The sequence below is a fragment of the Telopea speciosissima genome, chromosome 7 (genome assembly GCF_018873765.1).
Source record: "Telopea speciosissima isolate NSW1024214 ecotype Mountain lineage chromosome 7, Tspe_v1, whole genome shotgun sequence".
Classification (NCBI taxonomy): domain Eukaryota; kingdom Viridiplantae; phylum Streptophyta; class Magnoliopsida; order Proteales; family Proteaceae; genus Telopea; species Telopea speciosissima.
The window spans coordinates 9,169,807-9,291,702 of NC_057922.1; the positions used below are offsets into that span (position 1 = coordinate 9,169,807).

The window sequence follows — 121,896 nt, forward strand, 5'->3', positions numbered from 1 at the left end:
GGGTGGGTTTTGGTGCTGCACAGTGCAGCTGCCACCACAGCTGCACAAGATCCAAGAGAGCATTAGCGCGTTCACTTTACTTTCCCCCTGTTCGCCATTTTTTTTCCTTCCTCGGTAGTCCGCACAGAAGCAGGAAACAAGACTTCCAATTTCTCCATTAATCAAATACATTCTTCAATCTATGCAAATCAAGAGAGAGAAAGACCGAGCTCTTTAACAAATTCATTGTCGCATCTCTCTATCTGCAACTGCAATTAATTAATAATATTCATGGAGGAGGAGGAGGTTGGATCTTCAGACAACTATGATATGATGTGTTTATCAACTTCAGAGGAGAAGACACTCGCAGTATCTTCGTTAGCCACCTTTACAGTGCTCTAAAGGATTGTGGAATCCATGCTTTCATGGATAGCAAAGATCTGAGCAGAAAGGAGAATATATCAGAACCCATTAATTTCAGAGGAATCTACTTTGGAGGAACCTACTTGGGAGGTTTCTACATCTGAGTGTAGAAACCTACTTCGGAGGAACCCTTGCGGACGAAGAAAACATTGTTTGAGCTGAAGATTACACATTTTTACATTCTTCTATCTCCATTGAAGTATAAGTTGCACAACTTTTTTTTTTTTTTTTTGTTTTTTTGGTAAGCTAATTTATTATCGAGGGAACGAAGTTCCAATAGAGTCACAAAACAAAGACATGGAAATGCAAGGGGGAGGGGAGTCAAACCAAACACAGGAAGATCGATCAAAAGCGCCAACAGCTGCGAGACGATCTGCCACCGCGTTAGCTTCTCTAAAGGTGTGCTGAAAGATGACCACATCAGAGGTTCCGCAAAGGCTCCAACAATCCGAAATGATATGAGAAATATTCCAAGGAATGGAATCAGACTGCCGATTCAGAATGTTGACAATAACCAGATTATCACTTTCAATGACTAGCAGTTAGATATGATGATTGGCCGCCATTAGAAGTGCATGACGGACAGTGCAAGCTTCCGCAAAGATTGCAAGGTTCCAGCCAATAGCCTTCGAAAAACCAAAATTAAAGTATGCAGTAGATGATCTACAAACTCCGCCTATAGCAACCCGACCAGGATTTCCCAAGCTAGCACCATCCACATTGATTTTAATGAAAAATCAAGTAGTCATAGCAGATACTTAAATTTTTACAACACTTTGATCAAAAAATGTTAACTGGAGGGGAACTATTTTGACTAAGTTTGTCATACCAAATTTTATTTTGAGCAACTGGATTGGTAAGTTTAGGGGTGCATGTTTAGCCCTGTTGAGCTCGAATAGTACATGGGAGAACATTCCCTGTTCAACAACTAGGATAGTTGTGGGTGAGAGACCCAGGGTTGAGAAAGCCCATCCCCCTATCCCCTTCTTCTTCTATCTTCTCTTCTCATCTCTTCCCTACTCAATATACATTGTTGTGTTGTTTCTGTGATTACAATAAGCTATTGTGAAGATACCCATTGAAGACCAAATTCACTTTCCAATCATCTTTAAGGTTTACTGTTCTTGCACATCATTAATAGATCCTTATCGTGTTGATCCAGATTGCAATTGATCTCTCACTGGTATCTCTTTGGTTCGAGGTTGACTTTTGTATTACACATTTTTCTGCATAGTTATCAAGACGGCAAAGCGACCAAGGCATCAGAGATGATCCAAAATCAAATAAACACCAATAAGGCGGACCAAGGCGTGCAAGGCGCCCAAGTAACCTGGATGCCTAGGCATCGTCTTGATAACTATATTTTTTTGCATGATAAAAAATTATGACTATCTTTTTGCTTTTGAGAGTGTTGCACTTGATCCTTAGGACTAGGAGGCCCCAAAATGGAAGGAGAGTTGAATCTTCATTTTTTATTAGTAAATAAAATACATTGTGCTTTCTAATGATTGATGCAAGGAATAAGCCAGAGTTTCTCTTTTCATTCTACTGTATATGTGGAATAATTATTCACTGTAATAAATCATACAATATTATATGTGAAACAAGTTTAAAAAATTCAGAATCAGGTATGGGATCAGTCTCTATCGAGTCCGTACCAAAAATAAAATTCAAGTATAAAATATCATGCATAAAAAGAAAAAAAAAAATTATTTATTAATCAAATTCGATTTTGATGAACCCAATAGTTAGAAGAAAATATCTAAGAGAAATTTTCTAGGAAACAAGAGGAATTGGGCATCTTTTACTTTTTTCCTGCTTGTCTCCAACGTTTCTCACACGTCTCTTAATTCAAGTCTCATCTATGAAGAAGTTCCTACAAATAACGTGGTGGAACCTATTTTTCAAATGTAAGTTGGAAGGAAAGTTCGAAAAATGGTATTGGACTAATGGTGCAAAATGAACTTAGGAAGTTTTTTTTTTTTTTTTTTTGTTAATGGTATTAACTTCTTCAATTCTTATCAAGTCAATAAAATGGTAGACATGCATAAAAAATCCTATTTTATACTGTGATGACCAATTAAAAGTAATAGTTTCTATGGTATCATTAATCTAGTTCCATTATAAAAATGAAAATTCTAAACAAAATGGTACATCTCCTCACAAGCCCATTAATAAAATCTATGGTCAATTCACAAGGCTAAATATATTGGCTAGAGAAAATGTTGTGTGGGGCTGGGGAAGGCCACGCCTAGACACACCCCGCCCTCCCAGATGCCAGCTTGATCGTATATTCTCATTGACTGTTGCATACGTGTAGCCCCATGCCTAGATGCATCCTATTCGGATCCAAATCGTCTACGGCGCCCTGCCCGTAGTGGCCTGAGCAGCGTACAGACAGGGCATGTTGCAATGATCGTCTTACCCCTACCCGAGCGCCTTGCCCGAATGGGAGTAAAGTGGTCATGGCGTTGCACCCTGTTTGTGCGCCGCTCAGGCCGCTACGGGCAGGGCACCGTAGACGATATGGATCCGTCCCACCCTTCGAATTGTCTGTTTTTGCGTGAATTCAAGTTATTTATCACCCTTTACCTCAAAAAAAAAAATTTATTTATCACCCAAATTTTTGGGTTTTTTTTATAAATGTCCCCTCAAAAATGGTCATTTGTGTAAATGCCCTCTACAACTTTTCTAATTGTTAATTCTCCCTTACTTTCAAAACATTGTAACACTTTTGTCCAGTCCATTAATTTAGGACATTAGAAACTAGTTTTAGGGAATCTAATGACCAAAATGCCCTTACAACAAAAACCCATCAAAATTAAAGAAAAAAGTGACCAAATTGCCCTCATCTTCCCCAAATGGTTTAGGGTTTGAAACTGAATCAAATCCTATCCTATTAGGAGAAGATGAATCTAGACATTCTCCCAAGTATCTGCATCTATAGTGAGGAGGAATTAGAACATGTTTACCGGTTCTGTTAAACATACAAGGATATGTATGTTGATTATCCCCGTTCGCAGGTAATCTATGGAAGGCAAATTGCAGTTTCTTCACATTGTAGGAAACAACACCTAATGGTTTGGATACCCAATGAAGAGAACCCCTGTAAAAATTTGATGGACCTGCTAATGAAAATTTTCATTGCCACTAAGCATATGTCTGACATCGTACAACTTCGATCTCCATTTGAAGGTTTCTGAAGATAATGTCTATTTCCAGACCTTTCTTCCGATTGACCAATACCGTCACAATGAAGATGGGGGTTTCAGAGTTTTCATAGAGGAATACAAAGCCTGTGACAAGAAATTTGCTTTGCCCATCTGACGGTGCTTTCCCAAATGGTCGTCGATGCCGAGGGAGATGTAGTTACTCCTCTGTGATTGGATTATATACAATGTAGGATCCTAGTCTATAACGAGAAAGGACTAATCCATTCAACAGATTTGCTACGCCAAGGACATGAAGAGGAAGAGAAGAAGAGGGTTTTTTCTCTAATACCAATAGGGTTTTCAAGAAGGGGAAAAGTAAAGAACTTAACTCGTTTGAAGTTAGTGTGGAAGAAAGCTAGGAGAACAAGATTTCGGAACTGATAGTCCTTGATAAAAGAGGGGTCGGTTACCAGACGAAGCCAATTCTTCGATACAGACTGAAACGGGTGACTGATTGCCATGGCAGTCGCAGAAGGATGCCTCTGATCAAAACTCCAATGATGGATGATGGATGGGGGAGGGCTACAGGAAGAATCATAGGAAATTGTAACTTCAATTTTGGAGGTTTGACTTTAGGGTTCATCTTCCCCAAATGGGTTAAGGTTTGATTCAGTTTCAAACCCTAAACCATTTGGGGGAAGATGAGGGCAATTTGGTTACTTTAATTTTAATGGGTTTTTGTCACAAGGGCATTTTAGTCATTAGATTTCCTGAAACTAACCTCTAACGTCTTAAACTAATGGACTGAATCAAAGTGCTTCAATGTTTTAAAAGTAAAGGGAGTTTACAATTAGAAAAATTGTAAGGAAACATTTAGATAAATGGGCATTTTCAGGGGGGCATTTGTAAAAAATCCCAAATTCTTTTATCTCGAACGAGTGGTTGGTTTCCTTCCGTGAATTCAAGACATTTATCACCCAAATTCTTATCCCAAACGAATAAATTCCCCTCTGTTCGCCATTCCCCCAAATCCTCCTCCGTCCGTACAGAAGCAGGTAACAAGACCGGCAATTTCTTCATTAATCATTTTATACACTCTTCAATCAATCGCGTCTCTGAATCTCTCTATCTGCAACTACAATTAATTAATAATATTCATGGAGAAGGAGGCAGAGGTTGGATGTTCAGACAAGTATGATGTGTTTATCAATTTCAGAGGGGAAGACACTCGGAATATCTTCGTTGGCCACCTTTACAGTGCTCTTAAGGGTTGTGGAATCCATACTTTCATTGATAGCAAAGATCTGCAGAAAGGAGAAGATATTGGGAAGCTTCTCAGAGTAATAGAAGGCGCCAAGCTCTCGATTGCTGTCTTCTCTCATAGATACGTGGAAAGCAGATGGTGCCTCCAGGAGCTGGCTCAGATGGTGAAATCTCATAGAACCAATGGTCAAATCATTTTGCCCATTTTCTTCATGGTTAAGACATCACATGTTAAGAATCACACTGGATGCTTTGAGATTTTGCCCCAGATGCATAGCGAGGAGGCGGCAGAAACTAGATCAGCATGGGAGGATGCTTTGCGAGCAGCAGGAGATATGAGTGGATGGGTTGTTGACGAGAGGTAACTCCCTCCTACTATATCGAAAGTAATTCTTTCTTCATTGAAGATCACTATATATATATATATATATATATATATATATATATATATATATATGCTCCATATCTTATCTTAATAGTTTTTGTTTTTTTTTCCTATCATGATCTTAATAATCTCTCTTCCCTCAAGAAACCTTGTCCATCTAATTCATATTTTCTTATAGCATTTGAGTTTCACTTCCAATTGTATTGTGAGTTGTGACTACCCTTTCTAACTAATTGCAGAGATGACCAATCAGTGTTAGTCAAGGAAGTTGTTCAAAATGCTTGGATCCAATTAAATAAGGTCCCCTTGATTGATGTCAAAAATTCTGTTGGACTAGAATCCCGCGTACAACGTGTGTTATTTTTGCTATCAAATTCCAGCTCCAAGGATGTTCAATTTTTAGGGATATGTGGTCAGGGTGGCATTGGGAAGACAACCATTGCGACGACTGTATATAATTGCATCTCTGAAAAATTTAGCAAGAGTTGTTTTCTTGAGAATGTTAGAGAGCAAGAATCACAAACCGGTATAGTTTGTTTGCAAGAGAAACTTCTTTATGGCATCTCCTCCATGGAAACAAAAATATCCAATTCTAGAGAAGGATCACGATTGATAAAGGAAAGATTTCAGAACATGAAAACTCTTCTCATTCTTGATGATGTGGGTGATCGTACCCAATTAGATGCATTGACTCGTGATCTTGATTGGTTTGGTCTCGGAAGTGTGATAATTATAACGACTAGAGATCGGAGCGTTCTAAGTGGGGTCCCTGAAAATAATAGAATGATATATGAACCTAGAGTATTGAATAAGGAAGAAAGTCTTCGACTCTTCAGTTTGCATGTATTTTCAACGGACCAACCTCCTGACGATTTTAGGCAGCTATCAGTTGATATAGTACGCACTACAGGAGGGTTGCCCTTAGCATTGGAGATTTTGGGTTCTGATTTGTCTATGACAAAAGATAAAGAAGATAAGGCATTATGGGAGTCCATTCTTCGGATGTTAAAACAAATTCCTCATGATATTGTATATGAAAAGTTGAAGATAAGCTTTGATACTCTGCATGATATTGAGAAAGCCATGTTTCTTGATGTTGCATGTTTATTCATAGGATGGGAGGAAGAAACCGTAATTTCCATATGGAAAGCCTGTGGCTTTGAGCCAATATACTGTATGGAAGTTCTCAAGAGAAAATCTCTCATAAAGAGTCGTGAGTCATTTAATTGGGAAGATGAAAAATATAAAAGGTTGTGGATGCACGATCAAATTCGAGACATGGGAAGAAGTATTGCCTACAATCAAAGGCCTGATAATCCTGATAACCATAGCCGGTTATGGTCTCCTGACAATATCATGAAGGTATTAAAGAGTGGTAAGGTAAGAGCTATAATTACATGAATCTTCTTTATTTTTTATTTTATTCTTCTTTAATTGCTCTGATTAATTATAGGCAAGCATTTGATACTAATATATAAATAGATATTGAAATAAAGTGCATTAGGACCAAATGCAATGAGTATATTGACAAAGCCTTTACATTTTTTATGTTTATTAATTTTTTTTTCCTTTACTTGGACTATTTTATTTTGCTATAGGGGAATCAAATGGTTGAAGGTCTCCTCCTACATACAAATGAAAACATTTGTTTACATACTAAAAATTTCAAGATGATGCCTAAACTTAGATTACTAACAGTTGGTGGAGCAACCATGGAGGGGAGCTTTCAGTGTCTTCCTTCTAAGTTAAGGTGGTTCAGATGGCACGGATGTCCATTAAAAAAACTACCTGCTAGCTTTTGTCACGAAGGCTTAGTAATGCTCGACTTACCTAATGGCAGGTTTAGACAAACTTGGAATAATTGGCATGGTAATAAGGTGAGTGGTATTAATTAGTCTACTGGTTCTCTTTGATTTTACGACTGGTCAGATCGAGAGAATTATTATTGGACATTAATAATATTTTATATTCATATGTTTCTTTGTTTGACATGTACAGGTGTTTCAACAATTGAAAGTTCTTCGACTCAGTCATTGTTATAATCTGTTTAAATCTCCCGACTTCTCAGGATTTCCTCTCTTAGAGAGGTTGGATCTTTCTTATTGCGAAAAATTGGTTAATTTAAATGAATCCCTTGGGAAGCTCCAACAGCTGGTTTATTTGAACTTGAAATATTGTCATTCGCTTGAGAAACTCCCAAACAGTATATGTAGGTTGAGATCGCTTCAGAATCTTATCCTCACTGAGTGCAAGTCACTCCGAGAGATTCCTGTATCCATGGGTGATCTAAAAGAATCTTTGGTTGAGCTTGACTTGGCCCGTACAACTATTGAAGCGCTGCATGATGGTATTGGGCTGTTAAAGAAGCTGAAGGTATTGAATCTTGATGGCAGCTATGCACTGATGTATCTGCCAAGCTCAATGGAGAAAATGACTTCTTTGCGTTACTTCAACCTTAGTGGACTTAACAAGCTTTTGCCCATGCCAAAGCTTCCCTCAAGATTAATTGAATGGTATTTCTGCACACGTTTTGACAGTTTACCAGACATTCATCAGAACATGAAAAACTTAGAGCAGTTGCACCTTGGAGATTATTGTGTAAAGATGGAGAAATTTAGAGGCTTCGTGAAGACGAAGACAAAGAACAATGATGATGATGATGAATTCAGTGATCTTATCAATAAAGTGGATAGACGCTGCTGCGTGGTTACAAATCATCGTTCGTGGCAGACAGCACAAGGCCAGCTGCAGGTCATCCATCCTTAATTAATTTACCTGTCTATTTATCTTTGGGGAAGTAGTTTTCTATTCGGAAGTGTGGCCCACACCACCAGCACTCTCATGTGTATGTCTCTCTCCTCCTTAACACAAGGGGGCAGAGATGTCTTTTCATATGGGGAGGAGAGAGATAGACTCATGAGAGTCGGATAGAGTTCTTTTTCCCATATCTTTGCTTACGTATATATGTGGGAAAAAGTTTTCTGTCCGGGAATGTGGCCCACGTCAGCACTCCCATGAGTCTATCTCTCTCCTCTCCATGTAAAAAGACACCTCTACCCCCTTGTTTTAAGGAGGAGAGATATAGACACATGGGAGTGCTGGCGTAGGCCACAGTCCCGTACAGAAAACTGCTTCGCTATATATGTATTGGGAGAATGTTTTCTGTGCTGGAGCGCAGGCTGCACCCAGGCACATGTGTAGGGGGGCAATGTGGTCATTATGCCCACCCCCATGTGCTTGGGCGCAACCTGCGTTGCAGCACAGAGAACAGTGCCCCATATATATATATATATATCATTTCTTCTTTTGTTGATCTTAATTAATTAATTACAGGAGGGAACAGCATTTGCATGGGGTAACATTGAAAGTTGGAGACAGATTTGGATACCTTTGCAGCAAAAGACAGATGAAATGAGAGATAAATGGGGTTGTCATCACTTGATTCGTCATTACCTGATTCCTGATGATGAGATCTGTAGCTCGAGGTTAATTATGCATGTTTCTTTGAGTGTCACCGTTCGTGAAGAAGACTATTCATGGATACGTAATGGATATCAAGATATCACGCTGTGGTTTAATTCTCGTGTCCATAGCAAAGATGATAAAAAAATCGATTGTGAAATTGGGCTTGCAATTGAGGGCATGAATAAATTGAAAGGTGTAGGTGTAGATGATCATATAGAATACATTCACGAATTCAAAGGGTTCGAGTGGTTCGGAATTCAACTGAAAGGCAGAGATGCTATTGAGATATCAGATGTATATGTTAATTATCCTGAGTGGGGGAAGTTGAGAGGGTTGAACCTCTTCCTGGCAGAAGATGGGAATCATCAATTCAGTACTGATCAGAAATTTCTTGAGATTGTAAGATATCCGAGGACAGACGCGGAGGATATGGAGGAGGATGAGGAGGATATAGGATCCGGATCCTCTACCGCCGAGCTGCCCCAACTGCCCAAGCGCCTTGCCCGAGTGGGGGTAAGGCGGTCATTTCGCACCTTGTTGGGGGCAGTTCGCCAATAGAAAATCCAAATTAGGGAAGTGAATTATTCCATTTCTTTGGCTGCTAGCCTTGTAGTAGAAACATTCCTGCTCTTAATGTAGCAGCAAAATGTTTTCCCAAATTGGGAGGGTATATGGGAACCTATTTCGGAGGAAGAATAGGCGAAAACTAATGTAATGCGTGCATGGGTGGTGTGTGTCATTCTTCTTTTCTGTTGCTCAGCGAGTTAATACTGTGAGTATTGAAGCAATTAGGGACTCTGCTTTAATTTACTTGTTTTTATATAATCCTCAGTAGAGTAGAGTAGTAGTCTGATAAATTATCTTATCAGTTACTAATTAAATTAATTAATGATCCATATATATTTCTTTTCTTGTGGGCCAGACATAGACTACCTAACAAATGATGGAAACCGATCCTTTGGAATATCCAGTAGTACTGGCACTGGTGATTCATGCGTGGAATCATGGGTACGCCGACGGCGAGACGACAGAGAATGAAGTAATAGTCTTTTTGGTTCCATTGATGCTGTACGTTGTTTTGGTAATCAGAAAATGTCTCTGAATATTCTTGTAAGGTAATACCAAATTAACTAATAAATGAAGTTGTTGAAAGAAAAGGGCAGGGTCACTTACCTGATTATCTATCTCTTCAACTTAAATAATGGTACGTGTTTGATGAAATTTTTATCCTCTCCTGTTACAGCACGGTGTTGTAACGCATCGTGCGGCGGCTGGAGAGGCCATGTGCACCATGTGAGGTCCACTGTGCCACATGGCTTCTCCAGCGCCGCATGATGCGTTACAGCGCCGCACGATGCGTTTCAGCACCGTGCTGTAACAGGAGAGAATAACGATTCGTGTTTGATGAGTTCCCTAACCCACATAGAAACATATAACTTCATCCACCAACTCAAATCATCAACCAAGTATGTTATTTGTGATACTCAAATTACATATGAGAGATTTTGATGAAGTTTTAAGACGCTTATTTATATATTATTAGTCTCTGTTTCTCTTCCATTACCTGCTAGGGTCCTTATCTATTTCTTATCTTGGAAATTAAGCTTATCAGATTATCTAGGCTGGGCAGCTTTTAATATTTCAGAAGCTGCACCTCATGTTTGTTTGTTATATCAGATCGACCATGACTTCTTGATGGAGTATTGAGATGAGCTTAATTTCCAGAATTGCTTCAAGGGATAATATGGACCTTAGCCTTCAAGACTCATAATACTCTGCATTAAAAAATAAAAATAAAAAAGAGGGGATTTCTTTAGCATCAGTTGGTTCAACTTTAAGTCTAACCTTGTGTGCACTATGCTCTCCTCCCTTCTCTCTTGTACCCCATACTAGAGCATAAATATAACACTTCCAATACCTTTTTTTGGGTGTTAGGCTCCACACCGGGCCTGACAAAGACTCACAAGGGACCAGCAACGGAGCACATTGGGTCACATTTACTACTACTAATACAAGAAAGGCGAGGTAGGAGGGTCGAACTCTTGACCTTCTCTAGATGTACACTAGACTAACTAATCTAGCCGCTTGCCAATGAGCTAGAAGTTCATCCCAATACTTAATTTAGGATATTGGTACAATTTAAATTCAGGTGTTACATCCACTATTTTTTTTGGAAGGGGAGGGGGACCTTGGAAACAATAGGAATTAAGAGTAGTAGAACGAAGATGGAGTATATGATGTGTGATTTTAGTCACACTATAATGGTTACTGATATGATGCGAATTGAGAAAAATGAAATACCGCAAAGTGATTATTTTAGATATCTAAGCCAACTATAAGTTAAGAAGGTGGTATAGAGGATGATGTTTAACAGAGAATCAAGTGGGATAGATGAAGTGGAGAGGTACGTCCAGAGTGCTGCATGATTGACGCATTCCTTTAAAATGAAAGTTCTACATAATTGTTGTTCGACCAACTATGATGTATGGTGCAAAATGTTGGGCAGTTAAGAAATGTCATATCGATAAGCTACGCATAGTAGGGATGAGGATGTTAAGATGGATGTGTGGAAAAACAAGGAAGGATAAATTACAAAATGAATGTATTAGAACGGACTTGGGAGTTGCCCTGATCAATGACAATCTTCGAGAAAATCGTTTAAAGTGGTATGATCATATTCAATGGAGGCCAAGGGACGCCTCAGTAATTAAGGAGGAGTGATATGATTCCAATTGAAGAAACAAAAAGAGTTAGGGACAGACCTAAAATGACCATAGGAGAAGTAAGGAAGGATATGCATAGTCTAGGTCTTGTATCAAGTATGACTTCGGGTAGAGTCTATTGGAAGGCAATGATCCATGTAGCAGACCCTATTTAGTTGAAATTCTTTTGACGTGTTGGGTTGTGCCTCTTTCCTCTTATTATCTTTCACCTTTCATTTGTCTTTTTCAAAATTTTCATTTCTCTTCTCTTCTGCCATCTCTCTTTTCCAATCTTTTCATTCATCTGCATAAATAAGCAAATATCAAATACAATGGCATAAAAAATAAACAACAACAAACTTCTTCATTCTGTAGATCAAACAGAAAGTAAAGTATCTGGGTGTATCCTTTCTAATTTGGTAATTAACCAGTACTTCATGTCCTAAGAGTATATCATTGTCATCATTATACTCATCAGCTCCTCTACATGAGTCAATAAACCGGCCAGAATCATTTTAATTCCTATTTTAAACTTCTTCTATATACTATGTAAAAAAAAAAAAAAATTAATAATGAAAACAAAGGGTCAGGACATCATAGGAAAGAGTGCACCACTAAGTTCAATACTGCAATCATTTACATCATGATTCAGCCAAGATAACTTCAATTTCCATAGTTAGCAGGGTCTCAAAGTTCAGGAAAGTAGAATGATGTAGGATAGTAAAGTTCCCACAACCCAAACACTAAACTTTGCTTTCATTTCTAGAGAGAAGAAACCCAAAAGAGAAACCAATACTAACACCACACCAACCACATGGCTACAGAATATGACGGCCGCACTCAAAAACAAGGGCAAAGTGTTCTCTGATGTTAGAGCTGAAGATTACACATGTTTTACATTCTTCTATCTCCATTGAAGTATAAGTTGCACAACCATGTATATGTTCAAAATTCAACTTAATCTCAAGTAGAGTCATATCAGAAACTTAAATTTTTACAACACTTTGAACCAAAAATGTTAACTGAAGGGGAACTATTTTGAGTAAGTTTGTAATATCAAATTTTATTTTGAACAATTGGATTGGTAATTTTAGGGGTGCATGTTTAGCCCTGTGAATCCATATCCGTGTTGAGTTCAAATAGGACATGGGTTGGATTTTTCAACCGTGAGGGCCGGGGGGGGGGTAGGATTGGATTTTTTAAGCCTGAGGCCAGGACCGGGCTGAGCCAAGTTTGAAGCCTCTGTTTAAGGTCATATTGTAAACTCACTAAATCGCATAGAAATATTGGCCTTCTTGTAGCTGAGCCCTGATTGCATCAGTTTCTCCCCCTTATTTAGACGGATAAGATTTAGGCGTCACTAGGGCAATAATTTTCCTACTTTGACTCCCATGGCCAATCAAAACAATTTGTGAAAAAACCCATTATTAAGGTGAGAAAAGGCCAAAAAGGACAAGAGTGGAACGGTCAGATAGGAGAAGATGAAGAGCGCAGTAGTAGAATCTCATTGTCGTTTCCTTATAGCTACCGTATCACCTACTTGTGTCCTTGGTGCGGGATAGAAAGATCGAGATAAGCTGTTGAGCGAGTGGTTGGTTTTCTCCCGTGAATTCAAGACTTTTATCACCCACCCAAATTCTTAGCCCAAGATTCCCCTGTGTTCGCCATTCCCAACCCCCCCCCCTCCGTCCGCACAGAAGTAGCAGGGAACAAGAGCACCAATTTCTTCATTAATCGTTTTATACACTCTTCAATCGCGTCTCTCTATCTGCAACTACAATTTCATGGAGGAGGAGGAGCTAGAGGTTGGATCTTCAGATAACTATGATGTGTTTATCAACTTCAGAGGGGAAGACACTCGCAATATCTTCGTTGGCCACCTTTACAGTGCTCTTAAGGGTTGTGGAATCCAAGCTTTCATTGATAGCAAAGATCTGCAGAAAGGAGAATATATTGGGAAGCTTCTCAGTGTAATAGAAGGCGCCAAGCTCTCGATTGCTGTCTTCTCTCAAAGATACGTGGAAAGCACATGGTGCCTCCAGGAGCTGGCTCTGATGCTGAAATCTCATAGAACCATTCATGGTCAAATCATTTTACCCATTTTCTTCATGGTTAAGACATCAGACGTTAAGAATCAGACTGGATGCTTTGAGATTTTGCCCCAGATGCATAGCGAGGAGGCGGCCGAAACTATATCAATGTGGAAGGACGCTTTGCGAGCAGCAGGAGATATGAGTGGATGGGTTGTTGACGAGAGGTAACTCTTAATTAGTAGATCGAAAGTACTCTTTTCTTTCTTCACTGAAGATCACTACTCACTATATATGTTCCATATCTTATCTTATAATTCTTTTTTTCTTTTTTCTATCATGATCTTAATTAATAATAAGCTCTCTTCCCTCAAGAATTAAACATTGTCTAATACATATTTTCTTTAATTAGCATTAGAGTTTCACTTCTATTAATTGTGTTCTGAGTTGTGACTTCCCTTTCTAACTAATTGCAGGTATGACCAATCAGTGTTAGTCAAGGAAGTTGTTCAAGATGTTTGGAACCAATTAAATAAGGTCCCCTTGATTGGTATTAAAAACCCTGTTGGACTAGAATCTCGCGTACAAGAAGTGTTATTTCTACTATCAAATACCAGCTCAAATGATGCTCAGTTTTTAGGGATATGTGGTCTGGGTGGCATTGGGAAGACAACCATTGCCACCTCTGTATACAACTGCATCTCTAAAAATTTTAGCAAGCGTTGTATTCTTCAAGACGTTAGAGAGCAAGCATCACAACCCGATGGTATAGTTTGTTTGCAAAAGAAACTTCTTGACGTTATCTCTCCGGGGAAAATTACAGAACTATGCAGTCCTAAAGAAGGATCACAATTGATAAAGGAAAGATTTCAAAACATGAAAACTCTTCTCATTCTTGATGATGTGGATGATCGTACCCAATTAAATGCATTGGCTCGTGACCTCAATTGGTTTGGTCTTGGAAGTATCATAATCATAACGACTAGAGATCGAAGCGTTCTAAGTGGGTTCCCTGAAAATAATAGAAAAATATATGTGCCTGAGGAATTGAATCCGGAAAGAAGTCTTCAACTCTTCAGTTTGCATGCATTTTCAACGGAACGACCTCCTCATGATTTTATGGACCTTTCAGTTGAGATTGTAAATACTACAGGAGGGTTACCCTTAGCATTAGAGGTTTTGGGTTCTGATTTATCTATGACAAAAGATAAAGAAGATAAGCCATTATGGGACTCCCTTCTTCAGATGCTAAAACAAATTCCTTATGATGCTGTCTATAAAAGTTTAAAGATAAGCTATGATAAGCTGCATGATATTGAGAAAGCCATGTTTCTTGATGTTGCATGTTTATTCATAGGATGGGAGGAAGAAACTGTAATTTCCATATGGGAAGCTTGTGGCTATGAGGCGAGATACCGTATGGAAATTCTCAAGAGAAAATCTCTCTTAAAGATTCGCGAGTCAACAAAGATAATAGAAAGTAAAAAGTTGTGGATGCATGATCAAATTAGAGACGTGGGAAGAAGAATTGCTTACAATGAAAGGCCTGAGAATCCTCATATCCATAGTCGGTTATGGTCTCATAACAATATCATGAAGGTATTAAACAGTGGTAAGGTAAGAGCTATTTATATGAATTCTTTTTATTTTTATTTTCCTCTGCTCTTGCTATAGGTATGCCTGTGATCCTAATATATAAATAGATATTGAAATAAAGTGCATTAGGACCAAATGCAATAAGTACGAGTACATTGTCAAAGCGTCTATATTTTTATGTCTATCAATTTATGTTTTTCTTTACTTGGACTACTTTATTTTTTTCTATAGGGGAATGAAATGGTTGAAGGTCTCCTCTTGGACTTCAATACAAATAAAAACATTTGTTTACATACTAAAAATTTGGAGATGATGCCTAAACTAAGATTACTACAAGTTGTTGGGGCAACCATGGAGGGGAGCTTTCAGTGTCTTCCTTCTGAGTTAAGGTGGCTCAGATGGCACAAATGTCGGTTGGGGAAACTACCTGCCAATTTTTGTCATGAAGGCTTAGTTATGCTCGACTTAAGTCATGGCTTTTTTAGACAAGCTTGGAAAAGTTGGCATGAAAATAAGGAGAGTGGTATTTGTCTTTTCTTCTCTTTGATTTTACAACAACCGAGACTAGAGTACTATTATTGGACATTAATTAATAATATTTTTATATATTCATCTCTCTCTTTGTTTGACAGTTGTTTCAACAATTGAAAGTTCTTCAACTAAGTTATTGTGAGAATCTGTGTAAATCTCCCGACTTCTCTGGAGTTCCTTGCTTAGAGAGGTTGTATCTTAATCATTGTTATTCTTTGGTTAATTTACATGAATCCATCGGGGAACTCCAACATTTCGTTTACTTGGACTTAACAAGTTGCACATCCCTTGTGAAACTCCCAAACAGTATATGTAGTTTGAGATCTCTTCGTAACCTTATTCTCCGTGATTGTGTGTCACTCAAAGAGTTGCCGGGGTCCATTGGTGATCTAAAAGAATCTTTGGTTGAGCTTTCCTTGAGATGGACAAAGATTGAAGCACTCCCTGATGGTGTTGGACTGTTAAAGAAGTTGGAGGTATTGGATCTTTTCTGCAACCGTGAACTAATGTATCTGCCAAGGTCGATGGTGAATATGACGTCTTTGCGTAAATTTGTCTTTAGTGGCGGACATGACAAGCTTCTGTGCATTCCTGTTTTGTACACACTATTTGAAAGTTTACCAGACATGCAAAACATGGAAAACTTAAAAGTATTGAGCCTTGAAAAGTTTTGTGTAAAGATGGAGCAATTTAGAGGCTTCGTGAAGACAAGGAACGATGAATTGAGGGAATTGATCAGTATAATGGGTAGATGCTGCAGCGTGGTAACAAATCAACATTCGTGGCAGAGGCAAGGCCAGCGGCAGGTCATCTATATATCATTGCCTACATACTTTATTTGAATCCTAATGAGCAACTGCACTTGAAATATAGCTGAAATTAGTTTTTTTTTTAGTTTCCCAAATTGATGATGATGATGATTGACATGTATGTCCTTTCTTCCTTTCCTCTCTTACAGGGAACGACATTTCTGTGGGGTAGCAATGAAAATTGGAGACAGATTTGGATACCTTTGCAAATGACAGTTGAAGGTTCTTTGAGCCGTTACCTGATTCCTGATGATATTGATGAGATCTGTAGCTACAGGTTAATTATGCATGTTTCTTTGAGCGTCTCCTCACTTGAAGACATTCCATGGGAGTTGATTAGCAAAAGAGATATCACGCTGACATTTGAATCTTTTGTCCATAACAAAGATAATAAAACTGCTTATGAATTTGGGCTGGAAATTGAGGGCATGAAGAAATTGAGAGGTCGAGATCATATAGAATACATTCACGAATTCAAAGGGTTTGATTGGTTCGGGGTTCAGCTGGAAGGCAGAGATGCTATTGAAATATCAGATGTAAGTGTTAATTTTATGTTGTGGTGGAAGGTTAGAGGGGTGAACCTCTTCCTGATAAAACAGGGGCCAATGTTTGACAGTCAATTCAGTACCGAATGCCATTATTATGGTGATCAGAGATGTTTTGAGATTGTAAGATATCCTTCACCTGAGGATGAGGATATATATCGGAACCTACTTCAAAGGAATCTAATTCGAAGGAACCTACTTCGGAGGAAGAAGAGAAGAGGACTACTGAAATGGGTGAGACGTAGGCTGCAGAGTTAGGAGGAGGTGTATGCCATCCTTCTTTTCTGTTGCTCAGCGAGTTAATACTGTGAGTACTGAAACCATTAAGGACTTTGCTTTGCTTGTTTTTATTTCTTTATTTATGTCCTCATATGAAGAAGGGTGCTTTACTTATTATTAATTTTTTTTCCTTTTGTGAGGATTGAGTAGTAAAACAATGTGAGTTGTTTTTTTTCTTTAATGGTGATGAGTGGGTAGAATCATAATTGGAATGACTTGAGTAGCGAGGCCTGAGATCATATATGTGATGGTTAGAACATATCATCTGTTAGAATAAATGTTTTGTAACATTTGGGTGGTTGTTGTATGATTATAATTATGACGTTACTGCCCAACAGATTCTGCTTCTCATCATGTTTCTTATTTAATTATGAAATTTTGTTCCTAACAGATCTTGAAGTAGTCTTTGTTCTATTGAAGATGTTGTTTGTGATAATCAATGATTGTTTTTGTGATACCAAAGTCAACTAAAGCTGTTGAAAGAAAGGGTCACCTTGATTGTCTCTTCAAGTTAAATGGTGTTAGATGGTTTTCTGTGAACAATGGTAATATCTGGAAGGCCAAATAGGGAATAGCTAGCTTAGATTTTGATTTTGGCTCCATATGCAAACCAGAATGTGTAGTAGTATTAAGTGGCTTATTAATTAAGCTGATCGATCACATTATATAGGCTGGGCAGCTTTTAATGTTTCAGAAGCTGCACGTCATGTTGTATCAATAGCTTCTTCTTGTTGATGGAGTATTAAGATGATCTTAATATCCAGAATTGCTTCAAGGGATAATATGGGAAATATGGACCTTGGCTTCAAGAGTCATAATACTCTATAAAAAAAAACAGAGGAGTCGGCCGTGTTTCCTTAGCTTCAGTTTGTTCAACTTAAAGACTCTAGGCCTCTTATGTTATCTGAGACCTAGGATCAGGTCTTGTCTTAACCTTGTGTGCACTGTGCTCTCTTCCCCATATTAGGGGCCAGACAAGGACCCACAAGGGGCCAGCAAGGGAGCTCAATGGGCTACACTTATTATTACACTACTCTACTGTTACTGTTATTACAAGAAGGATAGGGGTAGGAGGGTCGAACTCTTGACCTTCTCTAGACATATGATAGACTCAACCATCTAGCCGCTAGCCATTGAGCTAGAAACTCGTCCCAGTACTCTCGATACTTGGTCTAGGATATTGGTACAATTTAAATTCAGGTGTTAACATCCAATCTTTTTTTTGTTGGGCGGAGGAGCAATCTTGTTGTGACCAAGGTTTGGTGAAAAACAAAAAGGCCAAAGTCTTGTGCATGGTTGTGCATGGTGCACAGTCGAGCATAGTACCTTGGATGGGGATAAATCCCCTATCGAAATGACGAAACACCCCTCCCCCTATTGTACAGGTCGTCAATGGGATTCATGCTCCTGTGCATGAATCCTTTTCTAAAACAAAAATTATAACCTTACTTTTTTTAGTACCCTTTTAATATAACATGTTTTTGTCTTTTTTAATAACAATAAAATCATGTCATTTCATACGTGAACATATAAAATGCATAAGACAATATTAATTCTTGATAATGACATAATGGAAAAAATATCTTTTAAACCTTCACTTAAAAAAACTTGTTGAAATACTATACAGTCACCATTTTGATGACAACAAGAAACACATTGGGGGGGGGGGGGGGCGGGGGGCTCATGGGCTCACCTAGAAAAATACAAATCCAAATGTGTCTGTATCATGCAAATTACTTTGATCGTCCACCTCCTACATGAAGTATTAGGATATTGTCTATAACAGGATAGGTGGGTGTAACCAATTTGTCTTATGTTGATAATATTGAGGCTATTTGGACCAACAAGAAGGGCCTATATTCGGTATATTTGTTTTGGATTGAAGAAGAGGGGCTCCCGATGTTTACTGACAATTTCACTACTGAATGCGAAGTCGGCAGCGGCGGCCATTGTTATAATTATGGTCATCATCATCATCAGAGATTTCTTGAGGTTGTAAGAACTTCGGAGGTATCTATGTTGGAGGAACAAGATTTCGAGAAAGAACTGATGTGGTGGACTAGTGAAAGGGGTAATGAAATGGCTGACGCAAAGTTTTTAGAGTTAAAGGAATCACATGTCAAGAAAGAAATGGAGAGGGCCAATGAAATGGAATACCGAGATTCAATGGAATCATTATTCAAGCAAGAAGGATCAAAATATAGATCTTTGTCCCCCTACAACTCAAGAAAACGAAAATGAAAAAGAATTTATTTTTTATTTTTTTTGTTTTATTTCTGAGATTTTGTATTTATCTAATTTTATTTTTGGTTTTTGTGGCTATTTTTTTTTTTTCTTGTTTATTAAAATAAATATGAAGAAGGGTGCTTTACTTTTTTTTTCCTGTCTTCTTCTTTTGTGAGCTGTAAAAAAAAAAAGTTTGGATTGATTCTTTTTTGTTGTTCGTTCTTTCAATGGTGACGAGTAGTAGAATCATAATTGGAATGACTGAGTAGCAAGGCCCGAGGAACATATATATCATGATTATCATCTGTTAGAATAAATGTTTTGTGACATTTAATTTGGGTTGTTGTTGTATGATTATAATTATGACATTAGTGCCAAACAGATTCTGATTCTCATCATGCATGCTTCTTATTTAATTATTATGACATTTTGTTCCTAAAACAGATCTTGAAGTAGTCTTTGTTCTATTGATGATGATGTTGTTTGTGATAAGTCACTGAAAATTCTTGTGATACCAAAGTTAACTTTATAAAGCTGTTGAAAGAAAGGGTCACCTTAATTGTCGATCTCTTCAAGTTAAATGGTGTTAGATGGTTTTCTGTGAATAATGGTAATATATATATCTGGAAGGCCAAATAGGTATAGCTAGCTTTGATTTTGGTTCCATATACATTAATCCAGAATGTGTAGTACTAAGCAGCTTCTCCACTGGTAATCTATGGTGCATGACCATGGATGATATATTCGTCTATTGATGCAGTGCATTGATTTGGGGATATAGAGAATGAAAAAGAAAGAAAACGAAAACAGATTGGAGATAAATAATAGATAGATCCGTTCCTTAACCTACAGAACCGTGAGATTTGGTGAGGTTTTAAGAGGCTTACTTATTTATTCTCTGTTTCTCTTCCATTATTACATGTTGGGTCCTTCAATGAGATATGCTATTTTCTGATCAGATCATCTAGGCTAGGCAGCTTTTAATGTTTCAGAAGCTGCTTTTTGTTATTGAATCAATTGACTTCGTTTTGAATGGAGTATTAAGATGAGTTCGATTTTCAGAATTGCTTCAAGGGATAATATGGGAAATATGGACCATAGCTTCAAGAATCATAATACTGACAAAACAAAGAAAAAATTGAAGGGCAATGGTCTGCTGATGTGGAATACCAGCTCACTTTAACGATAAATGGGGGAGTTGACCTGCTGGTGTACACCTTAGGATGACTAGGTCAATGGTCTGTCTACTCTTCATTCCACCTAGACATCCATCATGGAGTCCAGGAAAAGCAAACCCCCTGTTATGTGTCTCGAATTCTTGTACCTGTTTCAAAGTTTTTCCCTGCTCCGATGTTTTTTGTGGTGACCTAACAAGGTATCAGTCCAAGCCCTTTGTTACCATCACCCAATGGATTGACCTGACTTGGAGGAGTATTTCTTTGTTTAGCTGTCTTGTTGTGTAAGTAAGTAAAAGAACTGAGATTTAGGGTTTTTCGAGTTAGGGTTTATGTCGAGAGTTCTTGCAGTGACCTTATGGTGTTCGTGAGAGATCTCCACTGTACTTTTCTTTCATTACATAGTAAATCATCTTCAGCTTTGCCTGTGGACATAACACATCATATTGGTGCATGTGTGAACCATGTTAAATCTCTATGTCATCTTTTCTTTGTTTTTGTGTTTTTTTTTTTGTGTTTCTTGGTGTTTGCATTAATACTCCCATCCATGGACTGAACATACAATGAATGAATAGGTGGTTTGCATCCTCCAGATCTTGATGATACAGATTGCATACATTCCTCATCCTCCAGCCCCTCCTAATGAGGTTATCCATTGTTAGAATTGTGACCAGCACAGAATCCACATAATTTTGTCAAATTGAAATTTTTTTAGTAAATGTATTTTTTACTGTTTTAAGCAACCACCAATTTCACCATTTTTAATCTTTTAAGATGTTCTATTTATATAGAATTTAAGTTAATATTTACATATATATTTCCTTTTGCTAGCAAGTTCGTCAACATAGTCCAAGTTGTTTAGGATTTGGATTTATGTATAGTTTAAGAGTTCAGCCAAGGACCATAAACAACGGCTGATTGATTATGGACTTAGGGATATTGAGTTAAAATAGCTCAACAAGCCAAACCAAGAGCTATAAATAAGCTTCTAATCAGTTACTTTCATTACATGTAATTTCAGCTTTTTTTAACTAATGTAGTACCTCTTCCTCTCTTGGTGATGGCCATGCCGAAGGTGAGAGAAGTCGGGTCTTCTTCTATTTTGGTGCTGTATCTGGCATAATCTAGTGTATATTTGTTCTCCCCACCCCCTCCACCCCCTCCCCTTGTTCTTAATACAATTGACCTTTTAGCAAAAAAAAAGTTTCATTTCCTTGGCTGCCGGTAGGGTAGCAGGAATAACATTCCTGCTACAAGTCTAGCAGCAAAATTTTTTCCACATATTACCCCATGCTGCCTCTTCCTAACTTAGGCATCCATCATCTTTCCCCAAACACTAAACTTTGTTTTCATTTCTAGAGAACAAACCCAAAAGAGAAACCACTAGTAACACCACACCAACCACATGGCTACAGAATATGACGGCTGAACTCAAAAACAGGGGCAAAGTGTTCTTTGATGTTAGAGCTGAAGATTATACATGTTTTTCATTCTTCTATCTCCATTGAAGTATAAGGTACACAACCGTATGTTCAAAATTCAATTTAATCTCAAGTAGAGTCATATCAGAACCTTAAATTTTTACAACACTTTGAACCAAAAATGTTAACTCGAAGGGAACTGTTTTGAGTAAATTTATAATACCAAATTTTATTTTGAGCAACTGGATTGGTATTTTTTCTTCACCCTTCGTATCCCAAATGAGAATTCCCCTGTTCGCCATTTTTTTTCTTCCTCCGTTTGCATAGAACCAATCGACGCAAATCAACTTCGCACACAAATCGGGAGCTCTTTAACAAATTCACAATCGCATCTCTCTATCTGCAACTACAATTAATAATATTCATGTTCATGGAGGAGGCAGAGGTTGGATCTCCAAATTATGATGTGTTTATCAACTTCAGAGGGGAAGACACTCGCAATATCTTCGTTGGCCACCTTTACAGTGCTCTAAAGGGTTGTGGAATCCATGCGTTCATTGACAGCAAAGATCTGCGGAAAGGAGAAGATATTGGGAAGCGTCTCAGTGTAATAGAAGGCGCCAAGCTCTCGATTGCTGTTTTCTCTCATAGATACGTGGAAAGCAAATGGTGTTGGGTAGAATAATTTTGGTTAGGGTATCAACCCATCAGTTTGGATTGGTTTTGACTCAGTGTCATCGATGGCGTAAGAATAAGCGAGTCTAAAACATGATCCGATAAGGGTACATTGGTTTTTTGTTCGGTTTCGATTTGGATTTGGTTTTTTATTAGTTTCTCTTATCGATCTATTATCGGTTTGGTTTGTTTTAAAAAAAAATTGTTTTTATTTTTTTTTTTTATGAATTTTAGGTTGATATCCATTTCTTTTCAAGTTATATCGATTTTAGTTTGATTTTTAAGTTGTGTTTAATGTGTTATCGATTTTGATGCGATTTGTTTTGGTTTCGGTGTCACAAAACCAAGATCCGAAACATGCTTCCAATAGGCTCATATCGATTTGATTCAATACAGATTTGTTGGTTCAGGCTAGATTTTGATAACCATAATTCTGGTTCTTAATTGGATCCAAGCACTATATTACGTAAAATTCTAAAATTTTACTTGATACAATAACCAAATTTTCATTTTACACTTTAAATAGTTAAAAGGGGAATTTTATGATGTACACTTTAACATGGTATAATAGAATCTTATATACTCTCATCATATTGACCGTCAGATGAAATAAATAAATTTCAACTGTTCTTTTCGGTTGTCGATTCAACACCCACCATCCAAGTTTAATACAATCTTATATACCACCATCATTTTAAGCTTTAAATAGACCATGATGGTTGAGTCCGGATCCTCTACTTCCACCTGCCCGTATTTCCATGTGCGCCCTGCACACAATGGGCATGCAAAGACTGCCTGATCCCTGCCTGAGCCTCTTGCCCGAGCGGGGGTAAGGCGGTCTTTGTGCACCCCATTATGTTTAGGGTGCACATGGAAGTAGGGGCAGGCGAAAGTAGAGGATGTGGATATATGATGGTTCCGGTTCAAAAAAAAAAAAAAAAAAACTCCTCCTAATTGATCTTTCAGTTTTAGAACCGTTTGGAAACACATCCTAAAACTGATCCGTATAGAAGCAGATTGGACCATTTTGCCCTCAAATTTGAAAAAAGAAATCAACTTTTGAAATATTTTACCCTCAATAGACACTAACACCACTGTTCCGTATCAGTATCATATCAATGTAAGTATCGACCGTTACACAGATACGATACGAATACTTAATAGCATGGTTGACATTTGAGACTTGAATAATGCTTGTTATTAATAAGTGAGGTCTTTTTAGAATTATCTTTGTTCCAGAATATGACTCATGCTGCCTATCACCCACAAACCAACTAGAAATTAACACCCTAATATATTGGTTTTTTTTTTTTTTTTTTTTTTTAAAGTTATATATATATATATATATATATATTCTATAATCTACAAAAATAAGTTGATTTTAATTGGGATAAGGGATAAGTGTCTGTGTTAAAGTAAATGTGCCTTTTTACGAGGGGTGTAAATGAACAGCCGAAATCCGTTTCCGAATCCGTTTAGCACTATTCGAATCCGTCCAAAAGCTAAACGGATGCGGATACGAAAATATAGCTATCTGAAAAACTATATTTACATGTAAATGAATAAAATATCCGATCCGTATCTGTTTACCACTATCCGAATCCGTCCACTAGCTAATCGGATGCAGATGCAGATGCAGATATAGCACTGTCTGAGCCGAATCTGATCCGTTTACAACCCTACTTTTTACGTAAAAACCAAAAAAAAAAAAAATATAGTTTAAAGTAAATGTGCCATTATATTGTGATTTTATTGCTATAATCTCCAACGTGTTCATTAAAAACTTGAAAAATTTTTACAATGCCTCCGATCAAATTCGAGAATAACTGAGTCTGTCTGCCGCCCTAAATAAATTTTTGCTTGTCCTATGCTCGGGGCTGTGGATGTCAAACCCAAGCTCAAGTTGGGCTGTTAATGGGCTAGTTTAAGGGGTATAAATTTTTGACCCAGCCCAATTATTAAATGTGTTGGATTTAAGCATAAGACGTTTAATAATCGAGCGATCTCGATGTGAGGTCCTAGCCCGTTGGGCACCCGTCTGGACTAATCAATTCCAGGCCCAGTTATAGCTTGACCCATTTAAGATTTTTTAAAATTCTCATTTTACCCTAAGATACATTTTCTATTAATATCGGTATCAAAATGTGTGAGAAGATGTACAAATTGGTTATATGTGCGACTAAATTTATGTGGCACATCAACACAATTACGTGAATTAGATGTTGCAATAAACCAGAACTATTTCGTAGAATATGCGAGAACAGGGTATCCCATGGTTCGTTCTATCTTTCCATAATATATAAGGTTGTCAAAGTTCAGTAGCGAAGCCATATATGATTGTTAAAGTTCATTAGTGAAGTACCCATTAAGAGAATGATGAAACTATGCTTAAATTTGTGACTTCACAAGTGGAAGACTACATCCCTGAATTCCACACTTGTTAGAGTGTCTCTAGCTACCATATAACAATTGATCAAGATTAAATATAACTAAGCATGAAATTATTAGAATCCATTTAATAAAGGATAAATTATAGATCACCCCTTGGTTTTCAATTGAAATTCAGATCACTCGTTTAAAAAACTCAAATCAGCCCTTCTACAGTAACGGTGTTAGTCTGCTGTTAGTTGTTGCAGATGAAAGGACTATTTTACCCTTCTATTAAAATATTAAAAATAAATTTACAATAGTACCCTTCTTTCATCTTCAACCTAAAATACCCCACCCTTTCATACAACTCCGCTGGCAGCGCCACCACCACCGCTGGGAACAGTAACAAATCACTTCAAACCGGAATTCCTTCTCTACAAACTTTGATCGCATCACATAGAGTTCCAAAACCAGGGGAGGGGGAGAGGAACAAATAACATGCCCTAGAGCCGAGAAATCCGTGATGAGAGGGTTAGGGGGAGATAGGGATTTAGGGTTTTCAAAATCATCACAATCGTTGAATCTACATTGGGGAAATTGGGTCTAGAGAAGTGAACGTAATCGAAGAGAAGATGATCGACCTGGGTCTGACTGGAATCGTAGCAGGAGTTGTCAACGCAGGCAGACAGTATTACGGTTTTGCTGTTGTAGCTCTTGCGGTGGTGGCTCCTACAATCGATGGTGTTTCTCGGAACGATTCGAGAGCCGACCAAAGATGCAGACATAGAAGGTTCTGGTTACCCATCTCCGTCCATGCCGCAGCGGAATCACCCATCTCCGCCTACATGAGGAACCTCCAGAGCAACCATTGGAAAAGCTTTTGAACTCTGGATTCCAGATGTATTCCCATCTGTGCCCATCAAAGATGATCTAACCAACACCTTATATATCCAGATGAATTATCACTTCTAGTTTGGGGTATGAATAAGGAGCCCATCTGATTTTCTAGTAGAAAACAAAAACCAGAGGAATTGGAATAGAAAAATCCCCAACAAGTACAGTTTGAGCAAAGATGTTGGCAGTAAGAAAAATTCACATAGTTAATTGGATTTTAGAAAATATTTTCGAAGTACCTCAAGCCGGCACCTAGACTTGTGTACAATACCGTTGTCGATGAATTCGAATGAACACCACCGGTGCCATTTCTTGATGAATTAAAAATTACATGTAGAAGCCAAGGAATGGGATTTATCTAATGGCAAGCAACCTTGTCTGCTATCTTGATTAATGCTGCGAAACCCAGCAGGACATGAACAAACACCTAGCCTGATCCGGCGGAAGCTGTGCACAACCCAATTGAGCCACAGATGTAAGGAATTTGACAACGCGATGTCTCCGTTATAGTTTCTGATGTCTCCGTCGCCTCTGCCATTTGGGAAGCTTCCATCACCGTGGTCGCCAAATCACCACCACCATTGCCGCAGCGGCGATGTCTCCGTCACAATTTCTTCTCTTTCTTCTCTCCGGAGATTCTTCTTCTTGAGATTGAGTTGCAGGTCATGGGAGGAAGAGAGTGGTGTGAGGAACAGAATCAATTGTGGGGTTTTTAGATTCAAGGGTAAAATAGTAACTCAATACTGGTCAAGCGTAATTTAGGGATTTAAATTTATTTAATTGGTTAACATCATCATTTAACAGCATAAAATTAATGGTAGAGATTAATTTAACATTTTGGGGTCTAAACCAAGGGGTGATCTACAATTTACCCTTTGATAAATGATCCGTTAAGGCCCATTTATAGACACAGTTTAGAATTGAACAAGCCTGTACTCCGGTTAAAGCTCAATTCTAGTGGCCCGAGTCCATCCAGGCCTAGGCCGATTAGTGAAATTGACGATCACGATACAGGTATTGACATTGGTGAAGCCTGGTAAGGCACGATTGAAGCCAACTACGATGTTACGATTTCCTACAGTCTTGGTCTCACATGTTACGCTAATGATGCATTAATATGACGGGGCCCCATTTACTACTTATTAGTAAGCTTTACACCTGATGCCTCAGCGGGCGAGTTTGGATCTGCTATCCACATGGGGACGGGTGGGAACAGATCTGAACCCTCCATGGGGGTGTGAGATCCACCTCTAGGGTGCGGGACCCACTACCCATGTGGGTAGCTGATCCGGATTCCAATGGGCTCAGCCTCACAACGGAAAACGTGAACTAGAAAATCATTCCAAGAATCAAAAGATTCCATCATTTTCACTTGGATTGATTTGTTTAATTTCACGTGTCACTTGCTTGTTCGTTTGGTCCCGTTGGCAGTTGTTGAGTTGGTTCTTCCGAACAACTCAGATCGTCTACGGCGCAGTTGTCCATAGAGGCCCGTGCAGCGTAGACTGGACCGCATGCGGAATGACCGCTTCACCCCTGCTCGGGCAAGGTGTTTGGGCAGGGGTAAGGTGGTTTTTGTGTGCACCACTCAATCTATGCCGCACAAGCCGCTACGGGCAGCGCGTCGTAGGGGATCTGGATCCTCTTCCTGAGCGGCCCCGTCAAGAGATGATATACATATTTATGGGGTCTATTTTTGTTGATTTTGTTTAGGCTTTAAAATACTTTCTTAGTACATATTGGTTTAGTAAGGGACTATCTACTTCTGTAGGTTTAATTCTATTTGGAGAAAGTTTTCCTCCACTCATACATAGAGGCGGTTCTACCTTCTCTCATCCACCGTGGGTGGAGGATAGCGCAATCTAGTGACGGCTATGGACCGGGAAAATTGAGAAAGATAGGAATCGTCACAAAATTGTAGGGGGAAATTCTCTTGAACTCCAAAAACTAAGGTCTCAAATTTTAATTCAACTTTCACTATTTCATGGGCATAGCTCTAATTACATACTTAAAAGAAAAATAAACCCCTAATCTCGAACCCTATTGCTATCGATCCAACGATTGAGAAAGAAAGATCAAAGACAAAAAAATGAAAAAAAAAAATTCAAGACAACCTTAATCGGCTAGGTTTCTGTGTCAAAAAAAAGAAAAATAAAAAATCGTCGAGGTTTCTTGTTACAAATAAAATGCAAAAATAGAAAATAATAGCTGTAAAGATACTCTCCTCTTAGCTTAGATAATATTTCAGACTTAAAGTGAAGATGGTGGAATGCCAAAGACCGTGAGCATTGGGGCCTTCCAATCTTAATTGGGATCCAGAAATCAAAGGCTTCCTTAGATAGAACAAGGACGGCCACCTTGCCTAGGAATTAAAAAAATCATAAAATACTTATAAACTTTCCAAAACCCCGGATATACGTTGACCCAGATACTTGCTTGCTTGCTTGCCATCGGTTTAGGCTTCTTGGAGGCTGAGTTAGCCTCCACTAGAGGGTGTGTAGTTGAGGGAACCACCTGGGTTATGATCGCCTTGTTGACCTTTTAGAAGGCTGAGTCAGCCTCCATTTTGCTATTTTTTTAATTGTCCTTTATTATATTCCAAAGAATTATTTTAAGATATGGCCATAAGAGTATAAAAGGGTTTTTAATAATAATAATAAAAAGTTATCATTGTTGTTCATATTTTTCAATTATAAATTTGAAATGACAGTCTTACTGTTTATTTTTAAAAAAAAATTATGCATAATAGTAAATTATATTTAGTATTATATTTGAATATAAAAAAAAGAAAGAAAACATGAGTAAACCCGATTAAATTATATTTCCACAAAATCAAGCACCAACAAAATTTTGTCTCCTTGTAAAACTGATTTTAGGACCAGATCAACAATAGATTTGATCGTTTAGATAGACCATTAGATGAGAAATAAGTTTGCTTGTGTTGGGCTAAGGATTGGGGATCTCATACCCATGCTCAAGTTGGATAGTGGTGGAGCTTGCCTTGCTTGATTTTGGTTTGCTATCTCTCCAATCGAATTTTTATCTTCTCTTGTTATAGTACGGTGCTGTAATACATCGTGTGGCGACTGCAGAGGCCATGTGCACCATGTAGGACCCATTGTATCACATGGCCTCTGCATCATCGTACGATGTAGTATAACACCATGCTGTAACAGGAGATGATAACGATTCCCCTCCAGCCCACCCAATCCCAATAGTGCCCACAATTTCCAAGCTTCTATAGGTTTCTCTTTCCCTTTGTTTCTCTCTCTCTCTCTCTCTCTCTTTTTGGCTGATATCGGGTTGGGCGGTTGTAAAGTATCTTGGTAGAGGGGTGGCAATTTCTAGTCTGAACCAGTTAAACCAATCAAAACTGAACACTTCAGTCTGAACCAATTCAAATTAACCAAAAATAGAAAAAAAAAAAAAAGGCAAACTGAATTGGTAGCAGCCCGATAAGAACCCGTTAAGCCAATCCACCCCCCCCCCCCCCAAAGGAAAAATAAAACATTACAAATTTGAATTAAATCATAAACTCACTTTGACTTAATGTGTGATTTCGATTTGATTTATTACCAGGACAAAACTAGTACAACCCAATTGAAATCGATCAATAAGTTAGGATTATTTTATGGTATATTTTTAAATTAATATTATCAAATGGACCTTTAAATTTATTGTCAAATCTTTTGTAAAATAGTATATGAGATAAGTAGTACCAATCAAAATTGAAAACTAAAAAAATAAGGATTTGACCTAACTCTCATGTCTTTGAGTCTTAATAATTATATAATATATAGAGTTAGAATGTGAATTTGTTCTTGTAGCATCGATTCGTAATTGATAGATCCAAAATCAGACTAGTAACTTATCGGTATATACTAAACTAGACCAATAAACTATTGAATGGATCGATTCCAATTCCTAACTGACCGGTTCCGATTCTAGTCCAAAATTGATATTCTTATCTTTAACAGCTCAGCAAGTCCATCTCGGAAGCAATGTCAAATATGTTCTCGTTTTTAATTCTTTTGAAAAATTGAATGTTGTTTTTCATTTTTTTTTGCCTGACTGGTGTGGGTGAGCCCTTTGACCGTTAGATGTCTTTTAGTCCTTGGTGGGGCTTGGTTGAGCAATTTTGTGGTATTTTATTATAATATTATCTAGTCTCAGATTCCCTAGATTTTTCTTTTCCTTTCGGGTTTTAACCAAAAAACTAATAAAATAAAGGTTCAACCAGGACAAGAAAGAAAGAAAAGTTCCTGAATAGTAGTAGTACATCTACTCAAAAAAAGGCCCGAATTCGGGGATCTTTACAGGTGCTAAAAATAACAATTATAAATGTTCTATGGTTGGTGATGGTACACCATCATCATTGCTTCAAAATATTATCACCCCCATGGCTATCTATGTACAGTGAACTCCACCGTTCGCACATAATCGTTGCTGCGCCGCACGATGCACACAGCAACACTCCCAATATTAGGGCGATAAAGATCCCTCTTTTATTCTTTTGCAATTGCTGCTGCTGCTGATACAACCTGGGAAGCTATATCCAAATTATGTGGAGCATCATTTGAGAAGTCAACTGTAGGATTGTTGTGGGTTGCAACATTGGTAGCGGGTGAAGAGGAGGGGTTGGTGGTAGAACTGACAACCACCTCCACCACCTCCATTTGTTCTGCTTCTCTGTTGCTTTTGGACGGCATAAGCTGAGACAACTTCTTCATCTCCTTCCCCTTCCCCCATAGCACTACATACAACCCCATCACTATCACTATTCCCCCCACCACGCTGCAAAAAAAAACATAAACAATTGTAAATAAAATTCACATCACCACAGTTACTTAATCCTTCCTAGTAAATTACTAATTGTAATAATTCTCCCAATCATAAACCCAAGGGTGCATTTAGGAATGCAAGAATAATGCATTTTTTTTTTACCTTCCTAAATGTAGCTTCTCGTTAAGGAGCAAGGAACTCATGATTGCCACCAACACAAGCACAAGAGGGTTGAAAACCGCTACGAATACTGGGCCCCTTACCCTTACACCCCATGCTATCATCGTAAACATCACCCCAGTTGCGAATATTCCCTACACCACCACAACATAATCCATTCACCTTGGTTAAGCTTCAAATCTTTAATCATTTATAAAAATAAAAATAAAAATCTCCATCACATTTAATCTATCAAAAATTTAATATAATACCGCATAAGTCACTGTCCAAAGCCTAATGTTCCATCCAAGCTTCCATTCCTCCCACTTCCTCTCTACGCATAGAGCGTAAATGACACTTTGTATTGAACCCATTATACACGTTAGAGCTGTGCTTGAGAAGTAGCATGGGTACCTCTCGTTCATCTTAGCCTGGAAATTAAGACAAAACAGACCCAAAAGGGAGGATGAAATTTCAATGTTAGTGGAGGATATTTTTGGTATTCGAATAATCCTATTAATATCGTTGCAATTAATTAAAATCAGACCTGAATAATCAACCAGAGTGCATAAACCAAACAACAACCAAGAGCCAGTAATGAGCCCAATACTTGATTACTAGACTGTGGGTGTGAAGCGTTTCCGCTCCCAAGCCCACGAGTAAGGTCAATATTGGTTGACCAACTGTTGATTTCGGCTCCTTTGTAGAAGGTCAACACCATTGCTCCTCCTATGCCTATGATAGTCCCCACCATTTTTGCTTTCCCAGCTAACGTCCGAATACCCAGCTTCTCTAGCCTTTGATTTGATTAATCAACCCCCCCCCCCATCAACAGTAATCATCGATCCATCAATATTTTATTTTAGGGAATTAAGAAACATGAAAAAGGAAAAACTCCTCTTAATAAACACACTCACGAGTCACGAGGGTCGAGTTTACCTACCCGATGGTCACAGCCATGATGTAGGTTAAGGCTGGAATAAGGTTTGTCATGGCCGCTGTAAATGTCACTGACGTTACCGTCAAGCTTGACAAGTAAAAGTTCTGAGACATCGTCCCCCTATCCACAGAAATGCAAGCCAAAAATAAATTATTGTACAAACATGTATTATGAAATTGAGAAAGTTTTTTAGCAAAATAATAGAATTTTTTTTTTTTTTGGTTGTTGTTGATAAGAATGCAAAGTAATTGATGAGAAATCTCATAAATTGGTGTGTCATCTGGGATTCAGATCCTCTATTGTCGAGCTGTCCAATAGGATCGTGTTGCCTAGACATGGTGAGGCGCACAATGACCGTCTTACACCCACTTGGATAAGGCGTTCGAACAGGGGTAAGGCAGTCATTGCACACCTCACCGTGTCTAGGAAGCATGGTCCTGTCGGGCAGCTTGGCAGTAGAGGATCCAAATTGGTATCATCTGGATCAACTCAAGAAGGGAAGAGAGTCCAGATCAACTACTCACATGGGGACGAGTAGAGATAGATCTGAACCCTTCATTGGGACATGGAACCATGAATTTTTTTCCTATGCGATTCCCTGATCGGTGCGATTCCCTAGTGCCTCTCACAAAAGGAGGGTGGACCTCACCCGGACAGAGTATTCGATCAAGTGCTTCGGGTGGGTCCCATCCCCTCTTGTGAGAGTACTAGGGAACCGCACCGATCAGAAACCGTAGACGATAATGATTCATGGAACCATACCCCACGGAAGGAGGGGGTCAGAACTGAAATTTTTTTTGCTCCTCATACGATACAAGTGTAGGCAAGAAGTCGAGCTTTGGTAAGATGGCAATACTAAGGTCTGACACGTGGGATTAACAATCAATCCACAAAGGAGCTTAGGAATCTTTAGATTAAAGCCTTTTTTCCTTTCCCATTTTCGAGAGTACGGCATCACGCATATCATAAATGCATTAATGGGCATCTCTAGTGTAACGCGTGAGTGCAATAAATATATAGTAATTATTAGTATTAACTCCCATGCATAAGAGATTCTAAGTTTTGATAGCCAAAAACAAAAAAAAGCTGCATCTGGTAAAAGAATGAGAGTTACCGCATAAAGAAGCTAGAAAAATGGAGACTAACCCAAATAAGCCGCAAAGAAATGCTTGGAAGGTGACCATCCACGTCAACTTTGGTCTTTTATTTCTGCAGGCAAAAACATGTTTGTTAGAAGAAAAGATTAATCATTCCCTACCCTAGGTAATTTTCTCAGGTTTTTTTTTTTCTCCCCCTCCCTCCTGAAAGGATAGCAATGCATGCAGGAGAACAAAACAAGGCTGGGTGGCCCTTACGTGCTATCATTAGCGCCGTACTAGTGAGTGAGGGATGGGGGTCACGCAGCCTGCAGGCAGCGATCCACCTCTTCATTTTATTTATTTCTCTTTTTTCTATCATCACAGTGGAGAGTGGAGAGGTGATAAGGTGTTAGGATTTTAAAATAATGGAAGAAGTTGAAATAAATAAAAATAACAATGAACCTTTCGACGAAGAAAGCAAGGGGAACCAAGAAAATGGTAGCGAAGATGCATCTGTAAGCGACTAAGATACGGAGGTTCATCCCATCCTTGGTTGCTAGCTTATAGAATACATTGAGCCCCGCAAAGATGGTCTGACCCAGGATCATAACCATCGCCGGTTTCCACCCACGTAGAAAGTTGCCGTGATCACAACCCATAATACGTGTATATCTATATATACAACGTCACCACGTAGAGAGAGAGAGAGAGAGAGAGAGAGAGAGAGAGAGTGAGAGATCTTCACTCTTAATCTACAAGACAGATTCCTAGGACGATGAAAGATTGTGAAAGAGAAAAGGATCAGAGTGTAGGAAGGTGTATGGGTGAGCTAAAAAGCAAGAGAAGAAGATCGACGTTTTCTCGCTGTATTTCACTTTGTTTTGAATGGAACTCCGATGAAATACATAATGGAGCATGCAATTCGTATTTATAGCCTATAACCGAAGAGAGAGAGAGAGAGATGGTCTCGTGTTGGGGGTCCAAAGTCCAAACACTAACAAAGAAAGAATATAAAGAGGAGGAGGCTAGGAAGGGGAAGGTTCTTGCAGCAGCAGCAGCAGCAGCAGCCCCATGAGAGAGAGAGAGAGAGAGAGAGAGAGAGAGAGAGAAAAGCTCTCCCTTACAGTGAGTGAGTGAGGGGTGTTGCGAGCTAATACTCAACGTCACCACTTACGTCTGCTTCACGCAGGTGTTACGTTGTTGTAGAGACGTGCGTGGGTCTCTGTGCGGTCCCAGTCCGACTCCAGTTCACGTTCACACGAGAGAGAAAGACTTACAGCCGCCACTCTGATGGGACTCACATGAGGTGGATTCCATCTTGACGGCTTCCTAAATCATTTTCTTACATTCACCGTACGTGACCGTCAGCCTAACAGAGTTTTTTTTAATCTTTACAATGTCCAACAGTGGATCTCCTGCAGGCATCCGTGACGGATTTTAATCCTCTCCATTTTCAGATTCATTATTTTCTATTATTTCTATCTTGAGAGTGCGACAAGTGACACTTTCAAATCCAACGGTCCACATTTGAAATCCACAAAATTAACAAAGAGTTCACTCTGGTTGGTATAACCCAGGGATTAACCAGGGTTGGTAACCAAACCCACCCTTAAAGCGTAGTTAACCCAAGGTCAAACTCAATCGTGCCATCTCTTTCTCTCTCTCATATTATCTTCATTCACTCAACCCTAACGGAGCACTCTTACGATTTCTCCTTTCATCCGCCGACGGCCCACCTCATCTTGTTGCTGAAACTTCAGGGGACGGAACACTCGTACGCATCTGCATTTTCAGGCGACGGCGCACCCTCTTCTTGCCGCTGCAACTTCAGGCGTTGGAGCCCTCTGTGTTTTTCAGGTGACGGTACACCCTCATCTTGCCGCTGCAACTTCAGGTAACTTCCGTTACCAAACCCTTTCCCCTGAATTTTTTTAATTAAAAGAAATCGTGAATGTGCGAAGTTCTTCTCCCCCAAAACCTGAGTTTAGTTCAAATGATATTTTTAAAGCATATTTAAAAGGAAATTAAATGTCTATGCAAATGAGAGACTTTGTTGTACATTGAGTTGCAGAATCATGCTCTCTTTCCAATATCTTTCTATTTATCTTTGTTCATATAAACAACTAGGGTCATGATTTGATTTGATTTGATTTGATTTTTCCTTATGTGGAGTTGGATTAGCCACAATGGGTTTTTATAATGGACTTCAACCAATGTCCTTAGGGCACTAGGATTGTTAATGGGCATCTTAGTTACCATTAGGAAAAAATGTAAGTAAATTATTTAACTTTCAGTACAGATTTTACTTGCAAATCTTGTTTTTCCATGTCTTTAACCCCAGCCCCACACCCAACCCCAAACAAGTTGAATATTGAATTTTTCTAATTCTTACAGTTTGTTGACATGATCATCCAATGACAGTTCATTTATAGACCAATCTAACTTTTCTATCTATTGATACAATGTTCTAACTAATGATATCTTCTGAAATAAGACAATTCACTGGTTTGCAAAATGAAAGAACAGAAACAGAGTACAGAATGCAACAAAATTGAGAACTAAGATTCTGATTCTCCACTAATTTTAGTCGAAATTGGATTGGATCAGAATCAAGAAGGACCGAGTTATAAAACCTTGATTCCTCTATCCATCCATCATTGAGAATTAAGATTGTTATAATGGTAACTCTTATTTCTGTTTTAGGTTAGCGGTTGGTTCGGGGTTCCAATACACACCCATCCAATTCCCTGGCCTAATCTATCATACCTAGGACATTTTTGTTTATTTATTTTTAAATTAGTTAAATAAATAACTTGAATGATAAGGGATGATTTTGTTGTAGGTGTGGAACATGTTGGAGGAGATATGTTTACAAGTATTCCAAAAGGAGATGCAATTTTTATGAAGGTATATGTCAAATTTAACATTATTAATTATTGCAAGCTTATCCTCTCGTAATACCTGAACTGCAGATGACCCTATGTTGTATTACAGATTGATAAGTTAAGAGTATTGAACTCGAACAAAATTTTGTGTCATAGTCATTTTACTGAAACCATTTATTATGAGAGGTATGTGAGTCTTTAGCTCAAAACGGAAGAGCAACTGGGGTTATAACCAGTAGATGGTGGTTCGACTCCCCCAAGACTCCTAATTTCTTTACGAGGGGATACAATATGTCCTTTCTTCATGTCAAATACTCTACATATCCTTGCTGATTAATTCATCTAATGTTTGGTTTTTGTTCCCATTTTATTTGCTTTGTTAAGATAGCTCTGCCAGATTTGTTCACTTAAAGTATAAACATTTTTAAAGTAAATGTATTCTCATCATTATGTAGGAAGGACCAATGTGTTCTCATCATCATGTAGGAAGGAGCATGGTACGTGGTAATACCTTTGAGAAGGTTGCCCACAATTTGTCACACACTTGCTGTCATTATAAGGACCACGGTAGTCACACATAGAGTTAATGCTGCAGCCATCTTCATCAGCAAGGAAGCTTGGCCAGTATCTACCAAAATGCTTTGACCATTCTCCCAAGCTTGAACCTTACCCAAACCTGATAACAGATACCCTATTTCCCATCATTTTCAGTCCATTTTACTTCCCCATAATTACGTATTCACAACTCTGATTGCTTCCAAACTTGGAATATCAGTCCCTGGCATCAAAACCTATCAATTCAAATTGATAAACCTCAATTTAATAAACCTATCAATTTTTTTTCTAATTTAAAAATTGTGATGTTATTGATGATAAAACTGAAAACCCAAGGACACAAAATGTGAAACTTAGAGTCAACAATTAATTTTTAGCTTAGTAGACAACCAAGTTCGATTGCTGATGGAAAAACTTGAAGTTGCATCCAAGAAATAATTTGAAAGCCGTCTGATATCTGATGCAACTGATTAGATCTAAGATTGCGCAGACTTTAGTGATGGTGTTTCAACTCCTGGGAATCACTCTCAAAAGCCACATTCTATATGCATTCATTTACCAATGGTCAACAAAACAGATTTTCAAAGCTAATGCTTCTGCCACTAACGAGAAGTGTAGAGGCTCTGAAAATGGAAACATAGGCTCATTAGGCTTACTTCCGCTACTAAGGACTATATACACAACTTGTGAACACAATTACGCATCTCAATGTCTATGGCATCAAAGTGTGTCAATTTGGGTTCCAACCGAATAATCTTATAACCAGCTTTCCTAAATCCTGGAACTGGAACATCCCATTAGTAAATGGTACAGTTCTAAGTTCTGATTTTGGAAGCGATTAAGTCGCTTTAATCGAAAAACAAATTATCACCTGGAAAACAAAAGGGACGATACGTGCCAATCTGTACCGATATGTATGATGGTCAATACCAGAATCCGGGATGCCAAAATCTGTTAAGAGATTTTGGTTGGACTTTGGAGAAGGGCAGACCTGAGCCATACGCCTAGAATCCACAAGAGTTTGGTCTGAAATCAACAGAACTGCATCTGTGAATATAGACTCTCAATATATAACTCTTAGCATACCTAAACCCCAGTTGCTCTTCAATTTTGAGCTAAAATTTCACACTCAATACGAGTCCTGGTGGGTTCGAACCACCATCTACTGGGTGTAACCCCAGTTGCTCTTCCATTTTGAACTAAGGACTCACCTACATGGTTTGATCATTAGATGAAGTGCGAGCTGCTGCTACCACTGTTACAACATACTGTAAATAAATTATTCAAAACCTAGAAAACCATCTTTCCTGGAATTTATGATACTCTAAGGCTGCAATGGCTTCATCCATTATCACTGGATCACCCCCCCCCCACTCCCTAAAAAAAAAAAAACAGGGCAACAGAAATTAAATGACAGCAGATCAGTGAATCTGATTTTGGTAAAAAAAAATTGATTAGTATAATAGGCAATAACAACCAGAAACTGAGATCTAAATATAACCCCAACGAAATCAGATTATAACAACCTATTGACTGAAACAGCTGGCAGAAATTAACAGAGGCAGTACTTACTTAAAAATAGTTGAGATCAGGTTCAGGAAAGAAAGAATAAAATAGAAGAGAAGGAAGGAATGACTAAGAGCTTCATCACCAAATACCCTAGGTTAGGATCACCACTAACCTACCATTGCATCGATCACACCACAAGCATAGTTTACAGAAACCTCTTCAGAATCAAATACAGAAGAAGCAATGAACCAGAAGGAGCGATAAAAACCCAATAAATGGTAACCACTGGCCAATACAAAGTATAATGCCATCGACATCATAGCTAAAGCTGAAAATCTTCATAAACAGAAAAGTTTGATGGGAACAACCCACGTTTCCCATTGGAATACCCCACAAGCAAAATGAGGAGGACCCAATTACAAACCAACAACGAAGTATCGAATTTTATTTTTTTTTCCATACAGGAAAGAACGAAAAGTTTTTGAACACACAAATTTTAAAAATCAGAGATCAAAAACTGAAGCAAATTTTTTTCAGAACACACAAGTTTTTTAACCAAAAATCAGAGATAAAAAACTGAAGCAATTTTTTTTAAATATGCTTTAAAAATATCATTATGAACAAAGAAAAATAGAAAGATATTGGAAAGAGAGCATGATTCTGCAACTCAATGTACAACAAAGTCTCTCATTTGCATAGACATTTAATTTCCTTTTAAATATGCTTTAAAAATATCATTTGAACTAAACTCAGGTTTTGGGGGAGAAGAACTTCGCACATTCACGATTTCTTTTAATTAAAAAAATTCAGGGGAAAGGGTTTGGCAACGGAAGTTACCTGAAGTTGCAGCGGCGAAATGAGGGTGTGCCGTCGCCTGAAAAACACAGAGGGCTCCGACGCCTTAAGTTGCAGCGGCAAGAAGAGGGTGCGCCGTCGCTTGAAAACGCAGAGGGCTCTGTCGCCTGAAATCGCAGCGGCAAGAAGAGGGTGCACCGTCGCCTGAAAACGCAGATGCGTACGAGTGTTCCGTCCCCTGAAGTTTCAGCGGCAAGATGAGGTGGGCCGTCGCCTGATGAAAGGAGAAATCGTAAGAGTGCTCCGTTAGGGCTGAGTGAATGAAGAAAATAGGAGATAGAGAAAGAGATGGGGCGCTTGAGTTTGAACTTGGGTTAACCACGGTTTAAGGGTGGATTTGGTTATCAACCCTGTTAATCCCTGGGTTACATCAACCAGGTTAACTCTTTGTTAATTTGTAGATTTCAAATGTGAACCGTTGGATTTGAAAGTGTCACTTGTCGCCCTCTCAGGGTGGAAATAATAGAAAATAATGGATCTGAAAATAGAGAGGATTAAAATCCGTCTGAGACCCCACACACACTCTCTGTCTCTCTATAGAACACAGTATGTATCAATTTCCTTTTTGTTTTTAGAAAACTTTTTGACATATATTTCAATTTCCTTTTCGTTTTTTATATTGTATTTTGGGAATTAGGTAGATCATCTTTCCTTCCTCCGACAAATTGATTGTCTGTAAGCAGGAGCTGCTGGGAAGGCCCACTCTCTGGTCTAATTGACGAGTCCGGACTCCGGATCAGCTACCTACATGGACTGATAATTTTACATTTCACCGATCTCTCTATGTGACATGTGTCTAACAGTACACAGAGTTAAATGGAGGAATTAATGTTTCCGTAATGCTTTTTTTTTTTTTTTTTTTTTTTTCATTTCTTTCCGTTAAGTAAAAAAATCGTATTTAATACGTTATCACTCTACTCCCCCAAACTCTCTTTCTCTCTCTCTCCTTGTTTAGTGTCTCTACAAATCGCAAATCACTTCCTCCGTCACTGCAAATCGAAGTTTAGAACCTAAGTAGAATTCACCGTAGCAAATAGAAAAAACAAGTCATTGCTGCTAATCTTCCTCCACCCAATTTTGATTTAAAAAATAAATAGCAAAAAAGCAAGTCGAAGAGAAAGAACATCGACCATTGAAAAATCGTTGGGCTTCTGGTTTCGGACTCTTCGTCATGATTTTAAACCTACCGATCCGTGGTAGGAACAAGACTTTGAAGCGGTAGAGTATTTGGAGATGTTTTCACTGATACAAGACCATGCATCTCGCCGACAATAAATAATTAAAAAAAGGAATTGGAAAAAAAAAACAGTGATTATGATTGTGGTAGTGGCACACAACGAGAGAGACGTCGAGAAACGTAGCCTACCTCGTTCGGGTGGAAATGAAGGGTTGATTGTATAGTAATAATTAAACTCTAGGTCGGTTATTTGGTTCTTCGCCGTCGTAATCATACTGTCAGGTCAGCAAAAGAACGATAGAAGATGGAGAAGGGAAAAGAAGAAGCCATGATGATGGATTCTAAATCTTTTTCATTCTCTCCCTTAATTACCTAAAATTTAAAACGTGCTTGATTTAATTACAATTTCGTCTACGATTCGATGACGACAACTGTAATGCAAGCAACCATGGAGAATGGTGGTGAGTAGTAATCCCTAGCTTCTCTGTTTGTTAAATTCGTAGAGAGAGATGTAATACCCAAGGGTCTCCTTATTTGGCCGCCCTATTAACGATGGGCCAAAGCACTGACTGTGTATACGCACTACCGTGCGTAAAAACCGGACTCTTTTTCTCTTATTCTCCAGTTAGGTCCATACACACCTATAAACGTGCAATTAATTAATATGCCCCTAGATGGGCTGGGATAGGTGCAACCAGGGAGGGTCTAGTTCTGGTTTTGTCCGAATTAAGAAAAATTATTTTCTCCAATTTCTTAAAATGTGACAGTGCGGCAGTGCGGTAGTACTAGGTGGAGATGTCGATACCCGGCAACTGCCGCGACCAACCATCCATATCAATGAGTTTAGATCGTTAGATGCGACAGCTGCTAGGTATCAACATCTCCACCTAGTACTACCTCACTTTAGAAATTGAAAAAGATAATAATCCGTATTTAATGGGCAAGTCTTTACCAAATCCAGGATAGCAAATTAATGGTAGTTGGCCGGTTCTACACAAAACCTTGTTCGATTGATCATGATCATGAATTTAGTTCAGGTGTTATCATATTATTATCTTCTCCAATTCCCTATAGTTCAATAATGCGGCAGTGCTAGTGTGGATGTCTGACATGTGGTAGATTGGATATCTAACGATATGAATTCAATATAGTCAATGATCTCAGACCGTTGAATGTCTAAACTACCATGTATTGAACATCCACATTAACACTGCTGCACTGTTGAACCATAGGGAATTGAAGAGGATAATTTTCCGATTTTATCCACAGCTTCAATGGAACCAATTTTCACCGAGCCCCCAAAACCAGATAAAGAAGACCAGTTATGATTACAATACTGATGGCTTGATCTTGACTAATTTAATAATAATTTAGCTAATGGGATCAAGTTTGAAAATTTGGATTTCCAACACATGACCAATCAGAGTGAGTCGCCATCATTTCTTATGGATGAGGTTGTTCTAAGTAAAATGATGGCATATGAAGCCCTACCATGTTAGTGTTACGATTTGAAGTTAATTTACAGAAACGTTATGGAATGTGATGTGCAATTGTGCGCAACCACGTCAGTAAAAAACAGCAAATTTTTTTTTTCTTTTTTATAATTCTGGAGACAAGCAAATGGTTCTTGTTATATAGTCTTATAGAGAAAGATGATTCGTTCTCTCCTACCCAGCCTTGACCAACAAATTTATATTAGTTTTGTCTTAAGCTTTTAACAGTCCATTCAATGCATATAGACTGAAAAAGATTAATCAAAGGGAAATTTTCGGCGCCACCCTTTAAATTGATCAATATTTTAACGTCAGCCCATTAAGGGCCAATATATCACTTTGGGCTAAAAAACTAACGGAAATAATTGAGAGTTAATTGAATAGAAGTAAAATAACTAAATTACCTTTCATGCTAAAAACATAAAAAAACCTAGCGTTCTCCCTCTTCCTCTCCCTGTCTTTAAAAAAAAAAAACCAATTTGCTAACATTACTAATTAACAGAATAAATGCTAAGGCTCTAAAGTGATATATTGGCCCTTAGTGGGCTGATATTAAAATATTGATCCATTTGAGGGGGTGGCGCTGAAAATTTCCCCTAATCAAAAGAAAAAGGAGGAATGGACCGGAGTAGTTTCTTCTTCTTTTTTTTGGTAAGGTAAGAAGTTTCTTATGCTGACTTCTATCCTGTTGACCTTTGTTGAATTTAGATGTCATTGTTCATTCCAAACCAATATAAATTCTGTCCAAATGAGAAGAACTGTTGAGTTCTGTTGTGGTAAGATCTGGTCCGAGTTCTTTTGGGTCCGATCTGATCTGCACAGAAGAACATAAGAGGTTAAGGTGTATCGGTCTGAGCCGGTGGAATAGCTCCGATACCAAAATTAGACCTTGCTCAACAGTTAGTCTTCAAGTAGAGAAAAAATGAGACCTTTTTACCTGTATGGAATCTGACAATTTATAGGGTTGAGCTTATAGATCGCCATAGGCGTTTAGTCTATGCTAGATCATTGTTCTGATCTTCAAGTTATACAGGTGGAGCTCTCCTAATGTGGACATCTGTCCTAGAGGGTCATGCGGATAGCATGAGCTTAAGTCACGTTGGACGCATGATATGGGTAAAGAGATCCTGGCCTTCCACTTCCTTATTGGAACGTGATATGGTCGAGGCTCTGCAAAAAGCATAGCTGACCTGTAACTCCTCTCTAACTTAAGTGATATTTTTGTTTTACGGTGGCCGTCTTCTCTTGAACGTCTGTTACTGACTTGAGCCATGCTAATTAGATCGAGACAGTCTCGCATTTGATAAGTATAATGAGCTAGATGGACGATCTGAGGGTCAGCTCAAGTCAGATCGAGTCGGCTTGGCATCTGGTAGGTGTAATGAGCTAGATGGATGATCTGAGGGTCGGCCTCTTCCTAGATGTTTCCACATGTTGTCCTCTCATTGGTCGATATAATTTGGTTCATCAAGTTCCAATACATCATCTAAACCTTGATAAATCGGCTAAATCTTATTGGGTTTGTATGTAGTAAATATTCACCTAGAATATTGAGAGAAAAAGTTTAAAATACAACATTGCATTTTTTTATAAGGGAAGGACTCCCAGATTTTTATCCTCTTAAGTGCGGTGCACTGACCATTGCACCTCACATGAGCATCTAACCGTCCACACAACACTTGAGAAGATAAAAAAAACACCACTACCCATGTTTTTACGGTTGGATGCTCGAGTGAGATGCACTCATTAGTGCACTGCACTTGAGAAGATAACAATGGAAGGACTACCCATGATACCACCAGAGTGGGAATTTTTATCCCCCCCAAGTACATGTGCATCGTCCGATGCACCTTTGAGGTGTACTGGGTGGTATACTGGACTTGAGAGGATAAAAATCCCCGGAGTAGAGAGTCAAGTTCCTTTTTACTACATTCATGTGCACATACATGTTCGGTTACAAAACCTGTGACCCTATCCCACTTCCTATCATTTAAACGATGAAGAGGGGTACATATGGAAGCAAAACGGATATGTGTTGCCACCTAACACATGCGTACAGGTAAATGTATGTGTAAGGAATCCATTCTCGAGGTGGAAAGGTGCAACAATGGAGTTGAGATCCTCTACACGTACGTTCACTTGCAAGTACACTTTAGGTGTCAATATTTGTCATTAATTTTTGCTTCCATAATTAATCTTCTTCACCCTTTAAACAACAATAAATACGATAAGTGCAGATGATCTAAACTAAGGGTGTTAAACAGTTCGATTTTGGTGTAATTGGTTCGATGCAAGGAGTTTTAGGTGAAACCAGATTCGAATCATTTATTAAACGGTTTCACTTATTGAAGCCAAAACCATTTTCTAAACGATTTTGGTTTATCGTCCCTAAATGGTTTTGATCACGGTTTTAGATACTTGGTTCCTAAATAGTTTGTCTGTTTTACACCAAATTTAATGCTTGTTGGATGTACTCAACAAACCACATTAAAAAGGATATGATTTTTATTTATAGAAAAACCAAAATATTCATAGAAACATTAAATAATATTATACCAATATATTTGAATGAATTCAACCCAATTCTTTTATTACAAATTTCACATATACACTTCTAGCAATCCATGTTTTACTCTCATCGTTTTCAAATTTAGCAACAACCTATTATATTAAGGCATTGATGGTTAATTATTGTCATTACAGATTACTAATATTTGTTTCAGTTTAAACGGTTTCTTAAACGGTTCGGTTCAGTTTAAAACTTTTAACTAAATCAAACCATTTAATAAACGGTTTCACGTTTCGATGTAAATGGCTCGGTTCAGTTTTAATTTGATTTTGACACGTACCCTTAGATAGTACCAATGTCTTCTATTCATCTATCAAGTTTGGGGAAGGTGGTGGCCGATAGTGGTGGGGGAAGGGGAGGTGTAAAGCATTATGATGTGTGCTTCGATTTTACCAATAGAAGGAATAGGAGTGAGTCAATGACAGAGTTTCCTACGAGTTCAGCTCCTCTACACGTACATGTGAGAGGCAACCACATATCCCATTTTTGTCATTTACAAAGGGAGGTGAAGTGTTTATGAAAACAAAAAGAACATGTGGATGCCTCCTAGATCTACCATCCATTCTCGTTCCTACATTGGCATTGTGGGGAAGTTTTTTACTTTTTTTTTTTGGCCAAATATTCGCTGTGCAGCAGCGCAGGCTGCACCCAGACACATGAGGGTGGACGTAATGACCACCCTGCCCCCTTGAATGGACAACCCATGTGTCTGGGCGCAGCTTGTGCTGCTGCGCGGAGAACTTCCGCCCTTTTTTTAGGGGTTAAGAAACTTTTCATTATTTGTAAACCACTAATTGATACTTTTTAAGTCTAACCCAAAAATTAATCCAACAGAGTAGTAGTGTCTGTATATCAGGAACTTTGATCAATTTGAACGTGATTTAATTTAACATTTATTTTAATTCATTTTATTAAGTTCTACATATAGTACTTGCGTGTCAAAAACACAAAGCAGACCAGGAGATTTTTTTCTTCTCATCCCTTAATTTAAGATAACGTTTAGAGCACTTAATTAGGTGTTAATGTGCTATACGCTTCTTTATTCATTGAAGAAAGTCTTAATAGGACTGCTATTGATATATTTAGTTCTTTGAAATTGAAATGTGTGGGGGATTGTCGGTGCTCCCTGAAACAGTACGTGAATGGTGTATTTACCACACAAAAAAAAAGAAAGAATGGTTTATTAATTCTTCCACTCATTTGCCTAAAATTTTTTGTAAAATTTATTACAAATATTTCCAAGTCTTCTCTTTCCATTGGGAAGTTTAGGGAAGGTGGTGGCATGGTTTGTAATCTTGGGTCGGATTGGCCGTTATTGGTTGGATTGAATTGGTATCGATTGAGGTTGATCCTGAGATTTGATCGATACGAAAAGATTTGATTGTATCGTTCCTTGGATCAATCAACTCAGTTGGAGAGGTCAATTCAACAATATTTTTTTATTTTTTTAAAGTTATACTATCTAGACTGCTACTGACCAATACCAACAATTCAATCCGGATAATATCTACCGATCGGATCTCGAGATCAAAACATCCATTAACTTTGACCGATACATGATCTGGCAAAAAAACAAGGATTTTGATAGCTTTTTGACCGATCCTGACTGATTTGTATCATTCCAATTCCAATCCGAAAAGATTTTGACAATGACCAATATGGAGTCCGGTACCTGGATTTTGAACCCTAGGTAATGATGGTGGTGGTGGGGGAAGGGGAAGAGGAAAGCATTACGAAATAAAAACTCATGTATACATACAGCCACCATGTCCACATAGGCATGACTAGACAGCTTGCCAAGGAGCGAAGTCCTCAAGGTTTTTGACATTCTGAGTTCACCGCAACCAATATATATATATATATATATATTTTTTTTTTTGGGGGGGGGGGGGGGTGGGGTGTGGATTGGACCAGAGTGTTACACTATTGTAAAAATAAGGAGGATTTTGCAATTAAAAAAATTGTAAAGGGAGATTTGGACAAATGGGCATTTTCAGGGGGCATTTGACAAAAACTCTTTTTTTTTTGGGTACTCTTCCCCTTAACAAGATGGAAAAAGCTCCAGTCCAGCTACACAATAGGAAAAACAGGGGTGTGGTGATCATTTCACAAGTGGGTTCCACCTGGGCCCCACATGTGAAATGACCACCCCACCCCTGTTTTTCCTATTGTTTAGCTGGACTGGACGCTCTAGCTCCCGCCACTACAGGACGGGAGCCGAATCCTTAACAACATGCCAAGGAGGTTATTCTATATAAATTTCTTCAAATAGTCACAAAAAAATAAAAAATAAAAAAAAATCTTGATGTTAAGCTGAAAATAAGACGAATCAAGATTAATGATCAGATAAATGAGACACAAGGACGGAATTAAGATGTGCAACAAGGAAAGACGCCCCAAAATGTTCATCATTTCTAGCTATTATGACTTAATTCTTAATATCTAGATTTGTTTATATGCAATCAATCAATCAATCAATCAATCAAAACAACCTGGGATCATGGATTGTGGTATCGGATCCGTATCAAATCAGTATTAAATTCTAAATACTCTTCAAGTACATTGAAAAGGTGTAACATCAATTATGCTGAATACTCTTCCCTAAATGCTATTAAATTCAACTGTTGCAAGCAAATTGCACTGGTTAAGAAATCAAATTCTACTACCATAAACTTTATTTCAAAATCTACCCCAGGAGAAAATCTACTTAGTCATATGGAAACAAATGAATAACCCTCTTAATTACCTGGGGAAAAAGCTGAAAGTTTTTTTGCTGCAAATACATAGAGTGACCAATTTCTCGAAGCCCCTTAAGCCTTCTTCATGGACTATAAAACAATAACAACAACAAAGGGGTGACATGGTTTAGGAGCTATACCTAATGGTAAAACTAGAACGTCCTCGAGTTTTTCCTGATTTCAAACATTATTGAAGGTATATATGGAAACAAGATCCTTGTTAAGCGTCGATCCATCAACTATGCGCTTGATGAAATCTGTAAGCCTAGTGTAATAGAGCAGCATAATGGTGCATGTGTGCTTCAATTCAGTTGAGAACAGTTTTGACTGATCAAGAATTCAAGATAAATTGATTGGTTTTTGGGGCTTGGCCCATACATCATTGATTGACTGATAAGATCAGTTTTATGATTTTTGTTGCCTCGATGGTTAAAGCTCCTCACTGCTTTGAGCCTCCATTTCTGGAGGAGTTCTGATTCATAATCTAATCTTGTGTTCTACAATATTACCTTGATGAATGGTTTAATAATATTCCATTTCATTTTGTTTTTTGCAGCGAGTTCTGTAAGCATGGTTAGGAAGATCTTTATTTACACGGCGGATTAGGTTAAGAAATTGTCACCGAAGACCAAGCTTCCAGTTAATGGTGAGGCCAAACTGGGCATACAAGACTCTGAAGTGGTAGTTAACAGTACAGAGGATCAATCGTCCATTGTTGGGCAGGATTCCTGACTTGCTACTCTTGTCACGAAGCAGAAAGTTTGTATTTTCGGGAGGAGGGGAAAAGTGGTAGGGGGAGAGAGGAGATGATGATTAAAAGATAGATTGTCTTAAGCGAGCACTTACAGTGTAGCTGTGTCCATTTCTTCCAATTCTTTTGGGGAGCTTTGTAGTTGTGCCATATGAAAATTGGCCCATATGATGGGTGTCTCTACACATGTAGTCCTGCAACTGTTGGGTTTCGGTTGGATAGGTTGTGTTCGGCTGTATCTACTTACACTGTTTACATAGTTTTTTTTTCCCCTTCAATTTTATATTGGTAGTCCACTAGTTCCCCCTCCCCCTGCCCCTCCTCTTTTTTGTTTACTTGGTTTCTTTCTACTTTTCTAGGGTTAGGTTATATTTGGGCTGATTCCTGAGCGATGTAGACCGATTCTGATCCAAAATTGGATTCGAATTTGCGGGATCGATCTGGATCCTGATTCTGTTCTTTCTAACACTGATTTCAAAATTCATGCGTATTCTTGGAGTAGTTGGGAATTATGATGGATTATTATCCTCTCCAATTCTTTAATCTAGCAGTACCTGTCAGTGCTCTATCTTCATTGCCCAACATGTGGCAGTTTGGATCGTCTACGGTGCAGTTGCCCGTCCTGCCTGTGCTGCATAGATACAAGGTCACGCACAAAAACCGCCTTACCCCTGCCTGAGTGCCTTGCCTGAGTTGGGGGGGGGGGTTCGCAACGACCACTCTACCCCTCTCTGAATACTCTGCCTGGGTGGGGTCCACCCCCCCCCCCCCCCTTTTATTAGAGGGATTGAGGAACTGGAGGAGATAATTTTTCATCCGTATTGTATCAATATGTCATACATACATATCAACTGATACCTAAATCCATGGATGATAATCGAAACCCATTGATCGAGGGTAAGTGTCTTCCTTCCTTATTCAACTTTGATGATGGTGCATGTAATCTCGTAGTCTACTTTAGGCTGTGTTTGGTATGTATTCTTGGAATGCATTCTAGGTTGATTTCGCATTCTCGGATGATAAAAATAGTTGTTTTATTGTCCGAAAATATGAAATCGTTCTAAAATGCATTCCAAGAATACATACCAAACACAGCATAGTTGTCATTATCAATTCATGGCTGATCTCATATCAGTGTACATGGCACATGGGTTTTTTTTTTTTTTTTGGGGTAAAAGCACATGGCACATGGTTATGTTTTTTTCTTATAACTAGCACATGGATATGTTTACCATTGAGGGGGGGGGGGGTTATTAATGGAGGAAGAATTTAATTTAGCTGAAAATTATAATAATTAATAGTTAATTAAAGGTATTTTTTGACTTATTGATATTGCTGAAGGGTATTTTTGGTATGAAAAGATTTGCCATGACTTTTGAGTTTCTACATTTATAATATAGTATGATATGATACTATGATATATGTTCCATATCTTATCTTGTAGTGTTTTTTTTTTATTTTTTTGTTATCATGATCTTAATTAATAATAGGGTAATTTACACATACCATCCATGTGGTATGTCGAAAGTATAATCATACCCCCCAGTTTTGGAAAATTCTGTGTAACCCCCTGAGGTTCACAAACTCTAATACATGCACCCATTCTGTCAATTCAGGACTAATAGTGTTACAATCAAGGGATAAAATTACAAAAATGCCCATTCAAGAAAAAAAAACCCCGCAACTCATTTCCCCAAATCATTTTGGATTTGAAAAAAGAGAAGATGAGTTGCAGGGATCCAGATCTTAAGGTATGGTCATATCAATTTTGTGTGGTTTCTCTACCTCCAATTCCTCCATTTCCTCCTCTCCTTTGAGCAAAATTTTTTCGTATGCTAAATTCACCGTTACCGATTGAAGGACAAAAGGGGACCTCTCCTAGAATTTAAGAAAAAAAAAACAAAATATAATAACTTAAAGATATCAATTGGGTTTATCTCTGTAAAATGCTCATGTAAACTATTACCTCAGGTGTCATGTTCTTCCATGTCTCAAACCCTTTCCGGTCTTCTACCAGATAATCAGAATTATTGGTTTTCCGAAAGCTTTCCCTGTGAAACCAAATCCAGAAATGATGATTTACAAATTTTCTAAATCTCACCATAACAAGTTACGGTAAAACTTTTCAGTTCATCTTATACTTCTATCTTTGCAAGAAAAAAATCTAAAAATGAATTCATTAGGAATCTTATGATTTCTCTAAACACAATTTTTTTGAATGCCCAAATACAGAGATTAGAGAGTACACATACAAACAAAGAACGAACAACATAGTAAGAGAAGAGAACATACATGAAGCAGCAAAATGGTGATCCGGACTGGTCTTCAACGATAAGTATTTTAGGGTTTCAATTCTGGCTCTCGGCTTTGAGTCTTTTATGCTCTACTTTGCCTTTACACTCGTGCATGTCAGCAAGGGCGATGGCATACGAAATGCTACTGAAATCACCGTAGGATTTTAGGTAATAAATAATGTAGTTAAGAACTGTGAAAATAGAGGAACAAACTCCTGGGTTCTGAAAATGACTTTACATAGTAAATGGGGAAAAATAGAGTGCAAGGAAAGAGACGAGAGAGGCTCAAGGGGAGGGGGGAATAAAAATAAGCAGGGAAACGAAGTGGGTTTTCAAGAAAGATCACCATTCGTAATGTAGTTAAGAACTGTGAAAGTAGAGGAACAAACTCCTGGGTTCTAAAGATCCCTGCAACTCATCTTCCCTTTTTTCAAATCTTAAACGATTTGGGGAAGAAGAGTTGCAGGGATTTGTTCTTTTTTCTTTCTTGAATGGGCATTTTTGTAACTTTATCCTTTGATTTTAACACTGTTAGTCTTAAACTGACGGAATGAGTGTATGTGTTAACGTTTGTGAACCTTAGGGGATACACAGAATTTTCCAAAACTGAGGGGTATGATTATATTTTCGACATACCTCCGGGTTGGTATGTGTAAATTACCCTTAATAATAAGCTCTCTTCCCTCAAGAATTAAACATTGTCTAATACATATTTTCTTTAATTAGCATTAGAGTTTCACTTCTATTAATTGTATTATGAGTTGTGTGACTTCCCTTTCTAACTAATTGCAGGTATGACCAATCAGTGTTAGTCAAGGAAGTTGTTCAAGATGTTTGGAACCAATTAAATAAGGTCCCCTTGATTGGTGTTAAAAACCCTGTGGGATTAGAATCCCGCGTACAACACGTGTTATTTCTACTATCAAACACCAGCTCAAATGATGTTCAGTTTTTAGGGATATGTGGTCTAAGTGGTATTGGGAAGACAACCATTGCGACGACTGTATACAATTGCATCACTAAAAAATTTAGCACGAGTTGTTTTCTTGAAAATGTCAGAGAGCAAGCATCACAAACCAATGGTATAGTTTGTTTGCAAGAGAAACTTCTTTACGGCATCTCTTCGATGGAAACAAAAATACCCAATTCTAGAGAAGGATCACGATTGATAAAGGAAAGATTTCAAAACATGAAAACTCTTCTCATTCTTGATGATGTGGGTGATCGTACCCAATTAAATGCATTGGCTCGTGACCTTGATTGGTTTGGTCTTGGAAGTAAAATAATTATAACAACTAGAGATCGGAGTATTCTAAGTGGGGTCCTTGAAAATAACAGAATAATATATGAGCCTGGAGAATTGAATCAGGAAGAAAGTCTTCGACTCTTCAATTTGCATGCATTTTCAACGGACCAACCACCTGATGATTTTATGCAGCTATCAGTTGATATAGTAGGCACCGCAGGAGGGTTACCTTTAGCCTTGGAGGTTTTGGGTTCAGATTTATCCATGAATAAAGAAAAAGAAGATAAGGTATTATGGAACTCTCTTCTTCGGAGGCTAAAACAATTTCCTCATGGTGTTGTCTTTGAAAAGTTGAAGATAAGCTTTGATAATCTAGATGATATTATGAAAACCATATTTCTTGATATTGCATGCTTATTCATAGGATGGGAAGAAGAAACCGTAATTTCCATATGGGAAGCCTGTGGCTTTGAGCCAATATACTGTATGGAAGTTCTCAAGAGAAAATCTCTCATAAAGATTCGTGAGTTAGATATATGGGATAGTAAAAAGTATAAAGAGTTGAGGATGCACGATCAAATCCGAGACATGGGAAGGAGTATTGCCTACAATCAAAGGCCTGATAATCCTGATAAACATAGCCGGTTATGGTCTCCTGACAATATCATGAAGGTATTAAAGAGTGGTAAGGTAAGAGCTATAATTACATGAATCTTTTTTATTTTTTATTTTATTCTTCTTTGCTCTTACTATAGACAAGCATTTGATCCTAATATATACATAAATAGATCATGAAATAAAGTGCATTAGGACCAAATGCAATGAGTATATTGACAAAGCCTTTACATTTTTTATGTCTATTAATTATTATTTTTTTCTTTATTTGGACTATTTTATTTTGCTATAGGGGAATAAAATGGTTGAAGGTCTCCTCCTAGACTTCAATACAAATGAAAACATTTGCTTACCTACTAAAAATTTCAAGATGATGCCTAAACTTAGATTACTACAAGTTGATAGAGCAACCTTGGAGGGGAGTTTTCAGTGTCTTTCTTCTACGTTAAAATGGCTCAATTGGCAAGGATGTCCGTTGGAAAAACTGCCTGCCAATTTTTATCATGAAGGCTTAGTTATGCTCGATTTAAGTCATGGCTTTTTTAGACAAGCTTGGAATAACTGGCATGAAAATAAGGTGAGTACGTGATATTTATCTATTGGTTCTCTTTGATATGCAACCAATCAGATCGAGAGTATCTTTATCCTCTCAATTTGCCTGCCTGTACTTGACGTCAAGTACATCTAACAGAGGGGGCGGAAATGATTATCCTACCCCCTACCCGAACACACTGTCTGAGGTGTGGTCCACGTGGGATCCACCTCCCTCTATTAGATGTACTTAACGTCAAGTACGGACAAGTAAATTGAGAGGATAAAAATTCGATAGTATTATTATTATTATTATTGGACATTAATTAGTAATATTTTTATATTCATGCTCTTTCTTTATTTGTTTGACAGATGTTTGAACAATTGAAAGTTCTTCCACTCAGTTACTGTTGTGATCTGTCCAAATCTCCCGACTTCTCCGGATTTCCTCGCTTAAGGAGGTTGTGTCTTAAAAATTGCGAAGCATTGGTTAATTTACATGAATCCATTGGAGAGCTACAACAGCTTGTTTACTTGGACTTGGGAAATTGTCATTCACTTGAGAAACTCCAAAACAGTATATGTAGGTTGAGATCTCTTGGGAAACTTATTCTCACTGAGTGCAAGTCACTGAAAGAGTTGCCTGAGTCCATTGGTGATCTAAAAGAATCTTTGGTTGAGCTTGATTTGGGGTGGACAAATATTGAAGCATTGCCCCATGATATTCGACTGTTAAAGAAGCTGAAGATATTGAATCTTCGTTGCAACAAAGCACTAATGTATCTGCCAAGGTCAATGGAAAATATGACGCCTTTGCGAAACTTGGACCTTTGTGGGCGTAGCAAGCTTCTGCTCATGCCAAACCTGCCCTCTAGTTTAATTGTATTTCGTGTTTGGTACACATTTTTTGACAGTTTACCAGACATTAATCAAAACATGAAAAACTTGAAGGAATTGCAACTTGAAGTTTATTGTGTAAACATGGAGAAATTTAGAGGCTTCGTGGAAACGACGAAGAATGCTGATGATGATGAATTCAGTGAACTGACTAATAGAGTGGATAGACGGTGCTACATGGTAACAAATCAACGTTCGTGGCAGACACAAGGCCAGCAGGTCATCCATCCTTTGCCTCCTACATATATACCTTATTGGAAACCTAATTAATTATTAGCAACTGCCCTTGAAGAGAATTTTTGCTGTCCATACTTGACGTCAAGTACATCGAATAGAGAGAGATGGACCCCATGTGCACCCCACCTAGGGCAGGGGGTAGGATAGTCATTTCTGCCCCCTCTGTTAGATGTACTTGACGTCAAGTACGGGCAGGCAAATTGAGAGGATAAAGATCCCCCCTTGAACAAATAGCTGAAAAATCACCAATTAGTTTGTTGTTTTTGTTTTTGGTATGTTAAGGAGTTTATTCCCAATATAATTGATAGTGATGATGATGATTATTGACATATCTTTTCTTGTTTTCCTCTTAATTAATTAATTTATTACAGGAGGAGGGAACAGCATTTATGTGGGGTAACATTGAAAGTTGGAGACAGATTTGGATACCTTTGCAGCAGCAGCAGCAAAAGACAGATGAAATGAGAAATGAATGGGGTTGGCATTACTCGATTCCTGATGATGTTGATGAGATCTGTAGCTACAGGTTAATTATGCATGTTTCTTTGAGTGTCTGCGTAGATGAAGAAGACTTTCCATCATGGTTACGCGATATCACGCTGATAATTGGATGTTGTGTCCATAGCAAAGATGACAAAAAAATTGATTGTAAAATTGTGGTAGCAATTGAGGACATGAAGAAATTGAAAGGTGTAGGTGTAGATGATCATATAGAATACATTCACGAATTCAAAGGGTTTGAGTGGTTCGGGATTCAACTGGAAGGCAGAAATGCTATTGAGATATCAGATGTATTTGTTAACTATACTAATTGGGGGAAGGTGAGAGGTGTGAACCTCTTCCTGGTAAAAGAGAGGCCGATGTTTGACAATCATCATCAATTCAGTAGTCACGATCAGAAATTTTCTGAGATTGTAAGATATCGGAGGTGGACAGACATGGAGGATGAAGAGGATATATTGGAACCTATTTCGGAGGAACCTACGTGATTGGGCCCTATTGCAAGACTCGCAGTCAAGGAATTGGAATAATTCACTTCCCTTTTGGGTTCATATATACCCTCTTAGATTTTTGTATTTTTTAAAATACCCTTTAAGATTCTTTTTCCTTGACTGCCAGTCTTGTAACAGGAACATTCCTGTTATAAGTGTAGCAGCAAAATTTCATCCCATGATTGACAGGTATCTACTTCGGAGGAGGAAGAGGAAAAGACTAATGTAATGCATAGGTGGTGTGGTAATGATGATTGATTGATGATGATGATGATGATGAGATGTACGTCATGCTTCTTTCTTTTGTTTTGTTTAGCGAGTTATTGAGTATTGAAGCAATTTTTTTTGGTAAAAAGGGCAATTAAGAACTCTGCTTTAATTTGCTTGATTTTATTTATAATAATATTCCTCAGTAGAGTAGAGTAGAGTAGACAATTGGAAAAAAAAAAACCATTCTTGATGTTAAGCTGAAATAAATACTAATCAAGATTAATTGTCAGATAAATAAGACACGGACTGAATTAAAACGTTCACCAAGGAAAAACGTCTCAAAATGTTCACCATTGCAGTTATGACTTAATTCTAAATATCTAGATTGTCTATAAGAAATCAATCAATCAAAACAACCTGGGATCATGGATTGTGGTATCAGATCGGTATCATATCAGTATTAAATTCTGAATACTCTTTTTTTTTTGGTGAAAAATTCTGAATACTCTTCAAGTACATTGAGAAGGTGCAACATCAATTAGGCTGAATACTGTTACCTAAATGCTATTAAATTCTACTGTTGCAAGCACATTGCACTGGTTAAGAAATTAAATTCTACTATCACAAATTTTATATCAAAATCTACCCCAGGAAAAAATTCTACTTCATATGGAAACAAATGAATAACCCTCTTACCTAGGGAAAAGCTGAAAATTTTTTTGCTGCAAATACATAGCTACATGGAAACCTATCTTGGTTAAAAACAACATATTATATCTCGCATATGGAAATATCAGGTGGGCAAGAATGCCTTGACATACAAATAGAGTGACCAATTTCTCAAAGCCCCTTAAGTCTTCTTCATGGACTCTCTCTCTCCTATAAATAAAAAAACAATAACAACAACAAAGGGTGACATGGTTTAGGAGCTATACATAATGGTAAAACTAGAAAGTCCTTGAGTATTTCCTAATTTCAAACATTATTGAAGGTATGGAAACAAGATCCTTGTTAAGCGTTGATCCATCAACTATGCGCTTGATGAAATCTGTAAGCCTAGTGTAATAGAGCAGCAGCTGGGTTAATGCAGCTCTCAAGATCTCCATACCACACAGGAAGTTACTGAAAGAAGTTATGACATCTTTGTGCATCAGCTCTATTGCAGCCTTCCATCTGCTTGCAAAGTCCTTAACAAGGGGCTCAACATCGGCAACAGTGACAGGTCTCTCTGATGTATAACTTGGGACCTCAGCTGATAGAATTAACATTTTATAAGCTCCGACCATCAATATTCAATTATAGTGATTTCATAATAAGATTTCTTTATTCATACTCACAGGCTCTGGTCTTTACGAACTTGATTAAATCACCAAAATGCTCTAGTAGTAGCTCTTCCTGTAGAGGAGGAGGAGAAAAAAACAAGGTCTTTAACTTATCCAAATTTCCACGAAATATTCAACGATTTTTACTATGCAAAAAAAACACTAACAACTGAAAGCTACAGAGAGAGAAAGAGGATGCAGCTATCATGGACCAAACTGGTTGTATTTACAAATTGAGGCCTTTTTCTTTTTCCCTAATCAACTAATGAGCAATTCTATCCAATCCTTTTACATCCTCAAAGAATAGATCTTAGACAATTCCATCCTTCAATTTTCTGTTTCAGATCTATACCTAAGGATGTATTGGGCAATTAGGCAAATGGATGGCTGATTCTGCTATAAAGGCAAACAGGTGAAATGAGGCTAAAAGGATACAAAGTCCAAACGTCTGGCAGGAAGACTGGAAAAGAGACTCTTGAACGATCAATAATGTGTATCATAGATTATATCAAGGAATTTTTTTTTTCACGGGGTTCTAGACATCTAAGACTTAAAATCTGTTTTTATTCCAAATTGGGAACCTGCCAACATGTATGTTATTGGTGCCGAATCAACGACTTAGCGAGTTCATTTCATGGCTAGATTTATCAAAAATGGGATATGTGCGAGTAGCATACTCACCACAAATATTGTTGTGTTGCTCTTTAGCAGTTCTTCAAAATGCAGCTGTGTCTTTCCACCTTCTGGACCTGCTTCCTGGAAACAAATTTCAACAAAAGAGCATAGAAAATAAAAACTCCAGTACCCCAAAAAAACCAAGAGAAGAAAAAGGCACTCATGCTGCCTTGTCACAAACTCAGTTTTGGTTTCCTAGGGCTCCATGTCAGTGTGGTATAATGCAGTGACTTACAGAGGCATGGCACACCTTCCACCGCTAGAATGTTCCATTGCCAAAATGGAAAGTTTATGAAAATATAAATGAGAATATAAATTCAAGGGGACGTGGTCAATTAATCAAGTCATAAGAAAAATAAATAAATAAAAGAACTGATAGGATTCCGCTGATGAGGCTTAAGCTTTGTCCACTTGGATCCATCTAAGGATCTAAAGATCCACACATGATGTATTTTTTACACCTAAAAATTTTTCAGGGGCCAAATCGGACTTCGAATGGCACAGGTCTTGAATCACAACGAGTATTCTCCCTGTTCAGGAGGATGAATCATCATGGATCTTACAGTTTCTTTAGGAAGTCCAGAAAAATTGAAAAGGTCAACCTTCATGCATACCTTCAACACAGCGATTGTCATATCGTAGTTGTTTATAAGAAAAACAGTTTGCAGTTTCGGTTTAGGGAACATTTTGGCAAGCTTAATGAGCAAGTCATCAACAGCCATTCGCAGTCGTTCCAAGTTCAATTCAAGCTACATGGATCAAATAAAACAAACATTAACTGATTAATGCGATCTGACTATTCCACAAACATCTATAACCGTCAATCTTTAGAATTTGCTAACCTGCCCATCCCCAACATTGAGGTGAATAAGTGAGGCTGTGAACTCAGCATAACGTCTCATTACATAGTGAGGATGAACATCATCCTCCCACAATATCTTCACATTTGCATTACGCAAGCTGCTTAAATGCATATCAAATACCATCTTAAAACGAGGCCATAGTGCAATATTGACCTGTTAAAAGTCAATCGAGGATTACATACACGAAGAATGCTCACAGAAAACTTGTTCAAGAGAAGAGGACAATAAAGGAGAGTTGGTTAAACTAACACCCAATCTTTAATTCAGAAACATCAAATAATATAGGAGGCCAAATCTGGGGTGTTCTAAACATTCAATAATGCTTAGCTTAAGAATTTAACACCACATTCTATCCTTTCCCCCCTTTTTCTATTACATGTATTCTTCATGTTAACTCCCGAAGAGTGAAGCCCTTGATAATCCCAATCCCACACCCCACTTATTTCAACTATCGTAGAACCTTTTACCCAGAAACTAGGCCCATATACCCAGAAAGTTGTATTGCTATTTATGAACGTCTTCCAACATGGTCAAGTATACATGAAACTTGGTCTATTGTCTCAAATTAAATACCGGTGCTGCCCTAGAAGCAGGGAAGTAGAAGGCTAATAAAGGAATTACATAAAAAGAAAAAGAAAGAAAAGGAGAGTTCAAGGAACCCATCTAATAACAACATGAAAAACTAAGCAGTAGTAAACATAAAAGAGTAAAGCTATAACTACAGCCTACTGATCTAAAATTAAAGATAAATACCTTGTCTAAATATGAATCCAAGCATGGAATTCGCCGACGGGACATAATTAGCTAAAAAGAAAAACAATGTTAGTACCAATTTTTTTATAGAGTTAAATCACCAAAAACACAGATATACTACAAATCCATCAGCAAACATAAACAGAAAAAAGCTTTCACTATGCGTAACAAAATAAGCATACAACACGGACCTATACCAAAGTTCCGATGCCCATTCCAGTACGAGAAAAACTGCATATTTTCACTTCGAAACCCGAAATTGAAGTTACAATGGAAGCGTGAAATCACATTTTTCTGCATGATAAAAAACTATGAATATCTTTTTGCTTTTGAGGGTTCTGCACTTGATCCCTGCCTAGGACTAGGAGGCCCCAAAGTAATCATTAGCAGCCTACACATTAGAGGATAGGATTCAAGATGGATTCGGCTCCCCTACGGCACTGGGGTATGCTGGAAGATGTCTGGCGTGGCACCAGAGCTCGATACATGGCCGTGGTGCTGTTCGAATGGCGAGGATGGATGCGCACCACCGAGCTGGAACTCCTTCTCTCCATCGTATGTGCACCATGCTCAGACGTGCGCATCCATCCTCGCCGTTCGAACAGCACCTCGGCCATGTGTCGGCCTCTAGGGGTGCATTGGAGAGGAGCCCAATCCATTCAAAAATGCCAAAACAATGAATTTCTACCAGGGATACACTTCTATGAAGCCTTTTGCGATATTACCCTTCATTCTTCTCCAAAATCAAGATATGGAGGCCTACAGAGGATTCTTTCAAATTGGGCAAATCTTCTGGGGAAATTTGCACTTGTTTTTCCATTTGCTAGTATATTTCCAATTCTAATGACATAAGGAGTAACTACATTTTTTTGTTCCCTAGGATACAATTGCATTTCCGTTTTTCTTTGGGGGGTTTTTTTCAACTGCCCATATTGGTACTTGCTTCTTAACTTCCTTTCCACCACTCCTTTCAACTCCAATCTGCCCTAATCCTTTCCCACAAATACTTTCTTGTAGTTCAGCCTTGGAAATCTGAAACATAGCTGTCCTACATCAATTACACCTTTCAAAAGAATGTACCCTGACTAATACAAACTTGCTCGCACTCTGGGTTAATTGAGTAAACCATGTTTGGTTGCAATTACATTCCCCACAGGCTTAGTGCCTTTGCCAGTGCATACTATCACGATATGAATACCATTGGATATGGGGGTTCTATGATCCACCCATACAAATTATCATGATGTTTATAAAAAAAGAAGTGTTCATTCTGTCAGAATGGGGAAAAAACACTTGGATACAAGAACAAATAAATACTGTATTAAGATTTATAACAGCCTTTAGCATCATACCAAATAAATACAAGAGAGAAAGTAGCTCAGAGAGAGGGTACTCTCCCTTGTTATGGAAATAGCTTCTCTCCACCCCATGGCAGCTCAGTTGGTTTTGAAATTTTGTGGACCTATTGTCTACATCATACTTTAACACTGGTAAGCCCAACTCTTATCACCAACTGGGTGGAATAAAGTATTGAAAAATGTCAAACAACCTAATTATTATGGAATGTAGTAGGACAACTGAAAACATAAGGTGAAAGTTCAATATGTTGGTTGGGGGGTGGGGGGACATAAGGTTGAGATGGCATCGTGCCTGGCAAACCAGAGAGAGCACCTAGCTACCCAGGGGTCATGACGCAGAGCCTAAACATTATGTGGCAGGAAAAGGACCAAAGAGACCACGATTTTGGTTTTAGTTCAAACCAGAACTAGGCTGCTTTGGCCTAGTTTGCATGGGCTGATTTGGATAGGTTTGGTGTTAATTGTGTGGGGCCAGCCGGCCAGGTTGCTAGAATATCTTCTAGAAGTTGCTGTTTTTCTTAGTTTCTATTTTTGGGACTAGTTTGTGTTTTTGGCAATAGCTACTAGTAATTGCTATTTTGGATTTCTTTTTTATACAGTAGTCATTAGATCTCCCTTCTAGAAGGGTTTCTAATTTTGAGCCGTTTGTAAGTCCAGAACTCTCCAACACATGGAGAGTCAATAAATTTTCTATTCAGCCATCTAAAGTTATAATACAAGCATGGGATACCCTATCCCACAGTTCTAGCAATTCCTCTATTGAATTCTCTTTGTGAGATGCATGCTAATGTGGTGATTCAGCAGCAAACCCAAGGTGGTGAAACCTTGGTTGGGTGGTAGTGAAGCCTCCCGCAGGCCTTGGTGGTGAAGGCAGGTCGTAGCCTTTCTTCAGTCTCTTTTCCCTCTATCTTTACTTCAGTTTCAACAAGCTACATGGTGTATGTGTGGGTGACTAGTCAACATAATTTGGGTTTGATTCTACCACCTCTGTTTCCATTCTCTGTGATTTAGCTCAGATATTACTCATTCCATGTTCTGTTTGTTCTATTTCTCAGTTGAAATCCTGGCATTAGTAGTTTTTGTCCACTTGTGATCACAGACTTCCATCAAGAATTCCGACTAGTCCAGCCCTTGGATCAAGCTCAATTTTTTATATGTTGTTCTTCTCTATTGAGGCTACACTTGTCCAAAAGTGCAGGTTCATCAGATCTGGAAACTGGAAGTTATTCATGTTTTAGAAGAAGAAGGGTGTATCCAAGCTCCTGCCACTGCAGGGTCTGGGGATACGCAGCCTTACCCCTGCTCTGTGGAGAGGCTGTTTCCCGACTCAAACCCGCAACCACTAAGTCACTAGAAGTAACCTTACCTTAACAATTCATGTTTGAGAGAGTTACTAATTTCTGTTTTCCTCAAGTTTCTATTTTCTGTCCATCTTCATTACCCACCATCTAACCATTGGTTCTTGATGATATTTTAGCCACAACTTCAGCAGATTTAGGCCAGCCTTTGACCAGATATTTAGCCCTATCGGCTAGCTGGTTTGTGAGTTATTACATCTTCTATTTTCTGCCCTATTGTTACCTAAACTAGGTACACTGCAGTTCTGTCCTGTAGTGTTTTCAGTTCATTAAAGCTTACTTTGACTTATTAGAACTCATCAGGTCAGAATGGCCTAGCCAGCCCCATGTGTCAGAAAAACGTGGCCCTTAATAGACGCTATCTTTGTAGTTGTGGAGGATTCTTTTTTTCCCTATGTATAACATATGAAGAAATTGAATAGAATAAGAAACATGGAACTTTACCTGGTGCTGATGTATAATGCGGATCATAAGCATTAAGCCGATAGCATCGTAACAATTTGGAAGGATTGCATTGAAGTGTTCATCGATAACAGCAAATGGACCTATGGAAAACAAAGCCAAACAGAAAATCAATGTAATTCTTATCAAAATTCAAAATTATTTTCTAGCATGCAAATTAGATGTCTCTTTGGTGGCAAATTCTATTTAGAAAATACAATCTTGATGTGTTTCCAGAGGCCATAGTATTTTTTTTAAAAAACACAGCACGCCAAAGCATTAGTGTCAGTAAGGATGGTAGCAGACTTCTATACATTAAAGCAATTATCATTAAGGACTACAAAGTACAAATTAGAGAACCTGCAAAAATGCCAGTACGAATGAAAAATATTAATCTGACAAAATAGATATTTAAATATTACAAGAAAAACATCAAAAAAACCTCAAAAAGTACAGTTACTCTCCCAAAAAATACAACAAGAAACAGTAATACAAAGTATTTCTAATCTTTGCACTGACAATGTAGGTCCATCCTAATATCAATTCCAAAATAAAGTCCAGGTACAAGTTTCACGGTTACCGGTAAATATCTCATAGAATATGGATTCTTCACCAAAGAAATCATCACAGAAGAGATACCTGAAGGGAATGAGAAGATCAGATTTTCAAGTTACAATTTTCTATTGCGGCCAAGAAAGGGGAAAGAGAAGGGGGAGGAGATGAGCATAAATATCAAAGGATAAGGGAGTTATTGACTACTCTGAGGTGGCAGTATCCATAAGAAGCTTGTGCAAGCTCCTGAAGAGGACTTCATATGGATACTTCTGAGAGCTTGCTTCGGCTATATGTGGAATCAACGCAGGTTGATCAATTTCCTGAAAAACGTAAAAAGAGCAAACGTTAAATTTTATTATAAAATCTAGTTTTTGGCACTCAAACTAAACTCCTGTCGAAAAGGGGAAAAAAACTCTTAATATATAGAGTCAAGGAATCTTTTTATTTTATTTTTATCAAATGTAGTCTCTTTCTAGGTGAGCCCACCTAGAGAAGTACCACCCGGCATCCTTGGATGGTATTTTCTGCCATGTGGTAGCATAGTTAATGCTCAAACTTTATGGACAGGTTATCCGTGTCATCATTGACTGAGGCTGTCAAATCAAATGCAGAATTCTAAAGCATACTGTCGCTATTAAAAAAAATGATAGTGATAAGAGACCTTTAAAATGTTTATCCTATCCCCCAAGGCAAAAACAGCAGATCGGTTTTTTAAAGGTTCTCTTCCTCTTGAAAAGAGGCCAGCACTTCTGGTCTCTACTCCAATCAAATCACTTGCTGTTGCTATATCCAGTTGTAGTTTCTCCAGTGCTTGAATATAAGCCCGGAAATGGGCACTCAGAACCTGCAATAGAATGGCTGTACTTCAGTAAAGATGAGAAGTTTACAAACATAATCTTTCCAATTATTTGACAAGTGTCAACTGCACAGTTGTTAGCCGTTCAAAGGCTACCTCAAAGGCAACTTTATGACAGTATATTGGATAACTGCAATCCTCTCATGTGCAAAATATCATTTTAAGGTTTACAAAAAAAATCTTGCTTATCTTCTCCATTGTTCACCATTTCCATGGTGCTTGAAATACATAACTTCACCACATGGAAATTATGATATAGGTTAAGACACGTAGTGCATCTGGCTAAATGAGTAAATGAGACAGACATTCTTTGTTTATTATTAATATTTTTTTTGGGGTGGGGGGGGGGGGGGTGGTGTGGGGAGAATAATGGAGAAATATTCAGTCAAGGATTAAAGTATTGAGATTGGGTATCGTATCAGAGGCTGATTTTAGGAGACGTATCTTCACCATAACCGAACCCTCCTGCTTTTGGTTGTTCTGTGCAGGTGCCACCTGAAGTTTTGAACAACCAGGGCGCGAGTGGATCAGAACGCGCTCTATCTTCAGTAGCCCAAGAGAAAAACAAGATACTCTAAAGATACACATGGAAATGGTCAAGAAACGCATGGAAATGCTTAGGATACATAATGCAAACTCGACCCCCAACCAGGGAAAAACCAGTGGGAGATAGATTGCAGCAGGATCAATAAGGAAGAACAAAATTGAAAACTGAAATTTTTTTTATTGCTCTTTTCTGTTTACATATGAAAGAAGAACATAAAAGGATAGGAAAGAAGAAGCAGGGGATATGGAAGGGGGGATAGGGGACTCTCTCAGTCCAGGGTCTCTCACCCACGGTCTCTCACTGTCACCGCCTCTCACAGTTTCAACCATAGCTCTCTTTTCTTCAATCTCTGTCCCTTTTCTGCTCAGCCACATACACTTATTTATAATCAACTCATCAATAGTTACAAAATTAGCAACTCCCAATAGTGTGGGGAGATTGCTTGGCTGCCAATAAAACTGGGAAAAAAAAAAAGAAAAAAGAAACTAACATAAAAATAGAAACTTGCTGGAAAATAGAAACTCTAGTCTCTAGCTGTTGACTCAATAACAATGAAAGAAAATACAAACTAGTTAACTACTGAAATAGAAACTAATAGATGTATCCTAACAAATATTGGCAGCATCACATCCAAGCCAGCTGTCGATATTGAGCCCCACAACACTATTCACGTGAACAGTTTTTTTTTTTTAATTCTGCTTTTGTCCTGTTCTTCATGCTTTGGATTACATCAATACAGGCAAAAACAGTTTTGAAGCATAATACATCATAAAGAAGTAGTTATAAGGTCCAATCATAGGGTGTTAGGTGGTCAGACCCGATATCCGCCATGTGGCAGATCATTTAGGACCCAAAAGAAGGTATGCCCGATGATACCCTGAAGTACCTGGCAGATAATTCAGAGTCAACTTTTTTTTTTTTTTTTTTGGGGGGGGGGGGTGTTGGGTATAAACTATAAAGTTGATGCACTTTCTAACATTTTGATTCAATTGTGTACATTGTTTAGACAGTCTCATGCATGGGATCAGGCATGTGCATTAAATAAATAAATAAGAAAACAATAGAAACGAAGAGGAAGAGGAGAAGACCTAATCGAGTTTAGCTGCATATCGATTTGTATTGACAGGTATCGATGGTATCGAACTGTATTGACCCTCTCTCTCTCTCTCTCTCTCTCTCTCTCTCTCTCTCTCTCTATATATATATATATATAATAAAATTAAAAAAAAAAAAGACAAGAAAGAAGCTGAGGGTGTGTTTGAAGTTTGGTATCTCATCCCTCAAGGGATTCTGAGTGTTCTTTATTACACGGAACAATTTTAACCAGAATCACAATTGGCACATATTTTGATTTTTGGAGCAATTCTTTGATTTTTCACACCTTTGTTTTGGAGCAGTGTTCATGAAGCAAAAATGGTTTGCTTCCCAATTCCAAGAATCACTTCGTTAACTTTGTAGGGTCATTTATGGTAAACATTTATTTACTCTAATGCAAGAATAAAAAAGGTGTTTCCTAGACGAATCATTCTATAATCAGAAGTGATACCAAAGGCAAGATATTGAGGGAAATCATTGTTTCAGTGGTGCACAATCCCCAACAACAAGAGAAGCATCAGAATCGAATATCAGGTTCATGTAGCACTAAATTCAGTTCTGTTAAATTTTTCGATAGCACTCACCTTATTCATTGTGTCAATGTATGCTCCACGAACCTCCATATAGACCTCCTTTCCATGTTCTTTGAGAAAGAGAATTACGTACCTACATTTTTTTTTAAATTAAGAAGAATGAATCATCAAGAAAACAAAACAAACACTTAAACTGATCCTAGAGCCACTTCATCATCATTATTGACAAATTAATTACTGAAACAGTGAAGAAAATCTAAATCTTTTTACCCAGAAAAACGATACTAAGCATTTCATTCCCCTTGAAGATCTCAATCAAAAATGATAGTGAAGTACTACTACAAGGAACGTGACATCAACATATGTGGAAAACGTGGATTGGTCGTTGTGTTGATGTAAGATAATATCAAATTCTATTAGAAAATCCCTATAAAAAAATGGTAGTAAGCCCATAGGGAAGGAAACCTAAAAATCATGTCACAAAAATTTCCAGCCTATAGCACCACACAGAATCAGCATTTTTTATTGATAGTAGCCCCGGACAGAATTATGACAACTATACTTAGGAAGTTGAGGGATGGGGAAAAAATGCTACGGGATACCTTCGAGTATTATTTGGTCTTGGAAACGAAAATTTTTGGTCCAAAAAGAAAAGGGGGGGGGGGGGGAGAGAGTGGAAACGGAAAAAATTCAGAAACAAATATCATACGAGCGTTACTAGTTCCAAATTCAAAAATTGGAATATATATAAATATATATATATATATATATATATATATATATATATATATGTATATGTAAATATTATATTTTAATTTTGTAGAAAACTAATTAGCTATTACATCCTGATAATTATCCAAGTGTTGAGCCCCCATTAAACGGGTGGCTCTCTTTCTCGCCCTCTAGATGCTCCAGAAGCACCTGGCAGTCGAAACAGTACCAGTGGAGATGATAAAAGGCTTGTAAATTGTCCTCCAATGGTTGGCAGGATGTGGTCGAAAGTTATTCTCCTTTGGTCATCCAGTGGCTAAAGGATCAGAAGGAGGGCCCTTTGAGATATATCCACATCATTAGGGGGTCAATAGGGCTCTGAACTTGGGACATTACCCAATCACATGGTGCTTCTTAAGGCCTCTTGTGTTTCTGGCCCTTCTCTTGTTGTTGTTGTATCAATTATCTCTGATCATTTCTTTATTTTTTATAATATTTTGTTACTTTGCAGGCGGGGGGAAAAAACTGAAACCAGTGCTCTGCATTTTCCTGTTGGTATACATATAGCATTATCCAAGCTACATGTTCTTTCTAATTCATTACTGTCAATTTGTCAACCAATGACTAGTGTTCGGACTAGAAGTGACCCAAGAGCAATTTTATCAACTTGACAAAAAGAATGAGAGAAATCTAATAGAAACTCATATACCATAAGCAGAGGTACCATGTAATTGAAAAGTCTGTCTGAACTTTGAACTTTGGTCAAACCAATGTCAAAAATGTCCTGAATCTAAGAGATCTATTTTTCCCACGTCTACCTCTTGCATATGAGTTAAAAGAAATGCAGTAGAATATGTATTTAATGAACTACGAAGGATCTACCAGAATATGATCAATGATAATATTCCTTGGGTGCAACTTGAAACTACCAGAATATGATCAATGATAATAGTTCCCTTGGGGTGCAACTCTGATAACTCAAACCTTCGTCAGATATTGAAAGGAAAGTGTTTCAGAGCAACCTCATATGGACGATCAGATAGACAAAAAGCAATACATATAAGACTTAAAAAATAAAAAAAAGAGATGCATGTAATTAGGGCACATTAATGCACCATACCATAATTATTTGTTCTTTTTCAAATGGAAATGTACTTCAATTTAAAGAAACAAAAAAGTAAGGAGATTCACCCATAGAAGGTAGTAACATTCCAAAAGAGATAGCTTACTTGTACCCATAGAAGGTAGTAACATTCCAAAAGAGATAGCTTACTTGTATTTTAAAAGAACATTTTGTTGAAGGATCTGAATATTTGTTTTGGGCTTTCTTAGGGCATAAAGCTTCTGAACAACAAACTCAAATACCTACAAAAAATGGACAAGAATAAAAATTAAAAGGGTAAAACTTAACATGGTCGTATACTCGTATTAATGGATAACATGTTCAATAGCATTGAAAGTCTCATGTGTTAGAATATTAAATAATCTGTAAGCACCAATAAATTAATGGATTAACATTTGTTTCCCTAGTCCAGAAGAAGTTATCAGATATCATTGTCAGATAAAATATCAACGTTTGAAACCTCAACTAAGAATACTTTGTCTAGATCTTCATTTAACATTAAATGTCACAGAAATTTGGTCGATCTAGGCTGCCTGATCCAGTACTTCTGGATGCAACAATATAATTTGACGCATTACCTGTCTCAGTCTCATGGATAGAACCTGGGATACAATTCTGTAGAAACTACATGTCAAGCTTATTGTACTATGGTCCTTCAGTTGGAAACTAAAGATTGAAGGAGAACAAGTGTGGAAGGGATAAGATGAGAGTAGGAAGAAGAAGAAGAAGAGAAGAAGGAGAAATCGGTCGCAAGTTGTGGGAGAGAATAGTTCATCTCTCCCCTATACTGATTCATTTAACATAAAGGAGAAATTACATCATTACCCCCCCATGCTAATATATGATGGCTAAGGAGAGTAAAAAATAAGAAAGTAAAAACACATTACAACTTAAAAGTCTAGTACCTAAAGTACCCTTATTACATGAAATTAAATAACTCTTAACACCTTCAGTTCACCTGCCCCATCTTGTTGAGAATTACAACCACAAATTTTGCATTTATACTCCTCACATTACAACTTCAAAGCCTTATCACCAATCCTTTTTCTCTAATTTCCCATACCTCGTCTTCCACGAAAGGCCTCTCCAACCAGTCCCTTGATTCTAATGACATTTGCCTAAATTCATCCCATCCCAAGTTTGATCTAGACCCCACCTCCTCTCTGTAGAGGTCCTCATGGAAACCTATCCCACTTCTTGTCTTATCTCGGTCTCATCCTCAATAATAAATTCCTCCACCCTAAAAAAAAGTCAATACTTTCCTCCACCCTCAACTTAGAGATTATTGTAACTCTTTGCCTCACACTCACACCTTTTCGTTCAATCAATACCAGCAATACTAGCATTTCTTTATGTTCACAATGCTTCCTCATATTCAGAATCGATATCTGAATTTTATTTTATATAAGGTGAAATATCTGTTACTTCTCCAAACATCACAGGGCACCTATTTTGCAACGTGGATAGATGATGAGTTCATTCCAACCGTTGGATGGAGAGGACATGGTCTAGATTATCCATGTGTCAAATTTCAGAGTCTAATTCAATCAAATAACCACCGTGTATTGGCATGCATCCTGTATATGTCCATGTTGTGTAACAGTAGTCTAGTCATTACTTTGCAGTCTCCCAACTTTGAGCAGAACAGATGGTTTAGATAGGACAAAAATGAAAATGGATGGCCTAGATTTGTCTTGTGACTTTGGAAACGTCACAACCCTTGTGACACCAATAACTACCCTTTATATAAACTTCCATTTTCCACAAAGTTTTGCACTACAGTCCCATAGCATACCCCAAGCAGGTGCTCTACTTCAGTTTCGGATATGATTCCATCTCCGAAGGGGAAAATGCATTTCTCAACGTTGAAATCTAAATAACAACTTCTTATCCCAACTTAATGGGTCGGCTACATGGATCCAAACAAAACAAAGTAGGGAAAACTGAGGTCTAAACAAAAAAGGCGAATGAAGAGATCTAAGGCATTCATGCAAAGTTACTCTATCAATATGTTTTGAATGCTGCCTCTGTGGAACAAATTATCCAAGAGCGAGTACATAAAAGATCAAGACATTCATGATTCATGTATTTCAACAGTTACTTGCCATTTAAGTTCGATATCTCCATTGTTATTTAGAGAAACCAGAACTTTCAAGTTTCAAATCTCAAGCTCATAATCATTTTTGAGTGACTAAAAAGAATACGCAGTTAATGAGGTGAGAAAAAAGAATTTAATCACACTCAAAGAGGAACATTCTTCAATAATTTTACGACGAATGGTGAGGGCAATCACAAAAATTAAACCTAGTGTATGCTGATCCTTTGACTTTCTCAAGCAGTAGAAGCAGAGCAGCACTAATCCATCAACTGATTAATACCAAACCCTAAAAGAAAAAGAGAACTTCAAAGTTCAAACCATACAGGTATACAAAGTCAGCTGACTGCAAATTGCAAAATAGTAATAATCTATGTCTACAATGTACCATTAACATGATTCTGTCATAATTGACACAACTGCAAGTAGCTAATTATCGATTTCAGTTCAATATTCATGCTTTATAAAGTTCACAACCTTCGACACAGCTTTTTGCCGAAGTCTTTCCAACTCAGGCTGAACACCTTTTAGAGCTTCTGAAGATTTGACCATGGGATCTACTTGAACAAACTTCAGCTTCTTACTTAAAACCACAAGAGTCCTCATGTATTCATCATTTACCTGCATAAATCAGTAAATATCAAGTACAATGGCATACAAAATAAACCACAACACTTCTTCATTCAGTGGATCAAACAGAAAGTAAAATATCTGGGTGTATCCTTTCTAAATCTGTAACCGGTACTTTATGTCCTTAGAGCATGTCATTATACTCATCAGCTCCTCTACATGAGTCAATAAACCGGAATCATTTTAATTCCTATTTTAAACTTCTTTTATATACTTTGTAGCAAAAATATATAATGAAAACAAGGGATCAGGACATCATAGGAAAGGATACACCACCAAGTTCAATACTGCAATCATTTACATCATGATTCAGCCAAGATATCTTCAATTTCCATAGTTGCAGGATCTCAAGTATAGGAAAGTAGAATGATGCAGGATAGTAAAGGTTCCAACCAAGGATTTAAGTATCGGTATCGGGTATCGTATCGGTCGGGCGATTTTAAGAGGCGTATCGTATCGTATCGGAGATACGTATCGATCGGTGAAACGCATGAAAATGATCAAAATACACATGAAAATACACTTTTGGACAATAAAAACAATATAAACAAGCAATTTGTGTCATATATCATGCATATATACTAAGAATTGTGAATAATCAATAACCAGACAAGTGCGGCACATTGAAATTGTTATAAAAGATTAAAAGATGAAATTTCTTACATGTAAAGTCACTCAATTGCCATGAAGAATGTCGGGTGGATCAAAGTCATGTCTGTAAGGGTCTTCAACAATAGGGGTGACTATTGTGATAGATTTTAGGGTAAATATATAATCTTCTTGGAATGTGATAGATCTATACATAATATAGTACATATATTATATACATTAGCATTTGTTTTAAATTTTAGAAGAAAATTAAAAAAATCATTTTAAAGAAGCAATTTTCGATTTTGGGTAAAAATGCAAAGAAACATGGATTTTGAACTCAAATCTTTGTAAATGTATACAAAGAATGCAATACTAAGTTAGTTTAACATATTCCCTTTGAATCATAACAAAAAAATACCAAAAATCAAAGATTTAAACAAAAGAATCAAGTTTTTTCAAAAACCTACCTTGCCCTTCAAGAACACCTTTTGATTTCGAATGTGGGCTGTTAGATGCAGCAAATGATGAGATTTCACCTCCTTTAGGATCGTTTTTGGCAAAGGAATCAAAGCCCTCAACAAATCTTTGGCAAAAACCAAGTTTAAAGATGTTTTTTATGGTTTCTCAAAGCTGGAACTGTTTTTTTCCGCCAGCCTGCTCCTGCTCGAGTTTTTTTTGAGAAGACTTGGGCCCATGTGGTTTTAAGTTGCCGATACGTATCGAGAAGTCTCGATACGTCTCGATATGTATCGTTATTTCAAAAATAATAAAATAATGGTTTAAATCATGTCTCGTCTGTATCGATGCGTATCGACCGTATCGTATCGTATCGATATGTATCGGTCGATACATACCGATACATTCAAGACATTTACATTTAAAAAAAAAAAGATACGTCTCGACCTGTCTCGTCTCGGCCATGACCGATACCAGAGACGTATCGGCCAAGCGATACGATACGCTCCGATACTTAATTCCTTGGTTCCAACACCCAAACACTAACTTTGCTTTCATTTCTAGAGAACAATCCCAAAAGAGAAACCACTACTAACACCATACCAACCACATGGCTACAGAATATGACGGCCAAACTCAAAAACAGGCAAATAACATCAAGTATAAAGCTCCCAAAAGACGGAAAAAAAGGAATCTAGCACTAGCAGCTGTTACCTCAGCAATTAAAAAAACCTTGAACAGCATTAAGATGAACTTTGATGGTAGCAGCTTGGTAAACCATAATTTGGCAGGTAGGGTTGGTGCTTCAGGGACCATGAGGGTTTTATTATTTTACCATACTTAAGACCAACTGGCATGACAGACTCAACAACAGGGGATCTCTGGGATTTGATAACTGGCTTGTGTTATCCATAAATTTACAGGCCAGCCGCCAGACACTTGACCATTAAGGGTGATTCTTCTACAGCCATTAGCTGGATTTCTACACAAGCCCAGGTCTCATAAAGAAACTCATACTCAACAAGGCAGTCTAGACCCTTAATTCCTTATGCTCCTACGGGTAGATTTGCTGATGCTCAGCAAATGAGATGCTGTACAGAAACTAAAGTGTAGTGGTGCAAGTGTAAAAATAAGATGATATGGACAGAGAGGGCAGCTTCTGGTGAACCTTAAAATATAGGATTCGTGATTTTGGCAGTGTATTTCTTCATAGAATTATAAGTGAATCCCCATTCCACACTCACATATTAGAGCTGAAGATTTCACATGTTTTACATACTTCATTGAAGTATAAGGTGCACAACCATATGTTTAAAATTCAACTGAATCTCAAGTAGAGTCATATCAGAAACTTAAATTTTTACAACACATCGAGCCAAAAATGTTGCCTAAGGATGATTCACCCAAGCCAAAAAAAAAAATTATATTTCCAATATATTCTTGATATCATTATTGTATATGTTTACCTACTAATATACTGAGTCGAAGTAGTGTAGGCAAATCAATAGTTATCTAAGTCAAGTTTTTTGGTTTATAAAAACTGAGTCTAATAGCAGTAAGAGAGTAGAAACTATATAATGGTCCCCACCTAAAAACTGGAGACTTGTAGAATAAAAAAACTAGACTTTAATAAAGGAAAGCAAAAGAATCAAATTCAGAAAGGAAACAGAGACTAATCAATAACTCAAACAAGCAAACAACTCACGACTTATGATACATTAGCCAGGACTTGACATATTTAAATGCTTGTTATTTTATTATATTGAAGGATGGAATAAGATACCCAGAATGAAGTAGTGTTGTGGGTAGGTGGGTTTTTTTTTTTTTGTTACAACACGAAACGTACTAAGGACAGGTTCAAAAGCTGCAAGTAAACCACAAGTGAGAAACAGAGATGCTATCACCATCATGGAAGATTTGACAAGATCATGATTGATGTAATTTGGGTCCTCAGCCAACTTCGTAATGGTGATCCGTATCCCAGACATATGCCCACTTCAACAGATAACAAATTATGTGAAGAATTAGAAGAAAAAAAAATTACCTCTCCATCAACAATTATGTCAACCATCCTTGGTGGGACAATGATGTCTTCAATAAATTTTTCCAATTTTGATTCAGCAACCTGAGAAGAAATACCAAAGTTACCAAAATATCTAAAACCTAGAATAAAATCAGGAGAAGAAAAGGAAAAATAAAAGGATATAAGAAACATGAGCTTGAAGCCATCAAAAGCTCCAAGAGTTTCTTGTTTCAGTTACTTGGCCACCTAATCAGCAATGAAAATTTGAAATCAAGATACAACCTAGATCATCGGCCCCAAATGGTTCCTCTCAAGTTTTAAAGGGGATCAATTCACCATTCAAGACCCAGGGAATGGGCCTCTTATGATGGTGATCACAGGCGGTTTGGAATATGGACCTCCAAACAGGCTCAGCAATTGCCCCAGATTCATCAGAGCAGTTTGACCTAATGGTCCATAATTCACAAGCCCTAGGCAAAGTAACCCATCTCCTCTGGGTCCAAGGACATCCATATGTCAATCAGGGCTCATAATAACAGAACTACAGAAGGATACATTGCATTTAAATTCTGATTAACAACCAATGACGTGATTTGCACTCTCAATAGAACTTGAGACTCACAGAAGAGGATTGGAGCTCACCTAAGAACCTCCAAAAGTGGGATCACATTTATCCAGGTAGAGTTCAACCTAGAATGGGTTTAAGACTTCTTTAGTACCTCTTTGTTGATTTAATATAATTTTGGAGTTGCTCATTGGGTGGGGGGGGGGGGAGAGAGAGAGAGAGAGAAGAGAAAGGAAATAGTTTAGTGATTACATTTTTTGAGATAATTCTGGTCGATGGATGGGTGAGTTGGCAAAAAGTACAGCTGGATATCCAGTGGGACTCTACTAGGTCCACCGATAAATAGATGACCTGCCATCTATAAGGACCATAAAATTCAAATTAAATGTAAAGTTCAGCATGGACATGAGGAGCATAACCTAATTATCTTTCGTTGTGATCCTGGAGAGAAAAGGTAGCCTCTATGTTATCCTGAGCAATGAGATTCATATATAAATCTGTATTTGCTCTTATGATCCTCCACAACTTTAACGAAACAACTAAAGATTGGAAAAAAGATTATTTGTACCACCAATTTATATTCATTGCTGAATGGTTTCTCTTCCATTCGTTCTCTACTTAATACCGAGTATTTTAGTTAAAAAAATAATCCAAGCACCAAAAATGTTGGATATGAAAAATAAAACAAAATACGGGTAGGCCCACCTTGCGATTCTTCAGCTTCAGACCCATATCCATGGACTTCTCCTGAAGGGTTTTTATTTCTGAACTTATAGAACCAATCTCATCCTAGCACAAAATTTCAGTCAATATTAATAATTTCAACAATAAGATATCCAATTGTTCAGCCAGTACAATTTGAAGAGGAAAAAGAAACAATGAAATGGAGACAAATGATGAAAAAAATTTGAGAGAAATGGATGATGCCAATTTGATGACCAATGTCAAGCAATTCTTTTCCACCTTCTCGAACTAATCCAGTTCTTTTCATGCCTCAGGCAATAGAAGAGCCACAAACTTGAATGTAAGCTATATCCATCTCAGCTTTAAATCCTTTAATTAGGTTTATCAAGAAGCAAACATATTATTAAAGGAGAAGTAAAAGGCCCAAAAAACGAAATAATGTAAATGTGTCAGTGTTATATGCAACATTAACATTATTGTATACCCCTTATGGCACAAAAAATGCTACCGAGCACCAATATTGCAATAACATTAGCTCTTTTTTTTCGAAAATAAAAAATCATATTTTTACCATAATAGTATAAAGGCTGCTGGGTGAGGCACCAGCATCAAACATACAAGAAAGACCAGACGAAAAGTAGAAAGATGGAACAACCATTGTCCTTGTTGACAAGGAAACAAAGGTAATCTTATAACTTGTAATAGTTGTAGTCTTGTAGACAATATGATTATATATCACAGCTTCAAATCCTTCATTCATAATGTTGGGGGAAAAAAGCAACATCATTCCACTCCTGTTCAAACAAATAAATCACTAGCAAGTATAAACAGCGCACGTAAAAGCTAGTATGAACAGCATATTCTTTCAACCATGCAATCAATAACATGTAAACGTACACAGTACAACAATGCAATCAGTAAATGTAAATACAGACATCACTATACCTGGTGACATTTAAAATGACCTTATACTTCACAATTTGCTATGTGGCAATACATGAGGGTTCTATATGATGGAGGACCTCAAACCCATCTAGCTTGACAAATTTCAGCCAAAGCAAACACTGCAAGTGCCTTAAAAGTGAGTTTAGATTTTGTTAACAGCCTTGGGAATTAATGCTTAGATGATCTGATCGATCACCCCAGCCTCTTATTTATAACAAAATCAAATTACAGAAAGATATGAATTCCCCCCAATCCTATTCCTACTAGGAATTCCCACTATAACTAGGAATCCCAAATAGAAATCGTATAGAGGGGAAAAACAGGAATAAAACAATTAAAACATAAACAAAATAAAATAAGTAATAAAGGCCAACTAGGACTAGATTACTCATAGTGGGTAACGTAGCCAATCTCAACACTCCCCCTCAAGTTGGAGCAAAGATGTCGATCATGCCCAACTTGACTAGATTGGGATGAAACAGCTTCCCAGACAATCCCTTAGTGAAGATATCTGCAAGTTGATCAATAGACGTCACAAAGGGAATGCAAATCAGCCCTGCCTCTAACTTCTCTTTGATGAAATGCCTATCCACCTCAACATGCTTGGTACGATCATGCTGTACTGGGTTGTGTGCTATGCTGATTGCAGCCTTGTTGTCACAGTACAACATCATAGGAAGACGAATAGGAACACCAAGATCTTGTAGCAACCCTTTAAACCAGAGTAACTCACAAATACCCTGTGTCATAGCTCGAAACTCAGCTTCGGCACTAGAACGAGCAACAACATTTTGCTTCTTACTACGCCACGTGACAAGATTTCCACCTACAAATGAGCAATACCCAGAAATAGACTTGCGATTTGAAGAACCAGCCCAATCAGCATCAGTGTATGCTTCTATCCGTAGATGACCATGCGTAGACAAAAGAATTCCTTTTCCAGGAGATGACTTCAAATAGTGCAAGATACGAAGAACAGCCTCCATATGAGAAGAGAAGGGATCATGCATAAACTGGCTCACAATACTCACGGCCACAGCAATGTCAGGACGAGTGTGTGAAAGATAAATCAGCTTCCCTACAAGCCTTTGGTACCGGCTTTTATCAACAGGCTCACCCTCTTTCTCCTTGAGTCGAACAGTAGGGTCCATAGGAGTATCTGAAGGATGACAGACTAGCAACCCAGTCTTAGCCAATAAGTCTAGGACATACTTCCTCTGGGAGAGAAAAATGCCTTTAGAAGATCTGGCTACTTCAATCCCAAGAAAGTATCGTAGTTTCCCTAGATCCTTAATCTCAAATTCTTGTCCAAGGAAGGTCTTCAACCGTCTGATCTCATCACCATCATTGCCAGTAACCACTATATCATCAACGTAGACTATAAGAACAGTGAGGTTTTCACCAACCCTCTTTATAAAGAATGTGTGATCAGCATTACTCTGCTTATAGCCCACAGAAATCATGGCCTTGTGGAACCGCCCAAACCATGCTCGAGGTGACTGCTTCAGCCCATAAAGTGCACGCTTCAGTCTACATACTTTTCCTCGGTTTCTGTCACAAGAGAACCCTGGTAGAATGTCCATATATACCTCCTCATCCAGTGTTCCATTTAGGAAGGCATTTTTTACATCTAGCTGTTGCAAATCCCATCCAAGGTTGACTGCACAAGATAATAACACACGAACAGTATTTAACTTGGCAACCGGTGCAAAAGTTTCCTGGTAATCAATGTCGTATGTCTGAGTGAACCCCTTGGCCACGAGTCGTGCCTTATACCTATCCACAGTGCCATCCACCTTCTGTTTCACCACAAACACCCATTTACATCCAACGGTTTTCTTCCCCAGTGGAAGACCCACAAGCTCCCATGTGTTATTTTTTTTCAAGGCTTCCATTTCTTCCATCATAGTTGCCTTCCACTTTCCGTTTGATAAAGCTTCCTGCCAATTGTTAGGAATACGAACAAAAGAAAGAGAGGAAACAAAGGCACGGAAGGATGGGGCAAGGGAATCATAAGAAACGACATGAGATATGGGATGCTGAGTGCAAGTTCTGACACCTTTGCGAAGAGCAATAGGTAAATCAGGAACATTACCAGGTGGAGAGGCAGGTTCTGGATCCGGGTTCGGCAATTGGATGGGTACTGGAGCAACAGTTGATTGAACCTGCTTATGTTTCCTTGCATAGGTCTTCATATTACTGGCATCAATCCTCTTCTGAAATTCACTAATAGTCCTCTGGATAGGAGTCTGGACCGGGGTAGCTTGCTCCCCCTGAATAGAAATGGTCTCCCCCTGTATAGGAACCTCTCCCCTTGACTCAGGGGAAGTACTAGGGGCAGGCCGAACTAGTTCAGACTCATGGTAAACAAACTGAAGTGGAGGTGGAGAGTCAATAGTCAGCACATCTTCACTAACACTCTCCCCCTAAAGAGGTGGGGACACATAATATGGAACATTTTCATGAAAGACAACATCCATGCTGACAAAAGTTCGACGGGATGGAGGGTAGTAACATTTGTACCCCTTTTGGGTAGCAGAGTATCCCCAGAAAATGCAGCGGAGGCTACGCGGGTCAAGTTTACCAGGGGACCTTGTATCCCTGACATAACAAACGCAGCCAAACACCTTAGGTGGGACTATAAAGGAAAAAGAGTCGAGTAATAGCTCAATAGGGGCTTTTGAAAGAAGAACCCGACTGCGCAGCCTATTAATTAAATAGGCCGCAGTAAGGACAGCATCCCCCCAATAAAGGGAAGGGACATTGTGAGCAAACATAAGAGCCCTAGAGGTGGAGGTGGCGGTTTTTTCTCTCAGCCACACCATTTTGGGCTGGAGTGTCGACACAGCTGGTCTGATGGAGGATTCCATGTACAGCAAGGTATTTTTGGAATTGACCTTCCATATACTCTTTCCCATTGTCACTCCTCAAAATTTGAAGAGGGGCATTAAATTGGGTCTTAATCATTTGATGAAAGTGCTAAAAACATAAAAATACTTCACTTTTTGTGTGCATAAGGTATACCCAAATGAACCTAGAATAGCAGTCAATGAAAGTCGCATACCACCGATGGCCAGTCAGGGAAGCTTTCCTACTAGGCCCCCACACATCAGTATGAACGATATGAAAGAAGGAAGAGGATCTTTTATTAGAAATAGGATAAGTTGAACGTGTCTGTTTAGTCAAGACACAAGGCTCACCAAAAAAGTCTTTCTTATTACAGTCTTTAACTAATGCTGGAAATAAATTTGATAAAGTACCTAAGGGGGGATGGCTTAGTCTAGAGTGCCATTTATGTAAGTCAGAGGAGAAAAATGTCGAAGGTAAAGTCTGAGTATGTTTAGGATGCCCATCAAGTAGGTACAATCCACCATGCACTTTACCTGATCCAATTGTCTTCCCCGAGTCCAGTTCCTGAAAGACACAGTGAGTGGGAAAAAAAATCACTTTACAATTCAGGGATTTAGTGATACTGCTAATGGAAAAAAGGTTAGTTGTAAATTTGGGAAAATGCAACACAGATAACAGTGTAAGGGAAGGAGAACAACCAATGGATCCTTTTCCTAAGATGGAGGAGAGGGACCCATCAGCAATTTTGACTTTATCCTTACCAGAGACAAGAGAATATGTATTAAAAAGGCTAGAAGAACCTGTCATGTGATCAGTAACTCCGGAGTCTATGATCCATGGAGTGGATACTACTGATGCACAATGACCAACAAAAGAAATACTTGTACGGGCAAACTGGCAAAGAAGGAACCTGAATTGGTAGCAGACGTAGTAGAGGCAGTTGATGTGTTCAACATACGACGCAGAGCCTGAAGTTCTTCCTGGGAGAAACCAATGTCAGCAGTGGGAGTTGGAGCTACACTTTCAGTATGATTGGCTCTGTTTTTAGACTTAGCACGACCACGTTTGGCCTCAAAATCAGCTGGCTTCCCGTGTAATTTCCAGCACTGAGCCTTAGTGTGATATGGTTTGTGACAATGCTCACAGTTAACAGGCTCTTTGGTAGTAGTAGTAGAAGCAGCAACACTGTCAGAAGACGCAACAGGAGTGGGGCCAGCAGTCTGTAAGGCTGATCGCTCAACTTTAGGAGTAATCATCATGGCAACCCTTCGTGTTTCTTCACTGTGAACATAAGAAAAGGTCTCCTCTAGAGTGGGGAAAGGAACGCGCCCAAGAACTTGCACCCGAATAGGGTCATAGTCATCATTGAGGCCAGTCAGGATATCATAGACACGGAATTGGTCTACATAGGTGTGGTAGGCAGTAATATCAGCAGTAGTAGTAGGTTGAAACCGACCATAGTGATCCAATTGCTGCCATAAACACTTGAGGGCAGCATAGTATTTGGTGACAGACATCTCCTTCTGAGTAGTGGTTTGGAGTGTCTTCCTGATTTCATATACCTGAGCACCATTACCTGAACGACCATAAGTGCCCTTGACAGCTGTCCATATTTGTGTAGCCGTGTCAAGGAGAAGATACTGACTAGAGAGGTCAGTGGTCATAGAGTTCAGAACAAAGGACATTACCATTGCATCATTGGCAGCCCATTTAGTACGAGCAACACCTTCTTTAGTAGGCTGTTTGGTGGTGCCAGTAAGATGGCCAGTGAGTCCCCTACCAGCCACTGTCAAGGATAATGATTTGGTCCAAATTAAGTAGTTGGTACCATCAAGCTTAATGGCAGCAGCATAGGGAAGAAAATCAGACCTTGTTTGATCTCCTCCAGAAATAGCAGTAGTCATCTCTGAGTCACCCATGATTCAGCCAGGCAGAAAAATCAGATCTGCCCTGTGGTAACAAAAACAAAAGCTGGAATACAGCAACCAACTGCCCTTAAACCAAAACCGAGAAGCAGGGTTTAAGAAAAAAACCCTAAGAAAGGTAATCGATCTCGTTTTAGGGGTCTTCAAGTGCTGAGAAAAAAATCTGCAGATATAAGGTCTTCAAAGGCTGAGAAAAAAACTGCAGATATAAGGTCTTCAAAGGCTGAGAAAAATCTGCAGATATAAGGTCTTCAAAGGCTGAGAAAAAATCTGCATCAATGGTACTGATTGTTGATGAAGTAGCTTCTCCAGAAAAAAACCAAAAATTGACAAAGTTAGGGTTTGTTGTGAAAAACCCTGAAGGTAGATCGATTGAGGAGGTGCTTTAATCTGGAGAAGAAAACCTGTGATAGCAGCTGTCCAATTGAAACTGCAGGAATGGATCCCAATAATCAAGCCAGTGTCAAATTGATAGAGGAGACTGATCTGCAGGTGGGGAGAACTCCAAACAAAATCGCAGAGGAAGGTGCAGCAGCTATCGATCCAAAAAGCTTCTTAAAGCATCAAGGGATGAGGTGATTAATTAGGGCAACATCTAAACAACAGATCACCTCATTAGATCTGCCCTAATTCAGAAGAAGAAACCAAAAAAAAATGAAGAAGATTGAGTGGAAGAAGGGGAGGGAAGATGGGATCGAATGAAAGAAAAAAAACAGAGAAAACTGAGAAGGAGAGAACCAGAAATCGAGAAAGCTGTTCTTAGATCAGATCCTGCTCTGATACCATGTTAACAGCCTTGGGAATTAATGCTCAGATGATCTGATCGATCACCCCAGCCTCTTATTTATAACAAAATCAAATTACAGCAAGATATGAATTCCCCCCAATCCTATTCCTACTAGGAATTCCCACTATAATTAGGAATCCCAAATAGAAATCGTATAGGGGGGAAAAACAGGAATAAAACAATTAAAACATAAACAAAATAAAATAAGTAATAAAAGCCAATTAGGACTAGGTTACCCCTAGTGGGTAAGGTAGCCAATCTCAACAGATTTTATAAATTACAGGAAAAGAAAATACCAAAATGCCATTTATTCCATTACATTGAAAAGGCATTCTTGTTATTTATAAAACCTAATCTCACTTTGAAGGCACTTGCAGTGCTTGCTTCAGCGGAAATTTGTCAAGCTAGATGGGTTTGAGGTCCTCTATCACATGGACCCTCCCATGTACTGCCACATGGCAGGTCATTAAGTCTAAGGAAATTTTAAATGTTACTAGGTAAATAGCGAATTTAGAAGCTCACGTTTAACTATTATTCCAAATGCAAGTCGATGGAAGTAAAAAATGTAAAGAAGATGCAAGCAGGTATGGATATACCTGAAATCCACCAAGAAGGGTTTCCATTTGGGATAAAATACTGTCACAATCACGAATTTGATCATGAAGAGAAACTAAATTGTCACTTTCCTTTATATACTCCTGAATGATAGACGGTACAAGAATATTTGTTAGTGCACAAGAAAAATAAAAGCTTATTAATTCAAAATTCAAGAGGCATTTATATGGGTTAATTGAACAGGTGCTTATTAAATAAATGATGGTAAAGTAGTATCCTATGTAATGCTAAAATTACTGCAAGGTTCATCCCACCAAATTTATGAAAGAAGGCAAAGGGTATGCTTGTTCTTCATCCCATTTCTACCACTAGATTTCCATCACAAGAAAGGGTGAAGAAAAAGAATAATGCATCAACCACCTCCCATTGCCTCAGTGATGAGCACATTTATGTGTGAAATCTTAGGGCATAAAGCATACATTTTATCACATTGGATGAGTTACCGGCTTTCTTGTGCTTTTGTGTCAGTAGGTGATTTCTTGTGAAAATGGAGGAGATGATGCTAAGAAAATGTTTTTAAGTCAGTTTAAAGGAGTTAATGGTTGATGTGTAGCCCATTGAGTCACTTCAGAACGGTTCAAACGGCACATGATTCCGAGTTGAAACGAAGAAGTTACGGATGTTTCGAAGAAGCACTAAAATGGTCTATAGGGGTTTATTTGTAATTATTGATACTGTCTGGGGATAAAGTGAAACGAAAGTTCAGATTGCAGGGGCCTTAACGCAATTATTAGAAGTTATATTTTCTTCCGAAAGATTCCATTTGGAGGGCTCGGACAGTCCAACTTCAACTTGAGATATCTTGGGCTCCCGAACTCCAAATTAGACGAAATTTGGGTCTATTTTGGGTGATTCTTCGCAAGGAACACAATGGTGAGGCCTATATAAGCACCCCATGCTCCACGTTTCCTGAAGGACAGAATGGGTATTTTATTTATTCTTGAAGGAATCCTAGTCATCACCCTTACTCTCTCTCTCCTCCAACTTCTCAAGGGCACTTCGAAATTCTACTTGGGATAGATTTATTTTGAAAGATATTCTCTCACCTATGGAAAGTTGAAAAATCAAAGACGTTTTGATTTTATTGCTTGGAGAAGATATCTACAAAGAAAATGAAGCACTTGTTAGAATTGGAAGTTTACTTTTCTAGAAATAGAAGGTCTATGTAAACAATCTTCTTCTTCTTCTTTCTATTTTTTTCTTTTTCTTAGGATTCAAGGCATTGTAAAGAGGAAGGAGAAGAGAATATTCTCTTTCTTAGGGAATATTTCTCCTACACTTCCCTCTTCTCTCTTCTCTTCTCTTCCCCTATAAATACCCCTTGCCCTTTGGGTTGTAAGAAGTTAGTAGTTTTAGTTCAGTTTTTAGTTAGTTTCTAGTTCAATTTTAATTCATTTTTTAGTGTAATTTTTATTTCATTCACTTAGTGAATTTTCTCTTCTTTTCCTATTTTTGGCTTAAGTTCTTAGTTTTGATTTCAAGTTCTTAGTTTTGATTTCATAAGTCTAGTTTAATGGTTGTAATAGTTTTAGTTTAAAGCTTCCTAGTCTAAGTTCCTATGTTGATGACAAGACATGGAGATTTAGAAGAGGAAGCCATGGTGAGTTTATTCAAGTATTCAAGCACATCAAGGTATCTCATTCTCTAAACCCTTAATCTCATTTTCCCTTTCCTCTATCTCTCTCTATCTTCTTCTTCTTCTCCCTCTATTTCTTTTATTTTTTTATATGGTTGTGGTATGTGGATGCACTTTTATTCCCTTATTTCTTTTTATGTGATTATGAAGTGTGGCTGCGTTTTTATTATTCCTTTCAATTCGCTTTAGTTTGATAGGTTAGATGCTCATGCGTTAGGACGCCAATTTAATCCCTTAATTTTGTTAGATGCTTATGAGTTAGGATGCATTAATTTTCATTAATTTAATTAGTTTAATTTAACATTTTAATTTGGTCCACTTTGCATTACTTTTAAGTTAATTAAATAGAGTGGCGTATATCTCCTCGTGTTCGACCCGTAGCTACGATTGACCCGTACGCTTGCGGTATTATTTTAACTCAAACACTCAGCAAGGAAAACGGAAAGAAATCCCCTAAGGAATACCTTTCCCAATGCCATAACCCTCAGTCGAGGAGCACATTTTTGCTATGCTAAAAATACATGTACTGGCTCTGCTATTCTGCCCCAGCCCAGCTGAGGAAGAGTTAAGAGTAAAACGCAAAATATGCTGATTCGGGCTGGCCGGCCATACTATATTTGAGTCAAAATTTCAAATAATAATAAAAAAAATAAGGCCATTCCATTTCGACAAAAAAACCACACCCGAGTTTCATAGCTTTGGGTCCGCTATCCCAGTCATGATTTTCCTACCCTCACTACTCTACACAACTGTGAGCAGCAAATTCTTGAGTCTTCCAAACCCTAATTTTCATTCTTTCCTTACTAGGGTTAGCAATTGTCATTTCATTTTGAAATCCAATTTTGAGATTGTAGGGTCCTTATGCTGCATTAGTTTGTTTAAGCTATACTTAGTTTGGTAATATATATTTTTGGTTTAGATTGTGGTTTTATTACACTTGGATCTGTTTGGCAAGTTCAGTTTGGAAGCTTTTCCTTGTTTTGTACTGCAGGAGTGCAGGGTTAGGGAAGTATTTAGTTAAGCACTTACCTTTCATTTATCTTTGAGGATGTTACTCAAGTGCCTTCAAGTAGCCTTTTATATTCATTTGCTGCTTCGTTTACAATCTTATTGTAACAATGTTGCTGATCGAAAGTGAGTGCATAAATGGGGAGAGTGATGCAGACCAAATCAATGGATCTGCTTGTGGTGGGATTAAGAGAGAGTAAGAGGAAAAGAAAGAGAAGATAAGGAGTTGTTCCGGGAATGTGAACAGTACCAGTCAAAGCTAAGAGAGGAGAGAAGGGAGAGAGAAATACGAGAGGCAACAGCCTCAATATAAAATCAACTAAATCTCATTCATCAAATAATGTCTAGGGTGTGGCAGCTCTCTTTATTTATAATAATGAAGCAACATTACATAATTAGAAACTCTTCATAACTAAGGAAGAGTTTTCAAAATAGAAAGTAGAAACTTACAAGAAATAGAAACTAGAATCTTATAGATTAAGGTAACTAAATAAGTAATAAAGAAGCGACAAAATAAAACCCACGATCCCAACAAGCAGTTGAAAGATCTCAACAGAATATTCTCCAAACATTCTGGTCAATCTCCTCAAGATACCCTCCATATATGCTGATCAAGCCCCAATCGACCTACTTTTAAGGAGACCAGAAAATCTCTAGCTATAGGTAAGATCCCAATCTAGGAATCCTTGGAACCAATGGGCCCACTACTAATACTAAATTAAAAGATTAAATTCGTGCCCCCCCCCCTGGACCCAATATTTGGGGCTTATAATTGAGCCTATAACCAAAGACTATCAAAACATGCCCTAACATAAAAGACCAAACTACATCCAATGGTGGTGATCATGCTCTTGCATTAGGGAGGAAGAGAGTTCACTTCGTATCAAGTTCTCATTTATTTTTTCGATCTTGACAAAATGTCTACATATAAAGCATTAATTGTATTTGAAATATTTTATGCATCTGAAAAGAACTGATATATAAAACAGATATATAAAACAAATCAAAAAGTGACAAAAACGTTAAAAAACAAATACTTTTGTTGGCAAAAAACATGAGATATGTAGATGAATCTTTGAAATCAGAATTTTTTTCTCGATTCTCCAATTTCCAAAAGAGAATAGACCTACATAATTCATAAGCACCAACCTGAATCGAATTCAGTTCAACTTGGCGTACATTGTTCTCAACACCCTTAGCATAATCCCTTAGTTTTGTGCCTTTAGACAATATATCTGTAACCACCTATAGAACAAAAAATAATAAATCATTTAAGTGATCAACAAACGATGTCCTCAAGGGCACCAACCATCTGTACGAAAGAAGCATTAGAATATTAACATGTAACCTTTAACAATAAGAGTATCAGGATTATTATGAGAACAAAGAACAACTAGATAATAAACATGGCACTGAACCTAAAAGGAAATAAGTTTTTAGTATAGATACATTCACATAATTAAGGATATGTGCGATGGAGTTATAACAAATGTTAGAACAACTAGGAAGAGATGAGGGAGTTCCCAACCATGGTCTACAAGAGGGGTCAGCATTGAGCCCATACCTCTGTGTTAGTGAAGGATAAGTTGGTTCATACATGATTAAGGAAGAACAATGAAGGCTTTAATAAGGAGTGAACAATACAAATTGAAGGTGCAGAGCAAGGCCAAAAATGACCTGGGTTGAAGTGGTGGAGAAAAAACAAAACACCATTTACCTTGTAGCCAATTACAAGATGTGAAGCCAGCACCATACACCTTGTCAATTGCTTAAGGCATAAGAGCACCTCATGCCATTGTCCAAACTGTTTGGAACAGATTGTCAGACCACCAACCACCAGGCCAGAATGGTTCAGCATCCAGCCCATGTTTAAAGAACTCTTGTTGTCAGTGATCATGCTGGACATGGACACAACGTCCAACATCTTTTAGGGCTCACTTCGGACCATCAAGCGATTGAAAAGCATGAACTGGGTGGGAGCCAAGGGTTATATGGTTCACCAGCTCCAGGTTTTTGATAGAATATCATTTGTGGCTTTCTAATGGCCGACATTTCTAAACCAAACCTTACTGGACAGTTGGGAGATCCAATTCGGATCATCTAAAATTATCTTAAAACACTAATCTCTTCACCAGCACGGCTAATTTCAAATAACCTTGAATCCTTTTGAACCTGTTGGCTCATTCTACACCAAACCTACTTTATGCTTTCAAGCCCTGATTGATTACATTCATGATCTCTCAATCTCTGGACCTGCTAATAGCAAACAATCCTTTCAGAACCTAAATGTCTTCAACTAGTCCAAGATTGTATATATGGTGCTGATAAAAGAACCACAAGCAATTGCCAACACTGAATGTAGTACTAGAGATATGGTTCCTTGTTCACCAACTTTAGAATGCCACCCCCTTGATATCCATTCTTCTTTGAAATCATAAAACCATTCCAGATTATTTTCTTTTGCATAACAAATTCCTAGAGGTTTATTTATGCTCAAAATAGCAGTCCCCAATGTTTCAAAGCAAAATTCTAAGTAAAAATCAAGATCAGGATTCAATGATTATGATAAAATACTCTACTCTACTTTGCCAGGTGTGAAATCACTCTTTATATCAAAATTTAATTCCAGAAAAAGTATTCTGTTTTTGTGATATAGACTAATGAAGCATAGTACAACGCACAAAGACTAGGTGGCCCTCCATAATGCCCCTTCAATAAAATATAAGATCAAGCTACACAGTAAACCCAAGGAGAATCCACCTTTAGGTGCATTCCGTTGGAGGTATATTCTTTATGCTACCCTGATCGCACCCCTCTCCATTCTTTACATACTATTTACCTTTATCTTTTTGTTTTTTATTATTTTTTTTATAAGTATTAGTAAACGCAGGATTCAGCATGGTGTTCATCAGGTAAATCCTCACCATTTTTTTAATAAAGGAAGATGAGGCAATCCCTTAATGTGGCCAGATGCAAGCAACATCCACAACAGAGAAGCAAAAAAGAAAGTTCACTGTTCAATAATATCATCAAATATCTCATTTTTACCTCACTATCATCTAGTGGACAATTTTTGCCACATCATTGATTTACGATGAAAAAGCATTACCAAGGTACTAAAAGAAACTAAAACAGCATCAGTTTAGCATGTAAAGGCATTGCAAAGATACAAAAGAAAGCTAACCCAAGAGTACTTACTTCATCATTCTTACATTCTTCCAGCTCTTCCTGTAGTCCATCCAATGATACATCGTCACTACAAGAAGTAAATCCAATGGTTGCCTCAGGCCATAATAATTAGAATGTAAGCAATAGATATAAGCCTTATCCTCGCTGCATGCCACTGGAAAATTATTTATTGTGGACATTTTAACAAGCAAATCACTATGACCCTTAATTATCTTCAGCAAAGTTCATTGAGTCAATTTTGGGTTCCTTTTCTAATGCAATTTGACTTTGGGGTCAGGTTGTTTCTCTCTGAAGTGTCTTAGGGCAGCACAGGTAGTATTCATTGCCATCATGATCTAAAGGAACTTTCCTTCACAAAAGAGGTTATAAAAATTGGGGTTTTTAGAGCAGAGACCACAAGAAAACCACCACAGCTTATTGTAAGTAAAATTTTAGTCTATATACCTGTTTACATCCTCCTCAAAAGCCAAATCCCCAACAAATACTCCCTCAAATCCAGCTTTCTGGATATCATGAGTCTCACCATAGGAGTCACCCTGCAGCCAACATAAAAAACTTCTAGAGTCAAAACATCATAATCTCCATCTTATATGTGTTAATCAGGCATAATGTCGATTCGTTGGCAACAGATAGCATGGGCCCTTGGTGATTATCTCATTTCATTAGAGTGTCCCATTCCCTGGCATCTTCAGTAACATATCATTCCACTGGGTGGCAAATAATCTCACAGATGAGTTAGCCAAACTAGGGGCAAATAAAACACATAATTGGCCCTTACCACCATCGTAAACTCTGTGTAGTAACTCATTTTTCGGATCATATCTTGGACCCAGCGTATTCACTTCTCTCTTGTATCATTGCTGTATCTTCTAACTAAAATTCAAGTTATTTCATACAACTCTGGACCAAGCCAGCAATTAGCCATTTAATTCTGTAAATCCTTAGTATTTCAACAGATTAGAGGGCATGAGGGCAGGAAATTCAGGTCTAGAAGTTCTGCATCCTGTACAAGAACATTATTTTATAAGAACAGAAATTCACGTACAAGAACTTGTAATTTGAGTTCTTACCACTGTCTTTGTCACAGAAGCATCCATCTATCAAGTGTACTTCATCCAACACAAGCTTCTAAATGTTGTGTTGCCAAATCCAAGAAAATTACCAGGAAGAAAGCTTAGGAATGATCACCACAAAGACCGCACAAGTTCCCTGCAAAAAAGTTTGCCATACATAAATATACAACACAGATGCATCATTCAAAGAATAATAATTTAAACATAGCATTACCTATGTTATATACTTATATATGTATATAGGAGACGGTTGGGTAAGCCGCCAGCTCCAGGTAAGCTAGCAACTGTGCCCAATGGGGAGGGCAGGGGTATCAATAAATATATTTATATATATACATTTAATTCTATTAAAATAACTCTCCAACAAGCCCAACAGTGCCAAATTTGAACATAGCATTACCTATGTGACCAAATTGGCCCTTGAAAGATTTCAACTTCTTTTCCTTTTTTACTCTTTCTTTTTTGGTGGGTGGGGTGGGGTGGGGTGGGGTGGGGTGGGGGGGGGGAGGGAGGGTTTATAAGTCTACCTTCATTTATAATCAAATCCACCACCAATTGAGAAAATGTACTCTGGTATGGGGTAAGCATCAGCAGTTTTTCCCCTTTGTTTTCCCCCCCCCCCCCCCCCGCCCTGAATTTCAGTGATAACATTCTAAGAAAAGAAACAGCAGAAACAACATACCCAATTAATGTTACTTTTTAAATACAGACAATAACCATCAATGATACATGTCACCCTCGTTAGATCAGAACTCAGTTTCCCTACTGTAATTCGGACATTGTTCTCCAACCACGTAGCTCTTCCTCAAAACAATGCCACAAATGCCTATTTGCCTAAAAGAAATCAAAGAAAATTGTATAGAAAGCAGAAAAGTTCATATATGTAAAACTAAAAGCACGCTGAAACTCCGATCATCATAGCAAAGGGAGCAAATACGTATCAGCAACTAAACATTTTAAATAGTATTACCTAAAGTAAATCAGTGACAGAAAATGAGCTGAATCACATTTGTATATACATATGATTCTTCAGTAATACTTGAGATAGGATGATTGAATCAACAAATGATTCAATCAATGAATCCTCTGAGATACGACAATCTAGCAACATCTCGACGCATCAGGTAATCATCAACACCATTAATCATAGATTCAATTTGTCGTTGAAAACAAAACTTTGGAGGGAGGAGGGGGGGAACACCTGTCAAAAGAGTCGCTTTGTACGAAATATGAAAATAGGGATTCGCCGGTTAGAAGCAGATCCAACAGCTCTTCCAAATTCCGATGCTGCGTTCGTCAACCACTCGACGCCGGCTCTGGTGAAGAACTGTAATTGCTGGAACCTGGATCTGAATCCAAGTCCACTCAAGAGTCAAGAGTGGGGCTCAAATTCGTGGCGAGTACGAAAAGACACGAATTAGACCAAATCCTTATGGGCGGTTTTTGGACGGGGTGTTTCGGAGAATTGTAAGAAAACTATATCGGTCGGACCATTCTGGTACCGGTTAGAAATCGAAAAACTTTTAGGCCAAATGTTCTATGTGCAGTAGCGCAGGCTGCACTAGACACATAAGAATGGACGAAATGACCATCCTGCCCACCTGAATGGATAACCCATGTGTCTGGGTGCAGCCTGCGCTGCTGCAATTACAACTTCTGCCCAAAGTTTTATTACTGGTTTTAAAGACATGTATCTAAAATTAAAACCGTATTAGATCGAAAACGGTATTAGACCAATGATAACCTGATAAGAGGAAATCGATAAAACTTCGAACCAAACTAGAACAAGACCGAAACTGAAACCTAGATGAATAGAATCACTTCATATATTAGCACGCGCAAGTTCTTCAACTTCTTTGAATCCTTTTTTGTGATATGAAAGAAAAGAGGTACCCTTCCGGCCATCCCTTGATGAGAAGTCTTTAGGAGACCTGTTACCGTGCTACTCTTTACTGGCTAGAGATCTAATTTCATGGGTGACAGCCAAGGGAAATCCTTTCATCAATGGATATGCACAAAGAGGTTCGTTTTTTTTTCCAAGAAAAAGTGTGGAGGATGATTGAACGGAGAAAGAAAGAAACATGTGCAATAGGCTTTTGGAAGGTATTAGGACGACTCTGAGTAATTGACTAGATTTTCAGGGAGCTCCTCGCCGTCTTGGCAAGGTTCGGCAATCATACTCGTAGCTTGGCAACCACCGTAGGAGGTGTGATGTACATGCACCCCTTTCAAGAGGGTGCAAAACTTCTCAGTTTGGGTCTCATATTTATCATATATACCATGTTCGTATTGTGACACGATGTTCTACATGAATATACGTTGGAAAGACAGCATACCAAAGTCGTGCAATTAGGACCTCGATATGGTTCTACTTCGTTCACTGTATTGGAGGTTATGTTCCTTTTTGCTCTTTTTCGGGCTTCTTCTCATTCTTCTTTGGCATCTACAGCAGATATCGGAGGTATTTGGCCCCCAATAGAGATTTGGGTTTTAGATCCTTGAGATATCCCTTTTCTCAATACCCCTATTTGCCCCCCCCCTTTCATCCAGAGTTGTCGTAATACCTACCAAAAGAATCATGAAAAACATTTTTTTGATTGGTGACCAACTTAAAATTGCTTCAGATGATTCTTCCCCACCAACCATTTTCATTTCCTCATAACTGGCTCTCAAAATTTCGTTGATACCATATTCGAATTTCCTAGTTATAACTATCTCATAAGTATCACTAAAGAATCTGGTTGAGCTTCATGCTTGCTCCTTAATGGTGTTTTTTGTTACCAGCTTACATGGATTGTGATTTTTCAGGTTCAGCCCAAGAAGCCAAGGCAAGAGCTATCCATGGTTTTAAAATTGAGATCGTATTAGTCGGATTGGAATCAGCCAAAGCCGACCCCAATTGGTTAATCCTATTCCAGAATCTAGGGTTAGGGCAACTTTGGGCCAATTCTGACTGAATCCTCACTGATCAACCTGGCCCAATCCAGATGTACTTGGCATCCTATCCAATGATATATCCCTTTGTAGTTTAATGTAAAGTTATAGTACAAAAGGGCCAAATAAAAATGTGAAATAAGGCTCCATATGTTCAGTTAGTAGAACTTACAAATGTTGTTTTGTTTTTTTTATGAGAAAAAGAAAATTATATTACTAGAAAGATAATAGAGTCTGTACAATATTGTGTTGAAGAACCACTTGTTCTTTATGAACTTACAAATGTTGTTCTTATTCACTTTGAAAGTTTTCTATAAGTGGGCCAAGAAGCCCAACCTACGCCTCCATTTTTATATTAATTCTTTCAAGGAGAGAAAAAATGGATTGAGACGTAGGCTACTCCGCTTGCTCAGAGAATCCTATCCCAAAAACTATTTACAGTTTGTAATTTTAATGTTTTAACTTTTAACAGAATTATATTTTTGTTCTGCTAGTTACAAATAAAATCCGAGTCATTCATCCTTTTCATTGTAGTCAAAATAAATAAAAAAAATCTGCTAGATGTAAAAATAAGAATCTAAAGGCCATGAACAAAAAGTTGAGCTATTTCTTTGTTTCTATTTTTTTGGTTTTAGAAAAATTTGAAAGAATTTTAATCTTCTTTTTTTTCACTAGTTTATGACTAATTAGCACTAACAAACACTAAAACAAGCACAATGCTATTTGACAAATTTGGGCCACCAGAACCAAATAATCCTTACTAGAATGGCTGGAGTAAATTCTTACCCTCAATACTACAAAGTAGGGCCAAGCAAGAAGGTGAGTAAGCAGGTAAATGGTAACCCCATTCCCCAGCTAGACCTACCTATACTAAATTTCTGTTACAATGATATAAATGCAAAAGATAGTTTTAGCCTCTTCTATCGAGAAAGTTGAAGGGATGATCAAGGGACTTTTCAACATTTAGCTTGAGAAACAAGGACATAACCATAATATTGACCTAGGAGGTATGATTGTTGAAACCCTAAGATATCTTCAATGAGGAACCAATGCTTTTACTAGATATCAAGGTGCTTCAAATGAGGCTACCCAACCTGGCAAGTCGGGCAACACATTGGTCCCTGAGATTGGGATTCAAGCCAGCGTTTGTTTTAAGATTGCTCGATGTGGAGAATATTATGGAATCTATTGAAGGCCAAAATGCTAACACTCAATTTCATGGATTTTCCTCAATCCAGCTGCCAAAAAAAAAAACACTATGCTGAATCTAATGAGAGCATTTTTTTTTTTTATCATTCTCTTTCTATATATTATTAAAAGGCAAAAATCCAGAACTCAGGTCCCGTAGACTGATTCCTTCGGCCTCAAGTAGTAACTACACTTTTACCCTGAACACCAGGCAAGGCACTGTCCCTAGCACCAACTTTTTCATTCCTCTGTTCAGAAGCTTCCTCATCAGCGTCTTTGCCGAATCCAAGCTCAGACATATCTTGCTTTGCCATTAAGTTCCTGGTGATCTCAAAAGAGTTTCCCAACCAAGTTCCACAAATTGAGAGAATTATAGAGGAGAGGAACAATATACCAAAAGAGCAAATAGGAGACTACAATTAGATTACCTAAATATCTTTAATCCTATGAAAGTTTTTCAATTGGAAAAATGTTCTCATCTTCATACAGAGATATAGAGCATATTCATGCAGATGTCAGACTGGAAAAGTAAAATTTCAGGCCATACAACTAGTTGCCTATTGTTCATCTCCAATAATGAATATAAGATTAGACTTGATGATGATGATAAAACCCAAATGTCCAAATAGACGATAGAAACACGATAACCCAGCTTTTCCTAGTTCTTTAATAGTATTGGATACCAGCCAAGATTTGTTGGACACTCCCCCTCATTAATTTTGCGGGTCTCTAAATGTATTGTGTCGGTCGCTTGTATAGATACAGCTAGTCACTTGAATGGACACTGCTGTGCCTCTTTTGCCTATTAGCTACCTCAATAGGACCTACTTAGGCGTTTGCTTTCTATCTTAAAGAACAAAAAAGTACTCTTCCATAATCTAAGCATCAAACAGTCCCTCTGCATTTCTGGATTTTTTTTCTTGGGAGGGGGGGTGTTTGAAGGGAAGGGGAGAAAGGGGGTTGCCATGTCTGACACAGTGTCCCTGTCTAATGCTGGAAACTTGTGTCAGTGTTAGGAGACGAGTCTGGTCAAGTAACCTGAAAGTGAGAAAAGACATGGATGAAAGCTTTGGTCTAACAAGAAATATGACACAAAATAGAGATCAATGGCAAAACAGGATTCATGTACCAGAGCCATTTCAGCATAAGGCTTAGTTTTGAGTTGAGTTGAGTTGAGTTGAGGTCGAGGAACTGAAGTCTAAAGACAGCCATAAACAGGACGCACTACCCTTTTCGGCTGTGGCGACTGTTCTGCTTAAAATTAAATTAGTGACACGTGAAGACTACGAAATTATATTTTGTGCTCTCTTTTCTTCTTGCCCCCTTCGCCCTTTTTTCCTGGTCATCCTCGTCCACTCCACTTGTATTGAACTAAGATCGATGCAGGTGCATTTTGGAATCTTGAATGGATGGTCCAGATTTGTCCCTACATATGAAGTTTATTATTGAAACCAGGGGTATATTTGTCTAGTTGCTTTGTTTATAAGTTGGGGTCAAATATGTATTTAGGAGGGTTAAATCGATGGTTAGCTGTTAAGGTCTTTCAGAAGGTCTCATGGGGTTTAATAGTTGTCCTCTTTGCATTTAAAAAGTTGGGGCCAAAATGTGCCATGCATCGGCTTCAAGTTAGGAATCTACTAAATTAGTCAACCTAGAGCCCTTATCATGTTGGTGAAGTTAGTGTATCTATCTGTTAAAGAGTACCAAGTTGAGTCTATTTCTATTTTGGGCCTTTATATATGTAACCAACACCCCCCAACCCCACTACGAGATTGAGTATTGTTAGTGGATAAGTTTGCTCTATTGCAACCTGGTGATTGCGGGTTCGAATCAAGGAAAGAGCCTCTCCGCGAAGTAGGGTTAGGGTGTGGACATCTGCCCCTCTCCAGATCCTGCAGTAGCAGGAGCCTCGTGCATTGGGATGCCCTTTTATATATGTAACCAACAGTAACACCACCCACCCCTTTCCGGACTAGCCAATTTTCAGGTTGGTAGAACTCACTCTCTCTCTCCCCTTCCTTCCCTCCATTTCACTTTATTGATGTCCTACTTTCTTGCCCCTGTTGTCCCATCGATTCCTTAAAATTCTATTGATTTAATTTCTAATATTAAAATTCTATTGATTTAATTTCTAATATTATCAAAATTTCATATATCAATTTCTGTCATCTTACATAACCAGATCTAATCATCATATCTGGAATGTTTCCTCCATTGTTTGTAACCATTAGATGCAAGGCCAGATCTGTTGCCCATCTTTGTCAATAAAATCACAGCCCGAGATCTCTTTGGGTCCATTACCCACAGGCTGATCTAATTGACCTGCATCAAAGACATTCTCCATTGAGGCTTTCTCCACTTGTTAGGCCTTTTGAAACTGTCAAAAGCGATCATACTCAGTTTTGTACTACCAAAAATTGTGACTAGAAGCAAGAGAGTTATCACCATCTACCCAGATGTGAGGATCCCAGGGTGATAGGGGTGTGGGAATAAAAAACCTAAATAATAGCAAAAGAGGGAGTGAAACACATTGGAATTAAAAACATAAGATACAATTTCAATTTACATGTAGGGATGAGAGGTGGGCATAGGATTGAGAAGAAATTGGTTAAGTCAGAAAAAGCTCACCAAATCAAGCATAAAATTCTCAAGATATTTAAAACAAAAGCATTATATACGCATCAGACCATGCCGAACTGATTTCTCTAATCCTAAATGGTGCAATTAAGTTGGCACTGGTTGCTTTAAGATAAAATTTTGATCAATTGAAGAGAAACTCAATGAACGGTGAAATGAAGTTCGAGAACCCCAAATCAAAGATGAGAGAGGGGACAAACTTAGATGTAAAAATTTATGCTATAGTTATATAGAAAAGAAACACAATGACCTCCAAGGCAGCCAGTGGTTCTCCATTATTTCCTGTTTGTATATACACAGTAGAAGAAAATGAATGAAGAGGACTTTGTTTTGGGCTCCTATTTGGAGGGGAATAAAGGGGAAAAGGTAAGGGCAACAAAAAAGGGGATTTTCTTCATTCAGTTTCTGTTGAATTTTTCAATTCATAAAGTATAAACAACATCAGATATTATATATTTTAATTTCTTAGCTCTCAGTCATAAAATAGCTATTGAATATTTTTTTGGTAATTGAAAAAAAAAAATTAGTTAATAGCACTGAACTCAGTCCTGACCATCCTCTCCATCCAAGGCAGAAAACTCTCCAGCACTAAACTTAAACTGGAAGACTATATTCCTTGCAGAAACAGATTTAAGACCTTGTTGATCAACATGCTATTTAAAAGATGAAGATTCTATTTATAATTAAAAATATAAAAGTACCATAATAAAAAAGGATTCCACATTTTGTGCTCATATATTGGAGCAGAAACATAACTTTATAAAAACGAACATAACCATACTTCAACAATTTCTATGGAAAATGCATAACTTACTGACCTTTCCATTCGACATTCCAGGTACTTTTTTGAAAAGTGTCTACATCTTTCGGATTGATAGCCAGAGGATTTGAGACAAGTAACATACTCTTTCTTCTCCTGAAACATTATCAGTTCAAAATTAAGTCATCTTGAAAAGAGTTGAGACATCAAGCAAATTTAACAATAAGTATTTGACTCAAGCCGAATCACTTCCATTAATTACTTGCTTCAGTGAGTGGTAAAGCACTAGGAAATTGATGGTTTAGTCAGAACATTACGTGACATACCAAGTCACATTCATGCATATGATCCAAAGGAAAAATGCCTTTTTCTGGGGGTACTGGTCTTAATCCCCTGTTCCCACCAAATGCACCACCTGCAAAAAATGTGAGTCTTATACCAGCGATCAAAATAGCAGAAAAGTAGTATAGCACATCACAAAATGTATTTGAGAGCAGGGGCTTGGCACACCATCACCTGCAGGTAGAACAGTTTGCCCACCAATAACTGCCACATGGCAGTTTAAATGGGGCTGAAATATTGGGTAATGATGGACCCTAAGGTCCTCTGCTAACATTTCAAATTTCAGCCAACCCAACTCAAGTCTAGCAAGTGGCAAAACAAGGTATTGAAGAAATCAGGGACTACTAAGGAACTGCTGCAGGGTGCATGGACATGGAAGGGAGTGTTTGGCTACATATAAAAGGATAAATTGAATTCGTCTGAAATTTGACACTTATCCAATCCACATCATTTCCTAAACAGCCAACCGGCAGAATTGCCACAACACTCTTCCATGTGGCCAAATAATTACAGGGCATGCTGAACCACATCCAGGTGAGGATGTGCTGGAATGGTTTCCCAATATTTTTCTCATATTATCACCTGTACATTCATGAGGGTGGTTAGGAAAATCAGTTCACGCGTCAAACCAAGATGATAAGCATAAAATGAAAACAAGGTAACTGGGGCCAAATTCAACATTAACATAAATCCCCAGATCTTTTCCCCTTAAAATCATTGCCAGAGAATGAAGGAACTTACCTGCACTCATTTCTCTGTTTCTCTATCCTTGCCACAATATGATTGTCTTTTATTGGAATGTTTTTATGAAAACTAGCAACTCCTGGCAGGGATGTTCAGGTCTTGTTTTTCTTCAATAGACAAGTAGGTCTGAATGCCCCAACAAGTTGAAAATATTTAAGTTGATGACCAATGAAGCAACTGTAGAAGAGGAAGGTTATTGCAGTCAGCAGGGTATGGATGGGTGTTTTTTGGAGAAAAAAAATTCTGCAAGAAATTTAAGTGAATATGGGAGAATGAGGTTGGAAGAGAGGTCATAGCAGCAATGTTCGGTGGCTAAATAATAATCAGTAATCTCGAAATCTAATTAGCTAACGTCCCACATTTCAATTCAAATGTCAAGATGCGCAGTTTCTTCTATTTTCGTCCAGAATTCATCTTCTTTATCCCCTGTTTTCAGCATTAGTGCATTTCCCATCATCCTCAAGTCAACTCCTTTCTGCCTAAATAGTTCTTTAAAGGCCTCTCCAAATTCCTGAAACAGAGTCTTAACAGGCCACTTTACGTTCTTCAACTGTATTTCATGATAGAACACCAATCAAACCATTCAAATAGTCCTCCTCACGGTTCAGCCAGTCTTGGTATACTTGGGGATCAAATTTCCTGTTGTATTATTTCAACCCAAGCTACACTTGTTGGGAGTCATCATTAAATCTATTAGTACTACCAGTAGTAAAAAGGCTACAAAGGGCATATTCCACTGGGGATTAGGGAATTGGAGCTCTTTGTGGTCGTCTCATCACTCTAGGGGTAGGGTTGGTGGCGAAGTGAGCTGGTAGTCTCTCACCCTCCCTCCATTCATTATTAGTTTCAGGCTCTGGTGTGTGTGTGTGAGAGAGAGAGAGTATCCACATGCAGCCGTAGGGCACTTACCTCTTCAGATATCGCCTACATGTTGTGGGACATTTGTTGTATGATCTCAAACAGGTGTGCAAGAGATTCAGGTGGTTGTTCAAGAGTCCTAGAACCACAACTAGCCATGGCTCTGATACCAAAATCATGGGGTTCTAATCACCTAGTAGCAGGGATAAGAATCCCACAGGAAGAACCAGAATCACAAGGTTAGGACGAGCCAGTTTTAGAGAGAAAATTCAACACTTACAATCAGCTGGATAGTGGGTTCGGTGCTGGGCTGAAACTTGACAATGACTGAACTCAAGAAAATATACAACAACAACAACAGCAACAAACTCAACCTTACCCCAACTTAATGGGGTCGGCTACATGGATTCAAACAAAACAAAGTAGGGAAAACAGAGTTCGAACCTAAAAGGGGAAGAAAGTATGGAAAAGAGGGATGGGGAAAGAGGTGAGAAATGAAAAATAGCAAAAGACTAATGAAAGATAGGATACAAATAGAAAGATGAAAGAAAGTAAGAGGAAAGAGGCACATCCCGGCACGTCAGGGGATTCTCAGCTACATGGGGTCTGCGATATGGATCCTTGCCCTCCAATAGGCTCTGTCCGAGGTCATACTTGGTACAAGACCTAAACTATGCATGTCCTTCCTTACCACTTCTCCTATGGTCATTTTAGATCTGCCCCTAGCTCTTTTAGCTCCTTCAATAGGAATCATATCACTCCTCCTTACTGGGGCATCCCTACCCAGGCCTCCATTGACTATGACCATACCACCTTAAATGACTCTCTCGGAGCTTGTCACTAATCGGGGCAACTCCCAAGTCCGTTCTTATATGTTCATTTCATACTTTATCCTTCCTTGTTTTTCCACACATCCATCTTAACATTCGCATCTCTGCTACACGAAGCTTATCAATATGACACTTCCTAATTGCCCAACATTCGGCCCCATACATCATGGCTGGTCGAACAACAATCCTATAGAACTTTCCTTTGAGCTTTAAGAAAATGCGTTGGTCACACAATACTCTGGACGCACCTCTCCACTTCATCCATCCCACTTTGTGAAACATCATCCTCTATGGCACCTTCTTTATTTATGATTGACCCCAGATATCTAAAATAGTCACTCTGCGGTATCTCTATTTCCTCAATTCGCAGTTTCGCACCCTATCAATCAAAGTGTGACTAAAATTACACATCATATACTCTGTCTTCGTTCTTCTAATCTTAAAGCCTCTTGTTTCCAAAGTTGACCTCCAAAGCTCTAACTTAGAGTTTATCCCTTCTTTAGTCTCATCCACCAAAATGATATCATCAGCAAAGAGCATACACCATGGAACCTCATCTTGAATGATCTTGGTTACATCGTCTATGATAAGCACAAAATGGTAAGGATTTAGGGCTATAAGCCTGAACCCTGATGTAATCCAATCGTCAAACCTCCCACAGATCTCACACTAGTCACCACACTCTCATACATATCCTTAATGACATCCACATATTTACCTGACACCCCCCTCTTCACTAGAACTTGTTGGATTAGATCTCTAGGGATTCAAGAAAATATTAGAACTAGAATTGAAATAACAGACCAACTCCGAACAATAGAACAATAGAAACTTGATGAAAAAACAGTAATAACTCTAAGGCCTCTTCGGATGGACAGATTAAACCTCTTTGAAATCCTACGATCCCTTTTCCCCAATTCTTTTTTTGACAACAGTCTCAAAGTTTAAACCATTTGATCAAACTAAAAAAAGGCATGTCCCTTGAAGTAAACCAGCTTCACAGATTTCACTAAAGAAATTCCTACCAAAGCCAAAACTTGTGAAAACAGAATTGGAAAAAAAAATCCCATTGCACCAAGAAAATAGAACTGGAATTCAAATATCTGCTTCAGAATAGGGAGAAGGGAAAACGACTATTCTCATTTATAGAATACTCTACGAGAGATAGAGACAGATGATTAAGGCTCTAACACAAAGCAGCAATTGACTGAGACATAGGCAAATAACATGGTCCATGTTCATGATTTTTTTTTTCTTCTATCAAATGGATTCTTTGCCTAAAAAAATTTGAAACCCACTTTGCAGAGACAATTCTAGCCAACCTATGGCCATTACTTGCATCAGCTAATGTTCATGTTCATGATTTTTTCTCTCTCAATGATTCTTTGCCTAAAAAAATTCAAAACCACTTTGCTGAAGACAATTCTAGCCAAACCACACCCATTACTTGCATCAGCTAATGTTCATGCGCTTCTTACTTTCTGGAAACATTAGATCAGTTTTGAAGCGGAATGGTACGACTTCTTAAGATGCATTCATGTACTGAGAGAGAGAGAGAGAGACTAGTATGACCACCCATGTCTCTATCAGGCTAATTTTCTCCATTCTTTTCTTCCTTGTGGATGATTTGAAATGCTATTCTAGATTCCAAAGCACAATAGTTCAAAAAACTGAAGTTAATTGAGTTTTAACACACAGTTTAAGAAGCAAGAATCAAAATATGCCAACCAATGAAAGGATAATTCAAGAGGAAATCCTTATTTACTAACAAAAAACAGGATGGGGAACATTTAAGTTTTTAAATTGACTTTAGAAGACGGTAATTTTGAAACCCCAATATAAGCCTGAATTGAACATGTACCGCGAACCAAAGCAAGTGACCCAAATTAAATATATTAAGCTCCACCCAATCCTGGCCTTACAAATCATAAACAAAGAAGGGAGCAAAGAAGGATTTATTTGGGGAAACTGAAAATTGAACTACTAATAAGCATTTTCTCTTTTTTTATCCCTAGCGGTCATGTGGAACTTCACATTGGTCCACATCAGGCAAAAAGTTATCTTTAGCCTTTAGGGAAGTAATGGAATGAAAGTAATAAAAGAAATACTGTAATTGGAGAGAATTTCCGACTCCATCAAGTGATGAAAATCCTACAGTGAGAAAAGCTCACTATAAATCTTTTCAAGTGCATCTTTGTGATCGATAGCATGATTTCTCTTGCTTTTGTCGGGTCCTCTGACGGCCTTAAAGTCGATCAAAAGTTGGTTCACGCTATAGTCGTAACATTATCTTTACTTATGCTAAATACTAATTCCTAAATATTGGACTGCAATTTCATAATCAAACAGTAACTTACACCACCACTATCGATTTTTCAACAGAGAAGCTGATATTCGGACTGGTCTGTAGCAAAACTGATTGGTTTCAGAAAGGCAAAACGAGTGGATAGCCTAGAAGTGCACCCATACTAATTATGGGTAAATATGAAGAGAAACACTAAAGCAATCAAATCTAATTTAAAAACAAAAATAGAGTTCAGAGAGAAAGAGAGACTATGATGGTAGAGAGTTTGCTCGAGGAGTGTGAAAAAAAGAACGAGATGTGAGAGAGAAACGTACTTTAGCAACTGGTTGAAGAATCGGCTCTGTTTCCCTTTATTCTTCGATGCGAATAGATAACCGTTAGTGTTGCAGAATCGCCACTTCTCTTTGGTGTTTATCCTAGCAGGCGCAAGAGAGAAGACCTACGAGAGATTAGAATTAGGAAATGATGGTTTGGATGGGGTATTACGGTATTACCTCAAGTAGGAGTTTTTTTTTGGGTTTTTTCACGTACCCCTGAGGTTTTACGTAATTATGGAAAAATCCCTAAATTTTCAAAAATACCATGTACCCCCCTGAGGTTCTTAACAGTTAACATATTCTCCCATTCCGTTATTCTAAGTCTAACAGTGTTAAAATCAAGTGATAAACTGACAAAAATGCCCTTATGAGAAAGAAAAAAAAGACAAAAATCCTGCAACTCATCTTCCCAAGTCGATTTGAGAAAGATGAATTGCAATATCGAAGAAGGGAACACCATTGATCTTCACCATTGTAGTTGAAGATCTAAAAAATATGCCTAAACGTGTGAAATAGGAACCAAAACGAATACAAATTGAGTTAAAATCAAATTAGTGAAAATTCTGCAAAAAACCGAATGGATTTTGGTTTTCAGTTGTAATTTCTAAGATTTTGTATCAATTATTATAAAATACAATGTAAGGCTCTTTAGGCACATGCGATTAGGATTTTGGGATATGATTTGAGTTGCTTGCGCAGGGAGTCTCTGAGAAACAGCTAGGGTGAGAAGCCTACAACCTGAGATGGGTTCTTCTTCTCTTTTCTTCTTCTTTTTCTCCATTCTACCGCCAACCATATTCTGAGTTTGAATTTTGATCATCAATAGCTATAGTTGCTGGGTGCGTTTGATCTCAGATTTAGAGTGTCAGACTACTCTTTCATTCCATATCAGATTCCTGATCATCAGGTAAGATCAAATCAAAGTTTTGATTTCTGATTTATCTAACTAGCGGCTGCTCTGTTTTATTATCTATTTCAACACCTAGTGATTTGTTATTAAACCTGATCCATTAACCTGATTCCACCCAAACTTTTGGGAATCAAAGCCCTACCCTGGACTTATACTCGACCAGATTTGGTGGCTGTCTAATCTGTTATTTTTCTGCTATTTAATCATCGCTCATACCTGCAAATTCTTGATTCCAGAAAAAATAATTCCTGATTACTTCTAATCTAACCATTAGATTAGGATAATTATTGGGGATTGTTGAAGACTATCGAGATAGGGGAGCCAATCTCGACAGTCTTCAATAGGGATCATTAAAGCTACCCTGGGAGAGAATTCGATCCACATTTGGGGAAGATCTGACCAGTGGATTGAATTTCTGTTTGATTGAAGTCTGAAAGTTCTCCTTCAAAACCGGAATTCTCTAAGTACTCTCGAACTACCTAACCATTATCTCATCTTCTGAAGGAGCTAACACACTCATTGTTCCCTACAAGATACATGCAACTCATCTTCCCCAAATCGATTTGGGGAAGATGAGTTGCCAGGTTTTATTTTTCTTTCTTGTAAGGACATTTTTGTCGGTTCTTCCCTCTATTTTAATACTATTAGGCTTAAACTAACGGAATAGAAGAATATGTTAACTGTTAAGAACCTCAGGGGTACACAGTATTTTCAAAAACTGAGGGAGTTTTCCATAATTATATCAAACCTCAGAGGTATACGTGAAAAAAACCCTCTTTTTTTTTCACCTTATATGGGATTGGATACCCTTTCTAGCGATCGGAAGCACTCCAGTGTCTGGGCGCAGAAACCACACAATCAGGTAGCATTATTTACCTATTATACATATTATTTAGATAAATATAGGGAAATTTACGCATATCACCCTGAGGTTTGACAAAAGGATATTTTCACCCCCAGGTTTGAAAAATTCTGTGTACCTTCCTGAGGTTTGCAAACTGTAACAGACAGGTCCATTCCGTCAGTTCATGATTAACACTGTTAAAAAATAGATTTGAACCGACTGAATTGCCCTTCTAAGAAGAGTCGAAAAAAAAAAAAAAAAAAAAAAAAAAACCTGCAACTCATCTTCCCCAAATCGTTTAGGGTTTGAAAAAAGGGGAAGATAAGTTGGGGAGAAGAGAAGCAATTCTCACCACCATTAATGCTTCTCAGGAAGAAAGCGTGACCTAGCTTGACCTAGCTTTCTTCTTTTTCACGGATACCTTCGCAGAAACTTGAGAGTATATCATCGTCCGCTTCAACATCTCTGTATCAAGAACCAAAGCCAAAGTATCTCTTACTTCTATTCTCTTTCTTCTCTCGCTTCTTCTTTAAAGACAGAGAAATGGAGCTTAGCAACCTAACGCAGGAGATCTTCTCGAGACTGGAGCAGAACTGTAGCAGAAATGGCTATCGCATTGTGAAAACAAGAAAACTAGAATTCTTAGCATTGACGGTGGTGGAACAAAAGGCCTTGTTGCCGGAGCAGCCTTAATCCATCTAGAAGACCAGATCCAATCCAAAACCGAAGATCCTCAATCTCGAATCATCGATTTCTTCGACGTTCTCGCTGGAACGGGAATCGGCGCCATTTTCGCTGCAATGCTGACGGCAGACGCCAGTAATGGTGGCCCATTGTTCACCGTCAGAGATTGGATTAAAACATGGTTAACTTAGGTTGCAGGATTGATCATGTTGGAACCTGCAACGCTAATTATTTTGTTTCTTTCTACTTTTTCTATATCTCTGTACATGTTTCAATCTGCAGATGATGTTCCTATTTTATTTTGTTAAGTGTTGATAAAATTGGTGAAACATTTCTACACGGGAAGAAGGGTATTTGGATTAAAATACCTATTGAACTTGCAAATCTAGTTGAAGCTGCTGTTAAGGTAACTAATTCAGAAGCTTATCTGGAAAATTGCATTTTATTTATAAAAATTTCTTCGATTTCCTGGGTCAATTCATGTTTCCCTGACTCTGATTAATGGATTTGCAGGAGGAAAGCATGACCTAGCTTTCTTCTATTCTCTTTCTCAAATGCGCCGGGGGGTGGGGTTGAAGCTTTTGTTTCTTAGCAATTCACCATTCGAAGGTACGGTTTCTTCTATTCATGTTTCTTAGCAATTCACCACAAACCGTACCTTCGAATAGTGACCTGCTTATCATTAATTAGCAACAATTGACATAGCTTTCTTCTATTCTCGGTTATGGTAAATTGCTGCTTATCATTAATTAGTAGCAATTGAACGAACAACAAATCTGATTAATGGATTTCCTGCGTCAATCAAAGTATCTCTTTCTCAGGAAGAAAGCGCTTGACCTAGTTTTCTTTTCTTTCTTCTCTCACTTCTCTTTGGGGAAGATGAGTTGCAGTTTTTATTTTTGATTTTTGATTTTTTTGTTCTTTTCTTAGAAGGGCAATCCATCAGTTCAAGTTTATTTTTTAACATTGTTAGTCATGAACGGATGGAATGGACCTATCTGTTACCGTTTGCAAACCTTAATGGGATACGTAGAATTTTCCAAACCTGGGGAGTAAAAATATCCTTTCGTCAAACCTCAGGTGAGTATGCGTAAATTTCCCATAAATATATGCTCAAGAGAGTTTCACAATTTATGCTTTCATGGGCCACAAGGGGTGTTAATTGTAAATCGAAACCAAATCAAATAGTTTAAACTGAAATCGATAAGCCATTACTAATCTGCTCGATTTTGGTTTTGAAATGTAAAACTGTCTATTAAACTATTCAGTTCAATTTTGAACCGACAAATCGTGGGTTTTGAAACTATGAAGCTGCTTAGAACCAGTTTGATGTTGAGCTGATTATATATATTAAGCCATTGAAAAAATCGATTAATCCTAGGAACAGCCTCGAAAAAATTGATTAATCCTAGAAACAGCCTCTGTGAAACGGGGGACATATGGCTGACCAAATAGTAGTGGGAGCCTCTTGCACTAGATACAACCTTTGATAATTTTTTCATTGCGAGTCCAATAAAAATAAGTTCATTCCCAATTAGACCCATAATTAATAACTAAATGGACAACAAAATCAAAATTGAAACCAATAAAACTGTTTAAATTGAAAAGCCCATACTAAAGGATCTAGATATGATACTCTCCTTTTCCTATGGTCTCTCTGTAAATGTCTAAATTCCAAAGCACTTATTGGTTAAAAGTACGTGTATTTTTCAAGCATTACATTTAACCAGACTGAACCACATAAGCCATACGCATGGTATCTTCAAAGATCAGAAACGCCCATTTACAGTGCAGTCACAGTTAACTAGGCACTTACACAATGAATCCTCAATCGATGAGCAGTGCAAGTCAAATAAACCGAAAATTAGACAGACCAGGCATCTAGAATTGAAGGATAGCTTGCCTTCTTCAACAGATTTCTCTTTCCCCAACTTCTTATGTTACAGGAGCCAAAGAATTGCATTACACAGTATGTATGGTAATGGTATAACTATATAATCAACATCTTCTTAGCTTGCTACCTAGGAATAACTTAACCACAAATTGAAACTATGCATTGGGCAGATTAGAATGAATTGCTATCATGGATAAATCTTTTTCTTTCAATTCATTCAAGCTCTCATCCCAAATCTACAAATACAGAGATGCTGCAAATACAATGTCCCTCTTAATCTTTGAGACAGCCTCTCCAAATTTTAATTCAAGCTCAGTTTCTCCAATGGATTTTGCAGCTTGTATGAGTTGCTGCAGGACTTCCTCCAACCTCCTGATGGCCCTGATCAGGCTACCCTCGAAGACCTGTGAGATTTCCATAATCTCGTAGAACTTCGAACCTTTTGTCCAAGCATAAACAGCCTCCATAATGTCGGGCTGGAAAGAATTTACGAAATTCTCGACATCAATTTGGACCTATGGGATAAAACAATGCTTGTTATTATAACTTCTTGACATTAGGACAGAATAAATAAATAACAACTGATCTGCAAATTATAATAACCAAGGTCAGAGAGTTCTTATAGCTAAACATGCATTCTTCAGTAGACAGTAGTTGCGAATTATGTTCATCAGATATCAAAAATACCAGATAGCTGGGAAAAGAAATGCAAATAGGAGTCACCTAACTTGGAATGTCTCCCACGTAAACTCCAAGATCAACCCTCAATAATAAGTTACAACTTACAACTATAACTTATGCCATACTGTATTAGTAATCAAAACCAGTAGCAGGATTTCTTTTCATTTTTGCTGTGATGGTAAGAGACTCCGGCTGCCAACATTAAGACAGGTTTGAGTATGAGGGCCACTAATGCAAAATGATGCCTAGGTTTGAACCAACTCCAGTCCATCTGTCCTAGGCCCCTATTATAATGAAACCCGAACTAGGTTACAGCCCTTTTATCCAAGTAAATGGTTATAATTCAAAGATCAGGATCATTTGACCTCCATCCCCTGACAGAACCCATGCAATGGTGAGCAACATGATGCCTTGAGTAGCCAGTAGCACTATATTCAGAATACAAAATTTTAGATAAAAAAGGGCAGACACACAGGTGGTATTATGGTAATCAACTAGCTTAGAATTCTGCCCCTATATGGTTTACATGTGTGGATCGAAACCATTGTATATCCTCTCTCTAAACCATTGGGTGTTACCCCAATATACAAAATGCTAGATAAAAAGGGGCAGATACAGATTGCATTATGGTAATGGTAATCAACTAGCTTAGAATTCTGCCCCTATATGGTGTACCTATGTGGGTCGAACCATTGTATATCCTCTCTCTAAACCATTGGGTGTTACCCCTTTAATTATCATCAGATGAGATGGTTCCAATTCTTAGATTGTGTTCATTAGACCTCCAATTTCTAGACTGGACCCAGACATCGTGACTACAAGCCCACGCAAACATGGATCATGTCATTCTTTGTGCGCAGGAATTCAAAATGCTGTGCATTTTCAATGAAATACTCAGATTAACACAAATAAATTTTTAAAAAACAATATGAAGTAATAGCCTGATTTTAAAGAGTCTTGTTCTCAACCTAGCACATCCACAACAGCTTCCAACTCCAAGTTAACATTGAATTGTAATATCATAACCGACCAGGCCTGAAAAACTAGTCAACATGATATAGCTCTTCAAGGGAATCAGAACCTGAACGAAGTATACTCCACAGTTTCAGGTTTCCAACCTCCTCAACGGCACTAATAAATCATAGGTAAGATTATAGTCACAAAACAGCTACTGTACTCGACCAGTTTGCACTGACATAACCACGACTCCATGGTCTGTTTTGAGTTTCAAGTCACTATATATTGGGCTGACTATTGATTAAAGAAATGTAATGAACCAAACAAGGGAAGACCATTTGGTACCTTGCACTCAAGCTGAACCTTGGCAACCCTCCTTGCGGTCTCTTGTAATTGAGTAAAAAGCAAATCAAGTTCTTCCCGGGGCTTCTGGGCATCTTTAAGCTTCTCCTGCCACACGAAACAAGAGAGAAGAGAAACCATCTCTTCCACATTTATGTCCTTTAACACCCCATTGAACATGAGTTCTGTCAGTGTGAGCTCATCTGCACTACTTATCTCGCAAGCAACTTTCCCCTTCAACTCCACAACATCATCAGTTGTAATGTATCTGCAATAATTATATTCCAAACATTTAATATGACACTTTCAATGAAGAAAGTGATTATCAAAATGGAGGAAAAAAGACCTCGAATCCTCAATAGAACAGATCTCATAAAAAGCAAATAAAGGAAAGTTGAAGCCATGCATAAATGATGGCTCTATTGAGACCAGAATTCAAGATGTTAAAGGGATAGTTATCAAAGAAAACGAACAAGGACAAAATGAAACAATAATGATCATCAAGGTAGCTCCTACCTCCCACTTTTCATGTGGGGAGTGGTATGGCCAATCCAGGCAGACTGCTAATCTAGAAAGGGAGCTTTTGGATGGCCAACATGCACAGTGCCATCATCCATGCAATCCTTTAACCACAGAGATTTCGATGTTTAACCACTATAATCCTTTTTCCTGAAGGTGAAGAAATACTTTATTCGGGAATAGGGCTATATGGTATCAAGCATTCAGCCAAGGTTTGGTTCACTTTTTTTTTTAGTTGGAAAAAAAATGAAATTCAAAGAGTGTGAAGTTAATATAATAGGATTATTTGGACCTCAGCTTCCATGCATCAAATTCCAAAACCATGAAAACTCCTAAGCAAAATGTCCTGAAGGTGAAGAAATACTCTATTCAGGTTTATGATTTGTCAAGGAATGCGGAGGAATGCTAGGGGCAAATGACCTTTTTTTTTCCTTTTTGGGTGGGTAAGGGAAAATAATTTTAAGAAATGAAAAAATAGAGGGCTAATTCCATAGGGAGTTAACTACTGATCGAGAATGCTGAGTACAAAGGGATGTTTTGAGAATTCACAAGGTTTCTAACATATTGGGTCTACCATTAAGTCAGAAACTTGGATAGGAACTGGGCTTCAAGAAGGGTTTAAATACTACAGAACCATTTCTAGGAACACTGAAATGTGGACACTGCTTTATTAATAAAAATTATTGCAGAGTCAATATAACCAACCCAAGAGATACTTTCCAGGCTCTGGCCAACTCCAATACCATTACTCTAGTGATTGAAAAAGGATCTCTGAATGGTTGACCATACACATAGAGAAACCACTGCCACAGTTCCACATTATCTTGTGTGGTATCTCTAGTTCTGTTTGACCAAAAGCTAACTAAAATTTTTAATTGAGAAGCTCAATTCTAGTCAGTATTTTTTTACAAGAAAGGTGTTTTTTTTACTTGTTCAGTACTGTATAATTCCATTACAGACTTTTGTTCCTATTCCTCAGAATACAAAACCATATTAATTGGCCAGAATATGAATTCCATAAATATACATATGTGACCAGAAACCATTTTAACATTCAAATCTACTTTGGGGTATTCCTTCTTTCCAGACATATTGAAACTTATCTGAATCTCATATACACTTGTTAACAATAACCCAACAATTCCAACCTGTTTTAACCATCAACTGAACAGTAATAGCATGTGCTCAAAAAGTCCATCCAACCCCTACTCTAGTACTCTGGTTGTCCGACGTTCCATCATGCATTGCAATCAGAAGCACAACTAAAATGTAAAAGCAACCATTTCAGAATTCAGAGAAGAAATGGATATACATCCGACATGTATTAAGTATCAACCTGCCTTGAAACATAATTTTCAACCAAAATACTGATAAATACATGAATTCAGAAGTACAATGACAATTAGCGACGATCAATCTATATGGATATTACATTATTTAAAAAGTTCCAGTGACATCGAAGGGGAAAATAAGCATTTTGTTGGTTGCTTAAAAAGATCATGCCTCAAACTGGATTAAAAATTGCAAGTCAAAACCTAGAGATGCATCAATGCTATAAGCATTAAAAATTTTAGCACTATTAGTTTATTACCCAAGCCTCCGAAGAACTCGTTTGCGGGCCTTGAGTTCATCTTTAAAAGCCAAGACTCTGGACGAACGCATAGCTTTCCTTATTGACCTGATTTTGGCTGTTAATTCCTGCTTCATGTGTAATACTTTGAGCTTTTGCTCAATAAGTGGAGCCTTTGCAACTTCATGCTTTTCAAACAGGTGCTCTAAAGCCTCAATCCGGCGCACAGCCTTCTTGTATGAGTTACTTGGAACCTGAAAAATATCAAATATACATTGAAACATAAGAACTACGAGCAAACAAGAGATAGTAGAGGAAAAACAACGCCACAGTCGGGGTATTAGATTTTGGGTAAGGGTCGTTTAAAGAGAGGCGGTACAAGGATACTTGTGTGCTTTAATGTGGTGCGGTTCTAGGGGATATTCTGTGGGACAACAATCAACTGAAAAAATAATAATAATAATAACGAAATATTCATTCTGCCGTCTCCCAATTGGGGAATGCTTCCCCCTTGCTTGTAAAGCTACACCTTCAGTAATTAATACATGTTCTTCCTATACCAATTGAAAAATAACAAGAAGAATAGGAAATGCAATGCAACAGACCTTCATGTCTTCTTCAGGATCTAGGAAGGGCATTCCCTCTTTAGCAAATCTGGAAAGCACTTCCAAGATCTTCTTCAGAGTATTTTCTCGAGCTTGCAATGGCAAAAGATCCTTTGGGATGATAAGGCGGATACTACTCAAACCCTCAATCTGCTCATGTGCAAATGAAGCAACTCAGTTTCTATTTTCCATCCGAGCACAAAGCAAGGATCATACAACATAAGAAAGTGACAAGGAGCATCCCATATATTCAATATGAATGCAACACTTGAAATTAGTTATTACAAATATACTTGTATCTTTTGTATAATACCTCACATGAAAAGGAATTTTCTAAGATCATGATGTTATAGTTTCAAGATAGAACATTTAAGTTCCCCAGATATTCTTGATTCTAGCACTCAATTTCCCTTTTCCTTATCATCAAATGTGAAACCTCTTAAATTAGGAAGGCTACAGCATTGCTTCACTAGGAAAACTAAAGAATGATATTTAAAAGGAAAAAGGAAAGAGAAATTACCTGAGCAAGGGGTATGGAAATGACAATTGGCTCCCCGGAATCCTTCAATGGAACAATCCTAATAGACTTTTTTGATACTCCCTCTTTATTCACCATGCATCTAGCAAGAACCTCCACTTTGTAATTTGCATCCTCAGGCTTTCTATTCACATCATCTGGAATAATAAAATATAGACAATTTAAAACACAAATTGGACCCAGTAAACCTTGTACAACCAGAAACTATTTTAGGCTCCCCACCTTCAGAAATGTCCTTTACCCGTTCAAAATTGATTATCACTCCCCAAGTAACCTGCTCCTCAGGGGAGACAGATGGAGTTTTGTCATCACTAATTGAGCAATGGATGCGCACAAGTCTTCCTGGCTGTAAAAAGGGTAAACAGTACCTCGGTGAGCACACAATATCACGTACATCCTTCTTCAAACTTTTGTACTGCTGTAAGAGATTGTAGTAATCCTTCAAACTCTCCTCTTCGTCAATGTCAATTGAATCTCTCTCCACTTCAAGGTCCTTTGCTTGTTTCTGCATATGAAACATTGGTCAGCAAACAATCTAACACAGGTAAGACTTCCAACGCCAATTTCCAAACTAAACATAAATAAACTGGCTTTGGCAAATAAGAACTGACCTCAAGATCAGGAATGGCACGGTCAGATTGAAACTGATAGAACGAATTCCTGAGCAAATTTTCTGGATCACCATCCTCACACCGCATTTGATTCAAAAGCATGTTGTAGCTTAGATGGAAGGCACTATAAGGGTGGAAAAAGATAAAAAGTAAAAACAACTTGGGAATTAAAAAACAAGTAATACCAAAATAATAATTATGACTCATAGATCATATGGACATGCAATGCCTGCAAGAAAGAACTTAACTGTATTCCATTTTAATGAAATTCACTACCTAGTCCTCATTTAAAGATCACTGTTTTGAAAAACTAAAAGCATGATGCTATGTGTTCCACTGGCCAAAAAGCAAGGGAAAGACACTCAGTTCTCAATTTCAAAATGTACAGTTAAGTGGTGAAAAAGAATATTGATAAGTATCATTGCAGGTCCTTCATGATACCTACTGAATTTTAACCATTCACAATCTGCCACGCAGTGGTGTATTGGATCCATGTGATACAGGATCCGGCATTTCATCACACCGGTAATATAAATGTTCCAGAAGATAGATCAATATAAATGTTCTTATTATCCAGAAAACTCATTGGTGGAGCTCCCAAAGACGCTTCCCAAGAATCATTAGGAGATGACTACAGATCTATTTCTTTGGAGCAGAGGTGAAATTAAATGTCCTATTTATTGTTTTATAGTTTTCATAATTCATCGAACAACAATATTATAGGATACTATACCATGTTTGACAATGACAATAATGGAATTTAGGACTTGTTTTAAGGAAAAGATAGTTCAACATATATGTCCCTAATTACTAGCAGACTTTACGCCTTATGGCAATCTGTAGAGCTTTTGAAGAGGTAGATTATAGATCCATCCTCTGGAGATGAGATTGAGTTATATATGTTGTTGAACTTTTTGGAAGTGATATATAAAGAGAGCATGTACAACCCTAACTGGCTAACCCTACAGTCCCCCCTTAGTGATTTTCATTGCCCTACATAACTCTCATAGGGCGATTAGAAGAAACAGGACAGTCATGGAGATCAAAGACACTTCCAATAGACTAACAAATCAATTTAAAACAGCCACAAGACAAAGAAAAATGTAAATAGTTTCAATGAATAAATGTGTGATTAATCGATCAGAAGATGCCACAAGCATCATGCAAAAAGCATTTCAACAAACTGAAATAATTTTCAGAGGTCAACTGTAGTAGGTCCACCCAGGTTTATCACCATCATTTTCCAAGGAAACTAATGATATCAGTATGCACCCTTCAAGATGATAGGGAAGAACTGCAGTCACAAAAACCCCCCATCAATGAATGTGTGAAGGAACAACCAAAGATGCACAGATGGATGATAGACAAAACAATGGACCAATCACTTTACCTGTTCAAACAATCAGCACTTCCTTTCAGCATCATTTTAGCTGTAGATGGCTCCAGCTTCTCATCCACCATGAGGATGCATATCCCACGCTCATCAATACCTCGACGGCCAGCACGACCACTCATCTGTATGTACTCTCCACTGGATACCCATCTGAACTTATCCCCGTCAAATTTACGTACGTTTGTAAACACAACAGTTTTTGCTGGCATGTTCAAACCTATGCTGAATGTCTCTGTGGCAAATAAGCACTAAAAGCAAAGGTTTCAATCCTAAGCAAAACTTCAAAAGAATGTAGGTCCAGTCACATATATCTCAAAAGTTGAAAAAAAATCATATTCAATGTAGCAGTAAAAAAAAATGCAAAGCATGGACTAATTACCAAAATACAAAAACAAAAGATTGATACCAACAGTTGGGGAGAAATAAATGCCATATGACAAAAGAGTATTTTGTGAAAGAAAACTAAATCATGGTCTGGCCACATTCTATGAGAAATGCAGCAGAGGGCAATTACGGTTCTTAAAATGACCAAAGCCCATAATTAAGTAAATGATTTGGCAGATGCATTGGCCAAACCAGAGGTGGTTACACTGCGAATATGTTATGGGCACAGAGATCCTTTGTTTGATTATGATTGTTTATTGTGTTTCCAGGGTCCAATGGCCTTTTTACCCTCAACCGTTCCAGCACTAAGGCCTTTTCTATTAGCAGTAAAGTCAGTTATTAAAAAATAAATAGAACTTGCTCTCCATTGTGACTAAAACCCCCTCATTTTTTATGTTGGAGAGGCTCCTCACAAAACACCAAGTCTATACAAGGAAAGGCAGACCATAGCCTATTATCTGGGTATAACCGTATAACTGGTTGTTAACCATAAGATAATTCTAGTATAGGGGCATTATAAGTAAGAAGAAAGAGTGGAAGCTTAAAATATTAAAGAACCACATAATGTGAGCATAAGTGCAAAATCAGGTGCTTCAGCCACTGAAATGTAAACAACTCATGGTAAAATGTTTCTATCCTCATATGTGGCCTTTACGGAAAACTGTTAGCAAGTCATTTATTACAGTGCTAGACTAGTCCATGGGTTTAGAGTTTGGATGGAAGGATAAAACTCATTGTTCCTTTAAATTGCCTTTTCCTTTAAAGTGCAACACCACTTGCATAATCAAAAACACTTACTATCTACATGAGCATTTCTACTTACTGCAATTTTATAAGAGTACAGGAACCTTGAAGTGGTATCTCTTACCAATAAAATAAAATTTACAAGAAAAAAAATCATAGAGGCACCCTCTGCCTTCTGGGAGAAAAGCTTAGTCTGTTACTGAGTGGTATGATAGATGGGTATGCGTAAAATGGTTGGTCTGTAATAGACTTCATCATTCATTTGGTAATTAGTATGCAGCTTTTTTTATTTTTGTTTTTTCCCCCTAATAATATAGGGACTGCTATTCTGGTGTGATTGCAGGTGGATGGTGAGTCCATCGCAGTTACATGGGGGGTGTGGTGACGCATTTACTCTCGGTGTCTTTTGGGGGGTTTTGTGGACCTTTAGTTTTTGGTTAGGTCCTAGTTGGGTGATAGTAGTTGTTCTGTTGCACGGTTGAGGGACCTGGGGCTGTGGCTTGCTTCTTGTTGCTATTCTTTTGCTGTGCTCTTCTTGAACCTTTTGGCCTATTCTGTTTCTCTTTTGTTAACAGCTTCACTGCTCACCTCTAATAATAGACATACTACATGTTCGTGTTTTTGTGTGTGTGCATTTAGTCGCACTTATTCATTTCTCATCTTAACAAAGTGAATAATCCAACAAAACTCAGGCCACTAATACAAACTAGGAAGAATGTCATCCTATCATAGTTATCATGGCATCTAGGCAATCCTAGGTATTAGAGGGAAAAATCAAAGCAACACCAACAAGGCGTAGCATAAGCGACCAAGGCGCCCTTCCAGTAAAGGGCACCTGGACGCCTAGGTGACACCTTGCCAACTATGCATTCTATTCATTAGAAGCATGTAAAATCTACAGGATTTGTTCCCAACCTTGATAAAACCTTCTTGAAAGAGTATCTCAATCACTTCCTTTAAGATGGGAAGCAAGCCAGAGTGGTGCACTCCAATTCCACGCTTCAACAGGGGTAACATATTTGAAACCTGTAGACCATCAAACAGTTAGAGATGATCATTAACGAAGCAGAACATAGACAGTACACATCAGTGTTTTCATCATGACATCCAAAATGATGGCAAAAGATCAGAGTGCGTATACACCTATTATTATGTTCAATTAATATGTATAACTATATACAATATTCAGGCATTGGTGTCAATGTGGAGCATTATTGATTTTTCATGAAAGAAAGGAAAGAAGAGAGAGATGGGTTTTAGCTTTCCTTTTTATTCTACTAACCCACCTGATCCTATTATTGTTCAAGTCCCACGAGTTGACCATATCCATACTAATTATTGACTCCAGCAGGTAACTACCTAGGTATTCATTTACACCTACTACAGCATAAGTCTTAGTTTTACTCAAAGATGATAAGAAATTAAAATACAACCAGCTACCAAACTTGTTAGAAGTTACCCTTTTTTATTGGGGGAGGGGGGGCGGGGGGGGGGGGGCGGGGGAGTTGGGACTTGTTATACATTAAATTGGCTAGTAACTAAATTTTGATTGAAAGATTTCTAAAGGTTTCTTTTTCTTTTTGCTGGACTCATTTTATATTTTTAAATTGGCTTTCCCATACAAAATCATAGATTTTGGGAGATTTTTACATGTCACTAGTTTATGAATAGAGAAAACAATTTATTGACAGCTTTTCAAAAAAAATGACACATAAAAAAGTCACATCTTAATGGCATTGAAGATGACTTATAGACGTAGAAAAAAGAATTTATTTCCAACAATCCTTATAAACTAATAGAACAAATAGAATCCTATAAAATTTCAACCCTTAAATTTAAATCATTTCAACATAAAAAAATATTTGGGCTGCCCAGGTTCATGTCTTGAGGGTAGCCATTTTGTGCAAAAAATGCCAAAGGTTAGGACCAACTCCAAACTCAACCCTCCCAGGACCCTGCATAGGCAGGACAGCACTAGGTAACGACTCCCTTTTTTTTCATCACGAACTATTCAATGAAGTGTAAAGATATATGACATTTTAAAAGTAACAAACATAACATACAACCTCATAAACTTCTAAGAATCCATTTACATTTATCTCATTTCATATGTAAGAATAGACGGCATTAAAAGAGGCAAAGATGTAGATAAGTCACTTAGAGGGCTTATTTTAGTGGAAATAAAATAAGCCTTGGGATGGGTTATGAATGCATTGGGCCTTTGATTCTATGCGTTTACTTTGTAATTGGCCAATTTAATAAGCCTATAGGAAAACGGGATTTACTTCATTAGTTTAGTTAGGGTCCTATTTTGAGTCTGTTTTCTTTATTATTTTACTTTCCTAGTCAATTTAGGATACCTCATTAGTTAAGGATTGGGTTAGGCCTTTCCTTTTTAGTCCAAGTCTATTTTTGAGTCTTCTATATAAGTTTGTAAGGGAGGCCAGCACTGTACACGAATTTGAATGAATGGAAAAGTTGTTTATGCAATGCTAAAATCCTGAGATAGGATAGGTGAGAGGCCTAGGTTGAAATGCCCATTCCATTCCCCCATCCCCTTCTATCGATTTTATCATCAAACCCTAATTCTGCCCTAGCCGATATCAAGAAGCTTATCAAGTTTGCTGGAAATTCTTCACAAGCAGTTCACATAAATTTTATTGGGTTTTTCTTGTTGCTGCCAAGTTCAAGATCAATCACCACTGCAGGGACCAATTCCCCATCAGTGATTTTTGGAGGAAATCTTGGGTTTCAAAACCCTAAAGTGCTGATAGGTTTTCTTTTCTCTCTACCGATTGTAATCTTCGAGTGGGAGCTTCTTTTTACATCTGCAATATCATTCAACTGCAGTCCCAACAGCTTCAACAGGTTATTAATTTTTGGGATTATTTCTTTCAGTTATCTTTTGAGATCTAATCATTCTTTTCCAACCAATTTTAATATCCCATTGTTCTCTTTGGGATCCCATTGCTCTCCTTGTTCTTTGGGAGATTTTTTATTTAATCCTGCCTGGGATTAGAACTATTCTGGTTCTAGTCCTACATAAGACAAACTGAATTATAGGCCATACACCATCAAACTATTTAGACACCATACAATATCATAAAACTCTAAAATCACTTTAGAGGGCTTCAGACCACGTCTCTTCGAATATTCTTGGTCTTCCAATTCATAGCCACTGAATGAATACATAATATCATTAAATTTTAAAATCTTTTTTTTTTTTTTCCGGGGGGGGGGGGGGGATAATTGCTACTTGGGTCATTTTTGAGAACCTTGGAGAGGAATGGTCTATTCAACAACATAAAAGAAACAAAATTTTGGGTGGTATATGCAAGAATTAAGAAGCATCATAAGGACACTTTGAAGGCCATGCCCTTCTGTACATCTTGCAATATTTGAAAGGAAAAATAAACCATCATCTAAAGGTGAAATGAAGAGGATGGAAATGATCAAGGAAAACCGGCTCACTTCTTTTGGTGGTCCTCAGTTTTTGACAAAGGCTTTTTTCCTTTTGGGTTGAAACTTATGACTAGGCTTAAGGAGCTAAATATAACACCTAAAATAAATTGGAGTTTATCAGTTTATGGATATAAATTTTTGCTCTTCTTTGTACTGTCTAACTTAATAAGGATTTTGCCATCCCTCTCCATACTGATCCACCTTGTTCGCTGTGCAACTGTTATTGTTAGTATCTTAATTAAAGTTAAATTTCAGAGGGCAAGTGTTTACTTTGCAGTCATCCTGCTTAAAAACAGAAAAAAAAAAAAAAAAAAAAAGTTTACCAAATCCAACATCAATTTAGAAAAATCTGTTGGACTTTAAGTAATGACTGTATGGCAATATGACATCAATAGTTTCCAACAATGCTTTCATCTCCTCTTTCCACTTTGGCTGTTCTATGGGTAAGGGCCAGTTCTTGGAGGGGCATCACTATCAGCAATTTATCATTTTTCTTTTCTGGTTATTTCCTCTTAGCATATACTTTTGTTTGAAATTTTGTCCAGATTTGAAGCTTGCCTTTGCCTGCCAAGAGTTTCCGATTTGAGACTTCTGGGCAGAAAGGGGGCTGCCCTTTTCCTTTCACTGATCTTTTTCTTTTTTCTGTTACTTCTGTCTCTTTTCATTTTGCTTCTTCTATTCCTTATTTGCTTTGTTCCCTTTGGTGTATTTCTCATGCGCCTTCAGACAAATAAAGCTTTTTCATTCCCAAAAATAGAAAAAAATAATAATAATTTCAAAGAAAACAATATGCCAATATGAATGTACAAAAATGAGCGTCCCCCCCACCCCCCTCCCAATCCCAAGAAAAAAATAGAATGAGGAAATACTAATGTAAAAATGTGGGTTTGGGTAGTCTATCTGAATCCAATTTCATACAAAAAATTTAGGAGCTCAATAGCTTTTATTCTTTGACGTGCCCAGTGCACAAGGCTCCCGCCACTCCGGGGTCTGGGGAGGGTCATAATGTACGCAGCCTTAACCCCACTTCACGGAGAGGCTGTTTCCCAACTCGAACCCATGACCACTAGGTCCCAATGGAGCAACTTTACCATTGTGCCAAGGTCCACCCTCTTAGGAGTTCAATAGCATTCAAACTAAAAGATATAAAGAAGAGAAGGGAATGGCATCTTGCCTGGGGCAGCTTCTTGTCATCATCTGAAAGCATGTCCATAGCACTCCAAAATATTCTTTCTATGTTCTCTTTTTCATCATCTCCATTCAGATCCATTTTTGCCATCTATGCACCAAACGAAAAGATCAATGACCTCCATCATAAACTTGCATATAGTGGCGCAACTAAAATAAAATTTTTAAAAGATATCGAAAATGAAACAACAACAAATATAACAGTAGTTAAGATATCATCATTCACACAGGTTGCAGCTCAACTCTCCTTTTTCTGCACATTATACAAAATTACCTGCATTGCTAGAAATTCACATTCCCTTTTGCTAAAGCTAAAGAGAATCACTGGATCATTCTGACGCTGAATTATCATTTTCACCAACTTGAAGATGTCACTTTCTTCACCAGCTCTACCTGTCAATAAACCCTTATGCCACTTGCCATTCTCCCTTTTCTTGTCCCCTTCAGCAGTGGAAGCAAGTGCATTAAGAGCCTTCTGAAAGCTATCCTCACGGAATTTTCCCTTTTCATCCACCACCAAGTATAGTCCATGACCTCCAGCAGGAAAAATGTAATGCTGAAGCGGCGTTGGCCGGTAATCCGTATAAACAATATGACATGGTTGTTGGTGGATCTGCATTCTGGGTCACAGTATTAATACCACTACTTTAAGTAAACATACTAGCCGATTAAACATTGCATAAGTATAAATCTATTATTTATATGGGTACATATATTTCATACTGACACATAGTGCTGAGGCTAAGTTAGCTGCTTATCTGATTCAGAGGCTCATGCTGATGAACTCAAGTGCATATAAATACCTCACACCTTTTGTCATCAGTATCAAAAGAATTAAGTCATTAATTATAAGAAAGCTGGGTAACATAGGGGCCATAGGAACCTAAAAGGGCTCTACATGGCAGATGCAATCATTTAAGCAGTATTTGAATGTCCATGAAACCAGAGAAACCCCTATTGTTGAATTGTTCGAAGAGTTACCTCTATCCCTTGAACAGTTGATGGTTGAATCACCCAAAATCAAATAGATTCCAGATACAACCATAGTATCAGATGGTCAGATTGTTCAGAACAAAAAGATTCTAAGAACATACATCGGATTGGGTGATTGAATTGTTTGGACCGCCCAATGAAGAACCACTGAACCAGAAAGATCCAAGACTTTCTGAAAACATTGTTCAAGAGTACAACAATATGGAAGGAAACCAATTTCCAACTTTAGGTGACAAGCACTACATTAAAGCTACATATGTAGTGCTTTATTCTCTATTAACTTCTTATTAAAATTATCAATAATAGTTGAAAGACATTACTCAGATAAAAGTAAGACAGCAATAAAATCAGACAAATTGGGATCACCTTAGCCACCCAATCTGCAAACTCCTTGGCATTTGGCACAGTTGCTGAGAGGAATACAAAATGAGAATTCCTTGGGGCCATAACAATACTCTCCTCCCATACCACTCCTCTCTCTCTGTCACGCATGTAATGCACCTCATCAAAGATAATCCAAGCCACCTCCCGCATAATCTCAGACCCTTTATATTGCATACTCCGCCAAATTTCCGTGGTCATGACCTAAAATTGATAGATAATTGCAAATTCAGCCAAACCCATAAGTTGTAACATAAGAAGTTCCACTCATCATGATATATATGCACCCATTGTACTAACCAAACAAGAAGCATTGGGCTCAATGGTTACATCCCCAGTCATCAAACCAACATCCGCGAACTCTTCTTTGAATTCCCTATATTTTTGGTTGCTGAGTGCCTTGATTGGCGAGGTGTAGATAACCCGTTGCTTGTCTCGTAAAGACATAGCAATGGCATATAATGCAACAACAGTTTTTCCTGCTGATGTATGTGCAGACACCTAACAATCAAAAAATGAGAACTTCAAGTCTATCTAAAGTTATAAGCATAGAATACAGTCAGCATACCTGAATATAATTTGTTTTTCCCTTGTAAGAACAAGTAACATTAATCAAGAGGATGCTCTAAATAATGCACAGCTTTTAGAGTTAGAAACACACAACAATAACAAGCCCGGATGGTAATATGCCAAACCATGTAAGCATGTACATGGCATCGCAAAAGAAACTAGCTATCCCATATGCTATAAAAATGAAAAGGCAGTAGAATCTCATATAAAACGATGTGATCATTGAAACATGAAAAGGAAGCCAAAAATAATTACTTGGAAGATATAAACGAAGTTGTAGCCACCAGAACGGAACATTTCACATTCCAGCTGAAGAAGCTTTCTTCTTTTTTCCTCACGTAAATGTGTGCTTTTTTAGGTTTTTTTTTTTATATAAATGTGTGTTACTTGCTCTATGAGTGCTGATTCAAACATACGTGAATTAACAAACCCATTCCGTTTTATATGTGCAGTTATAAATCTAACCCAACACGGATGAATTATTGTAACTATTGAAGTAAAGGTGTGAGTTAGAGGAGTTAGTCCTGTGTGGTATGTCAAAGTGTCGTATATTCCATTGGCAAAAAAAAAAATACTATATGTACCTAAATTAACGAAACAAGCCTAAAAATTTTATCTTACCATGACAGATTCCCCATTATCAAGGCACCTAATTGCTTCAGACTGAAAAGGGTCAAGCTTGAAGGGGAATTCCTTTGCAGGCTTTATTTCTTCTCGAGAAGCGAAACTTGAAGATGGAACAAAACCCTCAGGGTAAGACACGTCGTGCACACATGCTATCGGCTCGTCTAAACTGATTATACCGTTCTCCTTCTGTTGTTTCTGCGGATGCATAGACTCCACAGAATCTTCTTCTATCGATTTCCTCTTCAAAGACGCCATGAAATATCAGAATATAAATGAAAAACAGAAAGTTCCACTACAAGTAACTGGGCTCGAATAAATGAATATTTCCTCTTAAGCCTCAGTGGAGATGTCAACCAGATGTAAGACAGAAACCCACTCCACCAGGATACTCAGTTGTTTCGCTTTCCCAGAGGAATTGAAGAAAGGAGTCTCTATTGCTGATAGCTATCTGCAGTTAAAAATGAGTAGACGCAATAAGTTTGTGGTGGCGCAGGCAAAACCTTGTAAAGAAAATTGGACGGAATTCAGTAAACCTAACCGTGATACCGTCTGGTTTTGTTTTACAGAAGTACCCTAGGTCGGGAGTCGGGACTCGGCCGATTTGGATCATCCGATCCTTGTATGAAAACTAGGGTTAGCTGGTTAGGGAATGTTGCGGCAAGATCTGGTCCGAGCCGTGGTCCACCTGATTGGGTCAACCTGCACAGGTAGACAACAGAAGACAAGGAGGTGTCCGCCTGAACTGGTTAGTACAATCTGATGCGGAAGTCAAATCTCTGCAACAGATAATATTCCCAAGTTAAAAACTTAAGGAAAATGAGTAGTGAGAGACCCTTCTACCTGGGTTAGGCACATTTAATTATAGTTTTTAGTTATTAGATCGATATGTGTGCTTAATTGATCATAGATGATAGTGTCGACTCCATGTAGTCTTAGATGGAACGATCTGTGCCCGACACGTATCAGACCGGTAGTCATGTTGAAGGTGTGACTTTGACCTACTCGAAGTCCCAGATTAGGTTAGTTAATCATACCATATTTTGGTAGTGCAAGGCCGTCCTAAGTCTATTATCCCAACCCAAGCTCTAGGCAAGTGTGGTACGTGTCCGGTTCTCTACGTTTTGCTTGGGGATTGGTCGGGATAAGCTATGACTCTCCAGGGCATGTTTCAACCTAGTCACACATAATTTTCACTAATCTTGACCGATTCTGATCCAATCAATCTGCAAGACCGATCCCAATCCCGATTCCAGGCTTTTAAACTCTGGTGTGTTTCTACTTTCTACCCTAAAAACACTCGTGTGTGAACCTTTATAGAGTTGTCGGAAAACCATGAGAATAAAAATGTTGTTCTTTTTATATTTTGGAACAAGTTTCCCAGACGTTAA

General features: G+C 38.0%; 6 protein-coding genes and 2 long non-coding RNA genes across 9 annotated transcripts; 3 read left to right on the forward strand and 5 right to left on the reverse strand.

Moving 5' to 3' along the window:
* Positions 1–4,711: 4,711 nt before the first annotated feature.
* LOC122668183 (disease resistance protein RUN1-like) lies at positions 4,712–9,225 on the forward strand. Its single transcript, XM_043864777.1, has 5 exons — positions 4,712–5,178; positions 5,442–6,582; positions 6,801–7,079; positions 7,201–7,953; positions 8,536–9,225. The coding sequence occupies exons 1-5, from the start codon at positions 4,712–4,714 to the stop codon at positions 9,223–9,225; spliced, it is 3,330 nt and encodes a 1,109-aa protein (XP_043720712.1).
* Positions 9,226–13,153: 3,928 nt separating this feature from the next.
* On the forward strand, positions 13,154–22,666 carry LOC122668184 (disease resistance protein RPV1-like). The gene is made up of 6 exons (XM_043864778.1): positions 13,154–13,626; positions 13,876–15,016; positions 15,227–15,511; positions 15,628–16,332; positions 16,485–16,871; positions 22,421–22,666. The coding sequence occupies exons 1-6, from the start codon at positions 13,154–13,156 to the stop codon at positions 22,664–22,666; spliced, it is 3,237 nt and encodes a 1,078-aa protein (XP_043720713.1).
* A 7,759-nt stretch (positions 22,667–30,425) lies between these two features.
* LOC122668185 (WAT1-related protein At1g25270-like) lies at positions 30,426–33,513 on the reverse strand. The gene is made up of 7 exons (XM_043864779.1): positions 33,343–33,513; positions 32,948–33,010; positions 31,805–31,921; positions 31,409–31,658; positions 31,134–31,292; positions 30,865–31,016; positions 30,426–30,714 (listed from the first exon to the last, which is right to left on the reverse strand). The coding sequence occupies exons 1-7, from the start codon at positions 33,492–33,494 to the stop codon at positions 30,426–30,428; spliced, it is 1,182 nt and encodes a 393-aa protein (XP_043720714.1). The 5' UTR covers positions 33,495–33,513.
* A 13,289-nt stretch (positions 33,514–46,802) lies between these two features.
* Positions 46,803–55,548, forward strand: LOC122667653. Its single transcript, XR_006333828.1, has 2 exons — positions 46,803–46,857; positions 55,426–55,548. It is a non-coding gene; the product is annotated as an uncharacterized LOC122667653 (long non-coding RNA).
* Positions 46,827–89,098, reverse strand: LOC122667652 (vacuolar protein sorting-associated protein 52 A-like). 2 transcript variants are annotated; one of them, XM_043864023.1, is made up of 22 exons: positions 88,898–89,098; positions 87,694–87,759; positions 87,068–87,159; positions 86,633–86,690; positions 84,584–84,679; positions 80,772–80,873; positions 73,690–73,773; positions 72,441–72,521; positions 69,197–69,340; positions 66,775–66,866; positions 64,842–64,923; positions 62,421–62,603; positions 61,964–62,079; positions 61,785–61,843; positions 61,208–61,308; positions 58,048–58,098; positions 57,274–57,447; positions 57,046–57,180; positions 56,438–56,512; positions 55,772–55,829; positions 55,491–55,686; positions 46,827–46,926 (listed from the first exon to the last, which is right to left on the reverse strand). In XM_043864023.1, the coding sequence occupies exons 2-22, from the start codon at positions 87,718–87,720 to the stop codon at positions 46,842–46,844; spliced, it is 2,091 nt and encodes a 696-aa protein (XP_043719958.1). In that variant the 5' UTR covers positions 87,721–87,759; positions 88,898–89,098; the 3' UTR covers positions 46,827–46,841. The 2 variants fall into 2 exon arrangements, with proteins under 2 accessions (XP_043719958.1, XP_043719957.1); XM_043864022.1 differs by lacking the exon at positions 46,827–46,926 and having other exon boundaries at positions 55,336–55,686; positions 88,898–89,097.
* On the reverse strand, positions 49,192–49,737 carry LOC122667654. Its single transcript, XR_006333829.1, has 3 exons — positions 49,705–49,737; positions 49,379–49,463; positions 49,192–49,290 (listed from the first exon to the last, which is right to left on the reverse strand). It is a non-coding gene; the product is annotated as an uncharacterized LOC122667654 (long non-coding RNA).
* A 2,829-nt stretch (positions 89,099–91,927) lies between the features above and the next one.
* LOC122669298 (cytochrome c oxidase assembly protein COX19-like) lies at positions 91,928–96,551 on the reverse strand. Its single transcript, XM_043866043.1, has 4 exons — positions 96,299–96,551; positions 95,542–95,630; positions 95,274–95,371; positions 91,928–92,139 (listed from the first exon to the last, which is right to left on the reverse strand). Exons 1-4 carry the CDS (start codon positions 96,306–96,308, stop codon positions 91,995–91,997), a joined length of 342 nt encoding a protein of 113 aa, XP_043721978.1. The 5' UTR covers positions 96,309–96,551; the 3' UTR covers positions 91,928–91,994.
* An 8,567-nt stretch (positions 96,552–105,118) lies between these two features.
* LOC122669297 (DExH-box ATP-dependent RNA helicase DExH9-like) lies at positions 105,119–120,780 on the reverse strand. Its single transcript, XM_043866042.1, has 14 exons — positions 120,503–120,780; positions 119,612–119,812; positions 119,297–119,515; positions 118,212–118,550; positions 117,924–118,028; positions 114,203–114,313; positions 112,157–112,407; positions 110,767–110,890; positions 110,378–110,660; positions 110,138–110,292; positions 109,618–109,767; positions 109,034–109,266; positions 106,927–107,191; positions 105,119–105,458 (listed from the first exon to the last, which is right to left on the reverse strand). The coding sequence occupies exons 1-14, from the start codon at positions 120,761–120,763 to the stop codon at positions 105,180–105,182; spliced, it is 2,976 nt and encodes a 991-aa protein (XP_043721977.1). The 5' UTR covers positions 120,764–120,780; the 3' UTR covers positions 105,119–105,179.
* Positions 120,781–121,896: the final 1,116 nt, after the last annotated feature.

Bases quoted from the DNA above. Each gene is read 5' to 3' on its own strand.
- LOC122668183 (XM_043864777.1), top strand. From the start codon at position 4,712: ATGGAGAAGGAGGCAGAGGTTGGATGTTCAGACAAGTATGATGTGTTT. The intron at 5,179-5,441 runs GTAACTCCCTCC...AACTAATTGCAG, and splicing joins GGATGGGTTGTTGACGAGAG to AGATGACCAATCAGTGTTAG. The intron at 7,954-8,535 runs GTCATCCATCCT...AATTAATTACAG, and splicing joins CAGCACAAGGCCAGCTGCAG to GAGGGAACAGCATTTGCATG.
- LOC122668184 (XM_043864778.1), top strand. From the start codon at position 13,154: ATGGAGGAGGAGGAGCTAGAGGTTGGATCTTCAGATAACTATGATGTG. The intron at 13,627-13,875 runs GTAACTCTTAAT...AACTAATTGCAG, and splicing joins GGATGGGTTGTTGACGAGAG to GTATGACCAATCAGTGTTAG. The intron at 16,872-22,420 runs GTAAGTGTTAAT...TTCATGGAGGAG, and splicing joins ATGCTATTGAAATATCAGAT to GCAGAGGTTGGATCTCCAAA.
- LOC122668185 (XM_043864779.1), bottom strand. From the start codon at position 33,494: ATGGTTATGATCCTGGGTCAGACCATCTTTGCGGGGCTCAATGTATTC. The intron at 31,293-31,408 runs GTCTGATTTTAA...CTTAATTTCCAG, and splicing joins CACTCTGGTTGATTATTCAG to GCTAAGATGAACGAGAGGTA. The intron at 30,715-30,864 runs GTAAAAAAAAAA...TTTTTTTTGCAG, and splicing joins GAGAAGCTACATTTAGGAAG to CGTGGTGGGGGGAATAGTGA.
- LOC122667652 (XM_043864022.1), bottom strand. From the start codon at position 87,720: ATGGATGCTTCTGTGACAAAGACAGTG. The intron at 73,774-80,771 runs GTATATCCATAC...ATTTTGTGCTAG, and splicing joins CCCTTCTTGGTGGATTTCAG to GATGAGATTGGTTCTATAAG. The intron at 55,687-55,771 runs GTGAGTATGAAT...TAATTCTATCAG, and splicing joins GTTCGTAAAGACCAGAGCCT to CTGAGGTCCCAAGTTATACA.
- LOC122669298 (XM_043866043.1), bottom strand. The intron at 95,372-95,541 runs GTATGTCACGTA...ATAATGTTTCAG, and splicing joins ATATGCATGAATGTGACTTG to GAGAAGAAAGAGTATGTTAC. The intron at 92,140-95,273 runs GTCAGTAAGTTA...TGAGATCACCAG, and splicing joins CTGGAATGTCGAATGGAAAG to GAACTTAATGGCAAAGCAAG.
- LOC122669297 (XM_043866042.1), bottom strand. From the start codon at position 120,763: ATGGCGTCTTTGAAGAGGAAATCGATAGAAGAAGATTCTGTGGAGTCT. The intron at 119,516-119,611 runs GTTAGTACAATG...TATCAATTTTAG, and splicing joins AGCCCAATGCTTCTTGTTTG to GTCATGACCACGGAAATTTG. The intron at 107,192-109,033 runs GTAATAAACTAA...TAATTATTGCAG, and splicing joins CGAGTTCTTCGGAGGCTTGG to ATACATTACAACTGATGATG.